Here is a 144,179-nt window from a genome sequence, read left to right on the forward strand (position 1 = left end):
AAAAAATTCAACCCCTACCCCTCCCCAACGTTCCACCACACCTAATCCTTCCCCACCCTACCCCCTAATCCCACCCCATGTGCCCCAATGTCCCTCAATTTGTTTAATTCTAACAAAACCATCTAGAAACATAGCTTGCTTTCTTTTGTTCATCTTCTTCGTGCTTTAGCTTGGCTTTCTAGAATTTTTTTCTTCTCTCTTTTTTTTTCACCTCTCTTTTTTTTTCATCTCTCATTTTCTCTTGTATCCCTTCATCACTATCACTTGCCTAGTACCTATGGAATACCTCGTTCGTCTCTCTTAAACTCTCACAACAGAAACATACATCATTTTACAAAAAAAAAAAAGGTAATTTAACTTTCTTTTCTTATCTTATTTGATCTTAATGTTGACTGAAAACTTGAGACTGATTTGAATTTGGGTGTTGAAGTGTCGATTAAATGGTTGAAACTTGAAATAATTTATCTGTTTTCTAGCTCGTTTTTAGATCAATTTTGATGCCAAAGATATGAGTTCTGAGTTTTATTTTTTGCTTTTGTTTTTACTTTTTCTTTTGTAGGCTTATTGCTTTATTCTGCAGAGTTGAAAACTTGAAATTTTATTTTTTTCTTAAACTATTAGATCCGTGAGTAGGAAAATGGAATAACGATAATAATGATTCGTTATTGCTGCTATTCTCTGTTACACTGTTATTTTGCAACCGTTACACTCCATTTTTATTATGAATAAATTTCTCAATCGCATTTCATCCAATAACGATGGCGGGTGGTGGTACTATTGTAATTTTATGACTATTATTTCATATATCTCCCATTATTGTTAAAATGCCACACCATAACATTTGCGAAACCAATTATACTTATTGGCACTATGCTTATTAACTTTGCCATATTAGTAGAGAAAGTGTTTTTGACCAGCTCCATTTTCCACTTTATGGTGGTTTCATAAATGAAATCACTGCTAAGACAATTTTCATACCTTTCACCCATGGTAATTGTAGGTAAGCCCATGTGATAAGAAGGCAGCCATTTATATTTCTAAGTTCGGATGGTTTTACCATTTTCCACTCTTTACCAAACTCCTTGTTCCAAAATGCATTTTGCTTCCCAAATGCTTTTCCATGTTAGCGAGGAATTACCACCAAGCTTGGATTCCAAAAAGGATGTACTTGGGAAACATTTTGCTTTCAAAATTCCATAAGCCAATGTGTTTGTATTTGTCAATAATCTTTAGCCTTGCTTTGCTAGCATTGCCTGATTAAACTTGGCCATATCCTTGAACCCTATTCCCCCTTTGGTTTTTAGCTTGCACATCCATATCCAACTAATCCAATTGATGCCTTTCTTTGAGTTTCCATGCCTCCACCTATAGTTGCTTATTGCATTGTTTATTTCATTACACATAGTTATTGGTAGCCGAAAGTAGCTTATCGTGTAGGATGCAATGGCTTGTATTATTGCTTTAATAAATACTTCTTTTCCACCCATTGAAAGTGTTTTGGTTAACTAGCCTGGTAATATGAACCTTATCATATCTTTCAATCCTCTAAATGGATGTTTCCTGTCTCTCTTCACATGGTAGGCAATCCTAAATAACTTTTTATATTAAAAGTGATTTGAACTCCCAAGACTTCTTTAATCTCATTTTGTTAAGTCTCTGTTGTGTTATTGCTAAAATACAATGCGGACTTATCATAATTGATTCTTTGGCTAGAGCCATCTTCATATCTTTGTAGCACATTCTTCACACTTTCACTTTCAATCCAATTTACATGAGCAAAGAGTAAGTTGTCATTAACGAAAAACAAGTGAGTAACTTTGGGTCCATATCAGCTAGCCTGTATTCCCTGTAAGTAACTTTCTCATTGATTTTTTGCTAAAAGCATTGAGAGACCTTCAGTACAAATCAGAAAAAGGTAAGGTGATAATGGGTCCCGTTGGTGGAGACCTCTTTCAGGTTGGAAAAAATAAATAATGCAACCATTAGCCACAATTGAATAAGAGACAGTAGTGACATAATTCACTATAATATCCTCCTAGTGTGAATGAAAGCCCATCCATCATCCCCCTTAAAAAATTCCATTCCACTCGAACATAGGCATTGCTTATGTCAAGTTTTAGTGCAAACATACTCTAACTTCCTTTTTTTTCCTTTTTCAAAATCTTGATCAAGTTTATTTAGCTTAATGTTTTTCCGTTTCAAAATAAGAATCAATTTAAAGCTAACAAATATTACAATAATATTCAAATATTAGTGAAACTATGAAAATAGTCATAACGTATAGATCCATAGACCTATAGCTATATACAATTGAAGAGTTGCCACCAATATTTTTTTGTTTAGATGCAATTTGCCACCTAATTGAATTTGTCCCATTTTAAAGAAATGTCCCAAACATGACTTAGGTGTCTTTAAAAGTGGATTCATGTGTACAAATCAGAACTAGATTCGGGAGTATAGTTACGTGTGAAGAAGGTTATAGTACCCCCCATCGCCCAGCTAAATAATGGTACCAGGTTGATTTTGTGTTATCCAAAAGCCTAAAAAACCTTACCAAGTAATTTAATATCAAAATTTATCCCTAAATTACTCCAATATGTTAGTAATGTTTCAAGAACATCCCTTCATCTTAGGAGTATTCAAAGAGACTATTTGTCATGCTTTGAAGAGGCATCGTGGTTGAATTCATTTAATTTTTGTAAAAACTTTTGTTTGTGATAATTGAAATTTATGTGAGAATCTTGATATTGAAAATCTTTTCTAGATTCTCTAATATGTTGGTAAAATTTAGAAAGGATTTCTCACCCAGAATTTACATAGAGATTGCTATTTGCAACATTCTTAGTGATTCTATTATTGGAGATTCAAAATCTAATTTTATGAAAAACTTTTTATTTCCAAAAATATCCTTGAATATATTGGTAAGATTTTCTACTAGAAATTATCCTTCAATATGTTGGTTAGATTTTAAGGAAATTATTTCTTTTTTAAAAATTAATTTCTATTTAAAAATCATAAGGTTTTCCAATATATTGGTAAAACCTTATCTTAAAAGTCAAATTGCCTTCCAATATGTTGGTAAGGCTTTATTGAAAACTATTTTTTTCTTGAAATTTTTTTTTAAATTAATAAGGTTCTCCAATATGTTGATAAAATCTTATTTCAAAGATCTAATTGCCTTCCAATATATTGGGAGGGCATTTTATTTAGACATTTATTTGAAAATATTTAAACCCTCTAATATGTAGGTAAGGTTGAAAATTTATTATAAAAAATTATTTTAAATAAAGAAGAAAGAGAAAAAATTAAGTAACAAAAATAAATATATAAATAATGAAGGAAAAAAAGTAGAAATTACCTTGTCTACCTTCTTTTTTCTCCAAAACCTTTGAAAATTTTGCTACCAAAACTTTTTGTTGAATATCTCCCTTTTGTGTTTCTTCTCAACTCCTTTCTCCAATATAGAACTCTCAAAAGAAAATCTTAATTACCTAAGCCTAAAACACCAAAAAGACTATAGAAAAAACTCTTAATTTTTTAAACTCTTTCTCTCTTGATTTTTTGTGATTGATTCTTGATTTCTAATTGATCCTAATGGGGTCTTTTTATAGGCCTCTAATCCCAATTATAATAAGAAAATGAGTTTTCTTGGTTTGAATCTCCTATTCAACTTCAACCTTAAATTTTTAATCCAAATCTACCTCTTAAACAAATTCCCTTTTATAGTATTTTTTTTTTAATTATAACACTTTTAATTCAACAACCTAATTAGAATTAAACCCTTTTCAAGTTTCAGTAAAACAAGCTTTTCCTTTTTCTGTAATTTTTTGAATAATAATAACTTTAAACTAAATACAATACCTAAAACAAATAAAAAAAATTCAAAGCCTAATCTTAAAATATAAATTTACCTCATACTAAATGAGGTGTCTACAGCTACCCTTCTTTGCATAGTTTTTGTGAAATAGGAATTGTGTAAAGATATAAACACCCATTATGTCTGGATTTGATCCATAGAAAAAATCTAGAGATTTTCATCTACAATAAAGATTTGCAATTTGCAACTAAATTTTAGAAGTTTGCAATTGAAAATTTAAACATTCACAATTTGAAATTCAAGAATTCTCAACTTAAAGTTCAAAAGTTCACAATTAAATTCAAAGATTCTCAATTTGAATTTGAAAGCTAACAAAACATTCAAGGTTCTCCCAAAAGTTCAAAAATTCACAAATAAATTGAATTAAAAAGTTCAAGGTTTGCAAAAGAGTCAAAATTTTGAAAAAATCCATGATAATGATTCAAAGGTTCACAAAAGATTCAAAATTCGCAAAGAATTCAAAGATTCACAAGAAATTTCAAAGATTTTAAAAAATTAAAAGATTCGTAACTTATTCAAGATTCACAAAGATTTAAGATTCACAAGAGATTTCAAAGATCTGTAAAAATTCAAGATTTGCAAAAGATTTCAAAGATTTGCCAAAGTTCAAAGATTGGAAAATTCACAAGAATTCACGATTTGCAAATATTTAAGGTTCAAAAGTTTAAGATTTGCAAAATTCAAGATTTGCAAAAATTTAAGATTTAAAGATTCGCAAGGATTCAAAGATTCACATTTGAAAATTTTAGAGATTGACATCCAAGATTCAAAGTTCACATTCAAAATCTTAGAGATTAACATCCAAAATTCAAAAGTTCTCATTCGAAAATCTTAGAGATTCACATCCAAAATTCAAAGATTCACATTAAAAAATCTTAGGGATTCACATCCAAGATTCAAAGGTTTACATTCAAAATCTTAGAGATTCACATCCGAAATTCAAATATTTTTATTTGAAAGACTTTAAGGATTCACTTTTAAGATTTCAAAGATTTTGATTAAAAATTTTTAGTGTTTCACATTCGATATTTCTTATTTAAAAACTTTAGGATTTCATCTAAAATTTCAAAGCTTCTTATTCGAGTTCAAAATTCACATTTAATAGATTTTAAAGTTTCACATCTTAATTCAAAGGTTCCTATTAAAAAAATTTAGGGATTCACATCCAAAATTTCAAAGCTTCTCATTCGAGTTAAAAAATTTATATTCGATAAATTTTAAAGTTTCACATCTAAATTCAAAGATTCTCATTTAAAACTTCTTAAAGATTCTCATTTAAAAGACAAAGGTTCTCATTCAAAACTCCTTAAAGATTTTCGTTTAAAACTCAAAGATTCTCATTTAAAACTTCCTAAAGATTCTCTTTTAACACTCTTTAAAGATTCTCATTGTTTTTAACTTTAAAAATGCTTCTTTAAAAGGCTCCGCAACTTTAAAATTCTAAATGTTTTCCACATAAATGATTTTTCCATTCAAGGATTCCTAACCTTATCTTAAAAAGCTTTCCTCAAAAAGTTCAAAATTTCTTATCATAAAAATTCTCAATCTTTCATCCAAGTCAAAATTTTGTATATAAAGAATGTCATGATAATGATGCAAAATTTTTTTTAATGATGAAAATGCAATAGTTTAGATTCTCACAATAATGTCTATGCCATATTCTAAATCATGATTCAAATGTTCTTTGCATGATGCAAATGCATGTCCAAAACATGATGCAAATCCGTGTCCAAAACAAAATTTTAAATATTCACCAAATTATATACATGTATCATGTAAACAACCATGTAAACATAATGCATGGAATGCAGATGTTATTAAAATCATGAAATTCCAATTAATTGTGGTAACAAGGTTCTTAAGACTCCACCATATGATATTTCCTTTTTAACTTTTCAGCACTAACCATTTCAAAATAAATTTTATCAACGGATCCCTATTACTTCCATCATTTGATCACAATTCATAGGTTATGTCCAATCCATCACCATATTAATCACTTGTCGTCCCGTGTATCCTTTTAAATTATTTTTTTAGGCTTCTTCCATCTTTTCATTTTTCTTTTGCCCTTTGGATTTCTTTTCAAAAGAATGCAAGAATCTTTTCTAAATATTATCATTTATTCATTATCATTCAAATCATGACAAATATAATGTAATTATACATTTCATCGATTTATTCTAGGGATGAAAAGATCAGAAAGTACAAGGTGAATTAAGAGAAAGGTAATCAATATAAGAATGAGTCTAATACAAAAATAAATGGGCAAAGGAACAAATTCAAAGCATATCAATAGGGATGGTATTGAATGGTACAACAATGTCTAAACAATGAATATTCAGATAATTCTTAACAATAATTCATAATTCTTTTTCAAAAACTCATTCCATTTTCTTTTAAAATAATTTTGAGCTCATCTAACTTTGCCCTAGCTTTGGAGGATCTTTAGATGTCTTTGATCTTTCATATATTTGACTACCTTTTCAACTTTTAACTTTAATGTTTTTCTACCTAAATCACCCTTTCGAGTTTTCATTTTAAGTCTTCCTTTTCTTTTTTTTTTTATATTTTTTTTCACTTTTTCATTTTTTCACTTTTTAATTTTGTTCATTTTTCACTTTTTCTTCATTCATTCTTAATATCTCCCACATATCAATCTTTAAAACATAAGAACATAGCACGATTCCATTGCTCCATCATAAGCGTGCCTTAGCCTAACATATGATCGTTTAATTTGAGCATTCATGTTTGATCAAAATGGACTTTTAAGGGTTGTAATGTAGGCTATGATGAGAGGTCATGAAATAAATGGATAAAATAAGCTTAAAAGATATGTTTAAAAGGTTCAAACCAAAGGATCATTTTTCATCATGTGATGCAACTTCGCACTTTGCCCCATTCCACATCATTTCACTACTTTTTTCTTTTTTTTTTTCATTCATTTTATTTCTCACAAAATGATTCTCATTACTTTGCCCCGAATCATTTATGGCATTTATTTTTTTCTTTTTTCTTTGCTCTCTATCTTTGAGAAATTTTGTGATATTTTGCCTTTTTCCTTTTTCAAGTAGGTTTTTCCCAAAATTTCCCCCCAGATAGCGATCCTTGGTTAGAGTTTTTTGTAAAAAGAAATCATAATAGGCATAAATGGGTAGTAATGGATGGTTTTATGAATGGTAAAAAAAGGACGACCATTTTTCATCTTAAACGTGAATGCTTTCTTTGAAAACCATTTATTGAACAAAGATAAATTCATGGATCATTAGAAAGGACTGCATATCTTCAAGATAAATCTATATCATATCTACTAACAACTTGCATCTTTTGCTCAAATAATCTTTACATATTGAACTTTATGAATGATTTCCAAAATTAAATCCTAGAATTATTGTTATCATCATCTAAATATTCATCATTTGGAATTTGAGAATAGGAATAAAAAGACATGGAAAAAACAAAGCATGGAATAATGGTATGAATGAAAAAGAAAATGTAATGAAATGCATCACTTTGCCTTTTATTAAAATGATAAAAAATGAAATCTTATTTACATAAAAACAAATCCTTACATTACTTTGAAAAAAATCCCAAAATGATAAGTAACTTCCAACCAACCTTAACATCCTTATCATTTAAAAAATTATGCTCTTGTGTGATCAAGTAAAGGATTTTTATTGACATTTGACTCAGCTCACTAAGCCTTTTCGGATCAAATTTTGCATTTTGTGTTTGAAAGCAAGGTAAGTTTCAATAGAATGACCTATGTTCCCATTATGGTAATTGTATATGGCATTAGCATCATACTATTCAGGATAAGGTGGCTTTATGATTCTAGAATAACTAGAGATACCAAGTCATTATTGATTAGTTTTGAGAATATCTTAGTGTAAGTCATATGGATAGGATCTATATGGGCTCTTTCTTAGTTATTTCAAGATGTCTTCAAACCATTTGCTTGGTTATTAGGTCTTGAAGCTAATGTAGTGATATGACTAGACCTATATACAAGAATTTGAAAGGTTGGTTGGTAAATGGGTGGGTAAACAAGATGTGGAATAGGTTATGGATATGAAGCATAGCTTCTGAATTATTGCCTATCAAAATTCATAGCTTGGGCTTCAATTTTTTTAAGGCAACTCTCTTTTCTTGATTTGGTGGTCTCTTCTTCCTTAAGTTTACCATTATTGATGTCATTTTTAATAATTTATCTTGATATCACCATATCGGTAAAATTTTTTGTTCCATTCGTTATCATCTTTTCTTAGTAAAGAGATTTTAAAGTAGTTACAAATAGCATCATAATCTCTTTTTTAGTCAAAGGTGGTTGAACTTGAGTAGCTATGTCTCTCCACCTCTAAGCATACTCCTTGAATGATTCATCACCTTTTCTTCATATTTTGTAAAAAAAAAGTGATCATGAGCTAGATCTATTATATGCTAGTACTGACTGATGAAGTTACAGGCTATCTCACTCTAGGAGTGAATGTGAGTCTTGTCCCGTTAGCATACTATCTAGCAACAAAGCCAGTAAGGTTACCTTGGAATATGTGCATTGACAGCTTTTCATTATTAGCAAAGGTAGCCATTTTTTGATAATACATGGTAATGTGGGTCATTGGACACTTTGTACCATTACATTATTTGAACTCTGGTACTTTGAACTTTGGAGGAATAATGATGTCTGGGACTAAACAAAGATCGGCAGCATCCATGGAACCATAAAAACTAGTTCTCTCTATTGTTCGGAACCTTTCTTTAAGCATATTCATCTTTTTGACAGCTATTAAGTATCCTAGTGACTCAACCATTTTTGCTTTTAATTTTTCTTTTTTCTTTTGGATCATCCAGATCAGGGACCTGTATTGGTTCTACTACCTTTTCAATAAAGACAGAATTTACATAACTCTGGTAATGCTTTGGATTTGAAGTCGATGGTATTTCAGGATATGTATACTTTATAGGGTATGTAAACTACTGTGGTGGTGTATTTTGTGTGGATTAGGCTTGATACGACCCATAACTAGAAGGTATACAAGGTCAGCCACATTTTGTGATGGATGGTATGCTGGTTAGCATTTCTTTCTATGATTTTTCCTTTATTCAACTTATTTAGGGCTTTTAAAATTTTACTTAACTCCCTCTTAAATTTTTCTTAGGCCTTCTCTATCTTTTCCAGACAATTTATATTTTTTTGTTTCATCTGTATGGCTTGGGCTCTAGTATTATATTGATGATGGGTTGTTTGAGCAAGATTCTTGGATAGTCAGGCTATCCTTAAACCTTATATACCATAAATAAGATACTCATGTTATTAATCTAACCTTTCTTAAGAATTTTATTTGCATGAATGAATGCATAAACAATGCATGAATGCATGTATTAACATGTCACATTATAGTGCATGGATGAATAGATATGTTAGTGATGTTGGAATAAGAATACAACATACAATATACAATAACTTTATCAATAAATAAGGATCAAATAAAATTTGTCATGAAATTGATATGAAGCTCAAAAGGTCTACTCATGTGTCCTAGCGAGGGTTACATTATAATGATGGATAGATATGGCTTTGACCTAAACTTGGCTTTTTATGTTTTACTGCATGTGGTTTGGGTTAAATATAAAGGTTCCTTAATTATTCTCACATCATTGTCCATCATGGACTAGTAAGACACTTCAATCCTCACCTATTATAGGCTACAAACAAAAAGGATTCAATTTGAGTAGGAGTATTTTGCTAGCTTGGACGAAGATATGAAATCTCACAAGAGTATAGGTACTTTACTCTTTCCTAAGGGACAGAGCTTGGGTATAGAGTTCATGTTATGTAGATGCAAGTGAATGACAGAATATGGAATAATTAGAAATAGATAAACCATTCAAAGAAATATTTTTAATTTTAACTTAGGCTTTGGATAACACAAGTTTACTGGCCTAACTCTCAACCTTTCTAGTTGAATTTGTCCCATTTTAAAGAAATATCCCAAGCTTGACTTAGCTATCTTTAAAAGATAGATTCATATCTACGAAATTAGAACTAGGTTCAGGAGCACAGTTACATGTGACGAAGATTATAGTACCCTCATATCGCTCACCCAAATGATGGTATCGGCTTGATTTTGTGTTATCTTAAAGCCTAAAAAACCTTACTAAATTTAATATAAAAAATTATCCCTAAATTACTCTAATATGTTGGTAATAATTCAATAACATCCCTCACCTCAACAGTATTCAAGGAGATTATTTGCCATGCTTTGAAGAAGCTCCGTCATTAGATTCATTTAATTTTTGTAAAAAACTTTTGTGAGAATCTTGATATTGAAAATCTTGTCTAAATTCTCCAATATATTGGTAGAATTTAGAAAGGATTTCTCACTTAAGAATTTATATAAAGATTGCTATTTGCAGCACTCTTAGTGATTCTATCATTGGAGATTCAAAATATAATTTAATGAAAAACTTTTTATTTCTAAAAATATCCTCCAATATGTTGTTAGATTTTATGGAAAATATTTCTTTTCTAAAAATTAATTTTTATTTAAAAATCATAAGGTTTTCAAATATATTGGTAGAACCTTATCTTAAAAATCAAATTGCCTTCTAATATGTTGGTACGGCTTTATTGAAAACAATTTTTTTCTTAAAATTTGTTTTTTTAATAATTTAATAACGTTCTCCAATATATTGGTAAAACCTTATTTCAAAGATCTAATTTTCTTTCAATATGTTGGTAAGGCATTTTATTTAAACATTTATTTTAAAAAATTTGAACCCTCCAATATGTTGGTAAGGTTGAAATTTATTATAAAAATTTATTTTAAATAAAGAAAAAAGTGAAACAATTAAGTAACATAAATAAATATATAAATAAAAAAAGAAAAAAATAGAAATTACCGTGTCTTCTTTCCTGTTTCTTCGAAACCTTCAAAAATTTTGTTGACAAAAATATTTTTTGAATATCTCCCTTTTGTGTTTCTTTCCAATTGCTTTCTTCAACACAAAACTCTCTAAAGAAAATAATAATTATCTAAACCCAAAATACTAAAAAAAACTATAAAAAAAACCCTTAATTTTTTGACTTTTTCTTTCTTGATTTTTTTAATTGATTCTTGATTTCTAATTGATCCTAATTATGTTTTTTTATAAGCCTCTAATCCCATTTACAATAGGAAAATGAGTTTTCTTGGTTTGAATCTCCTAATCAACTTCAACCTTGGATTTTTAATTCAAATCCACCTCTTAAACAAATTCCCCTTTACAGTCTTTTTTTTTTTTTTTTTAAATTAGAACACTTTTAATTCAACCCAATTAGAACTAAAACTTTTTCAAGTTTCAGCAAAATAATTTTTTACTCTTTTTTATTTTTTTAAATAATAATAATAACTCTAAATTAAATACAATATCAAAAATAAATAAAAAAATTAAAAACCTAATCTTAAAATATAAATTAACCCTGGACTAAAGGGGGTATTTACAAATATGATTAAAATATTTTTAAATATTTAATTTAAATTAATAAAAAAGTATTAAAATATTATTAAAATAAAGTTAACTTACCATTTCATTTTAAAATATTATTTAAATAATATAAAATTCATATTAAAATATTATTAAATTTAGATTTAATATTGTCATATTAGTATTTAATATTATTAAATCAATATTTAATATTACTAAATCAATATTCAATATTTTTAAATTAAAATTTAATATATTAAATTATTATTTATTATTATATTAATATTTAATATTATTCAATAATATTTAACATTATTGAATAATAGTTAATATTATTAAATTAATATTTAATAATATGAAATTACTATTTAATATTATTCAATTAATATTGAATATTATTAAATTAATTTGGAATATTATTAAATTAATATTTATTATTTATTTTCATTAATTAATTTTTTATAGTAAATTACAAGAGCAAAATGGTTTTTAAACTAATTCCATCCATATTTTTTAAACTAACCAAACATATTAATAATAATTTCTTATCTATGCCATTCCAATGAACCAAACTGCATAATACATATTTTATTATATTCTCCTATTTCCTATTCCCACAAAATACTAATTTCATTGCCTCTCTATTCCATTATATGAACCAAACATGCCGTAAATAATAAAATATGAAAACCTAAACTGAAAAAGGATTTACTTAAAAATGTGTAAAACTAAATTAGTTTTATACCGTCTCATATTTTTATATGATTTATAACTATTAGTCCAACAATCGAATTTTATGCTTTATTCAAGTGAAACATGCATACAAGATTTTAAGTAAATTTAAAATATATAACTATTTTTGTGATAATAATAAAATTTTAGCCATTAGTATAAATTGGAAATGATATTATTCTTAATCAAAATGATATAAATACTAAATATTTGAAACTTTACGTAAATGATAGGTATAAGTAGGTTATTAAATTTAACGATTATTTTACAAAAATATTTATCATATACAAAGTTATAAATTGGTCTAAAACAAATTAATTTTATACTTTTGTAATTTGATCCTTTTATTAAAATTAATATAATCTTTTTATGACTTTTGATATATTTGTCATTTTTCTTAAATTCAATTGCCAGTAGAATATGGAAAATTTTAAAATAAATTAATTATGAAAGATTGAAATCAATATAATAATATTTATAGATTTTCCTTTTCCTATCATTTTAATTTGCTTTGGTGGTAGATTTTTAAATCATTAATTACTATAATATGAAACATAAAAAATTAATATTTTAACCTTTCATATTTTACTTTTTATTTTAAATAAATATCAAATTAACAACTTAACATGTAATATATATATATATATCATTAATGAACATATTTATTGTTTGAAATCTAATTATATAAAAATAAATATGTTAACTTTTCGTATTCTATTTTTTATTTGAATTCATTAAAAAATAATCAAGACTTGTAAACATTAATATTAATATAATGACTTTTCATATTATGATTTTTTATTTAAATTAATTTATACTAAAAAAAGATAAACACATTTCATATTTGTATTTGTTGTGTGAAAACCTAACATTACATAAAAATAAATGGAGAATAAATTGTTTCTTAATATATTAAATCAAATAAATAATAAATATTTTGTACTTTATCCTTTGTTTATGTTTGTACTTTTTAAAATGCATGATATCACTAAAAGCTCGTACTTTAAGAGATTAGTGATAGGAAAAATCAATTAAAAGAATCATTTCCATTAACTAAATGAAGGTGTTTTTCTGAAAAAATATTTTGAGAAAGAAATCTAAATAAATAAATAAATACATTTAAATAGCAATAAACTTTATTAATTTGACATTAAACACTAATACTGATTCTTTTTGTGTATGTATGTACCTAGAAGTAAAAATTTATAAGAAATTTCTATTATAATGAATTATCTTTCGAATCTCATGAATAGTAATTGCCATGGTTTTAATAGTGGAATACAATTTATCTCTTTTCATTAAATCCTTAATGATTTATTAAGTACATTCACATCTTTTCATACTTTTGGTAGTCTTTGAATTAAAAATCTTAATAATGATGATATGTGTATATGCCCCTCAAGACCAAGAGAAGGGTAAGTTTATATATCTTTAGCTTAAATAGATTTTCACTTCCATTTTGTGTATGTGTTCTTTTCAAAAGTAAATATTTAATATGAAAATGATAATTTCATTATTATGTATAAATCATCATTTAAAACCAATATTTTAACCATTAGATATGAATAAAAAATGACAATTATATTGTCATGAATTATCATATTAAATGAAGTAGACATTAAATTTATTCATTTATTTATTATTATATTTAATCTTTAATGTTCATCTCTTTTTAAAAATTCTTTTTTTATGAAGTAAATATTGTAAAATTGAAAGATGACAAGAAAATTATGACTAAAATTATTAATAGATATATAACATTATGCCTTATGTCTTTATACCTATGTTTTAATGAGATGAACCAGACGACTTAGTTGCAATTATGAGCTTTTTAATTACAACAACTTAAATATATGCTATTGGAGTTGGAATTACTGCGACTGTTGGTGCTAGACTTGCCCTCCAGTGGATCCTTGTTAAGGGATTTAGATTATACTCATTCCAATTACCAGACTAATACAGCTCGATATTATTATTTATTGTCACTACCTCTCCATGTCAGGATTGGGTAATTTATGTGCCTACTACCTTCCTTGGACGTGGTAGTCGTTTCTCAAGGTCTCTTTCCTGAATTGAACCCTAGTTCTTCGTTAACCATCACCACCATTGTAGGCCACTATCCCACCATTGAAAGTTGATAAGGCAAAATTTTGAATGATGCATCACCGGCACAAAAGCCATGCTATCCATTGAGTTATCATGAATCATTAGAGTAATGAACAAATCTTACATCGACCTTTTATCTAATAAATACATCCTTTCTAGAAGTTAGTGTTTGTTGCACATATTAGCTTCAGAATTACTATGGTTATTTGAGTAGTATATACCATCAAATAAACTATAATTGATTTAATGAGCCATTCATAATTTCACAATCTAAATTAGTTCATACTTACATATCCATGGCTTAATCTTTGAGACAAGCATATGACTACTGGCAAGATCAACCAAGTAGCATTCCTTTTGGATGTTGGCACTACATAGGCCTTAATGTACAGACCAAGCGATGGATAGAGCCAACACAGACATAAGCATCATGTGTGTCAAGCATGTAAAATGCATAGCATTGAATGAACAAGTGTTGAGAGCTCGTGCCCACAAAACATTTCACATTTTGAAAGCACGATTGAACAACAGTGTACCAATGTGGCCATAGAGGTTTATGTGGCATACTTGGGATGAAGGCATGATTAAGGTCTGACCTCTATCCCTTAAGGACATAAGATAGGTGAAAGATGGTAAGACATCTAGCTTTCATCAATTTAGGTATGTAGCACAAGATCCCAATTATGCCCCTAGGGTATGATGACCACATGAGGAGAGATTAAAGAGGATGATAGGTCAACAGTTCAATATATCAAGCATAGAGCCTACCAATATACACAACTATAACACCATTTATATACCCATTACGTACAAGTGGTAGCATCCATACACATCAGTCTACATCCCACCCAATTGATTACTCAACAAGTGAGTGAAGGAAATGATATACGAGGCTATGCCTTAGCCACTTAACATGGGAAAAACATAAGCAAGGGCCATGAGACTGCCCTTGCCATCAACAGGCAACAATAACATGACATGACCAATGCTTGGTTTGGCTGAGATCGCATACAAAAAGTTTGCTGCCACCATTTCAGGGGGATGTTGCCTGATTTAAAGACTTGTTTTTAGGATCTTGGGCATTATCGGCTGCATGCACGGGCTTGGCTAGGTTAAGGAGTTTTTATGGTTGATAAGAAAGATGATGAGACTACCAAATACCCGAGAGATTTGGCTAGACCAAGCCTTATGATTGTATTAGAGACTTGGTCTGGGGTTTGAGACAGCATCAGCCATAGGCACAGTCTTGAGCTCGATACAATTAAGCTTTTTTTCTGCATGTATGCTAACTAGTCGAGGCCATAGGTGCCTACAGGTCATTAGAGCAACTAGTCGTCAAACAACATGGCTAGAAGGCATGCATGGCCTGGATTTTGCTCCAGGGATGTTGCTATTGATATACATAATAACAAGCCTATCATGAACACCTACTCTCCTCGTAGAGGAGAGAACGTGGCTCAAACAACTACATTTTAAAAAGCATAAAAAATTTTACAGATATGCTAGCAGTAGAGATTAAAGTGTTTGAAATGAGAACATTTTTTTTCAAACAGGCATATCTTGCACCAAGGGTCCATAGGTGCTGATAGTGGTCAAGGTATGTGCCTGCATCAAAGCTCGACATGTGCTCACACCAGGCCTAACATATGCTAATGGTGTTCGAGGTAAGTGCTTACAACAAAGGTCAACATATGCTGATGGTTTTTGAGACAATTGCTCACATCAAGGGCCATCTTCTATCAATGCTAGTCAAAGTATATGCCCAAATCAAGAGCCAAGTATATGTTGATGGTGGTCAAGGTAAGTGTCTGTATCAATGGCCAACTTGTGCCGATGGTGGTCGAGGCAGGTACCTATACCAAAGGCCAGCTTATGTCGATAATGGTCAAGGTTTATGACTATACCATGCTCTAGCATGTGTCGATGATGGTCGAAGCCTTGGCCAAAGTTTGATTCTAGGCCACAGTGCATATACTGGGTTCAGGCATGTGCTTGTGCCACATTTTTTTTACCTATGGCACCATTGTCAGAGCATCACCGAGAACTTGATTGATAGCATTGAGGGTTTTGACAATTATGGGTGGGGGCGAGAGGTGTACGCACATGATATGTGTTGTGTGCTAGTCCTTGGCCTTTCTATTGGCCCTCTATCCCCAAAAAAACCTTAACAACTCACACCCCCTTAAAAAACATAAGAGCTTTTATAGGTTCACGGGTAGTAGCCATTCAAGTGTTTAAAATATGGATCTTTTTTCAAATGGCCACAAAATCTTCTACCCTTTAATTTTTTTAGCTGAATTTTTTTATGAATGCCAACAAAAATACAAGGATCACGTATACCAAAATTAGGGCAAAAAATTCTTCTAAAAAATTTTAAAAAATCCCAAACTCTGAAAAATTATGAAAATCATAAAAAATAAAAAATAAGTCATCTTGCCATGAAACTTCATATGAAAGCTTAGGGGACCGTTATATGAATTTACAATCCATAAAAATGGCATTGGCATGGCAAAAATATAAAGATATACCTAAACCTACCTACTGCTTGGTCGTGATGTGCATGGTGCATGGTGCATGGTGCATGGTGCATGGTGCATGGTGTATGGCCTGAGCCTAGGATACCCATGTGTGGTACATAGCCCAGCATGTGTCGATAGTGTTCAAGGGAACTACCTACACTAAGGGCCAACATATGCTGAGACCAAGGGCCAACATTCCTAATGATGGTCGAGGCATGTGCATGTGTCACTGTTTGTAAGTTGGTTTAGGCCTAGGGATTCTCTCCAAGTCAAAAAGTAGTTCAGGATCGACAGAATTGAGCCAGGCCCAAGTGTAGGCGTTGCTAAGTGTTATATGACTTTACAAGCCATAAAAATAGAATTGGCATGATAGAAATATAAAGATGTGCCTGAACACTCCTATTACCCGATCATGGTGTACATGGTGAGCGACCTGGGCCCAAGATACTTGTACTTATTTCATGGTTCAGCATATACTGATGGTGTCCGAGGGAACTACCTACATAAAAGGCTAGCATATGCTGATAGTGGTCAAAGTATGTGTTGAGATCAAGGGCCAACATGTCCTAATGGCGATCGAAGCATTTACATGTGTCACAGTCTAGGCCAAAGGGTTCTTTTTAAGTCAATAAGCAGTTCTAACTCTAGCGAGATAGGGTGATAGCTAAGAAGACCAGACCTTGAGGCATATTGGAGACCTAGGTCACAAGAAACTAGCCTAAAATAATGGTATGGGTAGTGCTCAAGCATAGTGTTCAAGCTTGACAAAATTGAGCCAGGCCCAAGTGTAGGGGCTAGTGAGTGTTATATGAATTCGCAAGCCATAAAAATGGTATTGGCATGGTAGAAATGTGAAGATGTGCTTGAACCTATCTACTACCAAGTTACGGTATGCATGGTGCTAGGCTAGGCCTAAAATACCCGTGTTTAGTGCATGGCCTAGCATTTATTGATGGTGTTCGGGGGAACTGCTTGTGCAAAGGGCTACCATGTGTTAATGGTAGTCGAAACATGTGCCAAAACCAAGGGCAACATATCTTGATGATGGTCAAGGTATGTGCATGTGTCACGGTCTGCAAGCTGGTTTAGGTCCAAGGATTCTCTTTGAGTCAAGGAGTAGTTTAGGTTCGACAAGATTAAGCCAGACTAAGATGTGAGCACTGGTGAGTGTTATATGAATTTACAAGCCATAAAAATGGCATTGGCATGGTAAAAATATGAAAATGTGCCTAAACCCACCTACTGCTCAGTCATGGTGTGCATGGTACGCGACCTAAGCCCAAGATACTTGTATATGGTACATGACCTATCTTGTGTCGATGGTGTTTAAGAGAACTAGCCATACTAAATGTCAACATGTGTTGATGGTAGTTGAAACACATGCCAAGACCAAGGGCCAACATGTCTCGCTGGTGATTAAGGCATATGCATATGTCATAGTCTACACGTTGTCTAGGCTCAATGCTTTTCTCTGAGTCAATGAGGTGTTCAGGTTCGACATAATTGAGCCAAGCCCAAGTGTGGGTGTTATATGAATTTACAAGCCATAAAAATGGCATTTGCATGATAAAAATATAAAGATATGCCTGAACCCACCTACTGCCAGGTCGTGGTGTGCATGATGCACGGCCCAGCATGTGCCAATAGTGTTCAAGGGAACTACCCACATAAAAGGCCAATAGGTGTTGATGACAATCGAAATATGTGCTAATGGTGGTCGAAGCATGTGCCAAGACCAAGGGCCAACATACCTCGATGGTGGTCGAGGCATGTGCATTTGTCATGGTCCATAAGCTAGTTAGGCCCAGGGGTTCTTTCCAAGTCAAGGAACAGTTTTAGCTTTGGTGGGACAGGGTCTAACAGCTAAGGGGACTAGGCCTTGAGGCATATTGAAGGCTAAAGTCATATGAAACTAGCCCAAGATAGTGGTACAGGGTAGTGATCAAGACTTCACAGGCTTAGGCACAGTGTTTAGGTTTAGCAAAATTAAGCCAGCCTAGTTGTAGGCACTTGTAAGCACTTATATGAATTTACAAGACATGAAAATTGCATTAGCATGGCAAAAATATGAAGATATGCTTGAACTCAATTACAACCTAGTCATGGTGCATATAGTACGTGACCCAACATAAGCCGATGGTGGTTGATGCATGTAGCAAAACCAAAGGCCAACATGTGTTGATGGTGGTTGAAGCATATGCATGAGCCATGGTCTGTCAGTTGGTCTAGGCCCAGGGGTTTTCTCCAAGTCAAGGAGTAGTTCTAGTTTTAGTGAGACAGGGTCCAATAACCAAGGGGACTAGGCCTTAAAGCCTACTAGAGGCCCAAGTCATGGGAAATTAGCCTAGAATAGTGGTACAAGCAATGATCAAGACTCTAAAGGCTCACGCACGGTGTTTGAGTTTGGCACAATTAAGCTAGGCCTAGGTGCAAGCACTGGTGAGCAATGTGTGAGCACACAGTCAGACTTAGGTGTGGGCATGTCTAAACACAGTAATGGGAGGATCAAATTTGTTGGCTTCTAGATAGCCTAGTACTACAACATAAGCTTTGAGAAGTTGGAATTATATTGAGCACTTAAGTTTTGTAGGCTAACTTAGGCACACGAAATCAATTCCCTGTCCAAGGCCACATGAAGTTTGGCTTAAGACCAGAGCCCGTGACACATGTATTGAATGTCATTTGGTGTTGATGGTGATCAAGTGGCAAATAAGAGCCTTGAGTGGGATGGTCATGGTACATATGCCGCACTAAGTGCCAACATCTACCAAAAAGGTGTATGAGACAACAACCCTCACCGAAGGCCTACTTATGCCGACGATGGTTGAACTAAGTGCCTACACCAAGTGTAAGCATATGGTGATAGTGTCCAAGGTAACATTCCACACCAAGAGGCCATCATCTAGCAATGGTGTCCTATTCAACTTTTAACAACAATGGGCCAACATCTACTGATGGTGTTCGATGTGATTACTTACACCTACCAAGGGCCATATGCCATTGATGGTGTTCGAGGCAACAACTCGCACCAGAGGCCAACATGTGCCAATGGAGTTTAAGGTAGGTGCCTGTATTAAGGGTGAGCCCATCCCTATAACAAATATAAAGGGTATTTGATTGTCATTTACTTGGACACTTGAGGGAGGGATGTCACCCTCTGACTGAATCAATTATAATTGAGAACACCATTCATCCTCAACCTAAGAAGGGTGTCCTATAAAAGAATGGAGTAAGAGGACTTTGGTAGGTGTGTGGCTCAAAAGAAGGGACAAATCAAAGTGACAAAGGACTAAATCTTAGTGGATCGTAGCAACACAGCCACTTTACCACTTACAATACTCCATCACATATTTAAGTTATCTGTAAAAGATTCTATTACCACTTGGTAGATGCAGGCCCTTGGTGTGGGCACATACCTTGATCACCATCAGCACAATCTAAACTTGGTGTAGGCATATGCCTTAATTAGAATTAGTAGAAGATAGTCCTTAGTGTAAGTAGTTGCCTCGAACACCATCAACACATGTTGGATGTCATGGTCAGACCCTACTGTGCCTTGGTCCTGCTATGACTGACCTTGAGTTGAGTGGTAAATGAAGCTTAGTGGTCGAGCCAATGGTTTTAGAGCTATGTGTGGCTAGTGTAAGCCAAGAAACATGATGCTAATAGAGTGTGCAGGCAGTGTGTAACCTAGTCCTAAGATGGGTAAACAAGTGGGAGCCAGTGTATGGATGCCTTAAAGCTTGGTAGCCAGTCAGATGCAATTGATTGAAAACATGTGCATGCACCCTCACATGGATTGGTGGAGCAATGAATAGAATTTGAAAATCATGGTGACTAAGAAAAAGGTCACTGGGCCCTGAGTTGGTAGAGAGAAAAGTGTCTCCATTTTAGACATTGTTATGGTTCCTAGTAAGATGGCTCAGAAATCTCTTATGCTCTTTATAAGGGGATGATTGGTGTCAACTTTCCACCATTTCTTTGGCTAGTGGGCAAGCAAGGGCCTAGCTAGTTTGAAGTGAGCTATTCTTAGGCATATGTGGTGTGTAGGTGGGTGGGCATCATCAGGTCACAAGTGTGGTATGATGTCTCTTGGAGTCATAGTAAACTCGAGGATAGTTAGGGTTGATGGGCCTCGTATTGTGCCTTTATGTTGAACCATAAGGTTAGGTGGTAGAATTGGCTATACCTCTCAATTTCCTTTTTTTTTTAAGATAGAAAGATCATGAGATGGTGTTTGTTAGGGGGCACTATCAAGCCTGAAGGATGAATGGGCTAGTAGGCAGGCATGCTACTAAACCCATGTGGCTAATCGGTAGAGGTGTGCTACAACTGGGGTAGCATACTTGAGTGCTTGAAGTGGGACAAGCATGGTGTAATGTGTCTATCATGTATGTGGGCAGCCTAGAATGAGGCTAAGGGATGAGGCCCTGAGACATCAGTTTCATGGGATGACATAAGCTTAGTGTGTCTTTAGGTTAGTGGTTGACCAACATGCAAGTAATGCTTTTAGGTTTGAGGCACAAGAGCTTGCATATGATGCAGTCAGGCATGGTATTGGGTTCTTACCATGCCAAAATGCAATAATATCATAAGAATTGGGGCTATGCGCCCTTATAAGCTAGATGGATCGATGCTTGGGACCTTGATGCTTGCGGGTAGAGATGGGTGCTTAGGACCACTCTAAGAATCATGGATTGATTATGATGATGGGAGTTAGGTTCTTCCTTATCGAGTTTGGGAATGTTGCATGCTACCTTATGGGGTTTAAACTAGGAATAGCTCATGAGTATGTGGCTTAAAGGATAAAAAATAATCTGTCCACAGAGAAATGGACTCACAAAAGCTAACTTAGACTAAGAGTAGTCAAGGTACCACATAGACGTGTGGTTTCGATCTAAGAAAGGCATGGCCCATAACACTGTACCTTGGTACAGGCACATGCTTCGACCACTATTGGCACTTATAGACTCTTGGTACGGAATATGCCTATTTGAAAAAAATGTCACCATTTTAGACACTTTAATGTCTACTGCTAGCGTATCTATAAAACCTCTTATGCTCTTTAGGAGGTGGTTGTCTGAGCCCTTTATTCCCTCTATGAGAGGAGTAGGTGTGCATGATGGACCTGTCATTACGTACATCCATGGTAATGTTCTTGGAGCAAAATCCAAGCCGTGCATGCCTTTTGGTCGTGTTGTCTAGTGATTGGTCATTCTAGTGACCCGCAGGAGCCCATGACCTTTATCAATTAATGTGTATACAGAATAGCTAAGCTCAATCCTATGCCTATAACTGATGCTATCCTAGACCCTAGACCAAGTCCCTAAATCAAGCAACATTTCTTTCGGGTGGTGGTAGTAGAAGCTGTAGTTAGGGGCTTGGTTTGGCCAAGTTTTTTATGTATTTGGCTAACTCGTGGTCCTTTCTCATTGACTACAAAAATGACTTGGCCTAGCCAGGCTTGTGCATGCAATCGATGCTATCCAAGACCCTAGGAACAAGTCACTGAATTGGGCAATGTCCTCTTAGGGTGGTGACAGCAGAGTTTGTATGTGTGGTCCCCACCAGACCAAGCATGGTGGTGTTGTGCCATTGTTGCTTGTTAGATGAGAAGGGTAGTCCTGTGGCTCTTGCTTATGTTTTTTTCCTTGCCAAGCAGTTGTGGCATGGCCTCGTATGTCATTTCCTCCACTCACTTGTTGAGTAATCAATTAGGTGGGTTATGGACCAATGTTCATGATGCTGCCACTTGTACATAATGGGCATATGAGTGGTGCTATGGTTATGTGTGTTCGCATTGAATTGCTGACTTGTCATCCTCTTCAATCTCCCCCCTATGGTCATCATACCTTGGGGGTGCAATTGGGATCCTATGCTACATACCTAAATCAATAAAAATCAGATGTCTTGCCATCCCTTATATCTTTTTTATCCTTAAGGGCTATGAGTTGGACCTCAATCATGCCCTGCATTCTAAGTGTGCCACCCAAACTTCCATGGCCATATTAGTACATTGGTGTTCAATCGTGCTCTTGGATGTGGAACATTTTGTGGACACAAGCTCTCAGCCCTTGTTTATCTGATGCTACACATTTTACTTCCTTGACACGTATGATGCTTATGCTTTGTGTTGGCTTTATCCACCACTCAATCGATGCATTGAGGCCCATATGGTGCCATCATCTTGAAGGAATGCTACCTGGTTGATCCTGCTAGTAGTGTTATGCTTGTTTCAAAGATTAAGCCATACATGTGTAAGTATGAACTAATTTAGACTTTGAAACTACAAATGACCCATTAAATTAGTTATAGTTTGTTTGATGATATCTAATACTCAGATAACCATAGTAATTCTAAAGCTAATACATGCAACAAACCTTAACTTCTAGAGTGGATGCATTTATTAGATAAAAGGTTAACCAGGTTTTGCCCATTCTTTTGATGATTCATGATAAGTCAACGGATCATACAACCTTTTGTACTGGTGATGCATCATTCAAATTTCTGCCCTATCAACTTTTGATGGTAGAATAGTGGCCTACAAAGGTGGTGATGGTTGATAGAGTATTAGGGTTTGATTCTAGAGAGGGAGCCTGAGAAATGGCTACCACATCTAAGGAAGGTAGCAAGCGTGGAAATTATCCAATACTAATAAGGGGAGTTAGTGACAATAAATAACAATACTAAGCTCTATGAGTCTAGTAATTGGAATGAGTACAATCTAAATCCCTAGCAATTGTGATAATTCTACCTTCAATAGTATATATTTAAGTTGTTATAGTTAAAAAGCTTATAGTTGAAACTAGGGTTGGGTCATTTGGTCTGCCTCATAGTAAACACTGGTATACTCATCCTTACTGCTGATGATGCATTCCTAGCCTTAACTAGTTGGGTTATTCCTTTGGTGCTATTTCTTTGAAGAAATTAGAGTGCTCAAAACAGGCTTATGCTTGTATACATTAGCATGCGATAACATCATAAGATTTCGATCCTATTGTGTTGGCCTTCGAGATCAGAGTAATGATTAACAAAAACAGTCTAGGGCATTCATATTTCTTAGTCAGAGGTGAAATTCTTGGATTTATGAATAGTGAAAAACTATGAAAGCATTTGCCAATGATGTTTTCATTAATTAAGAACAAAAGTTGGGTGCTAAAAAACGTATAGATACCATCCTAGTATCAACCATAAATGATGCCAACCAAGGATCGACATATGTTACTTTTAAGATTTCATCGGCATCTTATGAGAAATCATAGTCTTTGGTTTTAAGGGGGAGTATGGTCGCAAGGTTAAAACTTAAAGAAATTGATGGAAGAGCACCACTAAGAGTAGAGCTTGCAACTTAATTTGACTCAACATGAGCAAACATACTAGGTCCAAACAAAGTAAGGATTGATAGATTGAGAGCTCTTTCTTGATTCTATGGGTGGTGGTGCATGGCTATTCTTAGTTGGTTGAGCAATTTGTCTAGTTAATTCCATTAATGAATAAGACCTCAGCTTGCTAACTAGCTATGCAGGGATGATTCTTCATGGCTAGCTTTTTAGAGGGACTATGGCTATTTAGGCCAAGGAAGTTAGAGGCGACAATAGGTTTGTGATGCCCTTAGATGTTCTGGCTGCACATGTGCTACACTGATGTATTCAATAAGTCTATAGCCTTGGCTGACAGACGGGGGTAATTTTTGAAATTTCATCATTATGAGGATAGATCATTGCAACTGTTGGTCTTCAACAATGAATTCCTAGTAAGTGCGAGTCATCAGCTCATGTTGACCATATCCTTGCCTTTGGTACACACCTCCCATTACTCTTACCGATTGAATGGTCCAATGAAGTGTTCAGATCATGATGATGTGGATTGTTCGTAGCCTATGATGTCATGAGAAGTCCACTAAACCTTATCATTTAGAGGAAAGAGAACTCATAATAAGGTTTCTATAGGTGAACCTACGAAAGGATCATTATCGAAACCCGCTCAACAAATGTCATGCGAATGCGTTAAAGAAACACTTAGGTGGTGAGGGTGCCTCAATGCCCTGAGCCTCTTTTGACCCTGGGTGTGCATGACAGTCATTTTGTTCCACCTTCTAGGTGGGCAAAACAATTGGTATCATCACCTACAGCTGAATAACGAACCCCTAGCATGAATCGTGCTAAGGAATCGAAATTAAAAAAAATGCATATGCCATCACAATCCTATTCACGGTGCATATGTGGGTGGCACCATGACTCTTTTTGTTGTTAAAAATCAAAATGACTCTTGGCAATAGATATCTCGACTCTCGCATCGATGAAGAACATAGCAAAATGTGATACTTGGTGAGAATTGTAGAATCCCATGAACCATTGAGTCCTTGAACACAAGTTGTGCACCAAGCCATTAGGTTAAGGGCATGTTTGCTTGGATTTCATGCATCATCACCTCATCCAACTCCCTGCATTAGGTTACGGATGAGGGGTGCAGAAAATGGTCTCTCGTGATCTCGTCGATCGTGGTTGGTCCAAAAATGAGTAGCCGACAACAACAATGCCATAACCATCGATGGTAAAGCTCTCAACGTACCTCATCTCTAGTGACACGTGCTCGTTGTTCATCCAGACCCATCGGATCCCCCACATTGCTCTGTCGATGCTCCTATTTCAACCCTAGGTCAACAGGATTACTTGCTGAGTTTAAACATATCGATAAGTGGAGGAAAAGAAACTTACTAGGATTTCGCTAGTAATAGCGAGAAACCAGGAAGAGCATAACTTGAGAATCAAGCACCTTCGGCATCTGAATTGTAGTTTAGAAAAGTATCTTCAATGGTTGACTAGGCCTAAATCCTCTAGAAAAGGGCACCGGAGTGGGTGAGAACCCCATTGTACTTAGACCCTATACACTATAAGGCATTATCTGTGAGTTGAGTTGTTTAGGAATGCAACTGCAATTAGGAGGTAAATGTCATCCGGGTTGAATATAGGTGAGAGATTGATAGCAAACAAATGCCATAAGGGAAAAAAGAAAATGACTTTGAAAAAAGAGTCAAAGAGTGCTTGAAATTGTCAGGAGAGAATCAGATGGGGGCCAATGATGCATCCCATTTAGATGTGGAATGGTGAGAACCGATCCATCGATTGACTCAGGGCATAGATTGACATGGGTCACGATAATGGCCCAAGCCTAGACTTTTGATATGCCTATGGAATGATGCACATGCCATCTTGATGTGCCTTGGCACCTGTATTTCTAGGTGTCAGCCTATAGGCTCCCCATCTGGCCTATCCCAAAACATGGACCAAGGAGTCTGACATGTGTATGAATCAATGGGCTAGAAAACTCATAAGGTGTAAAGAAGTTGATTGGCAGGATCCCTTGTGGGTGCACCACTAATTGACCTTGATCTTCTGAGAAGGATTCGAGGTGAGCATGCCTGTTAGGACCTGAAAGATGGTGAACTATGCCTATGTAAGGTGAAGCCAAAAGAAACTCTGGTGGAGGCTCGTAGCGATTCTGACATGCAAATTGTTCGTCTGACTCGGGTATAGGGGTGAAAGACTAATCAAATAATCTAGTAGTTAATTCCCTCTGAAGTTTCCTTCAAGAAAGTTGGAGCCTTTAGTGAGTTCTATCGAGTAAAGCTAGTGATTAAAAGCATCAGGGGCATAATGTCCTCGACCTATTCTTAAACTTTAAATAGGTAGGATGGCGCAGCTACTTCATTAAGCTACTCCATGGAACTGAGAGCTTCATGTAGGCCATTTTTGGTAAGTAGAATTGGTGATGCATGATGAACTAGAAGTTGGGTTATGGGGCCTAACTGGGGTTATAGTGCTCAACTGTGCTAACTTGGAACCCACCAAGGGTGTTGGTCAATTAAGGCAACAAGATGGTAGTCATGAAAGTTGAAATCTGCTAAAAAGTGTGTAACAACTCACCTACCAATTCAACTAGCCTTAAAAATGGATGGCATTTAAGTGCATGACTTATGCTTGATAGTTGGGGTAGGGGCTAGGCCCCGATGAGTAGGAAGGTATGATGGTCACCACAAAACCCGAGGCATGAGCTTGGGTGAAGCAATCGTCAGTGCAAATCTTGGTGGTAGTAGCAAATATTTAAATGAGAACTTTGTAGGCCAAAAAAGGGAAAGGCTCCATGTGAACGGAACTTGCACATGGGTTAGTCGATCCTAAGAGATGGGGGAAGCTTGTCTGATAGTGTGTCTAGTGTGAGCTTCGAAAGGAAATCGGTTTGAAATTCTTAAATTGGGATGCAGTGGCTGATGGTAACATTAACAAGTCCAGAGACATCAGCAGGAGGCTCGGGAAGAGTTATCTTTTTAGTTTAAAGGCCTGCCCACTTTAAAAATGGCTTAGCTAGAGGTAGAGTCTAGTGGCCAGAAGAGCATCGCACATTGCAAAGTGTTTGGTATGCCTTTGATAGCCCTTGAAAATCAAGAAGACCAAGTGCCATCTGTACTCGATCGTACTCATAACTGCATCAAGTCTCCAAGGTGAATAGCCTCTGGTCGATGGAACAATGTAGGCAAAAGAAGTTAGTAAAATGGATCATAACCTTGGGAAAAAGATTGGCTCTAAGGGTTAGGCATGGGGTCCTAGTCTTGAACCCATTGGCTATTAGTGCACTACTCTAGCTGCTCCCATAGTGAGAGTGGGTTGCCACATGCTGACTGGGGGATAAACTATAAACGGCTCCCTTAGAGGCCTTCCCTAGATGACAAACAATCAACTTAGAATTGTTATAGACAAAGGGAATCTGACTATTTAATTAAATCAAAGCATTGCAATGGTCCCTGTAAATACTCACGCAATGTGATTTTTGCCTAATGCTTTAAACACTAAAGTGAAGAAATTCAACCAAGTGCATGTAAATGAAGAGAGTAACCATGACTCTTTTAAGGTAGCCAAATGCCTAGTCATCTAATTAGTGACGCACACTAATGGATTAATGAGATCCCCACTATCCTTGTCTAATATCCAGTGAAACCATAGCTAAGGGAATGGGCTTGGTAGAATCAATAGGGAAAGAAGACCCTATTGAGTTTGACTCTAGTCTAACTTTGTGAAATGACTTGAGAGGTGTAGATAAGTGGGAGCCCTAGGGTGAAATTGAAATAACACTACTTTCAATGTTATTTTACTTATTTCATTAATCAAAGGCTGAGAATGACCTTTTCTTTTAGACCTAAAGTTAACATCGATCAGTCAATCTGAGTAGAAGACATTGTCAAGAAAGGAGTTTGGCTAGGGCAGCACATCTATTAAAAGATAACAAAAGTGTCATAAGATGAGATTAACGAGAATAGAAATCTCATGTGGAATAAAGGGTAAAAGCTTCTTTGATTCTAATTTCCAGTATGAATACAAACCATGAAAGCATGGCCTATTGATTTTTTAGACCTTTAAACTTTGAAGCTAGAGGTGTCAGAAAAGTTACCACAAGGATAACTGGAATGTGGCAGCCAAGCATTCATAGCAACGTTGCTTTTTGATCCTTCAATGTCACTCTTCCTATCATTTTGAAGTAGAATTCACCAAGTGTTGGATTGTTCACCCACCAACAGGGAACATTTGTTAGGTTTAGACTGTTGTGAGATAGGTTAGTTTTACCCTACTAATGTCAGAATTGCAATAGTAATTCAACCTAGTACAAAAGGAATCATTGATTTGCATAATTGGTCATCACGCTTGGTTGAAAAGCTAGTGATGTAAAGCTACCGAGCACTGGATTATGACTGAATTCTTCTAAGTTAGAATACAAGCTAGAAGTGACACATGAGCCCGTCATTCGATTGTCAACTCGTAAAAGGGACCCATGGCCCCCAAAGGCACGTATTGTAGGTGTAGACCCCATGGTGGACCAGCCACGCAGTCCTCCTTAAAGCTAATTCCACTATAGTAAAGGTTTTAGAGACTGCCAGATGAATTTGGAAAAACAAAAAAAATGGAGTCGCCACCAATTTTTTTTGGCTAAGTGTGATTGGCTACCTATTAAAACTTACCTTCTTAATAAAATTTTAAAATTAATTAAAATTTATTAAGAAGATAATTTTTGGGTCTACAAATAAACATTTTAGGTTTAAAATTCAGTTACGTGTGGGGTATGATTAGCACCCTCATAGCGTCCGTTTAAAATAGTACCGATTAATTATGTGTTATTTTTTAATATTGACTAAAATGGTCTTAATTTTGGTATTTAGAGATTTAATTTTTTTATTTTTTAAAATATATTTTTATTTAGTAAGCTTGAAAAGTAAATAAGAACCTTATATTGAAAAATTCCTAAAAATATTTCAATACTTTAGTAATATTAAAAGGAACCATCTCACCTAAGGAATTTTTAAGAATCACTACTTGAAATTCTCAAAAATCCCATCTTCGGTGGTTCATATTTACTTTCATAAAATATGATATCTATAATTTTAAGCAAATAGTATTTTTCAAAACTTATTTATAAAAAAATGAGAAATTTTTATCGAAAATTAATCTATATGCTCCAATAAATTAATGGCATTGTAGATAAATTTTCTCACATAAAGATTTCTAAAGAATCACTACTTGGATTTCTTTAAAATCTCATCCTTGGAGATTTTTCATCTAATTTTAAAAATTATTGAAAGTTATGTAATAATATATTTATCTACAAATGCATTTATTTCCTAAAACACCTTTATTTATTAAGAAAAACTATTCCAATTAAGAAAAATAATTAAACAATGAAAATTCTTTATATTGAAAAGATACTTCTAAATATTCCAATACTTTGGCAATTTCTAGAAGACTTTTCTCACCTAGGAAATTCTTAGGAATCTTTATTTGGACTTCTTGAAGTCCTATCATAAAAAATTTTATTACACATAAGATCATATAATGCAAGACAATAAAGTAAAATATGCATATGAAAAATATAACAGTTATTATGTCTTAATCTTCTTTAATTATTTTCCAATTATGACTAGCACATTTAAAAGGAACAAATTCAATAAAATTTTTATTGAAAGTTTTTCTTGAGACCTCAATACTTTGATGGTATTTTAGAAAACTTTTCTCACCTAGGGATTTTTTAGGAATCTCTACTCGAACTTAGAATCTCATCCTCAAAAATTTCATTCATTTTGTCCAATCTTACTTAATTAATTATATTTTTTTATCTAACTTTTTAAACTTTGATTATACCAACTTCATTACTAAAAGAGTCATTACACATTATTATTAACATCTATCAAAATGTTAGAAAAAATTGACAAATGAAACCTTTTTTTTATTGAATATTTTCATAAATACTCCATTACTTTGGTAGTATTTTTAGAAAAATATCCTCACCTAGACATTTTATTGAATCACTACTTGAAATTTTCTAAAGTATCATCCTCAAGAAATTTCATTCAATTTATTATTAATAAATGAAGAACAAATCTACATTTAAAACAAATTAAGGTGCAAAAACTATAATGCATAAAAATTAAAGTAAACAAGGAAATTTAACCAAACTAGTAATGAAAGGAAAATGCATGGGATTTAAATTATAATCATATTTGAAACAACATTAGAGAAATATAAAGATGATATAAATCATAGATAAAAGTAAGCCTTACTGTAAAAATTTTAGTATCTTTTCAAAACTTTGTAAAGTTGTAAACAATCCAAAAAGAAGAATAAGACATGATCTTGAGCTAGGTGAAACAATACTATTAACAAGTGAAAACCAAAAGAGAAAAAGAAATTCCAGCCTTCCCATAAGCATTCATCAAGCCATAAAGACTAATAGATTCAATGAATATCTTAAAATCATTGACCAAGTCTAACTCAGCATCAAACAAATCAACTTTGAATTGCATTTACCACAACTTTCGTGAGGTCAAGCTAAAATGCATATGGCATGTAAAGAAAAGAAAGTCAATTCTATCAACTCTAAACTATATAAATGAGAACATTGCAGTAGCAAAATACAACAAAAAAAAAAAGCCATGTCGTATGAAACAACAAAGAAAGTAAACTTGAAACATTTTCTACATTGGCTTGCTTCCTCTCTTTGACTTTTGATAGCTTCCTCTTCTTTTCTTTTTGGCAGCTGTAGATTCCCTTCTAACCCCTCTCTTTTGGCAGCCTCTCTCATTTTCTTTCTCTTTTCTCCTTATCCTTCACCTCCCCTATTTGGCTTCATCTTTTTTTTTAGTAGCTTTTTTCTTTTCCCTTTTTTACATGTTTGGTTCTTTTTCTCCCAACCTTTCTAGCCTTTCCCTCCTCCTTTAACCAAACTCCCTAGCCTCTCTTTAATAGTCAGTAAAGAAAAAAAGATCTTATTCTTGATAAACATGGACCCTCGGATAGGATTTCATCCAAGGGTCAAAGTTTATCTTTTTATTCTTGTCAAGGATCCATCTTTTGGCCACTGAATTAAGATCAATAAAAGATTCAATGGTCCATCTTATTTACTATAAAGGTTATATTTTTATGTCCTCTAGACACATAAAAGACTATTTTACCCTTAGTGCCAAGTTTTCGGTATTAAGGCTAATTTCTTGGAAATCAATGTTCCCACGATTATTTTTTGGATTTTAAAACACCAAAAATTATGAAATATTATAAAATTAAGATCTTAAAAGTTTTATAAAAATCCAAGCTCAGGAAGGTTAAATTATGAAAATACCCTTATAAGGGTATTTTGGTAATTTTACACTTTTTAAGGTACTACTATGATTTCAAATGTATAAAAAATCATGAAACATTATGAAATTAAGATCCAAAAAGTTTCATTAAAATTTGAGCTCAAGAAGGTTAAATTATGAAAATACCCTTTTAGGGGTATTTTAGTAATTTTAAACTTCTCGGGGTACTGCTATGATTTCAAATACACTAAAAATCATGAAATATTATGAAATTAAGATCCAGAAGGTTTCATGAAAATCTGAGCTCAAGAAGGTCAAAATACAAAAATATCCTTTATGAGGATATTTTGATAATTTTATACTTTCCCAATGCAATAAAAATTTTTAGTGTTTTAAAAATCACCAAATTTAATTTTAAACCACATTGATTCAAACTAAGTTGTGAACTTTGAGGATTAACCTCGATTTTATTCATTTTGTCTTAGTTTCATGCAATTTTGACCAAAGTTGACTTTATGGTTTACCAATTTTATTTATTCTTTATTTCTTATGCATCAATGTGAAAATGTATCATCCATATAAATCCTATGCAAAAGAATTTGACATTAATCATACAGGTCTCTTTTTTCTTTATTTATTAGGTATAAATATTAATGCATTTTATGGGCTCTTTATGGGGCTTTTTTTTTTGTTGGCTTCAAATGGGCTTTGTGCAATCATGCTAAAATGTTTTGGACAAAATTCGATGCCTACAACAAGCATATAACTATTGGTAAGATCAACTAGGTAGAATTCCTTTTAGGATGTTGGCATCAGATAGACCTCAATGCACCTATTAAGCGATAGAGAGAGCAAACATGGAGCACAAACGTCATGCATATCGAGCACGTAAAATGCATAGCATCAGACGAACAAAGGCCAAGAGCTTGTACCCATAAAACATTTTGCATCTAAAAGCACAATCGAACACCATTGCACCAATGCGGCCATGGAGGTTATGGTTATGGTTCTTAGCATGGGCGAGCAAGAATACTTCCTTAATGGGTTGAAATTGTGGGCAAGAATCAAGTTAAAGCAGCATAAGGTCCAAGATTTGAGTCAAGCAATTACAATTGTTGAATCATTAATCGAGTATGAGCATAGTAAATCTCTCGAGCCTAGGGATAGTGGCTTAAGGAGAGAGACGAGAGTAGCAGCTCTTCCTTAAAGGATAAGGATAAAGAGAAGCCTTGGCATCGCAAGGCAAGGATCAAGGAGCCTAACAAGGATAAAGGTAAAAAAGTAATTACCTTTAACTGTAATCATTAGCATCTTGAAGACTTTATGAGAAGGTTAAGGCTAAGTGCTATTCGATTAAGTTGAGAGAAGCAGACCTCTCAAGCCCTTGATAAAGATGATAGAGTGTGGCTATAGAGCTAGCAATTAAGCCAATAAGATTAGTAGAGTGTGGCGTAGAGAGCCACTAGTCGTACTAAAAAGATCAGTTAGATGCCTTCCATCAGAGTGCGCAGTGGGTGATTCTTAGGAGGAAGTTGTTTTGGTAGTAGATGCATTGATGTCAAGGCAAAAAAAAGGGATGACCACAAAAGCATGCCAAGGACCATCAGGATAAGGGACAAACCTCGATCAAGCATATGCATGCAACAAAAGGTCGGTATTCCCCTTACAATGAGGGCATTGCTAGAATGAGTGGGGTAGAATGTCACAGACCACACACGAGTCCTAGACCAAGAGGCTCATGTGATGGGACTTGCTCAAGATGGTATAGGCAATGAACTAGGAAAGATTGAAACTGAGGCCCTAAAGGCACATATTATACCTAAGTGTGCTGGCCAATACCAAGGTTGGAGTGCAAGAGTACACTCGAGGTGAGCTATATGGTGCTAGGGATAATGACTGCTTGCTGAACGGTTCTAGAACACCCTAGGATATGGTGTGGGTAATTAGCATAAAAAAACCTAGAACTGCTTGGAGATAGGCCAGGCACGTGGGTACGGAAAGGCTTAAAGAAGCTTGAAAATAGGCCAGGTGCATGGGCATGAAAGGGTCTAGAAAAGCTTGGGGATAGGCTAGATGCATAGGTATCGATGGTTCTAAAAAGGATAGGCATGGGCATGTGTTGGGCCCTGTGGCACCTAGATGAGGATGTTTCTAAAAGACCCTAGCTATAGGCAAAATGGTGCCCAAATGAAGAAGGCTCTGGAACCTACTAGGCATGGGCACCAGTAAAAGTGTCTAGACATTGTCAGACTCAGGGCTCGACGGGAAGCATGAAACCAACAGAAGTCTAGAAAAGCCTGAACTGACCTTGCTGGAGCCTAGGCATCCTAGAACAGTTTAACGGCCCATAATGGCCATACACTTGGATTTATTAAAGCCATAGGTACTAAGGGGGCTCAAGTATAAATAAGAGTGCCTTCCTCTCATATGTACATTGATAAGCAATAAGCCATAAGTGACAACATAGAGAAGCAAGAGTGTGAAGCATTAAGGACTCAGGCTATGAGAGCATTTGTAGAGAACACATAGGGACTGTGTTCCAAGAGCAGGTGTACATACCTCATCAAGTAAATAAACTACTCTTGCCTCAACCATTTCTTTCCTAGCTTTCTCCTAAACTCCTAAGAGGTTAGTCGAGTTCTAGCACAAGTGCATGACACAATTAGTTAGTGCATAACATAAGGTCAATTAAAAGCTTACTTAGGTATATAGATAGTAGTTTCCCACCTAATACTACATGGTAGCTAGGCTTAAGCTCTTAGTTGGTGACAATTGGTGTTAGAGCAGGTTTCAACCATGGTGGGATCAAAACCTTAGTTATGATCAATGTTGGTGTTGGTTCGAGTGCACAAGTAACTTGTGTGCTAGTGTGCTAGTTTTGCTATTGACTTATAGTGGAAAGTGTTGTGCAGATGATTGCTAGTTCTTGGTGCTGAGAGTAAAGCACAAAGATGCTTGAGTGCTTCTAAGGAAATTGTGGGAAATCTTTAGTATGAGTTTCGTGATTATGGTGCATGTGCAAAATATGGCTAGTAATCCTCAAGCGGAGTGCACAAGTGACATGCATTAAGGCCGTCCACCTAAAGCCAAGGGGAAAAGAGCTAGTTTGAAGGATCTATTATCATCGATGGACTCTTAATTGGCTAAGTGCCAATTAGCCATAAGATATTTAGGGGCACGATTCGAGGACCTCAAAAATCGCATCCAAGAGTTGGACTTAGCATAAGAAGAGCTCAAAGAAGAGATGCATAGTGCCTTGACTTGAAAGATAGAGGTGCTCACATAGCACAATAAAGCTCTAATGGCTCACGTGGTAGCCTTGCGAAAAGAACTAGAGCAATACAAGTAGGAGTTTATTGTGTTTTAAGAAGCTAGAGTTACAGATGGGGGTTTGGGACCTAGGGTGGAGGTAGCCAAGCCAAAGCCATTAGCAGGAAGTCACTTAGCTATGGTAAGCATCATTGCCATAAACCTAACTGATGTGGTCTTGTTATAGTGGCATCAAATGAGCGATGACATGTAGCGAGGGGAGATTGCAATCACCATATGGGATTAGTTTGTAAGGAAACTAATGAGATAGTTTAAGCTAGAGTATATGGAAGAAAAAACTTTACCAACTCACTCAAATAAGAAGAGTACAAGACTATTATGGGGAGTTCTAAGAACTATCACTTATGGTTCTCAGCATGGATGAGCAAAAAGCCTTGTTCTATTCCTCAATGGGTTGAAACCATGGGCGAGAATCGAATTGAAGTGGCATAAGGTCTAAGATTTAAGTTAGGCAATTACGATTGCTGAATCTTTGGTCGAGTATGAGCGCTTTAAGTCACCCAAGCCTATGGACAATGGCTTGAAAGAGGGAGATGAGAGTAGTAGTTTTTCCTTAAATGATGAGGATAAGGAGAAGCCTTAGCAAAATAAGGCAATGGTTAAAGAGCCTGACAAAGACAAAGGTAAAAAGGCCATTAACTTTAGTTGCTTCTTATGTTTAAAATCACAGGCCTAGGGATTGCCTACAATGAAAGAAGCTTGTAGCCATTATGAAAAATTATAAGGAGTCCAGTGGCAAGAATAATGGTAATCATCAGCACCTTGAAGACTCTACGAGAACATTAAGGCTGGGTGCTATTTGGTTAAGTCAAGAATAATAGACCTTTTAGGCTTTTGATGAGTGTGGTCATAGAGAGCCAGTAGTCAAGCCAATAAGATAAGTAGAGTATGGCCACGAAGAGCCACCAGTCGAACCAAAAAGATTAGGCAGACCCCTTCCATCAGACAATAAGTGACTCTTAAGAGAAAGTTAGATCAGTAGTAGGTGCATCAATGTCAAGGCAAGAGAAAAAGACAACCACAAAAGTGTGCTAAGGACTATTGGGATAAGGGACAAACCTTGATCTAGTATGTGTGTGTTACAAAAGGTCGACATTACCCTAGCAATGAGGGCATTGCTAGAACAAGTATGGGAGAATGTCATGGACTATGCATGAGTCCTAGACTAAGAGGGTCATGTGATTGGACTTGCTCGAGATAATATAGGTAATAGACCAAGAAGGATCAAAATTAAAGCCTTAAAAGCACATACTTTATCCAAGTGTATAGGCTAAGGTGAAGGTCAGAGCATAGGAATGCACTGAAGGTGAGTTATATGGTACTAGGGATAAGGACTGCTTGCTAAAAGGTTTTAGAACACCCCAAAATATGGTATAAGCAGTCAGGTATAAAAAGGCCTAGAATCGCCTAAAGATAGGCCAAGCATATGCGCATGGAAGGGCCTAGAAAAGCCTAGCAATAGGCCAAACATAGGCATGAAAAAGTATAGAGAAACCTAGGGTAGGCCAAACGTGCGGGCACCAAGGGTTCTAGAAGGGCCAGGTGCGGGTATAGTGCTAGGCAAAATGGCCAGATTAGGAAGTCTCTAAAAGACCTTAACTGTAGCCAAAATGGCACTTAGATGGAGAAGGGTTTAAAACTTACTAGGCATGGGTACTCAATTGAAGTGTCAAACATTTCTAGACTAGGGGCTTGATGAGGATCCTAAAATCAACAAAAGTCTAAAAAGGCTTTAGCTAACCTTGTTAGAGCTCGGGTACCTTAGAACAACCTAGAAGGCCCATAATGGCCATACATTTGGATTCATTAAAGCCATAGGTACCAAGAGGGCTCAAGTTTAAATAAGAGAGCCTCCCCTTCATATGCACATAGATAAGTAATAAGCCATAAACGATAACATAGAGAAGCAATAGTGTGAAGCATTAGGGAGTTAGACCTAGAGAGTCTTTGTAGAAAACACATAGGGATTGTGTTCCAAAACCAAGTGTACAAACCTCATCCAGTAAATTAACTACTCTTACCTTAACCATTTCTTTCCTAGCTTTCTCCTAAACTCCTAAGCGGTTAGTCGAGTTTTGACACAAGTGTATGACACAGTTAGTTGGTGCATGACATAATTGATTAGTGCATGACACAGAGCTGGTTAAAGGGTTACTTAGGCATACGATGATAGTTTTCCATCTAAGTCTGAATGGTAGCTTGGCTTAAGCTTCTGGCTCATGGCACTTGCATGGGCTTGTCTAGGCCAAGGCATTTTTGTGGTTGATGATAAAGGACCATGAGACTACCAAATACTTGAGAGACTTGGCTAGACCAAGCCCGTGATCATAGCTTCTGCTTGCACCACCCTAAAGAGCCATTGCTAATCTAGGGTCTAAGGCAGCATCGATCACAAACATGGGTTTGAGCCCAGCACAGTTAAGCCTCTTTTCTGCATCCACGCCAACTAGTCTAGGCTATGGGCACCTGTGGGTCACCGAAGCAACTAATCATTGACAACATGGCCAAAAGGCATGCATAACCTGAATTTTTCTCTAGGGACATTACCGTGGATGTACACAATGACAGGCTCATCATACACACCTCCTCCTCTTGTAGAGGGGAGAGGGGGCCTCAGATAACCACCCCCCAAAGAGCACGAGAGATTTTATAGATATACTACTGGTAGACATTAAAGTGTGCTTGTACCAAGGCCTAGCATATACCGATGGTGTTTGAGGTAACTACCTACACCAAGGGCCATCTTTTGCTGATGCTAATTGAAGTATATGCCTGTACCAAAGGTCAGTATGTGACGATGGTGGTCGAGGCAAGTGCTCGTACCAAGGGCTAGCTTGCACCGATGGTGCTCAAGGTAAGTGCCCATACCAAAGTCCAGCTTGTGTCAATGATAGTCAAAGTATGTGCCTACAACATGTACTAGTATATGCCATTAATGGTCAAAGATTTAGCCGAAGTTTGATTATAGCCATGGTACACATGTAAGGCTCGAGCATCTATTGGTGTTGCATTTTTTTGCTTAGGGCACCATCATCTGAGCATTGCCAGAGAACCTAATCAACCGTATTGAGGGTTCCGGTGATTAGAGGTGGAGGGCCGGTAAGTGTGTGCACATATGTGTGATGGGTGTTGGTCCTTAGCCCTTATATTGGCCCCTTATACCCTAAGTATCCTTGATAACTCACACCCCCTTAAGGCGCATAAGAGCTTTTATAGATTCATAGCCAGTAGCCATTTAAGTGTTTGTAATAGGGTCACTTTTTTCAAATGGCCACAAAATCTTCTACACATTGATTTTTTAGCTAAATTTTTTTATGGATGCCAACAAAAATACAAGGATCACGTATACCAAATTTGGGGCCAAAACATATTATAAAACAATTTAAAAAAATCTTGAATAGTGAAAACTTTTAAAAATCATGAAAAATAGAAAATGAGTCATCTTGTCATGAAACTTCACATGAAGGCTTAAGGGACCATTATATGAATGTACAAGGCATAAAATGGCATTGGCATGGCAAAATATGAAGAATTGCCTAAACCCACCCACTACCCAATCATGGTGCATATGGTACACGCTCGAGCCCAAGATACCTACACATGGTGCATGGCTCGGCATGTATCGATGGTGTTCAAAGGAACTACCCACACCAAGGGCCATCGTGTGCCTATAGTGGTGAAGATTTGCCAAGACAAAAGGCCAACAAGTCCTAATGGTGGTCAAGGCATGTGCATGTGTCATGGTCCGTAAGTTGTTCTAGGCTCAGAGGTTCTCTCTGAGTCAAGGAACAGTTTTAGTTCTAGTAAGATAGGGTTCGATAGCTAGGCCTTGAGGCCTATTGGAAGCCCAGGTCATGAAGAACTAGCAAAAAATAATGGTATAAGCAGTGATCAAGACTCTAGAGGCTCAAGCATGGTGTTTTGGTTTGACAAAATTAAGCCAAGCTTAAGTGTAGGCACTGTTGAGCTATACACACGCACACAGTCAGACCCAAGTGAGGGCACTAGTAATCAAAGTGTAGGTGCATGGTCATACCCAAGCGTGGGAATTCCTAAACACAATCTTGGGAGGATCATATTTGGGGGCTTTTAGAAGGCCTAGTACTACAACATAATCTTTGACAAGCCAAAATTATGTTGAGCACTTAAGTTTCATAGGCTAACTTAGGCACACAGAGTCAATTCCCTATTTAAGGTCGCACGGAGTTTGGCTTAAGACCAAAGCCCATGACACATGCGCCAAGCATCATTTGGTGCTGATGGTGCTCAAGGGGTAGATAAGTGTCTTTAGAGGGATAAAAAAGTGGTGGAAAGGTCATGGTACACATGTTATACCGCCAACATCGACGGTGGTGTTCAAGGCAACAACTAGCACTAAAGGCCAACATGTGTTCATGTTCGACAGAATTGAACTAGGCCTAGGTGTGGGTGCTGGTGAATTCTTATATGAATTTACAAGTCAAAAAAATGGCACTAGCATGGCAAAAAAAAAAATAAAAATGTGCTTGAGCCCACCTACTACCTAATTGTGGTGTGCATGGTGCGTGGCCTAAGCCAAGTATACCCATATGTGGTGCACAACCTAGCATATGTCGATGTTGTTTAGGGGAACTGCCTACACAAAGGGCCAGTAATTAATGATGGTGGTTGAAGCATGTGCCGAGACCAAGGGCCAACATGTCCTAATGGTGGTTAAGGCATGTGCATGTGTGATAGTCTGCAAGCTAGTCTTGGCCCAAAGGTTCCCTTTGAGTTGATGAGCCCTTTCAGTTCTAAGGGAATAAGGTTCAACAACTAAGGGGACCAAGCCTTAAGGCCTACTAGAGGCCTAGGTCATACAAAACTAGCCCAGAACAGTGGTATACATAGTGATCAAGACTCCAGAGGCTGAAGCACAATGTTCAGGTTTGACAAAATTGAGCCAGCCCAGATGCAGGCATTAGTGAGTGATATGTGGGTAGACAATCAAACCCAAGTGGTAGCACTGATGATCAAAGTGCAGGCACATGTTAGACTTGAGTATGAACACTGATGATTAAGGTGTCAGCGAATAGTCAGACCCAAGTGCAAGCATGCCTAAACATAGTCTTGGGAAGATAAGATTTGTGGGCTTCTAAAAAGCCCAATACTGCAGCACAATCTTTAACAACCTGGAATTATATTGAGCATTTAAGTTTTATAGGTTGACTTAGGTAGATGGAGTGAATTTCCTATCTAAGGTTGCACAGAGTTTGGCTTAAAACTAGGGTCTGTTACACATGAACTGAGCATTAGTTGGTACCGATGGCAATTGGCAGGTAGACAAGTGCCTTGGATGGGAGGGTCATAGTACACATACCACACCAATTGCTGGCATTTACCAAAGAGGTGTTTGAGGCAACAACCTATACCAATGGCCTGCTTATGTCGATGGTGGTTGAGACAAGTGCCTATACTAAGTGCCATATTAGGTGATGGTGTCTGAGGTAATGTCCCACTCCAAGATGCTAGCATCTGCTAATGGTGTCCAAAGTAACAATAGGCCAACATCTACTGATAGGGTTAGATGTAATTGCTTGCACCAAGCAAGGCCAGATGCTATCGATGGTGTTTAAGGCAATAACCTACACCAAAAGTAAGCCTGTCCCTGTAACAAATACCTAAGGCATTCAGTTGTAGTTTACTTGGACGCTCGAGGGAGGGATGTTTTCACTCAGTCTAATTAGTTGCAATAGAGAACACCATTCATCCCTAACCCTGGAGGGGTATAGTATAAAAAAATGAAATGAAAGGACTTCAGTAGGTATGTGTATAGGGAAAAGGAAGAATCGAAGTGACAAAGGATTAAATCTCAGTGGATCATGGTAGTAAGGCCATTCTACCACTTACAATACCCCATTGCATATTTAAGTCATCTACAAAGGATTCTACTCACCACTTAGTGGGAATTTAACTCCAATGAGGCCCATGTTGCTTGTCTGCCATAGGGCTTACACTTACGACATATGCTATTAGAGGCCATAGGCCCCTACTATAAGTCGATAATTTGGTGACAAGCTCATGCATTACTTTTAGCTTAGATTCTAACTTAGAGACATTCATTCATAATCCAATGCATGGTAACTTTATGCCATTAGCTTTTTAACCAAGCACAATGACCAATTATATGAATCAACGATTTTTCTTGTACTAGGTTAAATTACTATTGTGATGTTATCATCAGTAGGGTAAAACTAACCTATCTCATGATGGTCTAAAACCAACTCACGTTCCCTATTGATGGGTGAACAATCCATCACTTGGTGAATTTTGCTTCACAATGATAGGAAAAGCTGACATTAAAGGATAAAAAAGGAATGTCGCTATGAACCCTTGGCTGCCACATGCCAGTTATCCCTATGGTAACTTTTCTAACACCTCTAGCTTTGAATTCCAATGGTCTAAAGGATTGATAGACCATACTTTTATGGTTTGCATTCGTATTGAAAATCAAAATCAAATGAGCTTTTACCCTTTTATTCCACATGAGATTTTTATTCTTGTTGAGCTCACCTTAGGACACCTATATTATCTTTTAATAGATGTGCCACCCTAACCAAACTTTCCACTTGATAATGTCTTTTGCCTAAACCGATCGATTGAGGTCGACCTTGGGTCTAAAAGAAAGGGTCATGCCCTACCTCAAATTCATAGATTAAATAATTTAATGTTAAAAGTAGTGCTATTTCAATTTCACCCAAGGGCTCCCACTTATCGTGCACCCTCAAGTCATTTCACAAAGTCAAACTAGAGTCAAGCTGAACAAGGTCTTTTTTACTTACTAATTCTACTACTCCCATTCACTTGGCTATGGTTTCTTTGAATAGTAGATAGGGACAGTGGGAATCTTGTTAATCCATTTATACACATCACTAATTAGATGACAAGGCATTTGGCTACCTTAAGAGAATCATAGTTACTCCTGTTGTTTACCTGCACTTGGTTAAATTTATTCATTTTGACATTCAGAGCACTGGTAGAAATCACATTGCATGAGCATCCATAGGCACCATCACAATGCTTTATTTTAATTAAAATGTTAGATTCCCCATTGTCCATACCAGTTTTGAGTTGATTGTTCATCACTTGGGAAAGGCTACCATGGGAACCATTCCCAGTTAGTTCCTTGATCAGCATGCGACGACCTACTTTTGCAGAGAGAGTAGCTTAAGCAATGCAAAGGCAGCCGACAGGTTCAGGATTAGGACCTTGTGCCTAGCCCTTAGTGCCAATCTTTTTCCCAAGGTTACAAAAACTTCCCTTGCCTACATTGTCCCATTAACTAGAGGCTGTTCACCTTGAAGACCTGATGCAATTATGAATACGATTGAGCATAGATGGTATTGGTCCTTCAAATTTTCAAGGGTCATTGGGGGCACACCAGACATCATGCGATGTGTAGTGCTCTTCTAGCCACTAGACCCTAGCTTTGACTGAACCATTTTTAGGTTGGGTAAGTTGTTAATAGAGAAGATAACTCTTTCTAAGTCCTCTATCATTTATGTACTCTTTAACATTGTCATTAGTCGCAACATCCCAGTTCAAGAGTTTTAACCTGATTCTATTTTGAAACTTGCACTAGATGTAGTGTTGGACTAGCTTCCCCTGTCTCTAAGGATCAACTAATCCATGTGTAAGGGCCATTCACATGAAACCTTTCCCCTCTTCAACCTTCAAAGTTCTCATTTGAATATTTGCTACTACCACTAAGATTTGCACTGATGGTTTTTCTGCTCAAGCTCCGCTACTAGTTACAGCCATTGTCATGCTCTCTTACTTATCGAGGCTTGGCCCTTGCCTAGTCGGTTGGGTATATAGGTCATGTGCTTAATCACCATCCATTTTTAAGGCTAGTTGATTTAGTAGGTGAGTTGTTACACACTTCTTAGTGGATTTTAACTTCCATGACCACCATCATACTATCTTAATCGACCAACACCCTTTATAGGTTTTAGGTTAGCACGTAGTTGGGCACTATAACCTAGCTTTTGGTTCATCTTGCATCACCATTTTACTTACCAAAAATGGCCCACTTAGAGCTTTCAATTTTTTGGAGTGGCTTAATGAAGCAACCGTGCTGTCTTACCTATTTAAAGTTTGAGAATAGGTCGAGGGTGTTACACCCTCGATGCGTCTAGTCATTAGCTTGACTTGATAGAACTCACTAAGAGCTCTACCTATCCTGAGGAAAACTTTAGAAGGAACCAACTATTAGATGGTTTGATTAGTCTTTCACCCCTATACCTAAGTTAGATGAACGATTTGTACATCAGTATTGCTATAGGCCTTTAATAGATTTTTCTTTAGCTTTACCCTGTACGGGAATAGTTCACCATCTTTCGAGTCTCGATAGGCATGCTTGCACTCAAACCCTTTTCAAAAGATTAAGATCAGTTGGTGGTAAGCCTGCAAGGGATTCTACCAATTAGCTTCCTTGCACCTTATGGTTTTTGTAACTCATTGACTCGCACACTTGTCAAACTCCTTGGTTTATGTATCAGGATGGGCCGGATTGAGAGCTTACAGGCTGACATTAGGAGTACACAGGTGCCAAGGCACATTGAGATGGTGCTTGCTACATTCTATGATTATGGCATCGACATCTTTGCAAGCATATCGAAAGCTTGGGATTGGGCTCTATCTCAACTCATGTTGGTCCATGCCTTGAGCCACTCGATGGACCAGCTCTCATTATTCCACATCTTAGTGATACGCATCATTCGCCTACATCTACTTTCCTTTTGACAATTTTAATTACTCTTTAACTCTCTTTTCAAAGTCCTTTTTATCTTTCCTTTATGGTACTTGTTTGCTATTTGTGTTTTACCTGTATTTAACTATGGATGGAATTTACTACCTGGTTAGGACTACATTCCCAAACAACCTAACTTGTAGATAGTGCCTTGTGGTGCGATAGCGTCCAAGCACAACAAGGCTTTCACTATTTCTGTCACCTCTTTCTAGGGGACTTAGGCTTGATCTGCCATTGAGGACACTTTTTTAAACTACAATTCGGATGCTGGGGGTGCTCGATTGTCAAATTGGTCTTTTCCTAGGTCACTCACTGTTACTAGGGGAATCTTGGTAAATTTCTTTTCCTCCATTTATTTATATGCTTAAACTTAGCGGGTAATCCTATTTGACTTGGGATCGTGATGCAAGCATAAACCAAAAGATGCGAGGGGTCCGATGGGGTTTGGATGGACAACAAGTACGTGTCATTAGAGATAAGGCATGCTAGGAGCTTTACCATTGATGGTCACAGTGCTATTGTTGCTGGAGACTCACTTTGGGCCAACCACAACTGTGGAGATCACAAGTGACCATCTTTCACCCCCTCACTTGAAGCTCGATGGGCGAGGGGTTGAAGGGGTTGACAATGCATGACACCCAAGCAAGCATGCCCTCGACCTAATGGCTTAGGGCACAACTTGCATTCAAAGACTTGATGGTTCATGGAATTTTGTAATTCACACCAAGTATCGCATTTCGCTACATTGCTAAGCTATTCATTGCCGAGAGTTGTTTCGATTTTTCATGACAAAAAGAGTTATGGGATTGCCCACACACACACCATGAATGGGATGGTGACAACATGCACACTTTGTTTCATTCTAGTTCATTGGCATGATTCAAGGTAGGGGTTTGTTATTCGATCGGGGATGATGATACTGATCATTTCACCCCACCCAAAAGGCAAAACAAAGTAACCATCATACATGCTTGGGATTGAAAGAGGCTCAGGGCTGGAAGGGGCTCAGGGCATGGAGGCACCCTGACCCTTTAGTGTTTTGTTAACGTATTCATGAATTATTCGTTGAATGGGTTTTGATAATGATCCTTCTACAGGTTCACATACGATTATGACTTTTCCTTCTTTTAAATGATAAGGTTCAGTGGACTTCTTATGATGTCATGGGCAGCAAATCGTGCATTTCACCATAATTTGAACAATTCACTAGACCATTCAATCGGTAGGAGTGACGGGCAGTATGTACAAAAGGTAGGGATACAGTCAATGCTAGTTGATGACTCATGCTTATTAAGAATTCCTTATTAAAGACCAACAATTACAAAGATCTATCCCTATTATGATGAAATTTTAAAGATTACTCGGGCCTATCGACCAAGGTTATAAACTCGTTGAATAGATCAATGTAGTGTACATGTAACCTAAATGACTAAGGGCATCACAAACCTATTATTGCCTCAAACTTCCTTAGCCTAAGCGGCCATAATACCTTTAAAAGCTAGCCATGAAAGATCACCTTAGTGTAACTCGTTAGTGGGCCGAGGTCTCATTCATTACTAGAATTAACTAGACAAATCGCTCCACTAACTAAGAGTAGCTATACACCACCATCCATAGAATCAAGAAAGAGCACTCAGTCTGTCAATCCTTACTATGTTTGGACCTGGTAAGCTTTCCTTTGTTAAGTCAAATTAAGCCATAAGCTCTACTCTTGGTGGTGCTGTTCCACTAATTCCTTTAAGTTTCGGCCTTGTGACCATACTCCCTTCAAAACCTAAAGACTTTGATTTCTCATAAGGTGTTAGCAGAGTCTTAAAGGTAACATCTATTGACCCTTAGTCGACATCATTTATAATTAAGACTAGGATGGTATTTGATCATCTTCTAGGCCTCAACTTTTATTCTTGATTAATGAAAACATCCTTGGCAAATGCTTTTGTAGTTGTTTATCTTTTAATAATCTAAGAATTTCACCTCTGATTATGAAATATGAATGCCTTTGACTATCCCTGTTAATCATTACTCCAATCCTGAAGGCTAACACAATAGGACCAAAATCTCTGATATTATCCCATGCTAGTGTATACAAGTGTAGGACTACTTTAAGCATTCTAATTTCTTCAAAGTAACATCACTAGAGGAACAACCCAACCAATTAAGGCCAATAGCACATTATCAGTAGTAGGGACAAGTAGACCAGTGCTCATTGTAAGGCAAACCAGACAACCAACCCTAGTGCCATCTATGAGCTTTTTAATTGAAACAACTTAAATATATGCTATTAGAGCTAGAATTACTATGACTGTTGGCACTAGACTTGCCCTCTAATGGATCCTTGTTAAGGGATTTAAATTGTACTCATTTTAATTACCACACTCATAGAGCTTGGTATTGTTATTTATTGTCACTACCTCCCTATGTCAAGATTGGGTAATTTGCATGCCTGTTGCTTTCCTTGGGTAAGGTAGCCATTTCTCAAGCTCTATTTTGAGAATTAAACCTTAATTATCCATCACTTGTCACCACCATAGTAGGCCACTATCCTACCATTGAAAGTTGATAGGGTAGAAATTTGAATGATGCATCGCCAGCTCAAAGGCCGTATGATTTGTCAAGTTATCATGAATCATCAGAGCAATGGGCAAAGCCCCGTATTAACCTTTTATCTAATAAATGCATCCATTCTAGAAGTTAAGATTTGTTGCACGTATTAACTCTAGAATTACTATGGTTATTCGAGTAATAGATACAATCAATCAAACTATAACTGATTGAATGAGCCATTCGTAGTTTCATAGTCTAAATTAGTTCATACTTAGACATGCATGGCTTAATCTTTGAGACAAGCATATGACTACTAGCAAGATCGACCAGGTAGCGCTCTTTCAGGACATTGGCACCACATGGACCTCAATGCACTAATTGAGTGACAGAGAGAGCCAATGTGGAGCACATGCATCATGTGTGTTGAGCACATAAAATGCATAGCATCGGATGAATAAAGGCTAAGAGCCCATGCCCACAAAACATTTCGCATTCAAAGGCACGATTGCACACCAGTGCACCAATGTAACCATGAAGGTTTGGATGGCACACTTGGGACACAGGGCATGATTAAGGTCTAACTTGTAGCCCCTAAGGACATAAGATAGATGAAGGATGACAAAACATCTAATTTCCATCGATTTAGGTATGCTGTATAGGATCTTAATTGCCCCTCAGGGTAAGATCACAATTTGAAGGGAGAATGAAGAGGATAATTGGTTGACAGTTTGATGCATTAAGCATGAAAGCACTAACACACACAACCATAGCACCACTCATATGCCTCTTACATACAAGTGGCAACATCTGTACATACCGATCAATAACCCACCCAATTGATTACTTAATGAGTGAGTGAAAGAAATAATGAATGAGGCCATTCCATAACTACTAGGCACAAGAAAAACATAAGTAAGGGCCATGAGATTACCCTTGCCATCCAACAGGCAACAATAGCATGACATGACTAATGCTTGGTCTAGTTGGGACTGCACACACAAACTCCACTATCACTACCCTAAGGGGACATTGCTTAATTTAAAGACTTATTCTTAGGGTCTTAGGTAGCACTGGCTACATGCACGGGCTTGGCCAAGCTAAGGCATTTTTGTGATCAATGAGAAGGGACCATGAGATTGTCGAATACCTTAGAAACTTGGCCAGACAAAGCCCACAACTATAGCTCCAACTTGTACGACCCTACAGAGTGTTGCCCTATTCAAGGACTTGGTTTGAGGTCTAAGGTAACATTAGCCGTAGGTACAGGCTTAAGCTCGGCATAGTCAAGCCCTTTTTTCATATGCACGCTAAATGGTAAAGTCATGAGAGCTTAGGGGTCATTAAAATAATCAGTCACTAGACAACATGGCTAGAAGGCATGTGTGGCCTAGATTTTACTCCAAGGACATTGTTGTCGACGTATGCAATGATAGGTCCATCATACACACCCATTCCTCTCATAAGGGGGAGAAGGCAACCTTGACAACCACCCCACCAAAAATTTTACAGATATGATAGTAATAGACATTAAAATGTCTAAAATGGGGATAATTTTTTCAAACAAGAATATCTTACACCAAAGGTTCATAGGTGTCAAAGGCAATTATGGTGTGTGCCCACACCAAGGCCTAGCATATGCCATTGGTGTTTGAGGCAACTTCCTACACCAAAAGCCATCTTTTGCTGATGTTGATTGAGGCATGTGCTTGCATTAGATCCAGATTATGTTAATGCTGATTGAGGCATGTGCCCACATCGATGGTCAACATGTACCGATGGTAATCGAGGCAAGTGCCCATACCAAGAGCTAGTTTATGTCGATGGTGGTCAAGGCAAGTGCCCATACCAAAGTCCAGCTTGTGCCAATGATGGTAAAGGCATGTGCTTGCACCATGCACCAACATGTGTCATTGATGGTTGAAGCCTTGGCCAAAGTTTGATTATGGGCTACATTGCACATGTAAGGCTTGGGCATGTGCTGGTGTCACATTTTTTTACCTAACACACCATCGTCAGAGCATTGTTAGAGAACCTAATGGCAACATTGGGGGTAGGGGGCCAAGGGGTGTGAGCACATGATGTGTGATGGGTGCTAGTCTTTGGCCCTTATATGGCCCCCTATCCCCCAAGGAACCTCGATAACTTATACCCCCTTAAAGAGCATAAAAGCTTTTACAAGTTTGTAGCTAGTAGCCATTTAAATGTCTGAATGGAGATACTTTTTTCAAATGGCCACAAAATCTTCTACACTTCAATTTTTTAGTTAAGGTTTTTTATGGATGCCAACAAAAATACAAGGATCACATATACCAAATTTGGGGCCAAAACTCTTAAAAAATTTCAAAAAATCCTGAATCGTAAAAAAATTTGAAAATTATGAAAAATAGAAAACAAGACATCTTACCATGAAACTTCACATGAAGGCTTAAGGGACCTCCATCCATTATTTTGGTGACCTCCTTCCTTTGTAAAGAAGAAGACCCTTCAAAAAATCTCTTTTTTTTGGTGAATATGGCCCTTTGATCAAATCTCATTTAGCGGTCAAAGTTTCCTTTTGTTTAAGGAGCAATCTTTAGCCATTAGATCAAGATTCAATAAGAGATCTAATGGTCCACATTATTTACTACAAAGATCGGATTTTTATAGCCCCTAAACCAAGTAAAAGACCATTTTACCCTTAGTACAAAGTTTTCAGAATTTAGGTCATTTTTTTAGAAATCAATGTTTTCATGCTCATTTTTTGGATTTTAAAGCACCAAAAATCATGAAATATTATAAATTTAAGATGGAAGGTTTCATGAAAATCTAAGCTCAAGAAGGCCAAATTTTGAAAATACCCTTAAAAGGGTATTTTGGTAATTTAACACCTTTCAGGGTACTACTATGATTTCAAATGCACCAAAAATCATGAAATATTTTAAAATTAAGATATGAAAAGTTCCATGAAAATTTGAGCTTAAGAAGGTGAAATTACAAAAATACTTTTGAAGGGCATTTTATTACTTTCGAAATTCCCTTAATGCAATAAAAATTTAGTGCTTTAAAAAATCATGAATTTTCACTTTTGAAGTACATTAATTCCAATTAGGTAGTGAATTTTGAGAATTGACCCAAGTTCTATCCATTTTGACGAAGTTTTGTGCAATTTTGACTTTGTTTGACTAATTTTAACTTCATTAACCAAGTTTGACTGGATTGACCCAAGTTGACTTTGGATCTCTAAATGGGCTAATTGTGGCCTATTTATGGGTTGTACATGGTCCTCCTAAATGGTTTATGTAATGGTGTTATAATAATAAGTCTAGGCCATGTTCATAAATGAGCTCGGGTTAGTCTTGCTAAAAATGTTCCAGACAAAATTTGGTATCCACAATAGGCAAGGGCATGATGATTGAGGTATAGGCGCATGGTTAGACCTAGGTGAGAGCATGCCTAAACACAGTCCTAGGAGGATTATATTTGAGGGCTTCTAAAAGGCCCAGTACTATAGCACAATCTTTGACAAGCTGGAATTATGTCAAGCACTTGAGTTTTGTAGGCTAACTTAGCCACATGGAGTCAATTCCCTACCTAAAGCCATACAGAGTTTGGTTTAAGATTGGAGCCTATGACACATGCACCGAGCATCATTTGGTGTCGATGGCACTTGAAAGGTAGACAAGGGCCTTGGGAAGGATAGAAGAGTGGTGGTAGGGTCATAGTACATATGCTACACCAAGTTCCAGCATCTAGTGATGGTGTCTAAGACAACAACCCATACCAAGGGCCATCATGTGTTCATGTTCGACAAAAATGAGCCAAGCCTAAGTACAGGCACTGATGACTACTTATATTAATTTACAAGTCATAAAAATGGCATTGGCATAACAGAAATATAAAGATATGCCTAAGCCCACCTATTACCTAATTGTGGTACGGATGGTGCATGGCTGAGGACTAGGATACCCCTACATGGTGTGTGGCCCTGCATGCACCAATGGTGTACAAAGGATTGAAGCATATGTTGAGACCAAGGGCCAACATGTCTCGATGGTGGTTGAGGCATGTGTATGTGTCATGGTCTACAAGTTAGTCCTGGCCCAGGGGTTCTCTTTGAATTAAAGAGCAATTCCAGTTCTAGTGGGACAAGGCTTGACAGCCAAAAAGACCAGCTCTTAAGGCTTACTGAGGGCCCAGATCATAGGGAACTAGCCTAGAACAATGGTATGGGAAGTGATCAAGACTACAGAAGCTCAGGCATAGTGTTCAGGTTGACAGAATTGAGCTAAGCTTAGGTGCGAGCATTGGTGAGCAATGCATGGGCACACAATCAGACTTAGGTGTGGGCATTGATGATCAAGGTATAGTGCATGGTCAGATTGGGTGCAAGTATTGATGATTGAGGTGTCAACGCACCATCATACATAGGTGTGGGCACGTTTGAACATATTCCTAGGAGGATTAGATTTGTGGGCTTCTAAAAGGCCCAATACTACAGCACAATCTTTGACAAACTAGAATTATGCTGTGTACTTAAGTTTTGTAGGCTAACTTAGACCGATAGGGTCAATTCCCTATCTAAGGCTACATGAAGTTTGGCTTAAGACTGGAGCTCATGACATATGCACCAAGTGTTAGTTGGTGTTAATGGCGATTAGGGGGCAAACAGGTGCCTTAAATGGGAAGGTCATGGTATACATGTTGCACCAAATGCCAGCATCTACCAAAGAGGTGTCTAAGGCAACAACCCACACCAAGGGCTCACTTTCATCAGTGGTTGAGCCAAGTGTCGCACTATGTGCCAGCATCTGGTGATGGTGTTTGAGGCAACATCGTACACCAAGGGGCTAGCATTTGCAAATGGTGTTTGAGGCAACAATGGGCCAACATCTATCAATGGTGTTGGATATGATTACAAAGGCCAAATGCTATCAATGTTGTTCGAGGCAACAACCTGCACTAGGGGCTAGCATGTGCCGATAGAGTTTAAGGGAAGTGCCCACACCAAGGGCAAGGTCATCCTTGTAACAAATACCAAGGGCATTTAGTTGTCGTTTACTTGGACATTAGAGAGAGGGATGTTATAACTCGGGTGAATCTGTTGCAATGGAGAACACCATTCATCCCTAGCCCCAAAGGGGTGTGGTGTAAAAAAATGAAGTGAGAGAACTTCGATGGATGGATGTGTGTGGGAGGGGGAAGGATGAATCGAAGTGACAAACGATTAAATCTCAGTGGATCATGGTAGCAAGGCCACTTTGCCACTTACAATACCCCATCACGTATTTAAGTCACCTATAAAGCATTTTATCTACTGCTTGATGGAAATTTAGCTCCAAAGAGGCTCACATGGATTGTCCACCGTAGGGGTTACACCTACGATACATGCCCTTGAGGGCCATGAGCCCTTACTATGGGTCAACAATTAGGTAATGGGCACTTGCATTACTTCTAGCCTAGATTCTGACTTAAAGGCATTCAATCATAATCCAGTGCACAGTACCTTTGCACCACTGGCTTTTCAACCAAACGTGATGACCAATTATGTGAATCAACAGTCCCTCTTATACTAGGTTGAATTACTATTGTGACACTACCATCAGTAGGGTAAAACTAACCTATCTCACAATGGTCTAAATTGAGCTCACGTTCCCTATTGGTGGGTGAACAATCCAACACTTGGTGAATTTTGCTTCACAATGATAGGAAGAGCCGACATCAGAGGATTAAAAAGCAATGTTGTTATGAATGCTTGGCTACCACAAACTAGTTATCCCTATGGTAACTTTTTTAACACTTCTAGCTTTAAATTTTGAAAGTCTAAAAGATTGATAGGCCATGCTTTCATAGTTTGTATTCATACTAGAGATTTGAATCAAATAAGATTTTATCTTTTAGTTCCATGTGAGATTTCTATTCTTATTGAGCTCATCTTAGGACACATGCGCTATCTTTTAATAGATGTTTCACCCTAGCCAAACTCCCTACCTGACAATGTTTTCTACCTGAATTGACCAACTAAGGCTAGCCTTTAAAATAATGTTAAAAGTAGTGGTATATTAATCTCACTTGAAGGCTCCCTTTTATGCCACACTTCTCAAGTCATTTGACAAAGTCAGACTAAAGTCATGCTCAATAAGGTCTTTTTTCCCTGCTAATTCTACCAAGCCTGTTCCTTTGGCCATGGTTTCACTGGATAGTAGATAGGGATAGTGGGAATCTTGTTGATCCATTCATGTGTATTCACTAATTAGATGACAAGGCATTTGTCTACCTTAATAGAGTCATAGTTATTCTCACCATTTTCCCATGCTTGGTTGAATTTCTTCACTTTGACATTCAAAGCACTAGGTAGAAATCACATTTCGTGGGCATTGTAGAGACCATCATAATGCTTTTTTTTAACTAAATAGTCAAATTCCCCTTGTCTATACCAGTTTTGAGCCAACTATTTGTTGCTTCAAGGAAAGCCCCCTAGGGAGGTGTCCTAATCTATCCTTTGACCAGCAAGCAGTGACCCACTCTAGTTATGAGAGTAGAGTAGTGCATTGATAGTTGATAGGTTTAGGATAAAACCTTCATGCCTAGCCTTTAGAGCCAATCATTTTTTCAAAGTTACTTATCCATTTTTTGACTTCCCTTGCCTACATTATTCCATTGACCAAAGGCTATTCACCTTGAAGACTTAATGTGGTTATGAGTGCGATCGAGCATGGATGGCACTTGGTCTTCTAGATTTTAAAGGGTTATAGGGGGCATATCGGATGACACTCAATGTGCAGTACTATTCTAGCAGGTGGACCTTACCTTTAGCTAAGCCATTTCTAGGGTGCACAAGCCATTAAACAGAAAAATAACTCTTCACAAGGCCCTTACTAATGTCTTTAGACTTCCTAACATTGTCATAAGCCATCATATCTCAGTTTAGGAATTTTAACCTAATTCCCTTTCGAAGCTCACACTGGACACTCTGTCAGATGGGTTTTTACCATCTTTTAAGATTAACTAATCCATGTGTAAGTGCCATTCACATGGAACCTTTCCTTTCTTTTGGCTTCAAAGATTAGATTTGAATAGCTGTTACTATGATCAAGATCTGCACTGATGACCATTCTAGGCTTTCTCTTACTCATCAGGGCCTGGCCTTAGCCATGATGGTTGGGTATAGGTTGTGTACTTAAGCGCCATCCATTCTCAAGAGTAGTTGATTTGGTAGGTGAGTTGTTACACACTTCTTAGCAAATTTTAACTTCCATGGCCACTGTTCTATTGTCTTAATTGACCAACACCCTTTGTGGGTTCTAGGTTAGCGCATAGTTGGACACTGTAACTTGATTTCTAATTCATCCTGCATCACCAGTTTTGTTTACCAAAAATGGCCCACTTAGAGCTCTTGATTCCATAGAGTGGCTTAATGAAAAAGTCATGCGATCCTACCTGTTTAAAGTTTGAGAATAGGTTAAGGGCATTGCGCCATGATGCCTCTAATCATTGGCTTTACCTAATAAAACATGCTAAAGGCTCTACTATCCAAAGAGAACCAGCTACTAGATAGTTTGATCATTTTTTTCCCCTATACCTAGTGAAATGAATGATTTGTATGTCAGTATCAGTGTGGGCCTCCATCAGAGTTTCTTCTGGCTTTACCTCGCTCAAGCATAGTTCACCATCTTTTCAGCCTTGATAGGCATGCTCACACTTGAACCCTTCTAAAAAAATCAAGGTTGATTAATGGTACACCCATGAAAGATCCCACAAATTAGCTTCTTTATGCCCAACGGGTTTTTTAACCTATTGACTCACACACATGTTAGACTTTTTAGTTTATGTTTCAAGATGGGTTGGATGGGGAGCCCATAGTCGATGTCTCTATTGGCATATTGATAGCCTGAGCTTGAGCAACCAGCGTGACCCACATCGATCCATACCTTGAACCGATCGACGAATCGACTCTTATCATTCCACATCCAACTGGGGCACATCGCCAACCCTCATCCATTTCTCTTCCAAGAATTTCAAGCAATTTTTGACTCTCTTTTCAAAGTCCTTTTCTTCTTTCCTTCATAGTACTTGTTCACTATTGGTCTCTCACCTACATTCAACTTTGGATGAAATTTACCACCTTATTAGGGTTGTATTTTGATACAACTCGACTCACAGATAGCATCCCTTGGTGCAACAGGGTCCAGGCACAATACGACTCTCTCCTTTTTTAACGCCTCTTCTAGGGGACTTGGGCCTAGTCCATCGCTAAGGATGTTTTTCCATACTACAAATTAGATGCCAAGGGTGTCGAATTCTCAAGCTGGGCTCTTTCTGATTAAGTTGTTGTTACTAGGAGAATCTTGGTAAGTTTCTTTTCTTATGCTTATTAATATGCTTAAACTCAGTAGGTAATTCGACTAGGCCTAGGGTCACAATACAAGCATCAACCAAGTCATGTGGTGGGTCTGATGGGTTTTGGATAGACAACAAGTATGTGCCACTAGAGATAAGGCACACTAAGAGCTTTACCATCGACAATCATGGTGCTATCATTGTTGGGGACTCACTTTTAAGTTGACCACAACCGATGAGATCATGAGAAGCCATCTTTTGTTGCCCTTACTTGGAGCTTGATGGGCGGAGGGTTAGATGGGATGATGATGCATGACACTCTAGCAGGCATGCCCTCGACCTAATGGCTTGGGGTAGAACTTACATTCAAATACTCGATGGTTCATTAGATTCTACAATTCACATTCTCCATCGATGTGAGAGTTGAGATATCTATTGTCGAGAGTCATTTTAGTTTTTCATGACAAAAGAAGTCATAGTGCTGCCCAGGCATACACCATGAATAGGAAGGCAAAGCATGTGCACTCTTTTTCATTCTTGTTCTTTGGCATGATTCATATCAGGGGTTCATTATTTTACCATGGGTGATGATACCGATCATTTCACCCTCTCAAAAGGCAAAACGAAGTGATTGTCTACATGCCCAGGGCCAGAAGGAGCTCAGGGCACAGAGGCACCCTTACTCCTTTAGTGTTTCATTATCGCATTCATGGGTCATTCATTAAGCAGGTTTCAACAACAATCCTTCTACAGGATCACCTGTGAAAACCTTGTTGCGAGTTCTCTTTCCTCTAAATGATAAGGTTTAGTGGGCTTCTTGAAACATCACGGAAAGTAAACCATCCATGTTGCTATGATCCAAACACTTTACTAGACCATTCAATCAATAGAAACAATGGGTGGTGCAGGGACATAGTCAACGTGAACTGATGACTCACGTTTACTAGGAATTCCTTGTTGAAGACCAATAATTGCAATGATCTATCCCCATCACGATGAAATTTCAAAGATTACCTCGACTTATCGGCTAAGGCTATAGACTCATTGAATATATCAGTGTAGTGCGCATGTGGCCTAAAACATCTAAGGGCATCATAGACATGTTATTACCTCAAACTTCTTTAGCCTAAGTAACCATAGTCCCTCAAAGAAGCTAGCCATGAAAGATCACTTACGCATTGCTAGTTAGCAAGTTGAGATCTCATTTGTTAATGGAATTAACTAGACAAATCACTTCACCAACTAAGAATGGGCATGCAACACCACCCTTAGAATCAAGAAAAAGCTATTAGTTTGTCAATCCTTACTATGTCTGGACTTGGTAAGTTTCCCTAAGTTGAGTCAAATTATGTCATAGCCTGCACTCCTGGTGGTGCCTTTCTATCAATTCCTTTAAGTTTTAGTCTTGCAATCATACTTTTCTTAGAACCTAAAGACTTTGATTTCTTAAAAAGTGCTAGCGAAGTCTTAAAAGTAACATCCACTGATCTTTGGTCAACATCATTTATGGTCGAAACTAGGACGATATCTGATCATCTTTGAGCCCTTAACTTTCATTCTTGATTAATGAAAACATACTTGACAAATGCTTTCACAATTGCTCATCTTTCATAAATCCAAGAATTTCACCTCTAACTATGAAATACAAATGCCTTTGGCTGTCCCTATTAATTGTTACTTTGATCTCTACGGTGAACACAATAGGACTGAAATCCTATGATTTTATCCCATGCTAATGTATATAAGTGTAAGCCTGCTTTAAGCACTCTAATTGCTTTAAAGTGATAATGCTAGAGGAATGACTCGACTAGTTACGGCTAGGAGTGCATCATTAGGGATAAGTCAACCAATACTCATCATCAGGAGGACAGATGACCTAACCCTAGTTCCAACTATGAGCTTTTTAACTACAACAACTTGAATATATGCTATTGGTGCTGGAATTACCATGGCTACTGGCACCAGACTTGCCCTCAAATGGATCTTTATTAAGGGATTTAGATTATACTCATTTCAAATACTAGACTCATAGAGCTTGGTATTGTTATTTATTGCCACCACTTCCCTATGTTAGATTGGTTAATTTGCATGCTTGCTGCCTTCCTTAGATGTGGTAGTTGTTCTTCAGGCTTTTTTTTGTGGAATTGAACCCTAATTCTCCGTCACCTATCACCACCATAACATACCACTATCTTACCATTGAAAGTTGATCGTGCAAAAATTTGAATGAGTGTCATTGGCACAAAGGCCATGCGATCCATTAAGTCATCATGAATCATTAGAGTAATGTGGAAAGCTCGTATTGACCTTTTATCTAATAAATGTATCCCTTACAGAAGTAGTATTAGCTCTAGAATTACTACATTTATCCATGTAGTAAATGCCATCAAACAAACTATAACTGATTTAATGAGCTATACATAATTTCACAATCTGAATTAGTTTATACTTTCACATACATGGCTTAGATTGTAATGCCCTAAATCCCATATCAAAAAAATGTATGGATATGGTATGATATATATGTAAAGATCTAAACCCAAATATTTGAGGTGCCTTTTGTGGGATAAAACTATGAGACCTTCAGGTCAAAGCGGACAATACCTCACAGGTTGGGTGTTGGTCTCCACAAATGGTATCAAAGCAGCACTAGTTGGCAAGAATAAAATGCTACATTATGAGAGTCACTAGGTGCTACACGGTGGGGAGCCACATCTAGAATCTCAATATCTAGTGTGATCTTAGTCCTATGGTTGGACTAGGCTTGACAGGGATGTTAAGCTTTAAAGGTAGGGAGATTATAACGCCCTAAATCCCACATTAGAAAAATGTGTGGATATGGTATGATATTTATGTGGAGATCTAAACCCAAATTTGTAAGGTGCCTTTTGTGGGATAAAATAGTGAGACCTTTGGGTCAAAGTGGACAATATCTCATAGGGTGGGTGCAAGCTTCACAAATTGAGATAAGCATATGACTACTGGCAAGATCAACTAGGTAGCATTCTTTCAGGACATTGGTACCACATGGGCCTTAATGCACCAACTGAGTGGCAGAGAGAGCCAAAACAAAGCACAAGCATAGTGCATGTCAAATAAATAAAATGCATAGTATCAAATGGATAAAGGCAGAGAGCCCATACCCACAAAACATTCTGTATCCAAGAGCACGATTGAACGCTAGTGCACTAATGTGGCCATGGAAGTTTTGGTGGTACACTTGGGATATGGGGCATAATTGAGGTCCAACTCGTAGCCCCTAAGGACACAAGACAAATGAGGGATTGCAAGACAACCAATTTCCATTAATTTAGGTATACAACACAGGATCCCAATTATGCCCTCAAGGTATGATGACTATATGAGGGGAGATTGAAGAGGATGATGGGTTAATAGTTTGATGCATCGAGCATGGACCCTATCAACATGCACAACCATAGCACCACTTATATGCCAATTGTGTACAAGTGGTAGCATCCACGCACACTGGTCTACAATGCATGCAATCAATTACTCAATAAATGAGTAGAGAAAATGATATATGAGGCCATGCCACAATCGTTTAGCATGGGAAAAATGTAAGCAAGGGCCACAAGACTACCTTTGCCATCCAATAGGCAACAATAGTATGACACCACCAATGGTTGGTTTGGTTGAGACCACACACACAAACTCTACTATCACCACCCTAGGGGGATGTTACCCTTTTTAGGGACTTGTTCATAGGATCTTGGGTAGCATTGGCTGTATGTGTCACACCTAGCATGAGCACTATCGAGACATAGGCTTGAGTATCGGTGCATGGAGGCCAAACCCTCACTCAAACACCAAGCCATGAGAATGAGTCCTTGTGAGAGTTACCTGATGCTAAGCCTAAGGACCATTTGGGAGAAGCTTCTAGAAAGCCCCAAAAAAGTGGTGTGGGCACTGTAGCTACAAAGGCTCTAGATAAGCCTAGACATAGGCCAAGCACATGACATAAAACCTTTTAAAAGAGCCAAATATGAAAATGGGTATGGTTACTATAGTGCCAAGTAGGGAAGCTTTTGGAAGGCCTGAGGCATGGGCACTCTGCGAAAGAGCTTGAAACTTTTTGGATTTGGTGTACCACAAAATGTTTGGAACTAGCTTTTTTTTAGAAACTCCCTAATTGACCTTGTATGCATCTAAGGGCCTTGGAACCCTCTAGAATGTATATAAGAGCCACATGCTTAACTCCTCAGTGACCACATAGGCCATGGACGCTCAAGTATAAATAGGGGTGCCCCTTCCCCTATAGGACCAATTCATGAGCTAGTGAACTTGTGAACCAAAAAAGCTACTCAAGCACATTTGTACATAAGCCACATTGTTCCAGCAATAGAAAGGATCTTGTATTCTTTCACCAATGCCTTTTTAGCATGCTATAGTGTTCAATTGACTTTAGGGTTTGACTAGTCCTTGGTGAGTGGCACACTCACTCAACTTGGTTAAAGGCCGACTTAGGCATATGTGGACAGTGCTTTTCCCACCTAAGGCACATAGTTGTAAGGCTTAAGATCGAAGGTGATGACAGTGGAAGGTGATCTACTATACACTAAGGGAAACTGACTCTTTGTCCCATAATTTGACAAGCTACAAGGAGTGTCATGACATGTGATAGGTAGGCCATCTAGGTGTACAGTACACCTTAGCCCTTATTGAAGACCAATACTATTGGCCTAGAAAAAAGGATAATGTAGAGGCCTATGTTAAAAGTTGTCTTGTGTGTGAACAAGACAAGATGGAATAAAAGTCCCCAACTGGTCTCCTAGAACCACTATTGGTTCTTAAGTGCCCATGGGAGAGTGTCTCCATGGACTTTGTTGTTAGACTACCTAAGGTGGATGGGTATGATAGTAACTTTGTAGCGGTCGATCGGTTGTCTAGGTACGAAACCTTCATTCTGGCAACTAAGGAATGCCCAGCAAAGGAAGCAGCCTAATTGTTCTTCAAGAACATAGTTAAGTACTGGGTGTTCTTTAATTCATCATCAATGATTGAGATGGTTGATTTATAAGCAAGTTCTAGAGTGAATTGTTTATGCTTCTTGGGTTGGATTGAGGTTCTCCACTAGTGTACACCTTCAAATAGATGGGCACACCAAAAGGGTCAATGCCTTATTAGAAGTGTACATTTGGCACTATGTTAGTACCTTCTAACGAGACTGGCCTAAGCTATTGGATGTAGCTCAATTCTCATACAACCTTTAGTGAAACAAGGCTATGAATCAAAGTCCCTTTGAGGTTGTGATCGAGTAGCAACTATGTACACCTAGTGCTATTACTTTGAGGTACAAATGATCGAACCTAGTAGCTTACAAATTTGTCAATGGGTTTGGGACTGGGACCCTGGTGCCCAGCTCTTAGAACAAATCTTTTTCCTTAGGTTACGAGTCTGTTTTGTTGACTTCCTTTGCCTACGTTGTTCCATTGACCAAAGGCTATTCACTTTGGAGACCTAATATGGTCATGAGCATGATTAGGCATGGACAACACTCTATCCTCCAAAGTTTTAAAGGTTGCCTGGGCCACACCAGACACCATGTGATGTGTGGTTCTCTTTCAACCATTGGACCCTACCTCTGGCTAAGCCATTTCTAGGGTGGCCAGGCCATTAAATAGAAAAGATAACTCTTCCCAAGGTCCCCGTCGATGTTTCTAGACTCCTTAACATTACTGTCAGTCATTATATCCTAGTTCAGGAATTTTAACTTGATTCCTTTTTGAAGCTCGCATTGGATGTGCTATTAGATGGGCTTCCCCCCGTCTCTTCAAATTAACTAAACCATGTGCAAGTGCCGTTCACATGGAACCTTTCCTTTTTTTGGCATTCAAAGTTCTCATTTGAATGGTTGCTACTACCACCAAGATCTGCACTGATGGCCACTCTACCTAAGCTCGTGCCTTGAGTTTTATGGTGATCGTCATGCCCTCCTACTCATAAGGGCCTGGCCCTTGCCTCAATAATCGGGTATAGGTCACGCATTTAAGTGCAATCTTTTTTTAGGGCTAGTTGATCCGGTAGGTAAGTTGTTACACACTACTTAGTGGATTTTGTCTTCCATGATCACTGTCCTATTGTCTTAATCGACCAACACCCTTTATGGGTTCTAGGTTAGCACATAGTTGGATACCATAACCCGACTTCTAGCTCATCCTGCATCACCAGATCTACTTACCAAAAATGGCCCACTTGGAGCTCTTAACTTTGTAGAGTGGTTGAATGAAGTAGTTGTGCCGTCCTACCTATTTAAAGTTTGAGAATAGGTTGAGGTCATTATGCCCCCAATGTCTCTAATCATTGGCTTTACTCGATAGAACTTGATAAGGGCTTTGGCTATCATTAAAGAAACTTCAGAGGGAACCAACTATAAGACGGTTTGGTTAGTCTTTCCCCCTATACCCAACTTTGATGAATGATTTGCATGTTAATATTGCTGTAGGCCTCCACTAGAGTTTCCTTTAGCTTCACCTTTTGCTTAGGCATAGTTCATCAATTTTTGGGGTATTGATAGGCATGTTCACACTTGAACCCTTTTCAAAGGATCAAGATCAATCAGTGGTGCATCTACGAGGGATCTCGCTAATCAGTTTTCTTGTGCCTTATAGCTTGTCTAGCCTATTGACTAACACACATGGCAGACTCCTTAGTCTATGTTTCAAGATGGGATAGATGGAGAACATGTACGTGGTGAGGCATATCGAGATGGCGTATGCTGCATTCCATGATCACAGTGATGATGTCTTGGTAGGCATATCAAAAGCTCGAGCTTGGGCCACCACCATGACCAGTGTCAATCTACGGACCAAGTTAATCGATGACCAGCTCTCGTCATTCTACATCTAACCAGGGTGATCATCGACCCCTATCCACTTCCTTCATAACAATTTCAAGCACTATTTGACTTTCTTTTTAATTTCCTTTTCATCTTTCCTTCATGGTACTTGTTTGTTATCATTCTCTTGCCCATATTGAACATTGGATGGAATTTATTGCTTGATTGGTGCTGCAAATGACTCGGCTCGTAGACAGTGCCTCATGGTGTGATAAGGTCTAGGCACAACAAGGCTCTCACCCTTTTTGGCACCCTTTTCTAAGGGACTTAGGCTTGGTTTACAATTGAGGATGCTTCCCACACTATAATTTGGACACCAGCAACATTCAATTCTCAAGCTAGGCTATTCCCAATTTGCTCACCACACTGGGAGAATCCTTGTAAGTTTCATTTCCTTCACTTATTGATATGTTTAAACTTAACAGGTAATCTCACCTAACCTAGGGCACGATGTGGGCATTGATCGATTGATGTGGGGGGTTTTCAATGGGGTTCAGATGGACAACGAACGTGCATCACTGGAGATGAGACACGTAGAGAGCTTTACCATCGATAGTCATGGTGCTATCAATTTTAGATACTCACTTTTGGGCCAACCATAATCGAAAAGATCACAGGAGGCCATCTTCCACCCTCTGCACCTAGAGCCTGATGGGCGAGGGGGTTGGAGGGGGTGACGATGCATGACACCCAGGTAGGCGTGCCTTTAACCTAGTGGCTTGGGTTGAAACTTGCATTCAAAGACTCAATGGTTCATGGGATTTTACAATTCACACCAAGTATCATATATCGCTATGTTCTTCATCAATGCGAAAGCAAAGATATCCATTGCCATGAGTTATTTTGGTTTTTCATGGCAAAAGCAATCACAGCGCCACCCGTGCATACACTGCAAACAAGATGTCAATGGCATACATGCTTTTTTTCATTCTGGTTCCTCGGCATGATTCGCACTAAAAGTTTGCTATTTAGCAATAGGATACAATACCGATCATTTCATCTACCCGAGAGGCAGAATGAAGTGACCATCATACAAGCCCGAGGCCAGAAGGGGCTCAAGGCACGGAGGCATCTTCGCCCTTCAATGTTTTATTAATGTGATCGTGGGTCATTCGTTAAGCGGGTTTTGACAATGATCCTCCCATAGGTTCACCTACAAAAACCTCGTAGCAACTTTTCGTTCCTCTAAATGACAAGGTTCAATAGACTTCTCATAATGTTATGATAGTGAACCTTCTGCGTTGCCATGATCTAAACATTTTACCATACCATTCTATCGATAAGAGAGATAGACAGTGTGTACAAAGGGCAAGGACTTAGTCAACATGAGTTGATAACTTGTGCTTACTAGGAATTCCTTACTGAAGGCCAATAATTGCAACGATCTATCCCCATCATGATGAAATTTCAAAGATTAGCCAAGCCTATTGGCCAAGGCTATAGACTCATTCAGTACATCAATGTAGTGCTATGTGGCCCAAAACATCTAAGGGCATCATATATCTATTATTGCTTCAAACTTCCCTAGCCTAAGTAGCTACAGTCCCTTAAAGAAGCTACTTACGAAGGATCACCTCTGTGTAGCTAGTTAGCAAGCTGAGGTCTCATTCGTTAATAAAATTAACTAGACAAATTGCTCCACCAACTAAAAATGGCCATGCATCACCACCCATAGAATCAAGAAAGAGTTCATAGTCTGCCAATGCTTACTATTTCTAGATCTAATAAGTTTCCACGTGTTGAATCAAATTAAGCTATAGGCTTTACTCCTGGTGGTGCCCTTTTGTCAATTCTTTTAAGTTTCAGCCTTGTGACCATGCTCTCTCCAGAACCTAAAGACTTTGATTTCTCATAAGGTGCCAGCGTAGTCCTAAAAGTAACATCTATCGATCTTTGGCTGGCATCATTTATGGTTGAGACTAGGATGGTATCTGATCATTTTTTAGCCTTAAACTTTCATTCTTGATTAATAAAAACATCCTTTCAACTACTTTTACAGTTGTTCATCTTTCATAATTCCAAGAATTTTACCTTTACCTATGAAATATGAATGTCCTCGACTATCCCTATTATCATTACTTTGATTTTGAAGGCCAACATAATAGGATCGAAATCCTATGATGTTATCCCATGCTAATGTATATAAGTGTAGGCTTGCTTTGAGCACTCTAATTTCTTCAACATAATAGCACCAGAGGAATGACCTGACTAGTTATGGCTAGGAGCACATTGTCAGCAGTAGGGATGAGTAGACTAATGCTCACCATCAAATGAATCAGACAACCTAACCCTAGTCCCAACTATGAGCTTTTTAATTGTAACAAGTTAAATATACGCTGTTAGAGCTAGAATTACCATAGTTTTTGGAACCAAATTTGCCTTTTAATGGATCCTCATTAAGGGATTTAGATTGTACAATTCCAATTACTAGACTTATAAAGCTTCGTATTGTTATTTATTTTCACTACCTCTCTATGTCTGGATTAGGTATTTTGTATGTCTGCTGGTTTTGGCTCTTTTTTTGGAATCAAACCCTAATTCTTTGTCACTTGTCACCACCTTAATAGGCCACTATCTTACCAATGATTATTGATAGGGAAGAAATTTCAATGATGTGTCACTAGCACAAAAGCTGTGCAAACTGTCAAGTTATCATGAACATCAGAGCAATGATAAAAGCTTGCATCAACCTTTTATCTAATAAATGCAACCCTTCCAGAAGTTAGGGTTTGTTGCACATATTAGCTATAGAATTATTATAGTTATCCGAGTAGTAGATACCATTAAACAAACTATAACTGATTTAATGAGCCATTCGAAGTGGCTTAATTTTTGAGACAAGCATATGAATATTGGCAGGATCAACCAAGTAGCATTCCTTTGGGACATTAGCACCACATGGTTGTTAATGCACTAACTAAGCGGCAGAGAGAGCCAACACAGAGCAAAAACATCATGCATGTTGAGCATGTAAAATGCATAGCATCAGACGAGGAAGGTCAGAGCCTGTGACCATAAAATGTTTTGCATCTGAAAGCACGATCGAATACCAGCACAGCAATGTGGCCATAGAGGTTTGGGTGGCACACATAGGACATAGGGCACGATCGAGGTCTGACTCATAGCCCTTAAGGACATAAGACAGATGAGGGATGGTAAAACATCCAGTTTTTATTAATTTAGGTATGTAACACAGATCCTAATTGTGCCTGTAGGGTACAATGACCACATGGGCAGGAGATTAAAGAAAATGATAGGTCAACAGTTCGATGCATCGAGTATAGAGCCTGCCAACTCGCACAGTCATAACACCTCTCATATTCCTATCATGCATGCTGGTCTACAACCTACCCAATCAATTATTTGATGAGTGAGTAGAGGAAACAATGTAAGAGGCCATGCCACAACCGTTTGGCATAGGAAAAACACAAGCAAGGGCCATGAGACTAGCCCTACCATCCAATAGGCAACAACGGCACAACACCACCAATGTGCCACACCCTACGTGAGCACCATTAAGGCCATGGCCTAAGCACCAGTGCATGAAGCCAAACACTTACTTAAGCACCAAGCTACACAAATGAGTCCCTATGACAGTTATCGAATACTGAGCCTGAGGACCATTTGGGAGAAGATTGTACAAAGCCTTAGAAAAATGGTATGGGCATTGTAGGTGCAAAGGCTCTAGATAAGACTAGACACAGGCTAGGTGCATAGGCATAGAACCTTCTAGAAGTGCCAAATATGAAAATGGGTATGGTTACTATAACACCAGGTAAGAAAGCTTTTGGAAGGCTTAAGGTGTGGGCACTTTGCGAGAGAGCTTGGAACCTTTTGGACCCAGTGCACCATAGAGTGTCTGGAACCAACTTATTTTTAGAAATTCCCTAATTAACCTTGTATGTGTCTAAGGGCCTTGGAACCCTCTATAATGCATATAAAAACCATACACTTAGCTTTTTAGTGACCACATAAGCCATGGAGGCTTAAGTATAAATAGGGATACCCTTACCCCCATAGGACCAACTCATGAGCTAGTGAACTTGTGAACCAACAAAGCTACTCAATCACATTTGTACATAAGCAACATTGTTTCAATAATAAAAAGGATCTTGTATTCTTTCACTAGTGTCTTCTTAGTGTGCTTTAGTGATTGATTGTCTTTAGGGTCCAACTTGTCCTTGGTGAGTGGCACACTCACTCAGCCTAGTTAATTGCTAATTTAGGCATATGTGGATGATAGTTTTCCTACCTAAGGTCACATAGTTGCAAGGCTTAAGACCAAAGCCCATGACATTTGGTGTTAAAGCACAGTTTGGTGTGAGACTCAGATCCAAGATAATGTCTACTTACAACATAAGCCACCAGTACGTTGAGGGGCAAGAGGTTTGTGAGACACGTATTTTTGGAAAAGGCCAAGAAAGGCACCAATAGGGACATGATCTCGGTCTTTGATGCTTAATTGGCCAAGGTGGTGTTGGCCATGGCTAAAATGTAGGACAAGTACGAAGACTAAATGAAAGAGTTAGTCTCGACTGGAAAAGAGATAACAGAAGAGTTAAGGTAAACTCTTTTTGAAGACATTGAAAGCCTGACCTATATGAACTTTACTTAAAGGCCATGGTGAAGGCTATAAGGGAATAAATGGAATAGCTCAAGGGGAGGCTCTTCGCATGTGAGGCAGTCGTAGGGGGAGGCATATTCATAATAGCTTCTAAGACTATGGTGAAGGTTCCCATGCTAAAGAAGTTTAAGGGGACATGGTCTACAAAGGATATAAACAACATCTTATGGGTCATGGAGTAGTATTTTTGTGCAGTGGGCATCAAGGAAGACACTACTAAGGTAAGCATCACCTCTATGTATCTTGTAGACATCGCACTTCTATGTTGGCATCATATGTCCAAAAAGGCCAAGCATAAGAGTACTGCCATTGAAACATGGGAGGAGTTCCAAAAAGAGTTTAGGCAGTAGTTTTACCTATAGTACACCATGGAAAAAGCACGTGCCAAGCTATGATAGCTCACCCATTGTGAAGAGGTGCAGGACTATGTTTGGGAATTCTCAAAACTCATGCTCCAAATTTGCAACCTTGGGGAGGATGAGGCATTTTTCACATTCATGGATAGGCTCAAGCCATAGGCTAAGCAAAAGCTAAGGAGGATGGGTGTCTAGGACTTCACCTGAGCCATGAATGTCATTAAATCCTTAGTGGAATTAAAGAAAAGGGGGAAGTCCAAGTCTTCCAAGCCCAAGGGCGAAGGCAAAGGTAGGTGATACAAGGACAAAAGTAGCAAAGACAAGGCACCAACACAAAAATTGAAGTCCTCTAAAGAGGGAGACAAAAAAAAGACAAATGGCCAGTGACTAGGGATAAACCTATGACTTATTTTTTATGAGCCAGAGATTGTCCCAATAAAGCCAAACTTATGACCATTGTTAAAATATATGAGGAGCAACTCAAGAAAGAGGGACTAAAGCTTGGTTCGATTGCGCTAAGTTTTATCTTAGCAAAGAAGGGGCTTATGTTCACTAAAATCTTAGTTATGGGCAAGCGTTTGAATGCTTTGGTGGACACAGGTGCATCTGATCTCTTCATGTCAAAAGAGTGGCCAAGAAACTATGGCTCAAGGTTAAGAAAGTGGCTGGATGGATCAAGATCATCAACTCCAAAGAGGTTTCAATCATGGGCATGGAACAAGGAGTTGAGTTACAACTTGGAGCATGGAAAGCAAGGAATCCATCAAGGTAATCCCTCTTGATGACTATGACTTTGTTATCAGTTTAGATTTTCTTGATAGGATCAATGCACTTCTAGTTCCCTTTGCTAACTACATTTACATTTTAGACCATTAGTGCCAATGCTTTGTCTTAATAAAATGAGAGCAATGAACCGAAACCAAAGCACTATCCACATCCAACTTGCCAAGGGTGCAAAAAGAGGAGCCCATATTCTTGGTGGCCCTAAAGAAGGATAAACCTCGAGAACTAATGGACAACACCTCCTTGATGGTGCTAAAGGTGCTAGAGTCTTTCAAAGATGTCATGCCCATACAACTACACAAGAGACTACCACCTAAAAGGGAAGTAGACCATAAAATCAAGCTGGTACCTGATGCCAAGCCACCAAACTAAACCCCACATAGGATGTCACCCTGAAAGCTAGAGGAGCTAAACAGACAACTTAAAGAGCTTTTAGATGCAAGGTTTATTAGGCCCTCTAAAGCTCTATATGGTGCACTGGTCCTATTTTAGTAGAAGCATAATGAGTCTTTATGAATATGCATTGACTACTAGGTGCTTAACAAGCTTATGATGAAAAACAAGTATCCCATTCCCTTCATTGTTGACTTGTTCAACCCACTAGAAGGAGCACAGTGGTTAACCAAACTAGATCTAACATCGAGATACTATCAAGTAAGGATAACCAAAGGTGATGAACTAAAGATATCATGTGTGACTCGTTATGGGGTGTATGAGTTCTTGGTCATGCCTTTTAGTATGACAAATATGCCTACAACATTCTGTATCCTGATAAACAAGGTAGTACAACCCTTCTTTAACCATTTTAATGTAGTATACCTTGATATTTTTATCTATAGCTGAATGCTTAAAGAGCATGTGGATCACTTACAGCAAGTGTTCTAAGTACTAAAAGAGAATGAACTATACGTAAAGAAGGAGAAATGTTCATTCACCTAGCATGAAGTCTCATTCTTAAGCCATATTGTAGGGAATGGCTAGATCTAGATGAATGGCAATAGGGTCCATGCAATCCAAGAGTGGGAATTGCCAGCCAAGGTCACAAAATTATGATCATTCCTTAGTTTGGCAAACTACTATCAATGATTCATAAAGGGATACTCAGCCATTACAATACCCTTGATTGAAATGCCCAAGAAGGGATGCGTTTGGGAATGGAGTCCTGAGAGCTAAAAAGGTTTTTACCACCTAAATTAAGCTATCACAAATGAGCTAACCCTAACTTTCCCTTACTACACCAAGTCGTATGAAGCACACACTATGCATTCGACTTTGCTATTGGTAGTATTTTGATGCAAGACTGGCATCCAATTACCTTCAAGAAAAGAAAGCTTAGGAATACCAAGCATCGATATACAGTTTAGGAGAAAAAGATGGTCGTTGTGGTGCATTGCCTACACATATGAAGGCATTACTTATTAGGAAGTAAGTTTGTGGTGATGACCGATGTCATGGTGACTAGCCACTTCTAAAGTTAGAAGAAGCTTACTATCAAATAAGCACATTGGCAAGACTTCCTAGTCGAGTTCAATTTTACCATAGAGTACAAGCTAGGAAAGGCTAATGTTATGGTTGATGCACTTAACTGCAATGTTAAACTGGTACCGATCAGTAGGCCAGAAGGTTCCTTAGTGGCATATATCAAAGAAAGGCTGACCAAAGATTGTACAACCAAAACTTTGATTAAATACGTAAAACAAGGGAAGATTATACAATTTTGGCTCGAAGGTGATCTACTATACACCAAGGGAACCAACTCTTTGTCCCATAGTTCAGGAAGCTATGAAAAAAAGTCATGAAGGAGTGCCATAACTCATCATGGGAAAGCTATCTAGGTGTACACCGCACCTTAGCCCTTATTGAGGATCAATATTATTGGCCTAAGATGAGGGATGATATAGAGGCCTATGTCAAAACTTGTCTTGTATGCCAACAAGACAAGATAGACCAAAAGTGCCTAGCTAGCCTCTTAGAACCACTACCAGTTCTTGAGTGCCTATGTGAGAGTGTCTCCATGGATTTCATTATTGGATTACCCAAGGTGGATGGGTATAGTAGCATCTTCATATGGTGGACTGATTCTCCAAGTACAAAACCTTCACTCTGATGAATAAAGAATGCATGATAGAGGAAGTAGTTTGATTGTTCCTCAAGAATGTGGTTAAGTACTGAGGTGTTCCTCAATCCATTATTAGCGATCGAGATGGTCAATTTACAAGCAAGTTTTGAAGTGAATTGTTTAGACTTCTAAGGTTAAACTTGGAGATAGATGGATAGATGTAGAAGGTCAATGCCTTATTAGAAGTGTACCTCAAGCACTATGTTAGTGTTCTCAACAAGACTGGCCTAAGCTTTTAGACTTAGCCTTTTAGCGAAACAAGGCTATAAATCAAAGTCCTTTTGAGATCATGACTGGGCAGCAGCCATGTTCTCCTAGTGCTATTACCTTAAGGTACATAGGATCAAACCCAGTAGCTTACAAATTTTCCAAGGCATGGTAAGAACAAGCCAATCTAGCTTAAGTTTGTCTACACAAGGTAGCAAAGCGATCGAAGAAGTGGGTTGATCAAAAGTGGTAGAAGATGTAATATCAAGTAGGGGACTTGGTACTAGTCTAACTACATTTGGTGTTACTATATCTAGGGATGCATAATGAGCTTAGTTATAAGTACAAGGTCTTTTTAGAGTTCTAAAGTGAGTAGGCAAGGCTGCATAAAAGCTTGAAATTTACCCAAGGCTCAAAGTACATCTGGTTTTTCATGTAAGTATGCTCAAACCCCACTATGAAGACTTGGATGATCCCTTTCAAGGCCAATCAAAGAGAGCACTAATGGGCATTAAGGGTATGATCAAGAGGTTGAGTGCATCTTACCCGAACATGTAGTACAATAAAGGCAACAAATGCCTAGGCACAAGTATTTGGTATAATGGAAAGGCCAATCAGATAATAAGATAAGCGAAGAGCCAGTGGAGGCATTATGATAGTTCAAAGATCTGATTAACAAGTTCCATAAAGAATATGTAATGAGGATGTTAATAGAATAGGTGGGGGAGAATGCCACACCCCATATGAACACCATCAAGGCTAAGGCTTGAGCACTTACGCATGAAGGCTAAACCTTCACTCAAGCACCATGTCATAAGAACGTGTTCTTACGAGACTTACCTGACGCTAAGCCTAAGGACCATTTGAGAAAAGTTTCTAGAAAGCCCTAGAAAAGTGGTATAGGAACTGTAGGTACAAAGGCTCTAAATAAAACTAGGCACAAGCTAGATGTATGAGTATAGTTACTTCTAAAAGAGCCAAATATGAAAATGGGTATGGTTATTGTAGTACCAGGTAGGGAAACTTCTAGAAGGCCCAAGGTGTGGGCACTTTATGAGAGAGCTTAGAACCTTCTAGACTCGATGCATCATAGAGTGTCTAGAACTAGCTTCTTTCTAAAATCTCCCCAACTAACTTTTTAAGTGTCTAAGGGACTTGAAACCCTCTAAAATGTATTTAAGAGCCACACACTTGGCTCTTTAGTGACCACATAGGACATAAGGGCTCAAGTATAAATAGGGGTGCCTTCTCCCTTATAGGACCAACTTATGAGGTATTGAACTTGTGAACCAACAAAGCTACTCAAGCACATTTGTACATAACTCACTTGTTCTAGCAATAGAAATGATCTTATATTCTTTCACCAATGCCTTTTTAGTGTGCTATAGTGTTTGATTATCTCTAGGTTTTGACTAGTCCTTGGTGAGTGGCACATTCATTCAATTTGGTTAAAGGCTAACTTAGGCATATGTTGATGATAGTTTTCCCACCTAAAGCTGTACGGTTGCAAGGCTTAAGAGTGAAGCCCATGACAAATGCTTAGCCTAGCTGTGACTGTATACACAAACTCTACTATCACCATCCTAGAGGGATGTTGCTCTATTCAAGGACTTATTCTTGGGCTCTTGGGTAGTATTGATTGTGTGCACCAACTTGGCTAGGCCAAGGCATTTTTATGGTCAATGAGAAGGGACCATGAGACTACCAAATACCTGAGAGACTTGGCTAGACCAAGCTTGTAATTGTAGCTTCTACTTGCATCATTCTAGAGAGTTGTTGCTTAATTTAGGGACTTGGTCTAAGGTTTGGGACAGCATCAGTCGCACATATGGGCTTGAGCTCCTTTTCTGTATGCATGCTAACCTATTGAAGCCATGGCTCTATGGGTCATTACAGCAACCAGTCACTAGACAACATAGTTAGAAGGTATGCATGGCCTGGATTTTGCTTCAAGGATGTTGCCATGGATGTACACAATGATAGGACCATCACATACATTTACTCCCCCTATAAGGGCAAAAAAGGGGCTGGACAACCACCCCTAAAGAGCATAAAAGATTTTACAAATGTGCAAGCAATAGACATAAAGTGTCTAAAATGAGGACACTTTTTTCAAATAGGCATCTCCTGTACCAAGAGTTTGTAGGTGTTGATAGTGGTCAAGGCATGTGCTGGCACTAAGGCCCAGCATGTGCGATGGTGTTCGAGGCAACTACCCTCACCAAGGGCTATCTTCTGCTAATGCTAATTGAGGTAAGTGCCTACATTAGGTTAAGATTATGCTGATGGTGGCCAAGGCAAGTGCCCACACCAATGGCTATTTATGTCAATAGTGGTCGAGGTAACTGCTTGTACCAAAGGCCAGCTTGTGCTGATGATGGTCAAGGCATGTTCCTACACCATGGGCTAGCATGTGCCATTGATGGCTGAGGCCTTGGTTGAAGTTTGATTTTGGGCCATGGTGCACATGCAAGGTTTAGGCATGTACAAGTGCCACATTTTTTTGCCTAAGGCACCATCATTAAAAAACTTGACCGACGATGTTAGGGGTTTCGACGATTAGGGGCAGGAGTCGGGGGGTGTGCACATATGATGTGTGATGGGTGCTAGTCCTTGGCCCTTATATTGGCCCTTTATCCCCTAAGGAACTTCAACAACTTACACCCTTTTAAAGAGCACAAGAGCTTTTACATGTTCATAGCTAGTAGCTATTCAAGTAACTAAAATGGGGATGCTTTTTTCAAATGGCCAAAAAATCTTCTGCACTTTAATTTTTTAGTTGAATTTTTTTTGTGGATGCCAACAAAAATACAAGGATCACATATACCAAATTTGGGAACAAATCTCCTAAAAAACTTTTACCAAATCTTGAACTATGAAAAATTTTGAAAATCATGAAAAATAAAAATAAGTCATCTTGCCATGAAACTTCACGTGAAGGCTTTGGGGATCATTACATGAATTTACAAGCCATTAAAATGGCATTGGCAAGGTAGAAATATAAAGATGTGCCTGAACCCACCTATTGCTTGGTCATGGTGTGCATGGTGCATGACTCGAGCCTAAGATACCCGAGCATGGTGCATGGCCCAATCTGCATCGATGGTTTCAAGGGAACTACCTGCACCAAGGGCCACCATGTGTTGATGGTGGTCGAAGCATGTGCTGAGATAAAAGGCCAACAAGTCTCGATGGTGGTCAAGGCATGTGCATGCATTGAGGGTCAGTCGATGTTAATGTGGTTGAGGCATGTGAATGCGTCATGGTCCATAAGTTGGTCCAAACCCTAGGATTCTCTAGAGTTAATGAGTAGTTTTAGTTCTAGCAGGACAGGGTCTGACATCTAGAGGGACCAAGCCTTAAGGCTTACTGGCATAGAATAGAGGTATGGGTAGTGATCAAGACTCCAAAGGCTTATGCATGGCATTTTGCTTTGGTAAAATTACGGTAGGCCCAGGTGTAGGTGATGGTGAGTGATGCATGGGCACATAGTCAGACCTAAGTGAAAGCACTGATGATTGAAGTGTAGGCACATGGTCAGACCTAGGTGTAGGCATGCCTAAACATATTCCTAGAAGGATCATATTTGGGGGCTTCTAGAAGGTCTAGTACTACAACACAATCTTTGACAAGCTAGAATTATACTGAGCACTTGAGTTTTGTAGGCTGACTTAGGCACATGAATTCAATTCCCTATCTAAAGTTGTATGGAGTTTGGCTTAAGACCAGAGCCTATAGCACATACACCAAGCATCATTTGGTGTTGATGGTGCTCGAAGGGTAGACAAGTGCCTTGAGAGGGAATAAGAGTGGTGAGAAGGTCACAGTGCACATGTCACAACTAATGCCAACATTTAGTGATGGTGTCAAAGGCAACAACCCACACCAAAGGCTAGCATGTGTTCATGTTCGATAGAATTGAGCCAAGCCCATGTGCAGGCAGTAGTGAGCACTTATATGAGTTTAAAAGCTATAAAAATGGCATTGGCATGGTAGAAATAAAAATGGCATTAGCATGGTAGAAATAAGAAGATGCGCATGCACCCACTTACTGCTTGATTATGGCATGTACGGTGCGTGGCTTGGGCCTAGGATACCCATGCTTGGTGCGTGACCCAACATACGTCGATGGTGGTCAAAGCATATGTTTAGACCAAGGGCCAACATGTCCTAGTGATGGCCGAGGCATGTGTATGTGTCATAATTCGTAAGCTGGTCCTGGCCTAGGGGTGCTTGGTTAGTTGAAGAGTAATTCTAGTTCTAGCAAGACAAGGTCCAACAATTAGGGAGACCAGGCCTTGAGGCCTACTGAAAGGCTAGGTCATGGGGAACTAGCCTAGAACAGTGGTATGGATAGTGATCAAGACTCAAAAGGCTTAGGCATAGTATTTAAGTTTGGCAGAATTGAGCCAGGCTTAGGTGCGAGCGCTGTTAAGTGATGTGCGGGCACACAGTTTGACCTAGGTGCAGGCACTGATAATTGAGGTATGGGTGCATCACCAGAACAAAGTGTGGGCATTGATGATCAAAGTGCTAGTGCACGATCAGACCCAGGTGCAGGTACACCTGAACATAATCTTGGGAAGATCAAATTTATAGGCTTTTAGAAAGCCCAATACTATACCACAATATTTGAAAATCTAGAATTATGCTAAGCACTTGAGTTTTGTAGGCTAACTTAGGTAGATGGAGTCAATTCCCTATCTAAGGTTGTACAGAGTTTGGTTTAAGATTGGAGCCTATGATACATGCACTAAGCATCAGTTGCTACCGATGGCAATCAGGGGGCAGACAAGTGCCTTAGGTGGGAAGGTCACAGTACACATACTATGCCAAATGTCAATATCAACCAAAGAGGTGTCCAAGGTAACAGTCCACACCAAAGGCTCACTTGTGTCGATGGTATTTAAGGCAAATGCTTGCTCTAACTACCAACATTGAGCAATAGTGTCTGAGGCAACATATTACACCAAAAGGCCAACATTTGCCATTGGTGTTGGATGTGATTTCCCATGCCAACCAAGGGCTAGATGCTATGAATGGTGTTCAAGGCAATGACCTATACTAGGGGCCAACGTGTGCTGATGGAGTTCAAAGCAAGTGCCCACACAAAGGGTGCGCCTATCCTTATAACAAATACCAAGGGCATCGTCATTTACTTGGACGCTTAAGGGAGGGATGTTATCACCTAGTCAAATTTGTTACAATGGAGAACACCATTCATCCCTAACCCCAGAAGGGTCTAGTGTAAATAAATTAAGCGAAAGGACTTTGGTAGATATGAGAGGGAGGATGAATCAAAGTGACAAAGGGTTAAATCTTAGGGGATCATGGCAACAAGGCCACTCTACCACTTACAATACCCCATCATGTATTTAAGTCATTTGCAAAGGATTTTATCCATGGCTTGGTGGGAATTTAGCTCCAAAAAGGCTCGTATGGCTTTTCCACCACTACACCTACGACATATGCCCTTGGTGGCCATGGGCCAATACTATGAGTTGGTAATCAAGTGAAGCATGCATGCATTGCTTCTAGCCCAGATTCTAACTTAGAGGTGTTCAGTCATAATCTAGCACACGATAGCTTCATGCCACTAGCTTTTTAACCAAGCATGATAATTAATTACGTGAATCAATGATTTCTCTCGTACTAGGTTAAATTATTGTTTCAATGTTGCCATCAGTGGGATAAAACTAACCTATCTCATGATAGTCTAAACCCACCTCATGTTCCCTATTGGTGGATCAACAATCCAACACTTGGTGAATTCTACTTTATAATGATAGGAAGAGCCGACATCAAAGGATTAAAAAGCAATGTCACTATGAATGCTTGGCTGCCAAAAGCCATTATCCTTATGGTAACTTTTCTGACACTGAGGCTTGCCTTGGGTCCAAAAGAAAGGGTTGTGCCTTGCTTTCGATTCATGAAATAAATAAAATAACGTTAAAAGTAGTGGTATTTCAATTTCTTTTGAGGGCTTCCACTTATCCTACACCTCTCAAGTCATTTCACAAAGTCAGACTAGAGTCAAGCTCAAAATGGTCTTCTTTCCTTACTAATTCTGCCAAGCCTATTCCCTTGTCTATAGTTTCACTAGATAATAGATAGAACAATGTGAATCTTATTAATCTATTCATAAGTATCACTAATTAGATGACGAGGCATTTGGGTATCTTAAGAAAGTCATAGTTACTCTCGTCGTTTACCCATGCTTGGTTAAATTTTCTCACTTTGACATTCAGAGCACTGGGTAGAAATCACATTACATGAGCTTCCACAAGTGTCATGGGCTAGAACCTTAAGCCTAGCTATCATGAGGCCTTAGGTGGGAAACTACCAGCCATATGCCTAAGTAAGCCTTTAACCAACTCTATGTCATGCACTAGCTGACTACGCTATGGACTTGTGCTGGAACTTGAGTTACCTCCTAGGAGTTTAGGAGAAAGCTAGGAAGGGAAAAATTAGGGCAAGAGTAGTATATTTACTTGATGGGGTATGTATACTTGCTTTTGGAACATACTCCCTAATGCTTTACACTCTTACTTCTCTTGTTGTCACCTATTACTTTTCTTATCTATGTACAAATGATGGGGAGGCTCTCCTATTTATACTATAGCCTCTTAGTACCTATGGCTTTAATGAATCCAAGTGTGTGGCCATTATGGTCCTTCTAGACTGTTCTAATGTGCCTAGGCTCCAAAAGGTCAGCTAAGGCCTTTTTAGGCTTCTACTAGTTTTAAGCTCCCTGTCAAGCCTTGGGTTTGGAAGTATTTGAACACTCTCATTAAGTGCCTGTGCCTAGTGGGTTCTAGAGTCTTTTCCATCTAAGTGGCATTTTGCCCACAGCTAGGGTATTCTAAAGACTTTCTCGTCTGGTTGCCATAGTACCCAGCATGACGCCCATGCCTGGCCCTTTTGGAACCTTTAGTGCCTAAACAACTAGCTACCCCCAAGCTTCTCTAAACCATTCCATGCCCATGTGCTTGGCCCATTACCAAGCTTTTCTAAGTCCTTCTATGCCCACACATCTGGCCTATCCCCAAGTAGTTTTAGGCCCTTTCATGCTTGTATGCCTAGCATGTCTCTAGATGGTTCTAGGCCTTTTTATACCTAACTGGTTGCACCACATGTTGGGGTGTTCTAGAACCTTCCAACAAGCAATCCTCATCTCTATCATCGTGTAGCTCATCTTGAGTGTACTCTTGCACTGTGGCCTTGGCCTTGCCCTGACACTTGTGTAAAGTATGTGCCTTTAAGGCCTTGGTTTTAATTTTTCCTAATCCATTACTCATACCATCTCAAACAAGTCTTGTCACATGACCCTTTTGGTCTAGGACTCATGTGCAATTCATGACATTCTACCCCATTCATTCTAGCAATGCCCTCATTGCTAGGTGAATGTTGATCCTTCACTACACACATATACTGGATCGATGACTATCCCTCATCCTAATGGTCCTTGGCACACAATCATGATCATCCCTTTCTCTTGCCATGACACCAATGCATCTATTGCTGAACCAACTTCCTCTTAAGAGTTACCTAAGAGCTTTCTCCATTCGGGTGGCATTCTACCCATAGCTAGGTCTTCTAGGGACTTCTTCATCTTAGCACCACAGTGGTTGGCAATGTGCCTGTACTTGATCCTTTTAGAACCTTTGGTGCCCATGCACCTGGCTTGTCCCCTAGCTTCTCTAGGCCCTTCCATGCCTACATGCTTGGCCTATTTTTAGGCTCCTTTTAACCTTTCAGGCTCCTTTTAACCTTTACATGCTTGCTCACTACTTGTCATCTAGGGAAGGCCCCTAAGGGAGCCATTCCTAGTCTGTCCCCTAGCCAGTGCGTGATGACCCTCTCTTACCTTAAGAACAGCTTGAGTAGTACATTGACAATCGATGAGTTTGGGATTGGGAACTTCTATGCCCAAACCTTAGAGCCAATCTTTTTCCCAAGGTTATGGATCCATATTGCTAACTTCCTTTGCCTACATTGTTCCATCAATTAGAGGTGGTTCAGCTTGGAGACCTAATGTAGTTATGAGTATGACTTGGAATGGATGTCATTCAGTCTTTTGAATTTTCAAGGGTAGGTAAAGGTGCACAAGACACCCCATGACATGTGGTGCTCTTTTAACTGTTGGACCTTTCCTTTGGCTGAGTTATTTCTTAGGTGGGCAGACAAAAAAGATAACTTTTCTTAAAGACCCTACCAATGTCTTCGTATGGCCTAACATTTCCATCAGTCACCATGTTCCAATTCAGGAACTTTAACCTGATTCCTTTTCGGATCTCACACTGGATGCATTGTTAGATGGGCTTCCCTTGTCTTTTCCCTTGTCTCTTAGGATTGACTAACTTATGTGCAAGTGCTATTCACTTGGAACCTTTCCCTTCTTCAGCCTTCAAAGTTGTCATTTGAATATTTGCTACTACCACTAAGATATGCACTGATGGTAGCTTTGCTGGGGTTGGTGCCTTGAGTTTTATGGTGACTACCATGCCTTCTTACTCATCGAGGCTTGGCCTTTGCCCCGATGGCCAAGTATTGGTCATGTACTTAAGCGCCATCCATTTCTAGGGCTAGTTGATTTGGCAGATGAGTTGTTACACACTTTTTAGTGTATTTCAACTTGCATAACCACTATCTTGCTACCATAATCGACCAACACTCTTTGTGGGTTCTAGGTTAGCATACAGTTGGGTACCGTAACCTAGCTTTTAGTTCATTTACATCACCAATTCTATTTACAAAAAATGGCACAATTAGAGCTCTCAATTCTATAGAGTGGCTTAATGAAGTGGCCACACCATCCTACCTATTTAAAGTTTGAGAATAGGTTAAAGGCGATATGCCTCTAATGTCTCTAATAATTGGCTTTACTTGATAAAACTTGTTAAGGGCTATAGCTATCTTGAGGGAAACTTTGGAGGGAATCAGTTACTAGATAGTCTGATTAGTCTTTCACCTCTATACCCAAGTCAAATGAACGATTTGTACATTAGTATTGCTGTGGGCATCCACCAAAGCATTTTTGGCTTCACCCTACTCAGGCATAGTTCACCATCTTTTGTGTCTCAATAGGCATGCTCACATTCGAACCCTTCTTAGAAGATCAAGGTTAGTCAATGGTGCACCTGCGAAGGATCCCACAAATTAGCTTCCTTACACTTTACAAGTTTTCTAGCCTATTTGTTCACACACATGTCAGATTCCTTGGTCTGTGTTTCAAGATAGGCCAGATGGGGAGCCCGTAGGCCTACACCAGGAACATGCAGGTGCTATAGCACACTGAAATGGTGCATACTGCATTTGACAAACATATCAAAAGCTTAGGTTGGGCGCTACCATGACCCACATCAGTCCACACCATAGCTGATTGATGAACTAGCTCTCAACATTCCACATCTAATCGAGGTGCATCACTGGCCCCCATTTGCTTCATTCCCAACAATTTCAAGCACTATTTGACTTTTTTTTCAGTGTCCTTTTATTTTTCTCTTGCGATACTTATTTACTATCAGTCTTTCACCCATATTCAGCTTTAGACAAAATTTACTTCTCATTTGGGGCTACATTCCTAAACAACCCAACTCATAAATAACGCTTAATAGTTGGATAAGGTCTAGGCACAACATAGCTCTCACCCTCTTTGATGCCTCTTTGCAAGGGACTTGGGCCTGGTCCACCACTAAAGATGCATCTCCAAACTACAATTTAGACATCGGAGGTGCCAGACTCTCAAGCTGGGCTTTTCCTAGTTCAGTCATCATTACTAGGGGAATCCTAGTAAGTTTCTTTTCCTCCACTTATTGATATGCTTAAACTCAATAGGTAATCCCACTGACCACGAGTCATGATGTGGGCATCAACCAAGTGATGCATGAGGTCTGATGGGATCCGAATGGAAAATGAGTACTTGTTACCAAAGATAAGGCACATCGGGAGCTTTACCATCGATGATCATAGCATTATTGTTGTCGATGACATGCTTTTAGGCCAACCATGATCGATGAGATCATGGTAGTCGATCTTCTGCCCTCTTTACCTAGAGCCTAAAAGGTGGGGAGTTGGAGGGGGTGATGATGCATGACACTCAAGCAAGTGTGCCCTTAGCCTAATAACTTAGGGTGCAACTTGCTTTCAAAGACTTGATGGTTCATAAGATTATGCAATTCACACCAAGTATCGCATTTCATTACATTCTTCATCAATGTGAAAGCTAAGATATCCGTTGCCGAGAGTCATTTTGGTTTTTCACAACAAAAATTGTCACAATGCTACCCGTACATGCACCGTGAAAGGGATGGTAGTGGCATGTGTGCTATTTTTCATTTTGATTCCTTAGTGTAATTCATACTTGAAGTTTGTTATTAGGTTGCGGGGGATGATGCTGATCGTTTCACCCACCCAGAAGGTGGAATGAAGTGATCATCACGCATGCCTAGGGCCAGAAGGGGCTCATGGCATGGAGGCACTCTCACCCTTTTCAGTGTTTCATTAACGCATTCGTGGGTCATTTGTTGAGCAGGTTTTGACAATGATCCTTCTATAGGTTCACTTTTGGAAACCTTTTTATGACTTCTCCTTCCTCTGAATGATAGGGTTTAGTAGACTTCTCATGATGTCATGGTAGCGAACTATCCACATTATTGTAATTTGAACACTTCACTAGACCATTCAATCGGTAGGACTGACAGGCAAAGTGTACATAAAGCAGGAATGCAATCAATGTCAGCTGATGACTAGTGCTCTTGTTGGTGCCCTTTCACCAATTCCTTTAAGTTTTAGCCTTGTGACCATACTCCTCTAGAACGTAAAACTTTGATTTCTTATAAGGTACTGACAGAGTCCTAAAAGTAACATCCATTGATCCCTGGTCAGCATTGTTTATGGTTTAGACTAGGATGGTATCTGATCGTCTTCGAGCCCCCAACTTTCATTCTTGATTAATGAAAACATCCTTGGCAAATGCTTTTGCATTTGTTCATTTTTCATAAATCCAAGAATTTCACCTATCTACGAAATATGAATGCCCCGACTATCCCTGTTAATCATTAATCAGATCCCAAAGGCCAACACAATAAGACTGAAATCCTATGATGTTATCCCATGTTAATGTATACAAGCGTAGGCTTGCTTTGTGCACTCTAATTTCTTCAAAGTAACAACATTGAAGGACTGACCGAGTTAGTTAAGGCCAAGAGCCAATTGCTGGTAGTAAGGATGAGTAGACTAGTGGTCACCTTTAGGCGAACTGGATGACCCAACCCTAGTTTCAACTATGGGCTTTTTAACTGCACCAACTTAAATATATTCTATTGGAGCTAGAATTATTGTTTTTGTTGGCACCAAACTTGCCTTCAAATGGATCCTCATTAAGGGATTTAGATTGTACTCATTCTAATTACCAAACTCATAAAGTGCGGTATTGTTATTTATTGTCACTACCTCATTGTGTCAGGATTGGGTAATTTGTGTGCCTACTACCTTCCTTGGATGTCGTAGCCATTTCTTAGTATCCCTTTCTGGGAACCCTAATTCTTCATCACCCATCACCACCATAGTAGGCCATCATACTACCATTGAAAGTTGATAGGGCAAAAATATGAATGATGCATTGCTAGCACAAAGGCCATGTGATCCATCAAGTTATCATGAATCATTAGAGCAACAGGTAAAGCCCACGTCAACCTTTTATCTAATAAATGCATCCTTTCCAAAAGTCATGGTTTATTACGCATATTAGCTCTAGAATTACTATGATTATCCAAGTAGTAGATGCCATCAAACAAACTATAACTAATTTAATGAGCCATTCTAAGTTTCATAGTCTGAATTAGTTCATATTTATAAATGCATGACTACTAGCATGATCAACTAGGTAGCATTCCTTTGGGATGTTGGCATCGCATGGGCCTCAATGCACCGATTAAGCGACGGAGAGAGCCAATACAAAGCACAAGCATTATGCGTGTCAAGCACGTAAAATGCATAGCATGAAATGAACAAGGGTTGAAAGCTCGCGCCATAAAACATTCCATATCTGATAGCCAATTGAACACCAGTGCACTAATGTGGCCATCATGGTTTGGGTCGCACACTTAGGACACAAGGCATCATTGAGGTCCAACCAATAGCCCTTAAGACACAAGACGGATGCAGGATGGCAAGACATCCAATTTTCATCGATTTAGGTATGCAGTACAGGATCTCGATTATGCCCTTAAGGTACAATGACCACATAGGGGTAGATTAAAGAGGATGACAGGTTGACAGTTCGATGTATCGAGCATGGAGCCTACCAACACACATAACTATAACACCACTCATATGCTTATTTCGTACAAGTGGTAGCATCCTTGCACATTGGTCCACAACCCACCCAAACGATTACTTGGCAAGCAAGCAGAGGAAATTATGTACGAGGCCATGCCATAATCGCTTGGCATTGGAAAAACACAAGCAAGGGCCATAAGACTTTTCTTGCCATCCAACAGGCAACAATAGTATAACACTAGCAATTCTTGTTCTAGCTAGGACTACACACACAAACTCTGTTAACACCACCCAAATGGGACATTGCTTGATTCAGGGACTTATTCCTAGGGTCTTGGGCAGCATTGGCTACATGCAAGGGCTTGGCCAAGCCAAAGCATTTTTCTACTTGATAAGAGAGACCATGAGATTACCAATTACTTAAAAGACTTGGCCAAACCAAGCCCGCAATCGTAGCTTTTGCTTGCACCACCTTAGGGAGCCATTGCCTGATTCAAAGACTTGGTTTAGGGTCTAGGGTAGCATCAGCCATAGTTACAAGCTTGAGCTTAGCACAGCCAAGCCCCTTTTCTACATGCATGCCAATTGGTCAAGGCCATGGGCACCTATAGGTCACCAAAGCAACCTATCGCCAAACAACATAGCCAAAAGCATACACAATGAGGATTTTACTCTAGAAATGTTGTCGTGGATGTATGCAATAATAGGCCCATCACACACACCTACTCCTCTAGTGGCGGGAAAGAGGGGCTCGAACAACCAGCCCTAAAGAGCATGAGAGATTTTACAAATATGCTAGTAGTAGACATTAAAGTGTCTAAAATGAGACACTTTTTTCAAATAGGCATATTTTGCACCAAAGGTCCATAGGTATCGATGGTGATCGAGGCATGTGCTCGAACCAAGGTCCAATGTCATAGGCCATATGTTCTTTAGACTGAAACCACACGTCTATGTAGCACATTGACTACTTTTAGTCTAGGTTAGCCTTTTGTGAGTCCATTTCTCCGTGGATAGATCATTTTCAATCCTTCAAGCTGCATACTTATGAGCTTTTCCTAGTTCAGACCCCATAGGGCAGCACACAACATTCCCAAACTGAATAGGGAGGAACTTAACTCCCATCATTATGATCAACCCATGATTCTTAGGGGGCCCCGAGCACCCATCTCTACTGGCAGGCATCAAGGTCTCGACCACTAACTCATCTAGCTTATAAGGGTACACAACCTCAGTTCTTGTGATATTATCTCATTCTGGCTTGGTGAGAACCTAATACCATGCTCGTCCACATCATACATAAGCTCTCATGCCTCAAACCTAAAAACACCACTCGCATGCTAGTCAGTCGCTAACCCAAAACTGCACTGGGCTCATGTCATCCCATGAAACTTATATCTGAGGGCCTTCACCTTTAGCCTCATTCTAGGCTGCCCGCACACATGATAGACACCTTACATCACACCCACCCCACCTTGGGGACTTGGGTGTGTTACCCCAACTATAGCACACCTCTACCAATTGAACATATGGGTTTAGTAGCATGCCTGCCTACTAGCTTGCTTATCTCTTAGGCTAGATGATGCCTCTCCTATGTAAACACCATCTCATGATCCTTCAGGCTCAAAGAGGAGAAACCAAAGGGCATAGTGAATGCAATTGCCTAACCTATGATTCAATGCAAAGGTGTGAGATGAAACCCATTGGCCTCAACCATCCTTGGTTTACCATGACTTGAAGAGACACCATGCTAAACACCATATGTGCCTAGGAGTAGCTCACTTTAGATTAGCCAAGTCTTTACTTGCCCACTAGCCAAAAGGGTGGTGGAGAGCTAACACTAGTTGTCCCCCTATAAAGAGTGTAAGAGATTTCCCTGCCATCTTACCAAGAATTGTAACACTGTCTAAAATGGGAACGTTGTTCTCCCCAACAATCTCAAGGCCTTTCTTTAGCCAATTTAGGGCTCAATTACCTTTCTTTTGGTCACCATGATTTTAAAATTTTGCTCATTGCTCCAACAACCCATTTGAGGGTGCAAATGTCACAAACCTAAAGAGGAGTCCTGAACCCCACATCAGACATAAAAAGAGGGTCACTGGGGTATATAAAGGTTCACACTACCTTCTTCTTGTGAGGCACCTTTTATAGGATAAAACTGTGAGGCTAAGGTGGCCAGGGCGGACAATACTTTACAAGGGTGTGAACTATGGCAGGTAAGATGATCTGGGATGCTGGATGAGTGGATGCTCGAGTCTTGGAGCCATGCGGCTCAGAGCTTAAGTCTCGACCTATGACAAGTGAAATCAGAGCCAGCCCTAAACCGTTTGATCCATGCCAAACGCCTAGAGAGAAGTAAGTAGGGTAGCCAGCCTTTGTGATGAGGGCATCACGAGGTTGGGTGGGGGAGAATGTCATGAACCTAAGAAAGAGTCTTGAATCCCACATTGAACATAAAAGGAGGGTCAATGGGGTATGTAAGGGTTCACACTACCTTCCTCTTGTGAGGCACATTTTGTAGGACAAAACTATGAGGCCAGGGTGGCCAGAGCAAACAATACCTCACAAGGGTGTGAACCATGACAGGTAGGTTGATTTGGGACATCAGATGAGTGAATGCCCGGGTCCTGAGCCATGCAGGTCAGAGCTTATGTCTTAACCCATGACATACGCACATGTCTTTAACCGACTGCACTCATCTAGCTACCTAGTTCTAGGCCACCTTTACACTGGCTGCACACTAGCCTGCACTTGTTTGCCCATCTTGGGACTAGGGCACACATTACCTTCACACTTTATTAGCGTCATGTTTCTTAGCTTACATTGTCCGTGCATAGCTCTAAGACCATTGTCCCAACCACTAAGCCTCATCCACTACTTAGCTTAGGGTTAGTCATGGTAGGACCGAGGCATACCAAGGCCTGCCCATGTCTCTCTCCCCCACTTACTATGTTAATGCCTTTATCGACACCAAGACCACACCCAACTCTCTTGTTGCACATAGTTAACATTTTCCCATATGTCCCATAATTGTGCCATCAAGGATTGGGTTGACATCCTATAGTACTTGTTCATTGTTGGTGTAGATAGGTCTTATCCCAGTTCCACTACACCTCTATGCTATCTCCACATATGATTACTAGACTCAAACTATTGCTCAATAAGTGCCACTACACTGCATCACCCATGATCACATCATGTTATGACCTTAAGGCACCTTTGTTGAACATGACCACTAGTCTAATGAATGACCACTTATTTTGCCACACATTGGGGCACCCGTAGAATGTGAACCATTGCACCAATTGCATGCTTGCAGTATCGACTCTTCAATGCACCCCTCTGGACGTGGTGTTTAGGTCATACATACTCATGTGGCACCACCCCTAATATACCTTATCATGATGTCATTCAAACACTTTGATCATCTCATAACTTAGGTCCTATTGGCCCTTCCAAGGTCACCTCTCTAGGTGTGGTCCTTTTACCAACCACCCTTATAGTAGCACCTTAGTGCTCACTATCTTGGACTCGAACTCATGCTTTTATCTCATAAGCTTCTTTACATTGGCTTAGTACCACCAAAAATCACAAGTCTCCCTCACTTTTTACTTGAACTCAACTTAGCTCTACATGCAACCATATCTCTATAATGGTTCCACAACTCGTTTGCCTTGACTCTGGCATAGCTTATAGGTCATCTCAAATCCCACTCAATGCTCGATGATCCATTGATCCATCTCTAAATACAAGGTCTCTTGACTGGCTTAATCTCAAGGTTCTCCAACCCACTCGATATTCAAGGTCCACTAACTTACTCAAATTCATAGCCATCCCATTGGTCATATCTACTTAAAGACTCCATATTTGGCCCAACTCAATTAGTTTTTCTTTGCACTGCTCAAACTCATCTAATCTGCTGACTAGATGCAAACTCATATGACAATACCATCAGTTTTACTCAACTCAATCTATCCTTTGACCCACATAACTCAAAGCCTTGTCAACTAGCCAACTCTAGCTTGCTCATTCCCCTAAACTACATAATGTCATGGTCCGTTGACCACCACATCGCATAAGGCCTTCTATCTCAGCCAACACAAACATGGTCCACTAATCAACACACTTTCATGATCCTTTGACCACGAGAACTCATGGTCCATTGACCGTCACAAACTCAAGGTTTCAATCATCAGTCAACTCAAACTCCTTTACCTCTATAGAATGTCTCCATGCTTCGACATAAATAATTGGCTCGTACCCCTACTAAAGCACTTGCACCATACAATAAGTGGACATGTTAGTAACTGATCTTAATATGCATGATTGATGTCCCTCAAGATAAAACTCATTCGGCCTACATGGCCTTACATAACATCATTTCATTGTGTGCACTTCTTTCACATCAAGACCTTCACATGGTTTTTCCCACCATAAGAGCATCACATGCTTGCACATGCCAACAACTTTTTCAAGTTTAGGCTAGACTCCCATGCCCTTTCACTTGGCATCTAAGAGCCTTCTTGAAGGCATTTCATGGAAGCCAATTTTCCCATGGCACACATTAATGTTTCATTCTCAAGTACACATAGCCACATTATTACAATTGTGCCTCGATAGCTCTCTTTAAGCTTAGTATTGCATCAATTTCACATTATTATGCCCACGTTTAGGGCTGTGTTAGTCCTACCACTGAGCCAAACTAGGCTCTGACACCAAAATGTCACAAGCCACCCATTCCTTAGATCAAAACCATGTGTCCATGTGGCACTTTGACTATTTTTAGTTTAGGTTAGCCTTTCGCGAGTCCATTTCTCCATGGATAGATCATTTTCTATCTTTTAAGCCACCAACTCATGAGTTCTTCCTAGTTCAGATCCCGTAGGGTAACATGCAACATTCCTAATCTTGGTAGAGAGGAACCCGACTCCCATTATAATAATCAACCTATGATTCTCAAAGTGGTTGCAAATAGCTATCTCAACACATAGGCATCAAGGTTTTAAGCATTGACCCATCTTGCTTATAGGGGTACACAACCCTAATTTTCATGATATTATCTCATTTTGGCATGGTGAAAACCTAATACCATGCCCACCAGTAATGTACGCAAGCTTTCATGCCTTAAACCCAAAACCACTACTCGTATACTGGTTACCACTAGCCTAAAGCCATACTGGCTCATCTCATCCCATGAAACTCATATCTCAAGGCCTCAGCCTTTAGCCTCATTCTAGGCTGTTCGTACGCATGTTGGACAACTTACATCATGCTTGTCCCACCTCGAGGACTCAGGTGTGTTACCTTAACTATAGCACACCTTTATCAATTGGCCACAAGGGTCTAGTAACATGCCTGCTTGCTAGCTTGCTCATCCATTAGGCTTGATAGTGCCTCTCTTATGCCAACACCATTTTATGATCCTTTTGACTCGAAGAGGGGAAATCAAGGGGCATAGTGATTCTCACCACCTAGACCCATAGTTCAACGCAAAAGTGTGATACGAGGCCAATCGGCCTCAACCATCCCTAGTTTTACCATGACTTGAGGATACATCATGCCACACTCGTGACCCGATGATGTCCACCCACCTAGACACAATTACGCTTAGGAGTAGCTCACTTCAAACTAGCTAGGCCCTACCTACCTATTAGCCAATGGGTGATGGAGAGCTGACACCAATCATCCCCTTATAAAGAGCTTAAGAGATATTCCAACCATCCTACTAGGAACCATAACATTGTTTGAAATAGGGACATTTTTATCCCCAACAATCTTAAGATCGAGTGACCTTCCTCTTGGTTACCATGATTCTTAAATTCTACTCATTGCTCTACCAACCCACTCGAGGGTGAATGCATACATCTTGGACTGATTGTACCTAATTGGATACTAGGCTCTAGGGCACCCATACACTAGCCTACACTTATTCTTCCATCTTGGGACTAGGGCACACAATGCCCACACACTCTATTAGAATCACGTTACCTGGCTTACACTACCTACATACAGCTCCAAGACCACTATCCCAACCATCGAGCCTCATTTATTACTTAGTTCAAGGTCAATCATTGCAGGATTGAGGCATATTAGGGCTTGACCATGACACCCAACATGTGCTGATAGTGTTTAAGGCAACTGCTTGCACCAAGGGTTATCTTTTACTGATGTTAATTAAGGCATGTACTTGTACCAAGGGCTAGCATATGCCAATGGTGGTTGAGGCAAGTACCTGTACCAAAGGTTAGCTTGTGTAAACGATGGTCGAGGCATGTGCCCACACCATACGCCAACACCATACACCAACACCATGTGCCAACATGTGCCATTAATGGTCAAGGCCTTGGTTGAAGTTTGATTCTAGGCCATGGTGCACATGCAGGGGTCAAGCATGTGTTGGTGCCATATTTTTTTGCCTAGGGCACCATCGCCAAAGCATCGTCAAAGAACTTGACCGATGGCATTGGGGGTTCCGATGTTAGGGGTAGGAGGTCGAGTGGTGTGTGCACATGATTTGCAATGGTTGCTCATTCTTGGCCTTTATATTGCCCCCTATCCCCTAAGGAACATTGATAACTCACACCCCCTTAAAGAGCATAACAGCTTTTATAAGTTTGTAGCCAGTGGCCATTCAAGTGTCTTAAATAGGGATGCTTTTTTCAAATGGCCACAAAATCTTCTATACTTTGATTTTTTCATTTGAATTTTTCTGTGGATGCGAACAAAAATATGAGGATCATGTATACCAAATTTAAGGCCAAAACTCCTAAAAACTTTCAAAAAATCCTGAACCACAAAATTTTTTAAAATCATAAAAAATAGAAAATGAGTCATGTTGCCATGAAACTTCACATAAAGGCTTAGGGGACCATTATATGAATTTGCAAGCCATAAAAATGGCATTGGCAAGGCAAAAACATGAAAATGTGTTTGAACCCAGCTATTGCTTAGTTGTGGTACGCATGGTGCATGGCTTGAGCCCTGGTTACCCATGCGTGGTGTATGGCCTAGCATGTGCCGATGGCGTTCAAGGGAATTGCCTACACCAAGGGCCACCATGTGCTGATGCTGGCTAAAGCATGTATAGAGACAAAGGGCCAACAAGTCTTGATGGTGGTCAAGGCATGTGCATTTATCATAGACTATGCGTAAGTCCTAGACTAAGAGGGTCATGTGAAAAGACTTGTTTAAGATGTTATGGGCAATGGACCAAAAAAGATCGAAATCGAGGCCCTAAAGGCACATACTTTACCTAAATGTGCAGGTTAAGGTCAAGGTCGAAGTGTAAGAGTACAATCGAGGTAAGCTGCATATTGCAAGAGATGAAAACTACTCACTGAAAGGATTTAGAGCACCCTAGGATATGGTATGAGCAGTCAAGCATAGAAAGGCCTAGAACCATCTAAAGATAGGCCAAGCATGTAGGGCAAGAAAGGGCCTAGAACTACCTGGAGATAGGCTAGGCATGCAAGCATGGAAGGGCCTAAAAAAGCCTAGAAATAAGCCAGGCACACGAGCATAAAAGGGTTTAGAAAAGTCTAGGGCCAAGCCATGTGTACGGGCACTAAAGGTTCCAAAAGGGCCAGGTGCAAGCATAATGTTAAGTACTATGGCACCCAAATGAATGAGTCTCTAGAAGATCCTAGCATTGCAAAATGGCACCTAGATGGCGAAGGCTTTAGAACTTGTTAGGTATAGGCACTCAGTAGGAGTGTCTAGACACTTCTAAACCTATGGCTTGGCGAGGAGCCTAAAACTAGTAGAAGTTTAAAAGGCCCTTAGCCAACCTTGTTAGAGCGCGAGCACCCTAGAATAATCTAGAAGGTGCATAGTGGCCATACACTTAGATTCATTAAAGCCATAGGTACCAAAGAGGCCAAGTATAAATAGGAAAGCCTTCTTCTCATTTATACATAGATAAGTAATAAGCCATAGGTGACAACATAGAGAAGCAAGAGTGTGAAGCATTAGAGACTTAGGCCTTAGAGCCTTTGTAGAGAACAATAGGGACTGTATTCCAAAAAGAAGTGTACATACCCTATCAAGTAACTAAACTACTCTTGCCTTAACCATTTCCTTCATAGCTTTCCCCTAAACTCCTTAGAGGTTAGTCAAGTTTCAACACAAGTGCATGGCACAAAGTTGGTTAAAGGCTTACTTAGGTATATGGATAGTAGTTTCTACCAAGGCTGCATGGTTGCTAGGCTTAAACTCCTAGCTCATGATAGTTGGTATTAGAGTAGGCTCTTACAGTGGTGGGATCAAAACCTTGGTTACGATCAATGTTGGTGTCGATTCGAGCATGTAGGTAGCTTACATGTTAGTGTGCCAATTATGCTGTTGACTTGTAGTAGGAAGTGTTGTGTGGATGATTGCTAGTTCTCGATGCTGAGAGTAGGCCACAAATATGCTTGAGTGCTCCTAAAAAAATTATGGGAAATCTTTAGTTTGAGCTTCATGATTGTGGTACACATGCAAAAGTATAGCCAGTAACCCTCAAGTAGAGTGCACAGGTGACGTGCAAGAAGGTCACCTGCCCACAGACAAAGGGCAAAGAGCTAGTTCAAAGGATTTATTGTCATCCATGGACTCTTAGTTGGCTAAGTACAAGTTAGCCATGGGAGATTTAAGGGATCAGTTTAAGGACTTTGAGGATCGCATCCAAGAGCTAGACTTGGCATAAGAAGAGCTCAAAAAAGAGATACACAGTGCCTTGACCCAAGAGATGGAAGTGATCGCACAACACAATAAAGATCTAAAAGCTTAGGTGGTAGCCTTGTAGGAAAAACTAAAGTAACTCAAGTGGGAGTTTGCTATGTTTCGAGCTACCATAATTATGAACAGAAGTTTGGAACCCAAGGTGTAGGTGTCCAAGCCAAAGCCAATCATGGGAAGTTACTCTACCAAATAAGTTGATAACTTCATGTAGGGCATGGAGTAGTATTTTCGAGTGATTGGTATAGTAAAAGAAGCCAAGGTAAACACTACTGCCATATACCTAACTAATGTGGCCCTATTGTGGTGGCATCAAAAGAGCAATGGCATGCAACGAAGGGAGACTACAATCACCATTTGTGATTAGTTTGTGAAGAAACTAACAAGATAGTTTAAGCTAAAGTATATAAGAAAAGAAGCTTTAGCAAAGCTTTGCTAACTCACTCAAAGGGGAAAAGTGTGAGACTATTGTTGGGAGTTCTCAAAACTATCACTTGTGGTTCTTAGCATGGGCAAGCAAGAACCCTTGTTCCATATTCTCAATGGGTTGAAAATATGGGCAAAAATCAAGTTAAAGTAGTGTAGGGTCCAAGAATTAAGTTAGGTAATTGTGATTGTCAAATCATTGGTCGAGTATGAGTGCACTAAGCCTCCCAAGCCTAGCGATAGTGGCTTGAGAGAAGGAGACGAGAGTAACAACTCCTTCTTAAAGGATGAGGATGAGAATAAGCCTAAGCATTGTAAGGCAAGGTTCTAGGACCTTGACAAGGACAAAGGTAAGAAGGCCATTACCTTAAGGTGCTTTTTGTGTTTAGGATCACATAGGCCCAGGGATTGCCCATAATGAAATAAGCTTGTAGCCATTGTGAAAAATTATAAGGAGTCTAATGGCAAGAATAACGGTAATCATCAGCACCTTAAAGACTTTACAAGAACATTAAAGCTAGGTCCTATTCAATTGAGCCAAGAGGAAAAGACCTCTCAAGCTCTCAATAAGGACAATAAGAGTGTGGCCATGGAGAGCCAATAGTCAAGCCAATAGGATCGACAAAGTGTGGTCGCAGAGAACCACCAATCAAACCAAAGAGATCAAGTGACCCCTCTCATCAGAGTGCATAAAGGGCAACTCTCAAGAGGAAGTTAGTTCAACAATAAACATGTTAGTGTCAAGGTAAGAGACAGGGATGACCACAAAAGCATGCTAAGGACCATCGGGATAAAAGACAAACCTTGATCATGCATGCGTGTGTGGTGAAAGGTTGGCATTGCTCTAGCAATGAAGGCATTGCTCTAGCAATGAAGGCATTGCTACAATGAGTGGGGAAGAATGTCATAGACTACGTATGAGTCCTAAACCAAAAGGGTCATGTGATAGGACTTACCCAGTGCAACAGACTAGGAAAGATTGACACTAAAGCCTTAAAGGTACATTTTTTACCCAAGTGTGTGAGCCAAGACCAAGGTTAGAGTGCAAGAGTACACTCAAGGTGAGCTACATGGTGCTAGGGATAAGGATTACTCACTAGAAGGTTCTAGAACACCTCAGGATATGGTATAGGTAGTCAGGCACAAAAGGGCCTAGAACTGCCTTAAGACAGGCTAGACACATGTGCATGTAAGGGCCTTGAGAAGCTTGGAAATAGGCTAGGTGCATAGGCATGGAAGGGTTTAGAGAATCCTAAGGGCAAGCCAAGTGCATGGCACTAAAGGTTCCAAAAAGGCCAGGTGTAGGCATAATGCCAGGCATTGTGGCACCCAGATGAGAAAGTCTCTAGAAGACCTTAGCTATAGGTAAAATGGTTCCCAGATGGAGAAAGCTGCAAAACCCGCTAGGCATAGGCACTTAGCAAGAGTGTCTAAACACTTCTAGACCTAGGGTTCAATAAAAAGCCTTAGCTGACCTTGTTGGAGCTTGGGCACCCTAGAACAGTCTAGAAAGCCTATAATAGCCATTCACTTGGATTTATCAAAGCCATAGGTACCGAGGGGCTCATGTATAAATAGGAGAGCCTCCCTCTCATTTGTACATAGATAATTAATAAGCTATAAGTGACAACATAAAGAAGTAAGAGTGTGAAGCATTAGGGACTTAGGCCTTAAGAGCTTTTGTAGAGAACATATAAGGACTATGTTCTAGGTGCAAGTGTACATACCCTATCAAGTATATAAACTACACTTGCCTCAACCATTTCCTTCCTAGCTTTCTCTTAAACTCCTAGTAAGTTAATCGAGTTCCAACACAAGTGCATGTCACAGTCAATTAGTGCATGACATAGAGTCAATTAAAGGCTTACTTAGGCATACAAATGGTACTTTCCCACCTAAGGCCACACTATAGCTAGGCTTAAGCTCATAGCCTATGACACATGCACTGAGGGTCATTTAGTGCTAATGGTGGTTGAGGCATGTGTATATCACAATCTATAAGCTAGTCCAACCCTAAGGGTTCTCTTCAAGTCAAGAAGCAATTTTAGTTCTAGCGAGATAGTGTCTGACCATAAGGGCGACCAGGCCATGAGGCCTACTGGAGACCCAGGTTATAGAACTAACACAAAATAGTGGTATTTTGATTGCAAGGGTGACCAAGCCTTGAGGCCTACTATAAGCCCATGTCATAGGAACTAGCACAAAACAGTGGTATGGATGGTGATCAAGACTTTAAAGGCTTAAGCACGGTGTTCAAGTTTGGCAGAATTGAGTCAGGCCCAAGTACGGGTGTTGATGAGTGATGCATGTGCATATAGTTAGACCTAAGTGAGGTGTCATAGCCATGCATTCCATATACCAAAACCACGCATTTGTGTGGCACTAAGATTACTTTTAGCTAAGGTTAGTCTTTCATGAGTCCATTTCTCCATGGATAGATCATTATTAATCCTTCAAGCCACATACTCGTGAGCTCTTTCTAGCTCAGACCTTGTAGTATCACATGCAACATTCCCAAACTCAATTGGGAGGAACCCAACTCCCAACATGATTTTCAGTCCTCAAATTTCAAGGTGGCCTTAATCACCCATCTTTGCCTGAAGCCATTAAGGTCTTGAGCATCGACCTACCTTGCTCGTAAGGGCACATTGCCCCAATTCACATAATGTTATCTTATTTTGACATGGTGAGAACCTAACACTATGCTTGCTTAGATCATTTGTAAGCTATCGTGCCTAGATCCCAAAGGCACAACACAGAAGTTGGTTAACAGCTAGCCCAAAGCCACACTAGGCTTATCTCATCCCATAAAACTCATATCTTAGGGCCTTAGCCCTTAACTTCATTCTAGGCTACTACATGCATGATAGACACCCATCATTATGCTCATCCTGCCTCAAGGAACTTAGGTGTGCTACCTATCCATTGCATACCTTTATCGATTGGCCACAAAAGTTTAACAGTGTGTCTGCCTATTAGCCCACTCATCTATCAAGCTTGATGGTGCCCCTCCTATGTAAACACCATCTTATGATCCTTTCAACTTAAAGAAGGGAAATTAAGGGACATAGTGAACGCTATCACCTAACCCTATGGTTTAATGCAAAGCTATGATATAAGGCCTATTAGCCTCAACCATCCTCGGGTTTACCATGTCCCAATGAGGCACTATACCATGCTCATAACCTAATGCCCACCATTCTAGACACCACATGTGCCTAGGAGTTACTCATTTTAGACTAACCAAGCTACTACCTATCTGCTAGCCGAAGGGGTGATGAAGAGCTAACACTAGTCATACCACACTATATAGAGCATAAGAGATTTTCTAACCATCCTACCAGGAACCGTAAAACTATTTAAAATAGGGAAACTTTTCTCCTCAACTAGCTCAAGGCTTTTCTTTAACCAACTCAAGGCCTAATGACCTTTCTCTTAGTCACTATGATTCTTAGATTTTACTCATTGTTCCACCAACCCACTCAAGGATGGATGCACATAGCTTAAACTAATAGCACCCCACCGGTTACTAGTCTCCAATGTACCCACACATTGGCCTGCACTTGTCTACCCATCTTGGGACTAGGGCACACACTTCTAGCACACTTTATCAACATCATGTTGTCATGCTTACACTACACACGCATAGCTTCAGGACCACTATCCTAACCATAAAGCCTTAATCATAGCTCAGTTCAAGGTCAATCATAGCAAGACTGAGGCACACCAAGGCCTTACCATGACATTCTCCCTCACTTGCTGTGTTGATGCCTTTATTGATGCAAAGACTACACCCAACTCTCTTGTTACACATAATTGACATTTTCTCATATGTTTCTCACTTGTGCCTTCAAGGATTGGGTTAAAATCCCATCATATGAGGCACTGCCCATAATACTCATTCATTGTCGATGTAGATGGTCTCATCACAGCTCTATTGCATCTTTGTGCTATCTCTACATATGACTACTAGACTCAAACTGTTGGTTAATAAGTGCCACTAAACTATTTCATCCATGATCACATCATGTTGTAACCTTAAGGCACCCTCATTTATCATGACCCTCAGTTAAATGAATGACCACCTACTTTGCCACATATTGGTGCACCCTGCTAGACATGACCCATCACACCAAGCACACACTTATGGCATTGACTCGTTGAGGTGCCTCTTTGGACGTGGTGCTTAGGTTAAGTACACTGGTACAATAATGCTTATAATAAACCTTAGCATGGTGGTATTCGAACACTTTGGTTATCTCACAACTTAGGTCCTTGTGGCCCTTCTACGATCACATCTCTAGGTGTGGACCTCTGGCCAACCACCCTCATGGCAACACCTTAAAGCTTGCTATCTCAAACTCAAACTCAATGCTTAAATATCTCATAGGCTTCACTACCTTGGCTTAGTAGCACCAGAAATCAAAAGTTTCCTCTACTTATACTTGAACACAAGTTGGCTCTACATGCAACCATATCTTTATGATGGTTCCACGACTCATTTGCCTTGACTCTGGCATAGCTCATAGGGCATCTAAAAGCCCACTCAATGCTCAAGGATTCATTAATCCAACTATAAACACAAGGTCTCATGATTGGCATAATCTTTGGGTTCACCAACCCACTCAATACTCAAAGTCTATTAACCTACTCAAACTCATGGCCATCCTATTGGCCGCATCTATTTAAAGACTCCATATTTGGATCAACTTAATTGGCTTTTCTCTACCCTACTCAAACTCATCTAGTCTACTAATCGGGTGTAACTTAAATGCCAACACCATCATCTTTGTTCAACTCAATTGGTTATCTGACCCACGCAACTCAAAGCCTTGTCAACTGGTAAATCTTACTTCCTCATTCCACTAAACTACACACTGTTGTGGTTTGTTGACCACCACATCTCATAAGGCTTTCCCTCTCAACCAATACAAAGCATGGTTCACTAATTAGCATACTTTCATGATTTTCTGACCATGATAACTCATGGTCTATTGACTACCACAAACTCAAGGCTTCCATCATCAGCCAACTTAAACTCCTTTAGCTTTGCAAAAAGGCTCCACACTTGGACCCAAATACTTGCCTCATACCCCCACTAGGGCATCTGCACCACGTAACAAGTACATATATTAGTAATTGATCTCAATATGCATGACTCATTCCCTTAGGATAAAACTCATTCAGCCTACATGGCCTTACTCAAACACCATTTCAAGGTGTAGCCTCTTTTTACATTTTGGTCTCAACATGGTTTTCCCATCCAAAGGGCATCACATGCATGCACAAGCTAACACTTTTGCTAGGTGAGGCTAGACTCTCATGCCTTTTCACTTGGCAGCCAAAAGCCTACTTGAGGCCTTTCACCTAGGCCACTTCTTTAAATGTGCCACCTCAATAGGTCATTCTTGAGCTCACATTTTCATGATATTGTGATCTCACCTTAATAGCTCCCTTTGAACTTAGCATCGCCTCAATTTATCGCTAGCATGCCCACACTTGGGGTCACTTTAGCCCCATCACTAAGTCAAAATGGCTCTGATACCAAAATGTCATGATTAATGCATTCCATATACCAAAACCACATGTCTTTTCAACACCAAGACTACTTTTAGTTGAGGTTAGCCATTCATGAGTCCATTTCTCCATGGACAAATCATTATTAATCTTTCAAGCTATATACTATTAAGCTCTTCTTAATTTAGACCCTATAGGATCACATGCAACATTTTCAAACTCAATAGGGAAAAACCTAACTCCCATCATAATTCTCAACCCATAAATCCCAAGGTGGCCTCGAGCACTCATCTTTGTCCATAAGCATCAAGGTCTTAAGCACTGACCTACTTTGCTCGTAAGGGCATATTGTCTTAGTTCACATAATATTATCTTATTTTGACATGGTGAGCACCTAAGACCAAGCTTGCTTAGATCATCTACAAGTTCTTGTGCCTAGATCTTAAAAGCATAATGTAGAAGCTGGTCAATAGCCAATCTGGAGCCACACTAGGCTAATCTCATACCATGAAACTCATATATCAGGGCCTTAGCCCTTAGCCTTATTCTAGGCTATCCGTATGCATGATGGACACCCGTCATCATGCTTGTCCCACCTCAAGGAACTTGGGTGTGCCACTCACCCATAGCACACCTCTATCGATTGGCCATAAGGGTCTAGCAGTGTATCTACCTACTAGCCCTCTCATCCCTTAGGCTTGGTGGTGTCTCTTCTACATAAACATGATCTCATGATCCTTTTTGCTCAAAAAAAGGAAATTGAAGGGCATAGAGAATGCTACTACCTAACCCTATGGTTCAATACAAAAGTGCAATATAAGGCATGCTAGCCCCAATCATCCTCAAATTTACCATGACCTAAAGAGACACCATGCCACACTTGTGACTCAATAATGCCTACCTTTCTTGACACCACATGTGCCTAAGAGTAGCTCACTTCAAACTAGCTAGACCCTATTTACCCACTAACCAAGGAGAGGTGGTGATCTGACACCAATCGACCTTTTACATAGAGTGTCAAAGATTTTCCAGCCATCTTACTAAGAACTATAAGACTGTATAAAAAAAGGACACTTTCTTTCTAGCCAACTTAAGGCTTTTTTTCAACTAACTCGGGGTCCAGTGACCTTTCTCTTGGTCACCATGATTCTTAGATTCTGCACATTACACCATCAACCCACTTAAAAGTACAAGCATATGGCTTTGACTAATAGCACCTTATTAGCTACCAGGCTTTAAGGTACCCACACACTAGCTTGTACTCATCCTCTTATCTTGGGACTAGGGCACACACAGCCCACAGACTCTATTAGCATCATGTTTTTATGCTTACACTGCATGTACAAAGCACTAGGATTGTTATCTCAACCATAAGGCCTTGACTGCACCTTAGCTCATGGTCAGTAATGGTAGGATTGAGGCACACTAGGGCTTGACCATGACATGAAGGCACTAATGATCAAGGTATGGGTACACAGTTAGACCTAAGTGCGAGCTCATCTAAACATAGTCCTAAGAGGATCAAATTTGAGACCTTTAGAAGGCCCAATAGTGTAGCACAATCTTTGACAAGCTAGAATTATTTTGAGCACTTAAGTTTCATAAGCTAACTTAGGCATATAGAGTCAATTCCCTTTCTGAGGTCGCATAGAGTTTAGTTTAAAATTATAGCTTGTGACACATGCACCAAATTTCATTTGGTGCTAATGGTGCTCGAGTATAGACAAGTTCCTCATGAAGGATAAAAGAGTGGTGAAAGGGTCATAGTACACATGCCATACCAAGTGCCAGCATCTGGCAATGGTGTCTAAGGTAACAACTCATACTAAAGGCCAGCATGTGTTCATGTTTGGTAGAATTAAGTCAAGTCTAGGTGCAAACACTTGGGTGCACTTATATGAATTTACAAGCCATAAAAATGGTAATGGCATGGTAAAAATATGAAGATGTGCTTGAGCCCACCTATTACCTAGTCATACGTGTGGTCTAGCATGTGCTGATGGTGTTTAAGGGAACTTTTTGCAGAAAGGAGTAGCATGTGCAATGGTTGTCAAAACATGTGCCAAGACCAATGGCCAACATATCCTAATGGTGGTTGAGGCATGTGTATGTGTCACGATCTGTATGTTGGTCTTGGCCTTAAGGTTCTCTCCAAGTTGAAAAGCAATTTTAGTTCTAGTAGGAGAGGGTCCAACAACTAGGGGGACCAAGCCTTAAAGCCTATTGGAAGACCAAGTCACAAGGAACTAGCCTTAAATAGTGGTATGGGTAGTGATCAAGACTCTAGAGGCTCAAGCATGGTGTTGAAGTTTAGCAAAATTGAGCCAGGTCTAGGTGTGTGCACTGGTAAGCGATGTGTTGGCACATAGTTAAACCTAAGTGTAGGCACTAATAATTGAGGTATGGGCACATGATCGACCCAAGTATGAGCATATTGAGCACAATCTTCGAAGAATCAAATTTATGGGCTTCTAAAAGGCCCAATACTGTAGCACAATATTTAACTAGCTAGAATTATGTTGAGCACTTGAGTTTTATAAGTTGACTTAGGTAGATGGAGTCAATTCCTTGTCCAAGGCTACATAAAGTTTGGCTTAAGACTAGAGCCTATGACATATACACCAAGAGTTAGTTGGTGCTAATGGTGATCAGGGTGTAGACAAGTGCTTTGAGTTGAAGGGTCATGGTACACATCTAACACCAAGTGCTAGCATCTACCAAAGAGGTGTCCAAGGTAATAACCTGCACCAAGGGCCTACTTATGCCAAAGGTGGTTGATGCAAGTGCCCACACCAAGTGCTAGCATCTAGTAATGGTGTTCGAGGTAACATCCTACACCAAGGGGCTAGTATCTGTTAATGGTGTTCGAGGCAACAACGAGCTAGCATTTATTGATGGTGTTGGATGCGATTGCCTGTACTAACCAAAGGTCAGATGCTATCGATGGTGTTAAAGGCAAAAACCTACACCAAGGGCTAGTATGTGCCAATGGAGTTAAAGGTAAGTGCTCGCCCTAGGGGCGAGCTTGTCCCTGTAACAAATACCAAGGGTATTCAGTTATCATTTACTTGGACACTTGAGGGAAGGATTTTATCACATGACCAAATCTATTGCAATGGGGAACACCATTCATCCCCAACCTTAGAGGTATGTACTATAAAAAAATAAAGTGAGAAGCCTTTAGTAGGTGTGTAAAAGGGGAGGGAGGGATGAATCAAAGTGACAAAGGGTTGACTCTTAGTGGATCATGGTAGTAAGGCCATTTTGCCACTTACAATACCTTATAACATATTTAAGTCATTTGTAAAGGATTCTACCTATTGCTTAATGGGAATTTAGCTCCAAAGAGGCCTACATGGCTTGTTTGTGGTGAGGCTGCACCTACGATAAATGCCCTTGGGGGCCATGGGCCCCTACTACAAGTCTGTAATAGGACAATGGCTGTGTGCATAACTTCTTGCCTAGATTCAGACTTAGAAGAATTCAGTCATAATCTATTACACGATTGCTACATGCCTTTAGCTTTTCAACCAACTGCAATGACCAATTATGCAAATCAATGATTCCTCTCATACTAGGTTGAGTTACTATTACGATGTTACCATCAATAGGGTAAAACTAACCTATTTCATGATGGTCTAAACCTAACTTACATTCTTTATGGGTGGGTGAACAATCCAACACTAGGTGAATTTTGCTTCATAATGATAGGAAGGCCAATATCGAAGGATTAAAAAGTAATCTCACTATGAACTCTTGGCTACCACTAGCTAGTTATCCCTATGGTAACTTTTCTAACACTTTTAGCTTTAAATTTTAAAATACTAAAGGATAAATAGGCCACATTTTTACAGTTCATATTCATATTGGAAATTAGAATCAAACAGGCATTTACACTTTTGATCCACATGAGATTTCTATTCTCATTGAGCTCATCTTAGGACACCTGCATTATCTTTCAATAGATGTACTATCCAAGCCAAACTTTCCACCTGACAATGTCTTCTACTCGAATTGATCAATCGAGGCTAGCCTTGGGTCCAAAAAAAAAGGTCATGCGTTGCATCTGATTCATGGAATAAGTAAAATCATGTTAAAAGTAGTGGTATTTTAATTTCATCCAAGGGCTCCCACTTATCCTACACCTCTCAAGACATTTCACAAAGTTAGACTAGAATCAAGCTCAATAGGGTCTTCTTTCTCCATGAATTTTACTAAGCCTATTCCTTTAGTTATGATTTTACTACATAGTAGATAGGGGTAGTGGGAACCTCATTAATCCATTCATGCATGTCACTAATTAGATGGAGAGGCATTATGTTACTTTAAGAGAGTCATAGTTACTCTCATTGTTTACCCACACTTTGTTGAATTTCTTCACTTTGACATTTAAAGCACTAGACAGAAATCATATTACGTAAGCATCCGCAGGGAACATGACAATGCTTTATTTTAATTAAATAGTTAGATTCCCATTATTCATACCAGTTTTGAGTTGACTATTCATCATTCAAGGGATGCCCTTGAGGGAGCTGTTCCTAGTTTATCCACTAACCGGCACAAGGCAACCCTTTCTAGCTATGGGAGCAGCTTGAACAATGTAGCCATAGCCAACAGGTTTGAGACTATGACCCTTGCGCGTAGCCCTCAAAGCCAATCTTTTTCCCAAGGTTATGAATCCATTTTACCAACTTTCCTTACTAATATTATTTCATCAACCAAAGGCTATTTACCTTGGAGACCTGATAAAGTTATGTGCAAGTCTAAGAGCAGATGACATTAAGTCTTCTAGATTTTCAAAGGCCATTAAAGACATATCGAACACATCAAACACCACGTGACATGTGATACTTTTTTAGCTACTAGACCCTACCTCTGGTTAAGTCACTTTTAGGGTGGGCAGGCCATTAAATAGAAAAGATAACTCTTTCTAAGGCCCCCACCGATGTCTTTAAACTCCCTAATGCTGTAATCAACCACTGAGTCATGGTTCAAGAATTTTAACTCAATTTCCTTTCATAGCTCGTATTGGATGCATTGTCGGATGGGCTTCCTTTGTCTTTTTAGATCGACTAACACATATGCAAGTGCTGTTCACATGGAATCTTTCCCTTCTATAGCCTTTAATGTTCTCATTTGAGTTTTTCTTACTACCACCAAGATCTGCATTAATAGTCACTCTACTTGGGCTCATACCTCAGGCTTTGCACTGCTTGCCATGCCTTCTTACTCATCAAGGCCTAGCCCTTGCCATAACAGTCGAGTATAGGTTGGATGCTTAAGTGCCATCTATTTTTAGGGCTAGTGGTAGGTGAGTTGTTACACAGTTCTTTAGTGGATTTTGACTTCCATGACCACCGTCTTGCTATCAATTAACACCCTTTACGGGTTTTAGGTTAGTGCATAGTTGGGCATCATAAGTTAACTTTCTATTCATCTTGCATAATCGATTTTGCTTACCAAAAATGGCTTACTTAGAGCTCTTGATTTCGTGGAATAGCTCAATGAAGCAAACATGACATCTTACCTATTTAAAGTTTGAGAAAAGGTCGAGGGTGTTAAGTGCCAGATGTTATCGATGGCATTCAAGGTAATAACCTGCACTAGGGGCCAGTGTGTGCCAATAGAGTTGAAATCAAGTGATGGCTTCAAGGGTAAGCCAGTCCTTATAACAAATACCAAGCACATTCAGTTGTCATTTACTTTGATGCTTAAGAGAGGGATGCTATTAACCAAATGTATTGGTTGTGATAGAGAACACCATTCATCCCCAACCCCAGAAGGGTGTGGTGTAAAAAGTGAAGTCAGATGACTTCGGTAGGTATGGAGGGAAGGATGAATTGAAGCAACAAAGGCCTAAGTCTTAGTGGATTATCGTAACAAGGCTACTCTGGCACTTCCAATACCCTATTGCATATTTAAGTCAATTGCAAAGGATTCAACCCATCATTCAGTGAAAATTAAGCTCCAAGCAGGCCCGTGCGACTTGTCCATTATGGGGGCTGCACCTATAATGTGTGCCTTTATGGTCCATAGGCCTTTGTTGTGGGTCAACAATTGGGCGATAGGCACGTGTCTTGTTTCTAGCTTGATTTTGATTTAAAGGCATTTAGTCATAATCCAGTGCATGGTAGTTTCATGTCACTAGCTTTTCAACCAATTGTGCAAATCAATTGTACCTCTCGTACTAAATTGAATTACTATTGCTACGCTACCATCAGTAGGGTAAAACTAACCTATCTCATGATGGTCTAAACCCAGCTCACGTTCCTTATTAGTGGGTGAACAATCCAACATTTGGTGAATTTTGCTTCATAATGATAGGAAGAGTTGATATTAAAGGATCAAAAAGTAACGTTGCTATAAATGTTTGCTTGCCACAAGCCAGTTATCCCTATGGTAACTTTTCTGACACCTTTAGGTTCAAATTTTGAAGGTCTAAAAGATCTATGGGCCATGCTTTCATGGTTCATACTTGTACTAGAAATCAGAATCAAATAAGCTTTTACCCTTTTGTTCCACATGAGATTTTTATTCTCTTTGAGCTCATCTTAAGACACCTGCGTTATCTTTTAACAGATGTGTCGACCAAACCCCCTACCTAATAATGTCTTTCACCTGGATCAACTGACTAAGGCTAGCATTACGCCTAAAGAAAGGGTCACACCTCGTCTTTGATTCATGGAATAAGTAAAATAACATCAAAAGTAATTGTATTACAATTTCACCAGTGGGCTCCCACTTATCCTACATCTCTCAAGTCATTTCACAAAGTCAAAATAGAGTTAAGCTTAACAAGGTCTTTTTTCCCCACTGATTCTACCAAGCCAATTCCCTTGGTTGTGGTTTCACTAGATGGCAGACAAGACAAGTAAGAATCTTGTTAGTCCATTCAAGCACACACTAATTAGATGATGAGGCATTTAGCTACCTTAAGAGAGTCATAGTTACTCCCACTATTTACTTGTTCTTGGTCGAATTTCTTCACTTTAACATTTAGAGCATTGAGCAAAAATCACATCGTGTGAGCATTCGCATGGACCATTGCAATGCTTTGTTTTAATTAAATAGTTAGTTCCCTTTGTCTATACTAGTTTTGAGTTGATTATTTGTCACCTGAAGAAGGCCCTGATGGAGTTATTTTTAGTCTGTCCCTTAACCAGCACGCGATAACCTGTTTTTACCATGGGAGTAGCTTGAGAAATGCACTGGCAGTCGATAGGTCTAGGACTAAAAACTTTATGCCCAACCTTCAGAGCCAATCTTTTTTTTTAGGTTATAGATCCATTTTGTTGACTTCCCTTGCCTACATTATTCCATCAACTAAAGGTTATTCAACTTGGAGACTTGATGTAGTTATGAGTATGATTGGGGGCATCGAGGGTACATCAGACATCATACAACATGCGATGCTCTTTCGATCATTGGACCTTACCTCAAAGTGAGCCATTTCTAGGGTGGACAAGCCATTAAACAAAAAAAGTAACTCTTCCCAAGGTCTTCATCAACATCTCCAGACATTTTAACGTTATCGTTAGCCATCGTGTCTTGGTTCAGGAATATTATCCTGATTCCCTTTCAAAGCTCTTGCTAGATATACTGTCAGATGGGCCCCCTATCTCGTAGGATTAACTAATCAATGTGCAAGGGCTGTTCATATGAAACCTTTCCCTTCTTCAACCTTTAAAGTTCTCATTTAAATATTTGCTACAACCACTAAGATCTGTACCAACAATTGCTCTACCTAGGTTTGCACCCTAAGTTTTATGGTGATTGTCACACCTTTCTACTCATTAGGGCCTAGTCCTTACCCTGACGATTGGGTATAGGTCATGCACTTAAGCACCATCAATTTTTTAGCTAGTTGATTCGATAGGTGAGTTGTTACACACGTCTTAGCAAATTTCAACTTCCATGACCACCATCCTACTATCTTAATCGACCAACACCCTTTTAGGTTATAAGTTAGTGTGTAGTTGGGCACCATAACCTGAATTTTGGTTAACCCTACATTGCCAATTATACTTACCAAAAATGGCCCATTTAGAGCTCTTGATTCTATGAAGTGACTCAATGAAGTAGTCACACCATCCTACCTATTTAAAGTTTGAGAATAGGTGGAGAGTGTTACACCTTCAATGCCTTTAATTTTTAGCTTTACCTGATAGAACTCGCTAAAGGCTCTAGTTATCTTGAGGAAACTTTTGGAGGAACCAGCTACTAGATGATTCTATTAGTCTTTCACCTCTATACCTAAGTTAGACCAATGATTTGCATGTTAGTATTGTTGTAGGCATCCACCAAAGTTTCCTTTAGCTTCACCCTCTTAGGTATAATTCACCATTTTTTGGGTCCTAACAAGTATGCTCACCCTCAAACCTTTATTAAAAGATCAAGGTCAGTCGGGGGTGCACCCGTGAGGGATGCTGCTAATCAATTTCTTTATGCCTTATGGGTTTTCTAGCCTATTGACTTGCACACATGTTAGACTCCTTAATCTAAGTCTCAAGATAAGCCAGATGAGGAGCACACGAGTAGTGTTGGTGGCTCACAGGTGTCAAGGCACCCTGAGGTAGCACATGCTACTTTTCATGATCATGGCAATGATGTCTCTACAGGTGTAAAGAAAGCCCGAGCTTGGGCCATTGCCATAACTTGAGTAGATCCATGTCCTAAGCCAATCAATGAATCGACTCTCGTAATTCCACATTCTATTGAGGCACATTGCCTACCCCCATCCACTTCTCTTGTAACAATTTCAAGTACTTTTTAACTCTCTTTTCAAAGTTCTTTTCATCTTTCCCTTGTGACACTTGTTTGCTATCAGTCTCTTGCCCATATTTAGCCCTGGATGGAATTTACCACTCAATTAGGGCTATATTCCTAAAAAACCTAACTCATAGATAGTACCTTATGATGTGACAAGGTCTAAGCATAAAGACACTCTCACCCTCTTCAATGCCCTTTTTCTGAAGGATTTGGGCTTGATTCATTACTGAAGACACTTCTTTAGATTACAATTCAGACTCTGGGGCTACCTATTTTTCAAATTGGGCCCTTTCTGGTTCGCTCACAATTACAAGGAGAATCTTGGTAAGTTTTTTTTCCTTCAATTATTGATATGCTTAAACTTAGTGGGTAATCTCACCTGACTTAAGGTTGTGATGCAAGCATCGACTAGTGATGCAAGGGGTTTGATGGGGTCGAATGGACAATGAGCATGCATCACCAGAGAAGAGGTATGCCAAGAGCTTTACCACTAATAGTCATAACACTATCGTTGCTAGAGACTTACTTTTAGGCCAACCACGATCGATGACATCATATGAAGCCATATTTGCCCCTTTACTTGAAGCTCGATAGGCTAGGGGTTAGAGGGGGCAATAATGCATGACACCTAGGTAGGTGTGCCCTTAGCCAAATGGCTTAGGGCACAACTTGCATTCAAACACTTGATGGTTCATGAGATTCTACAATTCACACCAAGTATCTCATCTTGCTACATTTTTCATTGATATGAGAGCTGAAATATTTGTTGTTGAGAGTTATTTTGGTTTTTCACAACAAAAGGAGTCACAGTGCCATCTACACAAGCATTATGAATGGGATGGTCACAATATGCATGTTTTTTTTCATTCTGATTTCTTGGCACAATTCATGCTAAGGGTTTTGTTATTTGACCACAAACGACGATACCAATTGTTTAGCCTACCCGAGAGGTGGAATGAAGTGACCATCATGCACACCCGAGGCCAAAAGGGCCTCAAAGTATGGAGGCAACCTCATCCTTTCGGTTGTTCATTATCGTGTTCTTGGGTCATTCATTAAGCATGTCTCAATAATGATTCTTTTATAGGTTCACCTATGGAAACCTTGTTATGACTTCTCTTTCCTCTAAATGATAAGGTTTAATGGACTTCTTGCCACATTATAGGAAGCAAATCACATCATCATGATTCAAACACTTCATCAAACCATTAAATTGGTAGGAACGATAGGTGGTGTGTACAAAGGGTAGGGACATAGTCAACGCGAGTTGATGACTCGTGCTTACTAGGAATTCCTTATTGAAGACCAATAATTACAATGATCTTTTCCATTATAATGAAATTTCAAAGATTACTTGGCCTTGTCAGCTAAGGCCATGACTCGTTGAATAAATTAGTGTAGCACATGTTGACCCAAAACATCTAAAGGCTTCACAAACCTATTATTGCCTCAAACTTCTTTCACCTAAGTAGCTATAGTCCCTTTAAGAAGCTAGCCACAAAGGATCATCTCTATACAACTAATTAGCAGGCTGAGGTCTTATTCGTTAATAAAATTTACCAAACAAATCGCTACATTAACTAAGAATTGCTATGTAACACCTCCCATAGAATCAAGAAAGAGCTCTCAATCTATCAATCCTTACTATGTCTAGACCAGGTAGGTTTCCCCATGTTGAATCAAATTAAGTAGTAGGCTCCACTCCTAGTGGTGCCCTTTCATCAATTTCTTTAAGTTTAAGCCTTATGACCATACTCCTCCTAAAACCAAAAGACTTTGATTTCTCATAAAGTGCTGGTGAGGTCCTAAAAGTAACATCCGTCGATCCTTGGTTGGCATCGTTTATGGTTGAGACTAGGACAATATCTAATTGTCTTTGAATGCCTAACTTTTCATTCTCGATTGAAGAAAACATCCTTGGCAAATGCTTTCATAATTGTTTGTCTTTCATAAATCCAAGAATTTCACCTTTGACTATGAAATACAAATGCCCTCGACTATCCTTGTTATTCATTACTCTGATCCTGAAGACTAATATAATAGGATCAAAATCCTATAATGTTATCCCATGCTAATGTATATAAGCATAGGCCTACTTTGAGTACTTTAATTTCTTTAAAGTAACAGCATCAGAGGAATGGCCTAACCAGTTAAGGCTAGAAGCACATTGTTGATAGTAAGGACGAGCAAACAGGTGCTTATCGTGAGGCATATCGAATGACATAACCCTAGTTCCAACAATGAGCTTTTTAACTACAACAACTTAAATATACACTATTAGAGCTAGAATTACTGTGGCTATTGGCACCAAACTTACTTTTCAATGGATCCTCATTAAGGGATTTAGATTATTCTCATTCCAATTACCAAACTTATAGAGCTTGATATTGTTATTTATTATCAATACCTCCTTATGTTAGGATTGGGTAATTTGCATATTTGCTACCTTCCTTGGATGTGGTAGTTATTTCTCAAGCTCTCTTTCTAGAATTGAATCCTAATTCTTTGTCACATATCCCCACCATAGTAGGCCATTATCCTACCATCGAAAGTTGATAAGGCAGAAATTTGAATGATGCATCATCAAGACAAAAGTTATGCAATCTGTTAAGTTATCATGAATCATTAAAGCAATGGGCAAAGCCTGCATGAACCTTTTATCTAATAAATGCATCTCTTACAGAAGTTAGGGTTTGTTGCACGTATTAGCTCTATAATTACTATGGTTATTCGAGTAGTATATGCCATTATAGATACTAAATTTTGTTTGGAACAATCCAATATTATTGATTTGGGCCTTTCTTTACACCTGGTCTAAGATCTTTGTTCTTTGAGTCCAGTACACGATTGATTTTATGAAATATTAAGACAAAAACCAAAACTCACATTTTAATGTGGACTATTTAAAGCCTAATGGATAGCTCTTTTTAAAGGCCTGTTAGAGACCTAAACAAAACCCATTTCCTGGACTAAAATATAGCTCAAGTCAAAAAAGAAAAAAAAAAGACTTCATTTTCTTCCATCTCAGTAAAGCCATAACAAGGACTAAGAAGACTAGATAAAAAGAAGGGAAGAAGAGGGTGATTTTTGAGTGGTTTGGGGGTAAGTTCTTTTTCAAAAAAAAAAAAAGGCTGGAAATAATGATAAAAGGAGAACCATACAAGTGAATGAAGAAATTGAACTAAAAAGAAAAAAAGGCCATAACTTTTGAGAAAGTAGAGAAAATGTAGTTCCTTTTGATCCATTTTTTTAGCATTTCACATGTATGCAATCACTATTATGTTTCCCTTATAAAGTTTATTAAAAAAAGGTCACTTATTTAAACTTATTAGCTTTCATTGTTATAGAGGTGTTGCGTGAAAGCAAAAAAAAAAAAAAAAAAGTTCCCAACTTTGTTATCCTTTTGGGATTTTTTTTTTGTTACAATAAAAGCTTTGAGCTATACATGACTGTTTTTGTTAGCTACAATGAAAAAGAAAGGTCTTTTATTTAGAAATTAGGAAGCTTTCTAAGTTAAAGAAAGAAGCAAAGTTTTGAAAGGTTTGAAGTTAATAAAAATTGCCTTTCATGTAAAAGTTTTCTGTCCTACCTCCCTTTTACGGTCCATAAAGCTTAAGGCATTCCTTTGGCCCATCTTTTCCAAAGTATGCAACAAAAAGAAGTTCTTTGTTCTCTTTTGAAATCGAAAGCATTTTGAAGGCATAAAAAAAGAAAGGTTTATAAGAGTTTTAAAAGCTAAAAAAAAAATTTAATTATGTTTTGTTCCTTTTTTTTTTTTTGCCATGGAAGCCAAAAGCACTCTTATGTCCATGTTTTTTGGCTTTAATGTTAAAAATGGGTGTTTTCCTTAAGCAAAATAATTTATTTTGAGATAGGTGGTTGAAGCAGCTTTGAAGCTCTAAAAATGATTTAAAAACCAAGTTTAGTTATAAAGTCAAAAGCTATTATGAAATATGGGGAAAGAATTGTCTAAAGAAGTTGAGAAAGGAGCCAAGTTTTTAGTTCATGTTATGCATTATTTTTTTGATATATATGTGTTGGTCTCGAATGAACAAAGGGTGGTGTGTGGAGATTCAAAACTTTAAATATGATTTTGGGTTAAGGTTTAGTTGTGTTCTTGCTATATATGTTTTGTTCTCATGCATTACAAATTCCTAGGGCTTCTTCTATGTTGTTTTTGTATATATATCTTGCTGATAGGGAGAAAGGTTTAAGCTTTCGCATGTTTATGGTCTCTTTGGCAAAGTGATTGCTCTTAGAGAAAGTTTGTGGAAGAAAGTTAGTTTTCCTTGGTTATTGGTTTTCATGTTCATAGATTTTTTATGGACTAGTTATGTTTTTTTCTCCTCCCTTCTCAAAGCTGGTTTTTACGATTGATGTTCTTATGTGTTAAATGGTCTTCTGCCATATATAATACGATGGCAAGAGTTTAAAGTTTCAACAATTGCATGTTTTGAGTCTCTTCTACATGCCTTTTGTTTACAAAGAAGTTAAACCTTTAATTACCTTTCCTATCAATTGCTACACTAGTAAAAAAAAAAAAAAAAGGTGGCCCTTTTTTAATGAAAACACAACCATGACATGAGACTGTGTTTAATGAAAAAGGAGGCCTTTTTTTTAATGAAAAGAAAGGTGGCCTTTTTTTTCTACCATTTGGGCAATAAAAGGCCATGGCATGGGGATCATGTTGGCTTTTGTTGTATATTTCTTATTTGCATTCCCATGGTTTGGTTTAAAATGGGATGCTAACACCATTTAGGCAGCAAAAAGCCATGGTGTGGGGACCATGTTGGCTTTCTTTGTATATTTCTTCTTTACATTCTTGTGGTTTGGTTTAAAATGGGATGCCAACACCATTAAGGTGGCAAACGGCCATGGCATGGGGATCATGTTGGCTTTCTTTGTATATTTCCTCTTTGTATTCCTGTGGTTGTTTGTAAATTTTAAACTAGGTAATTGTTCCTACAAGTCCTCATCACCCACTTGTTTTTGCTTTAGGTTTAATAAAGGTTGTTAATAGATAATAGGTTAGATATAGGTTATTATACTTGTCTTTTAATCCCATAAACATATTTATCACATTACTTATGTTTTATTAAAGTTTAAATCTCATGCATTATAATTTTTTTTATGGTTAAATTTTTATGCTTAATTTAATTTCATCTAGTTTAATCTTTTATGCCATAAATTATTATTATTACTATTAATGCAATTTACTTTGTTTACACTTTAGTTTCATGTCAAAAAAAGAAAAAAATAATAATAATAACAATAATGTTAATAATAATAAAAGAAATTTCTAAGGATAAGATTTTTAAAAAGTCCGAGTAATGATCCCTTAAAATCTTTAGGTGGGGATATTTTTCTAAAAAAAATACTACTAAAGTAATAGAGTATTTAAGAAATATTCAATACAAAAGAGTTTCCTTTCTATATTTTCCTAAAATTATATTAATGATGATGACATAATATATATTTACTCTTTTAGGAATAAAATTAATATAATGATACATGAATACTATGATTAACTATTTGTATCTTTAAAAAAATTAAATTAAAAAAATTAATTTATTAAAAAAATAATATGATTAATGATAATAGAAATTTAAAAAATAGGAATAGAATAAATTCAATAAGAAATGAAAAAGTAAATGAAATTTCCAAGAATGAGATTTTAAAAAAGTCCAAGTAGAGATTCCTATGAAATCCCTAGGTAAGAAAGTTCTTTTTAAAATACCACCAAAGTATTGTGCTATTTAGAAAAACATTTAATAAAAGGATTTTATTTGCTTTGTTCCCTTAAAAATTTTATTAATGGTTGTTGAATAATTAGGTGATTAAGATAAAATTAAAATGAGTAATGAAAATATAACATGAGGAAGATAGGTAATATGTTTTCCTAAAATATGTATAATATGGTTTTTCTTTTTTTTATGCATGTTGCACCTTATCATAGGCATTGCATAATCTTGAAAGTAATGAAAATTTCTGATGATAGGATTCTGAAAAATCCAAGTAGTGATTCTTGAGAATTCCCTAAGTGAGAAAAGTCTTCTAAAAATTACTAAAGTATTGGAATATTTAGAGGTTTCTTTCCAATATAAAAAACCTCCACGTTACCATTGTTTTCTTGAATTTGAAAAGTCTTTTAGATAAAAATATGTTTTTTTTTAATAAATTTATAGATAACAATATTATTGCATGTTTATTTTATATTAAAGTAAATGAAAAATTTTCGAGGATAAGATTCAAAAGAAATTCGGGTAGTGATTCTTTTAGAATCTCTAGGTAAGAAAATTTATTTAAAATGCTATCAATGTATTGGAGCATTTAGATTAATTTTCAACAAAGATTTTTTGTTTTTGTATAAATGGCATAGAAATGATTTTTTTTCAAAAAATATCATTTCATTATAGATATTATACTTTACAGTTTTTTAATATAAATATTGAAAATAAATATGAAACACCAAGGATAGGATTTTTAAGAATTTCAAGTAGTGATTCTTAAAGGTTCCTTATGTGAGATGGTTCCTTTTAATATTGCCAGAGTACTAGAATATTTTTAGGAATTTTTCAATATGTAAGATTCTTATTTATTTTTCAAGCATAATAAAATATAAAAATAAACTTTTAATAAAAATCAAAAGACCCCTTAAGCCCTTTTAATCAAAATCAAAAGATAACACATGATTAATTTGTAACATTTTAAATAGGCATGGTTGGGCTGCTAATCCTTCCCCATGCACAATCAACTCTCGAACTCAAATTGTTTTTGTAGACCCAAAATTATCTTTTTGATAAAGTTTTAATTAATTTTAAAATTTTACTAAAAGGATAAGTTTTAATAGGTGGCCAATCACACCTAGCCAAAAAAGATTGGTGGCAACTCCTTTTTATTTTCAAATTCATCTACCTAGCAGCTTCAAACTAAAAAAGACAACCATCAAACAAATTATAATAGATTTAATGAGCCATTTGTTGTTTCACAGTCTAAATTAGTTCATACTTACACATGCATGGCTTAATCTTTGAAACAAGTATATGACTACTGGTAGGATCAACTGGGTAGCATTCTTTCGAGACATTGGCACCGCATAGGCCTCAACACACCGATTGAGCGACAGAAAGAGCCAACACAGAGCATAAGCGTCATGCATGTTGAGCACATAAAATGCATAGCATCGGATGAACAAGGGCCAAGAGCCCGCACCCACAAAATGTTCTACATCCAAGAGCATAATCGAACACTAGTGTAGCAATGCGGCAATAGAAGTTTAGGTGACACACTTGGAACACAAGGCACAATTGAGGTCAACCCGTAGCCTCTAAGGACACAAGATGGATGAGGGATGGCAAGACATCCAATTTCCATTGATTTAGGTATGCCATACAGGATCCTAATTGTGCCCTTAAGGTAAGATGACCACATGTGAGGGAGATTGAAGAGGATGATGAGTCAACAGTTTGATGCATCAACCATGGAACCTGTCGACATGCACAACCATAGCACCACTTATATGCCTATTACGTACAAGTGGTAGGATCTATGCACACCAGTCCATAACCCACCTAATCAATTTCTCGATGAGTGGAGGAAATGACATACGAGGCCATGCCATAATCACTTGGCATGGGAAAAACACAAGCAACGACCATGAGATTGCCCTTGCCATCCAATAGGTAATAATGGTACGACACCATCAATGCTTGGTCTAATTGAAATTGCATATGCAAACTATGCTATTACCACTCTAATGGGACATTGCTCGATTCAAAGACTTGTTCCTTAAGTCTTGGGCAACATCGACTGCATACACAGGCTTAGCCAGGCCAAGGCATTTTTTTGGTCGATGAAAAGGGACCACAAGACTACCAAATACTAAAAAGACTTGGCCAGACCAAGCGTTGCAACTGCAGCTTCTACTTGTAGCACCCTAGTGAGCCATTGCTTGATTTAGAGACTTGGTCTAGGGTTTAAGGCAACATCAACCACAGCATGAGCTTGAGCTAGGCACAACTGAGCCTTTTTTTTGCATACATGCCAACTGGTTAAGGCCATGGGTGCTTGCGAATCACTGAAGCAACCAATCACCAAACATTATGGCCAGAAGGCATGCAAGGCCTAGATTTTGCTCTAAGGATATTTTTGTTGATGTATACAATGACAAGCCCATCACAAACACCTACTCCCCTTGTGGGGAGAGAGGAGGGCCTAGACAACTACCCCCTAAAAAGCCTAAGAGATTTTTCAAATATTTTAGTAGTAGACATTAATTATCTGAAATGGGGACATTTTTTTCAAATAGGCATATCTTATAACAAAGGTTAATAGGTGCCGATGGTGTTCGATACAAATGCCCACCGTAAGGACCAGCATGTGCCAATGGTGTTCAAGCAACTACCCACACCAAAGGCCATCTTTTATCGATGCTGATCAAGGAATGTGCCCGTACTTGGTCTAGATTATGCTAATGCTGATCGAGGCATGTGCCCACACCAAGGGCCAACATGTGCCAACATTGGTCAAGCTAAGTGTCCATACCAAAAGCTAGCTAGTGCCAATGGTGGTCGAGGTAGTTGCTCGTACCAAAGGCCAGTCGATGTTAATGATGGTTGAGGCATGTGCTTGTGTCATGGACTCTGACCTTAGACTTAAAATCTGTGTGACCTTAGGAATGGAATCACCTCCTTCTAGCCTAAGTCAGCCTAAAACATAAGCGTGTGGGCACTAGAACAAAAGAAAAGGTAGAATGCGCAAGTTTGAGAGAAACAGGAAAACAAGATAGCTTGCTAGAATATGCTTTGTATTCTCTAAAACAGAAGTGTAAGATGACATACAAATGAGGGTGGAGTAGCCCTCTATTTATAGTTGAGGCTCCCAGCTACACTTATGGCTAAATCCCTAGTATCAAAGTTAAAATCAAGGAATTAAAAATATTACAATCAATCAAGATTCTATTTCCTGATTCTAAGGGTTAACCAAATCTGCCAAAAGGCACCTACTGATCCTAAGGGCTTCTAGAAGATCCCCTTGCACATCTCCCCTCTTGGGCCCTTCTAGAGGTGGCACGGGCATCATGTAGGCTAGGCCTTGGCTATGCGAGCTGGCCTGCAGACTGTGTGGGCTGGCCTATAATCTGTGCAGGCATTCTGGCCTTCCCTTCAAGGCCTTGCGTGCAAACTCCCGCCAGTGCACCTGGTGTGTAGGCTTCAACCTTGGGTGTGCGCACTATTGCACCTGATGTATTGGTGTGCTTGCCCAGGGCATGACATTCTCCCCCACCTGATTGCATAATACCTTCGTTGCATCTTTTACATGGTACTACTTGATCCGATCCCCAAACTACCATAAGTCCTCTGCTAGTTCCCAGCTCGCCTCACTGTCTAAAAGTCTCTTCCAGCATACCAATTATCTTATCTTGGTTGGTAGTTTTTCTATCTCATGTCCCGATCAACTATGATGCTGTGGACCTCCTTCTCAAATAAAGCCCTTGCTCCCAATGGCACACACTTTGACTCTGCTCGTCCTGGATCTCCCTTATCCTCATAGAATGGCTTGAACATGCTTACATGGAACACCGGGTGTGCCCTCAGCTTGGGTAGCATATCCAGCTTGTAAACAACCTTGCCTACCCTCTTGACTACTTAAAAAAGTCTCTCATACCTCTAGACTAGGCCTTTGTGCAGCTCACTATGGCGCACAATGAGATGTAGCTTCACCACCACTAAGTCTCCAACCTGAAACTGCACGTCCCACTTATTCTGGTCTATCCACTTCTTTGACCTCTTTGTTGCCTTATGTAGATAGACTCTGACCAAGTCAGCTTGCTCCTACCAAGCTTTGGCAAACTTATATATTGCTGGATTAGGCCCTGTATAACCTACAGCAATCGAATCGGGTGTTAGTGGTTGTTGACTTGTCACAACTTCAAATAGGATTTGGTTCATTGCCTCGCTCCTTTGCAAGTTATAGGAAAACTATACAACATCTAGCAGCTTTGGCTAGTCCCTTTGTGTGAAACTCATATAGTGCCTGAGGTAGACCTCAAATAGTCCATTCACATGTTCAGTCTATCCATAAGTCTGCAGATGCATGCTGGTGGAAAAGTTTAAGTCTGACCCCAATAGCTTAAACAACTCAGTCTAGAACCTATATGTGAAACACCTGTCCCGATCACTAATAATGGTCATTGGCACTCCCCAGTACATAACCACATTTTTCAGGAACAATCGAGTTACCTCATCTGTTGGGCACTCCTTGGTTGCTGAAATGAAGATTCCATACTTGAAAAACCTATCCACCACTACCATGATGATTCTGAACCCTTCTGCCTTAGGTAAATTGACTATAAAGTCCAGAGAAACACTCTCCCATGATCGTTCTGGCACTAGCAATGGCTCTAAAGAGCCCACCTAGCTTCTTGAGCTCTACCTTGTCCTATTGGCACACATGACAAGTCTTCACATAGGCTTCCACATCGTCTCTCATGTACGGCTAGTAGTACCGATCCTTTAGCAACGTCAAGGTATGGCTTACCCCTGGATGTCTAGCCTACCTTGAATCATGGCACTCTTGTAAAACTTCTCTGCAAAGCTTCCCATGCTATGGCACAAACAGTTTACTACCCTTAGTGTACAACAAACTATCTTGCACCCAAAACCACTTAATCTTACCTTGCTAGGCATACTCTATAAGAGCCTTGGCTGTAGGATCATGCACAAGTCCCTCATTGATGCACGGCACTAGTGAACCCTCTGGTTGGCTAATGGCAGCAAGGTTAGCCTTCCTACTCAGGGCGTCTACCACCAGGTTCACCTGCCTTGGCTTGTACTCCATCTGGAAATCAAATTTTGTAAGAAAATCTTGCCACATCACTTGCTTAGAGGACAGTTTCTTTTGCATCTGAAAGTAGCTGGTCACCACATTGTCTATCCTAACCATGAACCTTGACCCTAACAAGTAATGCACCAAGTGCTCAAGCAGTGCACCACTGCAGTCATCTCTTTCTCCTGGATCATGTACTTGTGCTCAGTCTCTTTTAGCTTCCTGTTCTCGAACGCGACTAGATGTCCCTATTGCATCAACACAACCCCTGTGGCAAAGTTTAATGCATCCGTATGCACCTCATATGGCTTGGCATGGTTTTGCAAGGCCAAGACTGGCTCTTCAGTCATAGCCTACTTCAACCTATCAAAGGCTTCTTGGCACCTTACGCTCCACTCCTATGTTCTCCTTTCCTTAGCAAGTCAGTCAAGTGCGTGGCTATTGCTAAATGACCTTTGATGAAGTGCCTGTAGTAGTTGAGCAACCCAAGGAATGACCTTAACTCAGTGACCTTAGCCGGTGGTTCCCACTCTAGGATGGCATGCACCTTGCCTTCATCTATGCGTATCCTGCCACCTCTCATTATGTGGCTTAGGAATGGGATCTCCTGCTGGGCAAATAAGCACTTTTTCCTTTTGGCAAACAGCTTGTGCACCCTTAACACCTGGAACACTTACCTCAAGCGGTCTACATGCTCTCCCAAAGTCTGGCTATAGATCATAATGTCATCCAAATAAACCACAACAAATCGATCAAAAAATGATTGAAGTACCTTGTTCATAAAGGTACAAAATGTTATTGGGGCATTCGTGAGTCCGAATGGCATGACCAGGAACTCATATGAACCATACCGAGTGATACATACTAACTTAGGCTCATTTCCCTTAACGATCCTAACTTGGTAGTAGCCCAACCTCAAATCCAGCTTGGTGAACCACCTTGTACTCTCAAGTTGGTCGAACAAGTCTACAATGAGTGGGATAGGATACTTGTTCTTAACGATCAGCTTGTTCAAAGCTCAGTAGTCAATGCACAGCCGTAAAGACCCATCATGCTTGTGCTAGAATAGAACTGGTGCACCATATGGTGCCTTTGATGGCTTGATGAAGCCAGCATCAACTAACTCTTTGAGCTATTTCCTTAACTCCTCTAACTCTGGTAGGAACATTCAGTAAGGGGCTTTAACTGGTGGCTTGGCCTCAGACACCAGCATGATCTTATGGTCTACCTCTTTCTTAGTTGGTAGCTGGCTAGGTAGCTTTGCAGGCATCACATCGTTAAAGGACTTCAGCAACTTTAGCACCTTCAAGGGTGACTCGATCTCTTTCTCCCTTACCTCCTCATACTTTAGGGCTACCAAGAAGGTGTCTTCTTTTCTGCTTACTGTCTTGGCAAATTGGATGGCTGACACCACCCGTGACCCAACTTCAGACCTTCTCCTTAATGGCACTAGGCATTGGCATCGTGCATCTAGGATGCAAATACAATTGGCAAAAGGCACAAAGAGAGCATTAATCCGAATAAGGAAATCTAACCCAATCGTAACCTTATAGTCATTAAAGGGTATTACCTCTATGGTCTTCTTGCCTTTTCAGTCCCCAAGCTACAACTCTACTCCCTGCACTACTCTAATGGTTGAAACTTCCTTGGATTCATTGTTTTAATGGTATCAGTCCCTTTCTGCACCTTTAGTCTAAGATTCTGGGCTCCATCACCTGAAACAAATAAATGTGAGGCACATGTGTCCATTAGTGCACTCACTTTCTAACCTGCAACCATCAGATCCATAAACATCAAGCCTTTTGGCTTGTGGTTCCCCTTACTTTGGATAGCATTGAGCATCAATGACACAAGCTTTACTACATTTGCCTCTGGCTCCTCATCAGACTCTTTGTCTATAGCAGCCAGCTTACCCTTCTGTGGGTAATTAAGTGCTATGTGGCTCCCTCCACATAGGTAGCATGCGAGCGGCTCTCACACCCCCTTTACTTTCCACTTGCTTGTTGGCGGCTTCCTCTCGCCATCCTTGGTTGAACAATCTCGGTCCCTATCCTTGGACTTCCGATCATGATCCTTCCTCTTAGACTATTTTTTCTGGTCCCTCTCATCCTTGCCCTTACCCTTACCCTTAGGCTTAGAAGACTCAAACTTGTTGAATGGTCTAAACTCTATCAAGGACTCAACAGAAGTCATGGCTTTAGCCAAGTCATGAACTCCTCTCTGTTGTAGCTCATGCTTCACCCACGGTTTTAGCCTATCCATGAAAGCAACAGGGTGTCTTTCTCACCTAGATTCGAGATCTATAGCATCAATTCAGAGAATTTTTAGACATATTCTCTTATGTCCCCTTGCTGGCTCAGTCTGCACAATTTTGCCCATGCCTCATCATCGACATGCTCCAGGCAAAATTGCTCCTTGAACTCTTTTTAAAACTCTGCCTGGGTTCCAATCTTGGCGCTCCCATGCTTGACATCATCACACCTACGCCTCCACCACAATAAGGCTACATCAGTAAGATACATAACAGCGGTGCTTACCTCTATTGCCTCATTCTAAATGCCCATGGCCTAGAAGTACTGCTCTATACCCTATAGGTAGTTGTCCACTTCTTTGGTGCCTTAGTCCCCTTGAACTCTTTGGGTTTGGGGACATCCATCTTAGATTTAGACACTCCAGCAAATATGCCATTCCCAATGGTAGTCTTGTAAGTAATGAGCTTGATAGTGAGCTCCTCTATCTTTTTATTCATGGCCTCCATGCCATCGTGCATGGTCTCCACCATAGCCTCCAAGGATTCATTCCTTTGGGTGATCACATCCATGCCTTTATTGAGAGTAGCTTGTAACTCACATAGAGCTCTTACCCCATGGAGTCTAGCACTTCAACATGAGTCTCTACCTCCTCAAGCTTCTTCCCCATGTCACCCATGGTCACCTCTACCTTGGCTAGCCTACCATCCATGGTAGACCATATGTCTCTCAAATTGGCCTTCTTACCTCTTCCACACCCCTATTCCTGGGTCTCTGGTTGTTGGCTAGCAATGTCACTCTGGGATGCCATCTCTTCGATTATGATCTAACTTGCTAGCAACATCACTCTGGGATGCCATCTCTTTGACTATGATCTAACTTGAACAACACAAACATGTAGAATTGAACTTGCCCTAATACCAACTATCATGAGTTCTAACCTTAGGCTCAGAATTCGTGTAGCCTTAGGCTTGGGATCACCTTATTCTAGCCTAAGTCAGCCTAAAACATAAGCATGCAGACACTAGAACAAAAGAAAAGTTAGAATGCGTAAGTTTGAGAGAAACAGAAAAACAAGATAGCTTGTTGGAATATGCTTTGTATTCACTGAAATAGAAGTGTATGATGATGTACGAATGAGGGTAGAGCAACCCTCTATTTATAGTTAAGGCTCCCAACTACACTTATGGCTAAATCTCTAGTATCAAGGTTAAAATCAAGGAATTACAAAGATTACAATCAATCAAGATTCTATCTCATGATTCTAAAGGTCAACTAAATCTACCAGAAGGCTCTTGCTGATCCTGAGGGCTTCTAGAAGATCCCCTTAAGCATCTCCCCTTTTGGGCCCTTGTGGAGGTGGTGTGGGCATCATGCAAGCCTGGCCTTGGCTGTATGGGCTGCTCTATAAGAAATGTGGGCATTCTGGCCTTCCCTTCAAGGCCTTGTGTACAAACTCCCGCCAGTGCACTTGGTGTATGAGCTTTAACCTCGAGTGCGCACGCTTGTGCACCTGATGTGCCTGGCACACCCACCCAGGGAATGACACTTGCACCATGCTCTAACATGTGCCAATGATGGTAAAGGCCTTGGTTGAAGTTTGATTTTAGGCCACGGTGTAAATGCTAGGCTCGAGCCTGTGCTAGTGTCCCAACTTTTTGCCTAGGGCACCATTACCAAAGTATTACTGAAGAACCTAACGAACAGCATTGGGGATTTAGGCAATAAAGGGAAAGGGGTTGAGGGTGTGCGCACATGATGTGCGATGGTTGCTAGTTCTTAGCTCTTATAGTAGCCCCTTATTCTCCAATGAACCTCGATGACTTACACTTCCTTACAGAGCATAAAAACTTTTATATGTTCATAGCCAGTAGCCATTCGAATGTCTGAAATAGGGATATTTTTTTCAAATGGCCACAAAATCTTCTACACTTTGATTTTTTAGTTGAATTTTTTTGAGGATTCCAAAAAAATACAAAGACATGTAAACCAAATTTGAGGCCAAAACTCCTTTTAAAAATATTTCAAAAACTCATGAACCATAAAAACCTTTAAAAATCATGAAATATAAAAAATACGTCATCTTGCCATGAAACTTCACATAAAGGCTTAAGGGACCATTATATGAATTTACAAGCTATAAAAAAGGCATTGCATGTCAAAAATATGAAAATATGCTTAAACCCACTTACTATCCGATTATGGTGTGCATGGAGATTGACTTAGGCCCAAGATACCCATATGTGGTTCGTAGCCTAGCATTTAGTGATGGTGTTCAAGGAAACTACCTACACCAAGGACTAGTATCTAATAATGGTGATCAAAGCATATACCAAGACTAAGGGCCAACATGTCCCTATGGTGGTTGAGGCATGTGCATGTGTCACAGTCCACAAGCTGCTCTAGGCCCAAAGGTTCTCTTTAAGTCAAGGAGCAGTTTAAGTTTAGTATAATTGAGCTAGGCCCAAGTACGGATGTTGGTGAGCGTTATATGAATTTACAAGCTATAAAAATGGCATTAGCATGGTAAAAATATAAAGGTCTGCCTAAACCCACCTATTGCCCGATCGTGGTATGTGGTTTGGGCCTAGGATACCTACACTTGGTGCATGGCCCAGCATGTGTCAATGGTGTTAGAGGGAATTGTTTGCGCAAAGGGCCAACATGTGCCAAAACCAAGGGCCAACATGTCCCAATGTAGTCTACCCATATGCATGTGTCACAGTCCACAAATTGGTCTAGGCCTAAAGGTTCTCTCTAAGTCAAAGAATAGTTTTAGCTCTAGTCGGATAGGGTCTGACAACTAGGGACCAAGCCTTAAGGCATATTGGAGGCCTAAGTCATGAAAAACTAGTCGAAAACAATGGTATGGGTTGTGATCAAGTCTCCAAACACTCAGGCACAATGTTTAGATTTGGCAAAATGAAGCCAAGCCCAGGTGCGGGCATTAGTGAATGTTATGTGAATTTATAAACCATAATAACAACACTAGCATGGCATAAATATGAAAATGTGCCTGAACCAACCTACTACTCGATTGTGGTATGCATGGTGTATGGCTCAAGCCTAGCATACTTGCGCTTGGTATGTGACCCATCATGTGTTAATGGTGTTTGAGGGACCGACTAGCATAAAAGGTAACATGTACCGATAATGGTCAAGGCATGTGCTAATGATGGTCAAGCCATGTATCAAGACCACAGCCCAACATGTCCCAATGATGATCAAGGCATGTGCATGTGTCATGGTTTGCAAGCTGGTCCAGGCTCAATGGTTCTTTTCGAGTCAAGGAGCAATTCCAGCTCTAACGGGATATGGCTGACAACTAAGGGGACTAGGCCTTGAGACATACTAGAGGCCCAAGTCATTAGGAACTAGCCTAGAACAATGGTACTAGCAGTGATTAAGACTCCAGCACTTTGGCATAGTGTTCAGGTTCAACAGAATTGAGCCAAGCCCAAGTGCGGGGGTTGGTGAGTGTTATATGAATTTACAAGCCATAAAAATGGCATTGGTATGGTAGAAATATAAAGATGTGCTTGATCCCACCTACTACCCAATAATGGCACACATGGTGCATGGCTCAGGCCTAGGATACCTACACTTGGTCATGGCCCAGCATGTACCGATAATGTTCAAGGGAACTACCTACACAAAGGGCCAGCATGTGTCAATAGGGGTCAAAGCATATGTCGAGACCAAGGGCCAACATGTCTCGATAGTAGTCAAGGCATGTGCATGTGAATGTATCACGGTTTACAAGTTAGTCTAGGCCCAAGGGTTCTTTCCAAGTCAAAGAGTAGTTCTAGTTCTAGCAGGATGCGGTTTGATAGCCATTGAGACTAAGCCTTGAGGCCTACTAAAGGCCTAGGTCATAAGGAACTAGCCCATTACAGTGGCATGGCCAGTGATCAAGATTCCAGAGGCTCAAGCATGCTATTCAAGTTCTATAGAATTTAACTAGGCCTAGCTGCAGGCATTGGTGAGTGATGCACGAGCACATAATTAGATTAGGGTGCAAGCACTAATGACCAAGGTATGGGTGCATAATTAGACCCAGTTGCAAGCATTGATGATCGAGGTGTTGGCACATGGTCAAAATGTAGGTGCGAGCACTAATGATTGAGGTGCTATCACATGGTCAGACCTAGGTGCCATCATGCCTAAACATAATCTTGGAAGGATCATAATTGTAGGCTTTTAGAAAGCCTAGTACTATAGCATAATCTTTGACAAGCTAGAATTATACTGAGCACTTGAGTTTTGTCGGTTAACTTAGGTAGACAGAGTCAATTCCCTATCCAAGGTCGCACAGAGTTTAGCTTAAGATAGAAGACCGTGACATCGTAACACATGCATTGAGTATCAATTGGTGCCAATTACGATTAAGAGATAGACAAGTGCCTTAGGTTGAAGGGTCATGGTACACATGCCGCACCAAGTGCCAACATTTTCCAAAGAGGTGTCTGAGACAACAACCCATACCAAAAGCCTACTTGCACTAATAGTGGCCAAGGCAAATGCGTACACCAAGTGCTAGCATCTGGCGATGGTGACTAAGGCAACATCCCACAACAATGGGTTTGCATTTACCGATGGTGTTAGATATGATTGCCCATCCCAACCAAGGTCCAAATGCTTGCCAACATATACCGAAGACGTTCGAAGCAAGTGCTTGCACCAAGGGCGAGCCCATCCCTATAACAAATACTAAGGGCATTTGGTTGTCATTTACTTGGATGCTCGAGAGAGGGATGTTATCACCCAGCCAAATTAGTTTCAATGGAGAACACCATTCATCCCTAGCCCCAAAGGTGCGTAGAGTAAAAAAGTGAAGTGAGAGGACTTCAGAGAGTATGGAAAAAAGGGATGAATTAAAGCAACAAAGGAATAAATCTTAGTGGATCATGACAACAAGGCCTCTCTACCACTTACAATACGCTATCATGTATTTACATCTGTAAATGATTCTACACATCTCTCGGTGGGAATTGAGCTCTGAGGAGGCTTATACAGCTTGTTCATCATAGGGATGCACCTACAACATGTGACCATAGGGGCCATGGACCCCTACTACTGGTTAACAATCAGGCGATAGGTGCATGCATCACTTCTAGCCCAAATTTTGACTTATAGGCATTCATTCATAATCTAATGCACATTAGCTTCATGCCACTGGCTTTTGAACTAAGCGCAATGACCAATTGTGCGAATCAATGATTCTTTTCATACTAGGTTAAATTACTATTATGATGTTGCCATCAGTAGGGTAAAACTAACTATCTCACAATGATCTAAACCTAGCTCACATACCCTATTGGTGGGTGAACAATCCAACACTTGGTGAATTTTAATTCATAATGATAGGAAGAGTTGACATCAAAGGATCAAAAAGCAACATTGCTATGAATGCTTGGCTACCACAAGCTAGTTATCCTTATGGTAACTTTTCTTACACCTCTAGCTTCAAATTTTAAAGGTCTAAAGGATCGATAAGCCACGCTTTCATGGTTCATATTCGTACAAAAAATCAAAATCAAATGAGCTTTTACCCTTTTATTCCACATAAGATTTCTATTCTCATTAAGCTCCTCTTAGGACACCTATATTATCTTTTAACAGATGTGCCACCCTAACCAAACTCTCTACTTGACAATATCTTTCACCCATGTCAATTGATTGAGGCCAGCCTTGGGTCTCAAAAAAGGGGTTATGCCTTGCCTTTGATTCATGGAATAAGTAAAATAACATTAAAAGTAGTGGCATTTCAATTTCTCCCAAGGGCTCCCACTTCTCCTACACCTCTTAAGTCATTTCACAAAGTCAGACTAGAGTCAAACTCAATAGGGTCTTCTTTCTCACTGATTCTACCAAGCTCATTTCTTTGGCTAGGTTTTACTGGATAATAGACAGAGATATGGGAATCTCATTAATCCATTCAAGCGTGTCACTAATTGATGACAAGGCATTTGGATACCTTAAGAGAGTCATAGTTACTTCCATTATTTACCAACTTGTGGTTAAATTTCTTCACTGTGACATTTAAAGCATTGGTTAGAATCACATTACATGAGCATCCGCAAAAACCATGACAATGCTATGTTTTAATTAAACAGTTTGAATCCCCTTATCCATACTAGTTCTGAGTCGATTGCTCTTTGCTCAAGAAAGGCCCTCAAGAGAGTCATTCCTAGTTGTCCCCCAATGGGCGTGTAGCGACCCACTCTAGCTACAATAGTAGCTTAAGTAGTGCACTGGTAGTCGATGATTTCAAGACTGGGATCCCCATGCCCAATCTTTGAGCCAATCTTTTTCCTGAGGTTATGAATCCATTTTGCCAACTTCTTTTGCCTATATTGTTCCACAAACTAGAGGTATTCACCTTGGAGACTTGATATGGTTATGAGTACAATTGAGCATGGACGACACTTAGTACTTCAAATTTTGAAGGGCCACTGAAGGCACACCGAACACATGTGATGTGCAATGCTCTTCCGGCCATGGGACCCTACCTCCAATTGAGCTATTTTCAAGGAGGGCAAGCCATTAAATAGAAAAGATAACTCTTTTTTAAGCCCTCACTAATGTCTTCAAACTCCCTAACATTGCTGTCAGCCATCGTATTCCCAATTCAAGAATTTTAACTCAATTCCCTTCCGAAGTTCATGCTGGATACACTATCGGATGGGCTTTCCTTAGCTTTTAGGATTGACTAACCCATGTGCAAGTTCCATTCACATAGAACCTTTCCCCTCTTCAACTTTAAAGTTCTCATTAAATATTCACTACTACCACCAAGATCTACACTAATAACCATTTCACCTAGGCTTGTGCCTTGGGTTTTATGGTGATCACCTTGCCTTCCTACTCATCAAGGCCTGGTCTACACCAACGACCAAGTATAGGTCGTGTGCTTAAATGCCAACCAATTTTGGGGCTAGTTGATTTGGTAGGTGAGTCATTACACTCTTTTTAGTGGATTTTGACTTCCATGACCACCACTTTGCTATTTTAATGAACCAACACCCTTTGTGGGTTCTAGGTTAGCATGCAGTTGGGCACCGTAAATTGGCTTTTAGTTCATCTTGCATCTGTAGTTTTGCTTACCAAAAATGGACATTAGGAGCTCCTGATTTTGTGGCATGACTCCATGATACAGTCGCACCATCCTACCTATTTATAGTTTAAGAATAGGTCGAAGGCATTGCACCACAATGCCTTTAATCATTAGCTTGACCTGATGGAACTCATTAATGGCTCTAGCTATCTTGAGGGAAACTTTAGAGGAACTAGCTACTAGATGGTCAATTAGTCTTTTACCCTTATATCCAAGTTAGACAAATGATTTGCACGTCAGTATCATTATGGGCCTCCATAAAGTTTCTTTTGGCTTTGCCTCGCTTAGGCATAGTTCACCATTTTTTGGGTCTCGATAGGCATGCTCAAGCTCAAACCCTTCTTAGAAGATCAAATCCAGTCATCAGTGCACCTACGAGGCATCCTATCAATAAGCTTCCTTATGCCTTATAGGTTTTCTAGCCCATTGACTTGCACACACGTTAGACTTATTGGTCCATGTTTTAAGACAAGTTAATGGGGAGCCCATAGGCTTATGTAGGGAGCATGCTAAGATGATGCATATTGCATTCCATGATCATAGCGATGATGTCTCTATAGGCATATCGAAAGCCCAGGCTTGGACCATTGTCACAACCTGCGTCAATCCTCACCCTGAGCCAATAGGCAAATTGGCTCTCACCATTCCACATCCAACCAGGGTGCATCATAGGCCCCCATCCACTTCCCTTTTAACAATTTCAAGCATTCTTTAACTCTCTTTCCAAAGTCTTTTTCATCTTTCCTTTGTAGTACTTGTTCGCTATTGGTCTATTGCCTATATTCAAACTTGGATGGAATTTACCCCCTGATTGGGGTTGCATTCCCAAATAAGTCAACTCTCAGATAGCGTCTTATGGTATGATAGGGTCTAGGCATAATAGGGCTCTCACCTCTCTAGTGCCCTTGTCTAGGGTACTTGGGCCCAGTCTACTATTGAGGATGCTTCTACAGACTACAATTTTGATGTTAAAGGTACATGATTCTCAAGCTAAGCTATTTCTTATTCACTTGCCACTACTAGGGGAATCCTAGTAAGTTTCTTTTCCTTTGCTTATTGATATGCTTAAAGTCAGTAGGTAATCTCGCTTGACCTGAGGTCACAACACGAGCATCAACCAAGCAATGCAGGGGGTTTAGATGGACAACAAATGGACATCACTGGAGACGAGGCAAGTCAGAGCTTGACCACTGATGGTCAGGGTGCTATCATTGCTGAGGACTCAATTTTGGGCCAACCATGACAAACGAGATCACAAGAGGCCATTTTTTGTCCCTTCACCCAAAGCACAACTTGTATTTAAAGACTCAATGGTTAACAGGATTCTGTAATTCACACCAAGTATCACATTTCGCTATGTTCTTCATTGATGCGAGAGTAGAGATATCTATTACTGATAGTTGTTTTGGTTTTTCATGACAAAAGGAGTCACAGTGCCTCCACACTACACAATAAATAGGGTGGTGATGGCGCATGCATAATGAATAGGGTAGCAATAGTGCACATTCTCTTTTTCATTCTGGTTCTTTGGTGTGATTTGTGCTGAGGGTTTGTTATTCACCTAAGAGTGACAACACTAATAATTTCAACCACTTAAAAGGTGAAATAAAGTGATGTCACACATGTCTGGGGTTGAAAAGGGCTTAAGGCACAGAGACACCCTCACCCTTTCGATATTTCATTAATGCGTTTGTGGGTCATGCATTGAGTGGGTTTTGACAATGATCCTTTCATAGGTTCACCTATGGAAACCTTGTTATGACTTCTCCTTCCTCTAAATGAAAAGGTTTAGTTGACTTCTCGTGACGTCATGGGCAGCAAATCATCCATGTCATTACGATCTGAACATTTCACCAGACCATTCAATCGGTAAGAGTGATGGGCGATGTGTATAAAGGGTAGGGATGTAGTCAATACGAGTTGATGACTTGAGCTTACTAGTAATTCCTCATTAAAGACTAACAATTGCAGCAGTCTATTCCTATCATGATGAGATTTCAAAGATTACCTGGGCCTATCAGCTAAGGCTATAGACTCGTTGAATACATCAATGTAGCGCGCTTGTGGCCCAGAACATCTAAGGGCATTATAGACCTATTGTTGCATCAAACTTCCTTTGGCTAAGTAGCCATTGTCCCTTTAAAAAGCTAGTCATAAAAGATCACCTCTGTGTAGCTAGTTAGCAGGCTAAGATCTCATTTATTAATGGAATTAACTAGACAAATCGCTCTACCAACTAAGAATGGCCATGCATCACTACCTATAGAATCAAGAATGAGCTCTTAGTCTGTCAGTCTTTACTATGTTTAGACCTGGTAAGTTTCCCCATGTTGAGTCAAATTAAGTCGTAGGCTCCACTCCTAGTGTTGCCCTTCTGTCAATTCTTTTAAGTTTTAGCCCTGCGACCATATAGCCCCTCGGGGCCCAAAAGCTTTGATTTTTCATAAAGTGCTGGCAGAGTCCTAAAAGTAGCATTCATCGATCCCTGGTAGACATCATTTATGATTGAGACTAGGATGGTATCTAATTATCTTCGAGCCTTAACTTTCATTCTTGATTAATGAAAAGGCTTTTGCAGTTGTCTTTCATAAATCCAAGAATTTCACCTCTGACTATGAAATACAAATGCCCTTGACTATCCCTATTAATCATTACTTCAATCTTGAAATCTAACATAATAGGACCGAAATCCTATGATGTTATCCCATACTAATGTATAAAACCATAGGCCTACTTTGAGCACCCTAATTTTTTTAAAGTAACAGGTCTAGAGGAACGACCCGGCTAGTTAAGCCTAGGAGCACATTGCTAGCAAAAAGGATGAGTAGATTGATGCTTATTGTTGGGTAGACCAGATGACCTAACCCTAGTTCTAACTATGCACTTTTTAACTGTAAAAACTTAAATGTATGCTATTAGAGCTGGAATTATCATGGTTGCTGCCACCAAACTTGCCCTCCAATGAATCTTCGTTAAGGGATTTAGATTGTACTCATTCTAATTACTAGACACAGAGAGCTAATATTGTTATTTATTGTCACTACCTTTCCTTATCAAGATTGGGTAATTTGTGCACTTGTTACCTTCCTTGGATGTGGTAGCCATTTCATAGGCTCCCTATCGAAAATCAAACCCTAATTCTCCGTCACCCATCACCACCATAGTAGGCTAGTATCCTACCATCAAAAGTTGATAAGGTAAAATTTTGATTGATGGATCACCAGCACAAAGGCTATGCAATCCACCAAGTTATCATGAATCATCAAAGCAATAAGCAAAGCCCACATTGACCTTTTATCTAATAAATGCATCCCTTCCATAAGTTAGGGTTTGTTGCACGTATTAGCATTAGAATTAATATGGTTATCCAAGTAATAGATACCATCAAACAAACTATAATTGAGTTAATGAGCCATTCATAATTTCACAATTTGAATTAGTTCATACTTACACATGCATGGCTTAATCTTTAAGACAAGCATATGACTACTAGTAGGATCAAGCAAATAGCATTCCTTCAGGATGTTGGCACCACATGGGCCTCAACATATCGATTGAGTGGTAGAGAGAGCCAACACGGAGCACAAGCATTATACATGTCGAACACATAAAATGCATAGCATTGGACAAATAAGGGTTGAGATCCCACACCCACAAAACATTCCACATTTGAGAGCATAATTGAACACCAGTGCACTAATGCAACCACAAAGGTTTGGGTGGCACACTTGAGACATAGGACATGATTGAGGTCCGAACCATAGCCCTTAAAGACACAAGATGGATGAGGGATGACAAGGCATCTAGTTTCCATCGATTTAGGTATACAATATAAGATCTTGATTGTGCCTCTAAGGTACAATAACCACAAGGGGGATATTGAAAATGATAATGGGTTGATAGTTTGATGCATTGAGCATGAAGCCTACCAATATGCATAACCACAGCACCATTCATATGCCTATTGCGCACAAGTGGCAGCATCTTCTCACACCAATCCAAAACCCACCCAATCAATTACTCAACAAGCAAATGGATGAAATGAAGTATGAGGCCATGCCACAACTGCTTGGCATGGGAAAAACACAAACAAGGGCCATGAGACTACCTTTGCCATCAAATAGGTAATAATGGCATGAGACCACCAATGTTTCTAGCTGAGACCGCACATGCAAACTTTGCTGTCATAGCCCAAGCAATGTTGCTTGATTCAAGGGCTTGTTCTTAGGGTCTTGGGTAGCATTGGCTGCAAGCACAGGCTTGGCTAGGCCAAGGCATTTTTGTGGTTGATAAAAAGGGACCACAAGATTTCCAAATACCTTAAAAACTTGGCTAGACCAAGCCTGTGACCATAAATTCTACTAGCACCACCCTAGGAGCCATTACCCAATTTAAGGACTTGGTTTGGGGAAGCTTTAGCCATAGGCATAGGCTTGAGCTTGATACAACCAAGCCTTTTTTTTTCCATGCACACCAATCGATTGAGGTGATGGATGCTTGTGGGTCACCAAACAACATGGCCTGAAAGTATGCATGGTGTCATGGTCAAGCACTAGTGTGCCTAGGTCCTACCATGACTAACCCTAAACTGAGCAGCAAATGAGGCCTTATGGTTAGGATAGTGGTGCTAGAGCTATGCATGAGCAGTGTAAGTTGAAAAGCATGTTACTGATAGAGTGTGCCAGTGGTGTGAGGCCTAGGACCTAAGTTACAAGGGCAAGTGTGAGCCATTGGGTGGGTACCCTAGAGTCAGGGTGCTATCAAGTGCTGTCAATCAAATTCATGTACGGGCACCCTCGAGTGGGTTGGTGGAGCAACTAGCAAAATGCCATACTTATGGTGGCCAAGAGATAGGTCATTGGGCTTTGAGTTGGTTAAATAAAGGCCTTGAGGTGGCTGAGGAGAAAAGTGTCTGCATTTTAGACATTCTTATGGTTCTTAGTAGGATGATTAGGAAAGCTCTTACACTCTTTATAAGGGATGACTGGTGTCAACTCTCTTTCACCCCTTTGGTTAGCGGGTAGGTGAGGGTCAATCTAGTTTGAAGTGAGCTACTTCTAGGCACATATGGTGTCTTTGTGGGCAGTCATCGTCAGGTCACGAGTGTGGCATGGTGCCTTTTTAGGTCATGGTACACACGGGGATAGTTGGGGTAGGTGGGCCTTGTATCACATTTTCACATTGAACAATGGGGTTAAGTGGTAGCATTTGCTATGCCCTTTATTTTTCCTTTCTTAAGTTAGAAGGATCATGAGATAGTGTTTGCATAGGAGAGGCAACATTTAGTCAGAGGGATGGTAGGGTTAACAGGCATGCACAGTGCTAAACCTTTATGGCTAATTAGTAGAGGTGTGTTGTAACTAGGACATCTGAGTCCTTGAGATGGGATAAGCATGATGTTGAATGTCCATCATGCATGCAGGTAGCATAAAATGAGGCTAAGGTCTGAAGCTATGATATATAAGTTTCGTAGGATGAGATGAGCCTAGTATGGCTCCTGGCTGGCTACTAATGAGCATATGTGTTGTGTCTTTAGGATCTAGACATGAGAGCTTATGGATGATCCAAGTGGACATGGTGTTGGGTTCTTACCATGCTAGAATAAGATAATATTATAAGAAACAAGGGTGGGCACCCTTATGAAGATGGTGGGTCAGTGTTCTTGATTCTTGTAGGTAGAGATAGAGGTTCAGGGCCACCTTGAAAATCATGAGCTAATGAGATTATAGGAGTTAGGTTCCTCCCTATTGAGTTTGTGAATGTTGTGTGTGACCTTATGGAGTCTGAGCTAGGAGGAGCTCATGAGTATGTGACTTGAAGGATCGATAATGATCTATCCACGAAGAAATCAACTTAAAAAAGGCTGACCTCAACTAAAGCAATCCTGGTGCCACACAGATACATGATTTTAGTACAACAAACATGAGGCTTGTGACACATGGCTTGGATTTTGCTCTAGGGACATTGCTATGGATGTATGCAATGATAGGCCCATCACGTACACCTACTGCCCTCGTGAGAGGGAAGAGGGGGCTCGGACAACCACCCTATAAAAAGTATGAGATTTTATAGATATGCTAGCAGTAGACAGTAAAGGGTCTGAAATGGGGACATTTTTTTCAAATAGGAATATCCCGTACCAAGGGTCTATAGGTGCCAGTGGTGGTCGAGGCATGTGCCTACACCAAGGCCTAGCATATGTCGATGGTGTTCAAGAAAAGTGCCCATAGTAAGGGCTAGTATTTGCTGATGGTATTCGAAGCAATTACTTGCACTAAAAGCCATCTTTTGTTTACGCTAATTGAGGTATATGCTTGCACTAGGTCCAGATTATATAGATTTTGATCGTGACATGTGCCCACACTAAGGGCTAGCATGTGCCAATGGTGATCAAGGCAAGTGCCCACACCAAGGGCCAACTTTGCCAATGGAGGTTGAAACAAGTGCCTGCACCAAAGGCTAGCTTTAACTGATAATGGTTGAGGTATGTGCTCGCACCATGCCCTAGCATGTGTCATTGATGGTCGAGGCCTTGGTTGAAGTTTGATTTTGGGCCACGATGCACATGTTGGATTTAGGCATGAGCTGCTACTACATTTTTTTGTATAGGGCATCATCATTGGAGCATTGTCAAAGAACCTAACCGATGGTTTTGATGATTAGGGATGGGGCAAGGGGGTGTGCGCACATGCTGTGTGATGGATGCTGGTCCTTGGCCCTTCTATTGGCCTCTTATCCCCCAAGGAACCTTGACAACTCACACCTCATTAATGAGCTTTTACAAGTTCACAGCCAATAGCTATTCAAGTGTCTGAAATGGGGATGCTTTTTTCAAATGGCCATAAAATCTTTTATACTTCAATTTTTTAACTAAAATTTTTTATGGACTCCAACAAAAATACAATGATCACAAATACTAAATTTAAGGTCAATACTCCTAAAACAATTTCAAAAAATCTTGAATAGTGAAAATTTTAAAGAATCATGAAAAATAAAAAATGGGTCATCTTGCCATAAAACTTCACATGAAGGCTTTGGAATGAATTTACAAGTCATAAAAATGGCATTAACATGGTAAAAATATGAAGATGTGCCTGAACGCACCAACTATCCACTAATGGTGTACATGATGTACGACTTGGGTCTAGGATACCTGTATGTGGTGCGTAGCCCAACATGTGCTAATGGTGTTCGAGGTAACTGATCACACCAAAGGGAAGCACGTGTTGTTGATAGTCAAAGCCTGTGCCAAGACAAAGGGCCAACAAGTCCTAATGGTGATCAAGGCAAGTGTATATGTCACGATCTACAAGCTGGTCTAGGCTTAAAAGTTCTCTCTAAGTCAAAAAGCAGTTCCAATTCTAGCGAGACAAAGTCTAAAGGCTAGGGGGACCAGGCCTTGAGGACTACAAAAGGCCTAGGTCACCAAAAAATAGCACACAATGTTAATTCCCTATTTAAGGCCACAAACAAAGTCAATTCCTTGTCTAAGGCCATACAGAGTTTGGCTTAAGACTAGAGCCTATGACATATACCGAGCATCATTTTGTGCCGATGGCTCTCAAGGGGCAGACAAGTGCTTAGGAAGGACAAAAGAGTGGTGGAAGGGTCACAGTACACATGCCATACCAAGTGCCAACATCTGTCGATGGTGTCTGAGGTAATAATCTACACTAAGGGCCAATATGTGTCGATGGTGGTCAATGAATATGCGAGACCAATGGCCAATATGTCCCTATGTGGTCGAGGCATGTGCATGCATCGAAGGTCATTAGCTATTGATGGTGGTCGAGGCATGTGTCATAGTCTGCAAGTTGGTCTAGGTTTAGGGATTCTCTCTAAGTCGATAAGCAGTTCTAGTTCTAGCGAGATAGGGTCTGACAACTAGGAAGACTAGGCCTTAAGGCATATTGGGGGCCTAGGTCATCGGGAACTAGCCTAAAATAGTGGTATGAGCAATGATCAAGAATCCAAAGGCTCAGGCATGGTGTTCAAGTTCAGTAGAATTGAGCCATGCCTAAGTGCAGGTACTGGGAAGTGCTTATATGAATTTACAAGCCATAAAAATGGTATTGGCTTGATAAAAATATAAAGATATGCCCAAACCAATAGACCACCCAAACGTGGTGCCCATGGTATGTGGCTCAAGCCTAGAATACTCACACATGGTACACAGCCCAACATGCGCCGATAGTGTTCAAGAAAACTATTCATATAAAAGGCTATCATCTACTGATAGTAGTCAAAGCATATGCCAAGACCAAAGGCCAATATGTCCTGATTTTGGTCAAGGCATGTGCATGTGTCACGGTTTACAAGTTGGTCCAAGCCCAAGGGTTTTTTCTAAGTCAATGAGCAGTTCTAGTTCTAGTAAGATAGGGTCTAATAGCTAGGGGAACCAAGCCTTAAAGCCTACTAGAGGCCCAAGTCATAGGGAACTAGCCCAGAATAGTGGTATGGGTAGTGATCAAGACTCTAGAGGCTCAGGCATAGTATTCATCTTTGGTAGAATAGAGCCAGGCCCATGTACAGTCATTGGTGAGTGCTTATATAAATTTACAATCCATAAAAATAGCAATGGCATGGTAGAAATATGAAGATGTGCCTAAACCCACCTACTGCTCAGTCATGCTGTATATGGTGTATGGCTCAGGCCCAAGATACCAGTGCGTGGTGCATGGCCTAGCATGTGTCAATAGTGTTCGAGGGAACTACCCACACAAAAGGCTAGCATGTACTAATGGTGATCAAAGCATGTATCAAGACCAAGGGCCAACATGTCTTATTGGTGGTTGAGGCATATGCATGTGCCATAGTCCACTAGCTGGTCCAAGCCCAAAGGGTTCTCTTCAAGTGAGGTGTAGTTCCAGTTCCAGTAGGACAAGGTCCAATAGCTAAGGGGACAAGGCCTTGAGGCTTACTAGAGGCCTAAGTCATAGGGAACTTGCCCAAAATAATGGTATGGGTAGTGATCAAGGCTCCAAAGGCTCAAGCACTATGTTTATGTTTGGCATAATTGAGCCAGGCCCAAGTGCGGGCATTGGTGAGTGCTTATATGAATTTACAAGCTATAAAAATGGCATTGCCATAGTAGAAATATAAAGATGTGCCTGAGCCCACCTACCACCAGGTTGTTGTGTGCTTGGTGCATGGTTCGAGTGTAGAATACCCACGCATAGTGCATAACCTAGTATGTGCCATTGGTGGTTGAAGCATGTGCTAAGACCAAGGGCCAACATGTCCTAATAGTGGTTAAGGCATGTGTATGTGTCACAGTTTGCAAGCTATTCCAGGCGTAAAGGTTCTCTTTTAGTCAAAGAGTAGTTAAATTCTAACATGATAGGGTCTAATAACTAGGTGGACTAGGCCTTGAGGCCTACTAGAGGCCAATGTCATGAGGAACTAGCCCAAAATAATGACATAGATAGTGATCAAGACTCCAAAGGCTCAAGCATTATATTCATGTTCGGCAAAATTGAGTCAGGGCCAGGTGCAGGTGCTGGTGAATGTTGATATGAATTTAAAAGCCATAAAAATGGCATTGGCACAGCAAAAATATAAAGATGTGCCTGAACCCACCTATTACCTAGTCGTAATGCACATAGTGTTCAGCTCAGGTTCAAGATACCTATGTGTGGTGCAACATGTTTGAGAGAACAGCCTACATAAAGGCCAGCATGTGCTGATAATGGTTAAAACATGTGCTTAGACCAAGGGCCAACATGTCTCGATGGTAGTCGAGGTGAGGCATGTGCATGTGTCATAGTCCACAAGCTATTTGCCATGCTCATGCCCTAGTGTGCCTCAATTAACCTTGAACTTAGTAGCAAATAAGACTTTGTCATTAGGATAGTGGTCTTAGAGCTGTATACGGGCAGTGCAACCCCTAAAACATGTCGCTAATAATATGTGTGGGTGGTGTGAGCCCTAGGCCCCTAGATACAGGGGCAAGTGTGAGCGAATGATTGGGCACCCTAGAGCCTGGTAGCCAATCGAGTGTTATTGGTCAAAGTCATGTACAGGCGCCCTTGAGTAGGTTGGTGGAGCAATAAGTGGAATGCTAAAATTATGGTGACCAAAATGAAGGTGCCCAGAGTTGCATGAAGAAAGGCCTTGAGATGGCTAGGGAGAAAAGTGTCCCCATTTCAAACAATCTTACAGTTCTTGGTAGGATGGCTAGGAAATCTTTTACACTTTTTATAGGGGGATGACTAGTATCAACTCTTCACCACCATTTGGCTAGCAGGCAAGCAAGGGCCTGGCTAGTTTGAAGTGAGCTACTCCTAGGCACATGTGGAGTCTAGGTGGGCAGGCAATCACGAGTGTGGCATGGTGTCTCATCGGGTCATGGTCAATCCGAAGATAGTTAGGGCCGACGACCCTTATATTGCACCTGTGCATTGAACCATAGGGTTAAATGATACTGTTGACTATGCCCCTTAGTTTTCCCTCTTTAAGCTAATTCGATCAGTAACCAAGGATCATGGGATGGTGTTTGCATAGGAAGGGGACCATCAAAGCCTAAGAAATAAGTAAGCTGGTAGGCAAGCACACTACTAGACCTTTGTGGCCAATCAATAGAGGTGTGCTGCAGTTGGGGTAGCACACCCAAGTTCCCTGAGGTGGGACAAGTAGGATGTTAGGTGTCCATTCATGTGTGTAGGTAGCCTAGAGTGAGGCTAAAGGCTGAGGCCTTAAGATATAAGTTTCAAGGGAAGAGATGAGCCTAATGTGGCTATGGCCTGGCTACTAAGTAGCATCTGTATTGTGCTTTTAGGTTCTAGGGTATGAAAACTTGCAAATGATCTGGGTCGACATGGTGTTGGGTTTTCACCATGATAAAATGAGATAATATTACGAGAACTAGGGCTGTGCACCTTTATGAAACAAGTCAGTCGGTGCTCGAAACCTTGATGCTTATGGGCAAAGATGGGTGGTTGGGTCCACCCTAAAAATCATGGGTTGATTATGATGATGGAAGCTAAGTTCCTCCCTTTCGAGTTTGAAAATGTTACATGAGACCCTATGGGGTTTGAGCTAAAAGGGGCTCACGAGTATGCAGCTTGAAGGATAAAAAATGATCTGTCCATGGAGAAAATGGACTCAAAAAAGGCTAACCTTGATTAAGAGGAGTTTTGGTGTCATAGGGACACATGGTTTTGGTCTACGATATGTACAACTCGTGACACTAGTCCTGGCCTAAGTGTTCTTTTTGAGTCGAGGAGCATTTCCAGTTCTAGCATGATAGGTCTAACAGCCAAAGGGACCAAGCCTTAAGGCTACTAGAGGCCCAGGTCATGAGGAACTAGCCTAGAACAGTGGTATGGGTAATGATCAAGACTCCAAAGGCTCAGGCACAGTGTTCAGGTTCAACAAAATTGAGCTAGGCCTAGGTGCAGGTGCTAATAAAAGATGCACGAGCTCACAGTCAGACCTACGTGCGAGTAATGATGATTGAGGAGAAGGTGTATAGTCAGACCTAGGTGTGGGTGCATGGTTATACACAGGTGCTAGCACATGGCCATACTCAGGCATGGCCATTGATGATCAAGGTGCTGCCACTAAGGATGCTTCTCCAAACTGTAATTCGAATGCTGAGGGTGCCCAATTCTTAAGCTAGGCTCTTCTTGATATACTTGCCATTATGAGAGGAATCCTATTAAGTTTCTTTTCCTCCACTTATTGATATGCTTAAACTAAATAGGTAATCCCATCTTACTTAAGGTCACAATGTGAGCATTAATCAAATGATATAGGGGGTCGATAGGGTTCGGATGGACAACAAGCACACGTAACCAGAGATAAAGAACATCGGGAGCTTTACCATTGATGGTTATGATGCTATCATTGTCAAGGACTCACTTTTGGGCTAACCACTACCCGATGAGATCTGGGAGACCATCTTTTGCCCCTTACCTGGAGCTCGATCGATGAGGGTTAGAGGGTGATGTTGCATGACACCTAGGAAGGTGTGCCTTTGACCTAATGGCATGGGGTGCAACTTACATTCAAAGACTCAAAGATTTATGGGATTTTGCAATTAACACCAAGTATCAAATTTCACTGTGTTCTTCATCTATACGAGAGCCAAGACATTCATTGCTGAAAGTTATTTTGGTTTTTCATGACGAAAAAAGTCATGGTGCTACCCATACATGCACTGTGAAGGGGATGGTGATGGCATGCACGCTCTCTTTCATTCTAGTTCTTTGGTACATTATTCAGACGTAAGTGATGATATTGATCATTTTGTCTTCCCAAGAGCCAGAATGAAGTGACCATCATGCACACCTGAGGCTTGAGGCATAGGGCACAAAGGCACCCTCACCCCCTTGGTGTTTCATTAATGTGTTTTCAGGTCTTTCATTGAGTGGGTTTCAACAATAATCCTTTCATAAGTTCACCTACAAAAACCTTGTTACAACTTCTCCTTCCTTTAAATGACAAGGTTCAGTAGACTTCTTGTGATGTCATGGGTAGCAAACCATCCATGTCACCATGATCTAAACACTTCACCAAACTATTCAAGCGGTAAGAGTAGTAGGTGGTGTGTACAAAGGGGAAGGCCATAGTCAACATGAGCTGATGACTCACACTTACTAGGAATTCCACTTTGAAGACCACCAATTGCAATGATCTATCCCCATCATGATGAAATTTCAAAGATTACCTGAGCTTGTCGACCAAGGCTATAAACTCATAGAATATATCAGTGTAACATGCATGTGGCCCAGAACATCTAAAGGCATCACAAACCTATTATTGCCTTAAACTTCTTTCACCTAAGTGGCCATAGTCTTTCTAAAAAGCTAGCCATGAATGATCACCTCTGTGTAGCTAGTTGGCAAGCTGAGGTCCTATTCACTAATGGAATTAACAAGATAGATCACTCCATCAACTAAGAATGACCATGCACCACCACCCATAGAATCAAGAAAAAGGTCTCAATTTGTCAATCCTTACTATGTCTAGACCTAGTAAGTTTCCCCATGTTAAGTCAAATTAAGCCATCAACTCCACCCCTGGTGTTACCATTCTATCAATTCTTTTAAGTTTTAGCTTTGCGATCATACTCACCCCGAACCGAAAGACTTTGATTTCTCATAAGGTGTCGACGGAGTCCTAAAAGTAACATTTGTTGATCCTTGGTCGATAATGTTTATGGTTGAAACTAAGATGGTATCTGATTGTCTTCAAGGCACTAACTTTCATTCTTGATTAATGAAAACATCATTGGCAAATGCTTTCATAGTTGTTCGTCTTTCATAAATCCAAGAATTTCACCTTTGACTATGAAATATGAATGCCCCTGATTGTCCTTGTTAATTATTACTCTACTCTTGAAAGCCAACACAATAAGATCAAAATCCTATGATGTTATCCTATGCTAATGTATACAAGTATAGGCCTACTTTGAGAACTCTAATTTCTTCAAAGTAATAGCACCATAGGAATGACCCAACCAATTAAGGCTAGAAACACATCGCTAGCAGTAGGGATGAGTAAACTGGTGCTCACCTTGAGGTGGACTAGTACTCACAAGTGGCAGCATCTATGCACACTGATCCATAACCCACCCAATAGATTACTCAATGAACAAGCAAATGAAATGACATACGAGGCCATGACACAACCATTTGGCATGGGAAAAACACAAGGAATGACCATAAGACTGCCTTCACCATCCAATAGGCAACAATGGCATGATACCACCAATGCTTGGTCTAGCCGAGACCACACATGCAAACTCCACTATCACCACCCCAAGGGGACATTGCCTAATCAAAGACTTATTCTTGGGGTCTTGGGTAGCATTGGCTATATGCATGAGCTTAGCCAGGCTAAGGTATTTTTGTGGTTGATGAGAAGGGACAATAAGACTACCAAATACCCAAGAGACTTGGCTAGATGAAGCCTATGACCTCAACTTCTGCTTACACCACCCTAAGAAGCCATTGCCTAATTCAAGGACTTGATCTAGGGGTAGCATCAACCATAGGCATAGGCTTAAGCTCAGTACAGCTAAGCATTTTTTTCATGTACGCCAATTGGTCGAGGCCATGTGCCTATAAGTTATCAGAGTAACCAGTCACTGGACAACATAGGTAAAAGGCATGCACAGCTTGGATTTTGTTGCAAAGACGTTACTGTGGATGTACATAAGGACAAGCCCATCATGCATACCTACTCCCCCATGGGAGAAGATAAAGGTCTGAACATTTATCCCTTAAAGAGCATGAGAGATTTTATAGATATGCTAGTAGTAGAGATTAAAGTGTTTGAAATAGGGAGACCTTTTTCAAACAGGTATATCCTACACCAAGGGTTCACGAATGCTGATGGTGGTCGAGGCATGTGCCTACAGCAAGAGCTAGCTTATGCCAATGGTGTTTAAGGCAAGTGCCAGTAGCAAGGGCCAGCAAGTGCCAGCAAGTGCCAATGGTATTCAATGTAACTACCCACACCAAGGGCTATCTTCTATTGATGCTAATCAAGGCATGTGCCTACACCAAAGGCCAACATGTGCCAATAGTGGTACCAAAAGCCAACTTGTGCCAAAGATGGTCGAGGCATGTGTCTGTACCATGTGCTAGAATATGCCATTGATGGTTGAGGCCTTGGCCAAAGTTTGATTCTTGGCCACAAAGCACATGCTTGGCTCAAGCATGTGCTAGTGCAATAGTTTTTTGCCTAAGGCACCATCGCTGGAGCATCATCGGAGAATGTGACTGGTGGCATTAGGGTTTTGACGATTAACGGTGAGGGCCTAAGGGGTGTGCACACATGATATGCGATGGGTGCTGGTCCTTAGCCCTCATATTGGCTCTGTATCCCCCAAGGAACCTTGACAACTCATACCCCCTTAAAAAGCATAAAAGCTTTTATAGGTTCACAAATAGTAGCCATTCAAATGTTTAAAATAGGGATGCTTTTGTCAAATGGTCACAAAATCTTCTACACTTTGATTTTTTTAGCTAATTTTTTTTTTATGGATGCCAACAAAAATACAAGGATCACATATACCAAATTTAGGGCCAAAACTCTTTAAAAATTTTCAAAAAATCCCAAACCATGAAAAATTTCAAAAATCATGAAAAATGAAAATTGAGTCATCTTGCTATGAAACTTAACATGAAGGCTTAAAGGACCATTATATGAATTTACAAGCCATAACAATGGATTGGCATGGTAGATATATGAAGATAGGCCTGAACCTACCTACTAATTAATCGTAGCACACATGGTGCCAGGCCTATGCCTAAGATACTCACACGTGGTGCGTGGCCCAGCATGTGTCAATGTTGTTTGAGAGAACTACCTAAACTAAGGGCCAATGTGTGTAGATGGTGGTTGAAGCATGTTCTAAGATGAAGAACTAACAAGTCTTAATGGTGGTTAAGGCATATGCATCCACCGAGGGTCATTTAGTGCCGATAGTGGTCGAGGCATGTGTATGTGTCATGGTCCACAAGCTAGCCCAGGCCTAATGGTTTTCTCTAAGTCAAGGAGTAGTTCTAGTTCTAATGGGATAGGGTCTGATAGCAAAAGGATGAGGCCTTGAGGCCTATTGGAGGCCAAGGTAATGAGGACTAGCATGAAATAGTGGTTTAGACAGTGATTAAGACTTCAAAGGCTCAAGCATGATGTTTAAGTTTGGTAGAATTAAGCCAGGCCCAAGTGTGGGCACTAGTGAGTGATGCATGAGAACACAATTAGACCCAAGTGAGGGCACTAATGATCAAGGTGTAGTCACACGGTCAGACCCAGGTGTAGGCACACCTGAACACATTCCTGGGAAAATCAAATTTAAGGGCTTCTAGAAAGCCTAGTACTATAGCATAATCTTTGACAAGCTAGAATTATGTTGAGCACTTCATTTTCATAGGCTAACTTAGGCACATAAAGTTAGTTCCCTATCTAAGGTTGCACAGAGTTTGGCTTAAAACTAGAGCTTGAACACATACACCGAGTGACATTTGGTGTCGATGGTGCTTGAAGGGTAGACAAGTGCCTTAAGAGGGATAAAAAAGTGGTGGAAAGGTGACAATACAAATGTTGCACCAAGTGCCAGCATCTAGTGATGGTGTCTAAGGTAATAACCCGCACTAAGGGCCAGTATGTGCCAATGTTAGTTGATGCATGTGCCAAGGCCAAAGGCTAAAATGTCTTGATAGTGGTCGACGCATGTGCATGTGTCACACCTCACATGAGCACCATCAAGGCCAAGGCCCAAGCACTAGCACAATGAGGCCAGACCTTTGCTCAAACACTAGACCACTAGAATGAGACCCTGAGATAGTTACCTAATGCTGATCCTGAGAACCATTAGCAATAAGTTTCTAGAAAGCCCCATAAATATGGTGCAGTCATATACATACAAAGGCTTTAAATAAGCCTAGATGCAAGCCAAGCATACAGGCATAGAACCTTCTAGAAGAGTCAAATATGAAAATAGGCATGGGTACTACAATGCCAAGCAAAAAAGCTTCTGGAAGGCCTGAGGTGTGGGCACTCTATGAAAAAGCTTGGAACCTTTTGAACCTGGTGCACCATAAAGTGTCTAGAACTAGCTTCTTTCTAGAAACTCTCTAACCGACCTTGTATGTACCTGAGGGCCTTAAAACCCTTTAAAATGTATATAAAACCCATACACTTGGCTCTTTAGTGACCACATAAGCCATAGGGGCTCAAGTATAAATAGGGGTACCCCCTTCCCCATAAGACCAACCCCTGAGCTAGTAAACTTATGAACCAAGAAAGCTACTCAAGCACATTTGTATATAAGCCACATTGTTCCAGCAATAGAAAAGATTTTGTATTCTTTCACCACTATCTTCTTAGTATGCCATAGTATTCGATTGTCTCTAAAGTTTAACTAGTCCTTGGTGAGAGGCACACTCAATTAACCCAGTTAAAGATTGATTTAGGCATATGTAGATGATAGTTTTTTACCTAAGGCCATACAGTTGCAAGGCTTAAGATAAAAGCCCATGACACAGCTACTGAGGATCATTAGCTGTTGATGGTAGTCAAGGCATGTGCACATGTCACGGTCTACAACTTGGTGTAGGCCTAAGGGTTTTTTCCAAGTTAATAAGCAATTTCAGTTTTAACAAAATAGGGTTTGACAGCAAGGGGGACTAGGCCTTGAGGTGTATTGAAAGCATAGGTCATAGGAAACTAACCCAAAATAGTGGTATGGGTAGTGATCAAGACTCTAAAGGCTCAAGCATAGGGTTAAAGTTTGGTAGCATTGAGCTAGGCCAAGTTGCAGGTGCTAGTGAGTGGTTATATAAATTTGTAAGCCACAAAAATGGCATTGGGCCAGTAAAAATATAAAGATGTGCATGAACTCACCTATTGCCTTGTCATGGTACGCATGGTGCATGGCCTAAGCTTAGGATACCCGTGCATGGTGCATGGCCTAACATGTGGCGATAATGTTCAAGGGAATTACCCACACAAAGGGCCATTATGTGCTGATGGTGATCAAAGCATATGTGGAAACCAAGGGCCAACATGTCCCAATGGTGGTCAAGGCATGTGCATGTGTCATAATTTACAAATTGGTTTAGGCCCATAAGTTATCTTTAAGTCAATAAGTAGTTCCAATTCTAGTAAGATAGGGTTTAACAACTAAGGAGACTAGGCCTTAAGGTCTACTAAAGGCCCAGGTCATGGGAACTAGCCCAAAATAATAGTATGGGTAGTAATCAAGACTCTAGAGGCTTAGGCACAGTGTTCATGTTTGGCAAAATTAAGCCAGGCTTAGGTACGAGCATTGGTGAGCACTTATATGGATTTACAAGCCATAAAAATGGCATTGGTTCAGCAAAAATGTAAAGATGTGCCTAAACCCACCTATTGCCTAGTCATAGTGTGCATGGTGTGTGTTTTAAGACCAAGATACCCATGCATGTGCTCAGCCGAGCATGTGCCAATGATGTTTAAGGGAACTACCCATACAAAGGGTCAATATGTGCTGATGGTAATCAAAGCATGTTTTGAGACTAAGGGCCAACATGTCTTGATGATGGTCGAGGCATGTGTATGTGTCATAATCCGTAAGCTAGTCTAAGCTTAAAGGTTCTTTCTAAGCTGAGAAATAGTTCCAGTTCTAGTAGGATAGCATACAATAGCCAGGAAGACCATGCCTTAAGGCCTATTAGAGGCCTAGGTCATAGGGAACTAACCCAAAACAATGGTATGGTTAGTGATCAAGACTCTACAAGGTCAAGCACAGTGTTCATCTTTGGTAGACCTAACCTAGGCCTAGGTGTAAGCACTGGTGAGGGTTTATATGAACTTACAAGTTGTAAAAATGACATTGGCATGATAGAAATATAAAGATGTGCTTGAGCCCGCCTGCTACCCGATCATGCTACACTTAGTGCATAACCCAGACTTAGGATACCCTTACATGGTGTGTAACCCAGCATGTGTTGATGATGGTCGAAGAATGTGCCAAGAACAAAAGCCAACATGTCTCGATGGTGGTCGAGGCATCGAGGCATATTCATGTGTCATGGTCCAAAAGTTAGTCTAGGCTTAGGGTTTTTTTTTAGTTGAAGAGTAGTTACAGTTCTAGCGGAACAGGATATGAAAACCAAGGGGACTAAGCCTTAGGGCCTACTAGAGGCCCAGGTCATGGGGAACTAGCCTAAAACAATGGTATGGGCAGTGATCAAGACTCCAAAGGGTCAAGCACAATATTCATCTTCTATAAAATTGAGCTAGGCCTAGGTACGAGTACTTGTGAGTGCTTATATAAATTTACAAGCCATAAAAATGGCATTGGCACAGTAGAAATATAAAGATGTGCCTTAGCTCACCTTCTACCTTGTCATGGTCCACTTGGTGCACAACCCAAGCTCAAGATAGTTGCGCATGGTGTGTGACCCAGCATGTGTTGAAGGTGGTCAAAGCATGTGCTGAGACCAAATGCTAACATGTCTTGATGGTGGTCAAGGCATGTGCATGTGTCATGGTTCACAAGCTGATCTAGGCCTAGGGGTTCCCTCTAAGTCAAAGAGTAATTCTAGTTCTAGCAGGATAG

The 144,179-nt window shown here is 39.5% G+C and overlaps 6 non-coding genes and 18 pseudogenes across 6 annotated transcripts; 3 read left to right on the forward strand and 21 right to left on the reverse strand.

Moving 5' to 3' along the window:
- The first annotated feature begins 22,897 nt into the window (after positions 1-22,897).
- LOC149512527 (18S ribosomal RNA) lies at positions 22,898-24,670 on the forward strand (annotated as a pseudogene).
- Positions 24,671-24,961: 291 nt separating this feature from the next.
- LOC149512528 (5.8S ribosomal RNA) lies at positions 24,962-25,117 on the forward strand. Its single transcript, XR_016332232.1, has one exon. It is a non-coding gene; the product is annotated as a 5.8S ribosomal RNA (ribosomal RNA).
- A 230-nt stretch (positions 25,118-25,347) lies between these two features.
- On the forward strand, positions 25,348-28,682 carry LOC149512529 (25S ribosomal RNA). The gene has a single exon (XR_016332243.1). It is a non-coding gene; the product is annotated as a 25S ribosomal RNA (ribosomal RNA).
- Positions 28,683-40,447: 11,765 nt separating this feature from the next.
- On the reverse strand, positions 40,448-43,816 carry LOC149512530 (25S ribosomal RNA). The gene has a single exon (XR_016332242.1). It is a non-coding gene; the product is annotated as a 25S ribosomal RNA (ribosomal RNA).
- Positions 43,817-44,047: 231 nt separating this feature from the next.
- Positions 44,048-44,187, reverse strand: LOC149512531 (5.8S ribosomal RNA; annotated as a pseudogene).
- Positions 44,188-44,495: 308 nt separating this feature from the next.
- LOC149512532 (18S ribosomal RNA) lies at positions 44,496-46,292 on the reverse strand (annotated as a pseudogene).
- Positions 46,293-51,141: 4,849 nt separating this feature from the next.
- LOC149512533 (25S ribosomal RNA) lies at positions 51,142-54,355 on the reverse strand (annotated as a pseudogene).
- A 233-nt stretch (positions 54,356-54,588) lies between these two features.
- Positions 54,589-54,722, reverse strand: LOC149512534 (5.8S ribosomal RNA; annotated as a pseudogene).
- A 289-nt stretch (positions 54,723-55,011) lies between these two features.
- LOC149512535 (18S ribosomal RNA) lies at positions 55,012-56,779 on the reverse strand (annotated as a pseudogene).
- A 2,948-nt stretch (positions 56,780-59,727) lies between these two features.
- On the reverse strand, positions 59,728-61,557 carry LOC149512536 (25S ribosomal RNA; annotated as a pseudogene).
- A 258-nt stretch (positions 61,558-61,815) lies between these two features.
- Positions 61,816-61,971, reverse strand: LOC149512537 (5.8S ribosomal RNA; annotated as a pseudogene).
- Positions 61,972-62,261: 290 nt separating this feature from the next.
- On the reverse strand, positions 62,262-64,003 carry LOC149512538 (18S ribosomal RNA; annotated as a pseudogene).
- A 10,509-nt stretch (positions 64,004-74,512) lies between these two features.
- LOC149512539 (25S ribosomal RNA) lies at positions 74,513-79,080 on the reverse strand (annotated as a pseudogene).
- A 233-nt stretch (positions 79,081-79,313) lies between these two features.
- LOC149512540 (5.8S ribosomal RNA) lies at positions 79,314-79,469 on the reverse strand. Its single transcript, XR_016332209.1, has one exon. It is a non-coding gene; the product is annotated as a 5.8S ribosomal RNA (ribosomal RNA).
- Positions 79,470-79,761: 292 nt separating this feature from the next.
- LOC149512541 (18S ribosomal RNA) lies at positions 79,762-81,110 on the reverse strand (annotated as a pseudogene).
- An 18,261-nt stretch (positions 81,111-99,371) lies between these two features.
- Positions 99,372-100,876, reverse strand: LOC149512542 (25S ribosomal RNA; annotated as a pseudogene).
- Positions 100,877-101,995: 1,119 nt separating this feature from the next.
- Positions 101,996-105,322, reverse strand: LOC149512543 (25S ribosomal RNA). Its single transcript, XR_016332244.1, has one exon. It is a non-coding gene; the product is annotated as a 25S ribosomal RNA (ribosomal RNA).
- A 229-nt stretch (positions 105,323-105,551) lies between these two features.
- Positions 105,552-105,707, reverse strand: LOC149512544 (5.8S ribosomal RNA; annotated as a pseudogene).
- A 292-nt stretch (positions 105,708-105,999) lies between these two features.
- Positions 106,000-107,794, reverse strand: LOC149512545 (18S ribosomal RNA; annotated as a pseudogene).
- A 15,080-nt stretch (positions 107,795-122,874) lies between these two features.
- LOC149512546 (25S ribosomal RNA) lies at positions 122,875-126,224 on the reverse strand. Its single transcript, XR_016332239.1, has one exon. It is a non-coding gene; the product is annotated as a 25S ribosomal RNA (ribosomal RNA).
- A 145-nt stretch (positions 126,225-126,369) lies between these two features.
- On the reverse strand, positions 126,370-126,524 carry LOC149512547 (5.8S ribosomal RNA; annotated as a pseudogene).
- Positions 126,525-126,841: 317 nt separating this feature from the next.
- LOC149512548 (18S ribosomal RNA) lies at positions 126,842-128,631 on the reverse strand (annotated as a pseudogene).
- An 8,446-nt stretch (positions 128,632-137,077) lies between these two features.
- LOC149512549 (5.8S ribosomal RNA) lies at positions 137,078-137,233 on the reverse strand (annotated as a pseudogene).
- A 270-nt stretch (positions 137,234-137,503) lies between these two features.
- On the reverse strand, positions 137,504-138,838 carry LOC149512550 (18S ribosomal RNA; annotated as a pseudogene).
- Positions 138,839-144,179: the final 5,341 nt, after the last annotated feature.

This window comes from Durio zibethinus, chromosome 22 (assembly GCF_047325235.1).
Source record: "Durio zibethinus cultivar Kanyao isolate XHJ-2024 chromosome 22, ASM4732523v1, whole genome shotgun sequence".
Taxonomy (NCBI): Eukaryota; Viridiplantae; Streptophyta; class Magnoliopsida; order Malvales; family Malvaceae; genus Durio; species Durio zibethinus.